The sequence below is a fragment of the Oncorhynchus mykiss genome, chromosome 24, assembly GCF_057628025.1.
Source record: "Oncorhynchus mykiss isolate SJ-2025 chromosome 24, ASM5762802v1, whole genome shotgun sequence".
Taxonomy (NCBI): Eukaryota; Metazoa; Chordata; class Actinopteri; order Salmoniformes; family Salmonidae; genus Oncorhynchus; species Oncorhynchus mykiss.
Window position 1 is genome coordinate 21,184,786 of NC_143045.1, and position 128,620 is coordinate 21,313,405.

The window sequence follows — 128,620 nt, forward strand, 5'->3', positions numbered from 1 at the left end:
TTTATTTGAGTCGTTTTCCATTAAGATATCTTTACTTTTACTCAAGTATGGCAATTGGGTACTTTTTCCACGACTGACCATGAGGCCAATTGTGATATTAAAACAGTTACAGAGTTTAATGGCTTCGACAGGAGATAACTGAAGATGGATCAACAACATTGTATTTACTCCACAATGCTAACATACATGACAGATTTAAAATAAGAAAGCCTGTATAGAATAGACATATTCCAAAACATGCATACTCTTTGCAATAAGGCAAAGTAATACTGCCAAAAATTTGGCAAATAAACTTTTTGTCCTGAATACACATTTGCATGAGGAAAATCTAACACAACACATGACTGAGTACCGCTCTTCATATTTTCAAACATGGTGGTGGCTGCATCACGTTATGGGTATGCTTGTCATTAGCAGGAACTATGGAGTTTTTAGGATAAAAAGAAATGGAATAGAGTTAAGCTCAAGAAAAATCCTAGAGTAAAACTTCTTTCACCTTTCAGCAGGACAATTACCGAAAACACAAGGCCAAATATACACTGGAGTTGCTTACCAAGACGGCATTGAATGTTCCTGAGTGGCATAGTTACAGTTTTGATTTAAATTGGCTTAAAAATCTATGGCAAGACTTGAAAATGGCTGTCTAGCAATGATCAACGACCAACTTGACAGCTTGAATATTTTTTTTAAGAATAATGGGCAAATATTGTACAATCTAGGTGTGCAAAGCACTTGGAGACTCACAGCTGTAATCGCTGCCAAAAGTGATTATAACATGTATTGATTCAGGGGGCTGAATACTTATTAAAGATAGTGTTTTATTTTCCATTAATATATTAAAAAAATTGACATTAGGGTATTTTGTGTAGTTCATTGACAGAAAACATAAATTAAATCCATTTCAATCCCACTTGTGGAGGAAGTCAAGGGTTGTGAATACTTTCTTAAGGCACTCTATATAGCAGAGAAAGACTTGCAGTCAGTTGTGCCAGAGAAAGAGCAAGTAAGTGTTTTCCTTGGCTCATGAACACTTAGTGGAGGAGATCCAATAGCAGTCAGCACTCCTGGTCAGGTAGACTGATGAGAAAGAATAATTAGTAATACAAACCACCTCATTCCCTCCGGGGTGGCTCAATACACGTACAACTCACCTACAATTTGCTACTGATGTTTGAGGGCATGATAAGAGGGTGTACGTTCATGTTGTCAATATTGAAGGGCCTGAAATGAGAAAAGATGGGCTGGCCGCCAAATGCAGCTGTATTGTTAGTTGCTTACCTTAGCACTGTTCTGTATTGGATGTAAATGGCCTGCCGTAGGGCCCTGCATGGCAGTGACACCAGGTCTATAAATAAACCCCAGGCTGAGGCTGTGTCCCAAATGTCACCCTGTTACCTATATACAGTAGCGCACTACATTTGATCAGTGACCCATGGGTCCTGGTCAAAAGTAGGACACTACAAAGGGCATAGGGTGCCATTTGGGATGTAGCCTGAGTCCTCCAGGCTGACTGAAGGTCCCTCACACAGCCAGGCAGGCAGGCAGGCAGGGGAAGACAAAGGGTCTACAACAATGACTAATGAGACTGGCTGATCAGTTACCACAGAGGTTGACAGCTAAGGACCCTCTCTGTGGGAGAGGAGAAAAACAGGGAGGTACTGTATGTGACGAGGTGAGCCCAGGAGAGGCAGGTAGAGAGAAACTAGGATCCCTAAAGGAGCTTTCTACACTGTACAGGGAACAACCAACAATGATCAGAGGCCCACATTTAGAGTTGTAGTGCGGTTGAGAGTAGTGTTTAATTTATCATTAGAGTTGTACATTTCTGGATCAAATCAAATGGTATTGGTCACATACACATGGTTAGCAGATGTTAATGCGAGTGTAGCGAAATGCTTGTGCTTCTAGTTCCGACAGTGCAGTAATATCTAACAAGTAATCTAACAAATTCACAACGACTACCTTATACACACAATGTAAGGGGATGGAATAAGAATATAAATATATGGATGTGCGATGGCCGTGCCTCTCTATGTTATTGATGGCTGTTGAACAGTCTGATGGCCTTGAGATAGAAGCTGTTTTTCAGTCTCTCGGTCCCAGCTTTGATGCACCTATACTGACCTTGCCTTCTGGATGATAGCGGGGTGAACAGGCAGTGGTTCGGGTGGTTGTTGTCCTTGATGATCTTTTTGCCCTTCATGTGACATCGGGTGCTGTAGGTGTCCTGGAGGGCAGGTAATTTGCCCCCAGTGATATGTTGTGCAAACCATACTACCCTCTGGAGAGCCTTGCGGTTGAAGGCAGCGCAGTTGCTGTACCAGGCAGTGATACAGCCCGACAGGATGCTCTCAATTGTGCATCTGTAAAAGTTTGTGAGTGTTTTAGATGACAAGCCAAATTTCTTCAGCCTCTTGAGGTTGAAGAGGCGCTGTTATACCTTCTTCACCACGCAGTCTGTGTGGGTGGACCCTTTTAGTTTGTCAGTGATGTGTACGCCGAGGAGCATAAAACTTTCTACCTTCTCCACTACTCTCCCGTCGATGTGGATAGGGGGTGCTCCCTCTGCTGTTTCCTGAAGTCCACAATCATCTCCTTTGTTTTGTTGACGTTGAGTGAGAGGTTATTTTCTTGGCACCACACTCCAAGGGCCCTCACCTCCTCCCTGTAGGGTGTCTCGTCGTTGTTGGTAATAAAGCCTACCACTGTAGTGTCATCTGCAAACTTGATGATTGAGTTGGAGGCGTGCATGAACACGCAGTCATGGGTGGACAGGGAGTACAGGAGATGACTGAGAATACACCCTTGTGGTGCCCCAGTGTTGAGGATCAGCGGGGTGGAGATGTTGTTTTCTACCTTCACCACCTGGGGGCGGCCCGTCAGAAAGTTCAGACCCAGTTGCACAGGGCGGAAAGAAGCAAAGAAGTTGTTTAATTTGTCTGGGAGCAAGACATCGATGTCCGCAACGGGGCTGGTTTTCTTTTTGTAATCTGTGATTGTCTGAAGACCCTGCCACATACGTCGCATGTTTGAGTCGTTCAATTGCGACTCTACTTTGTCTCTATACTGACGCTTGCTTGTTTGATTGCCTTGCGGAGGGAATAACTACACTTTTTGGATTCGGTCATGTTTCCAGTCGCCTTGCCATGATTAAATGCGGTGGTTCGTGTTTTCAGTTTCAGTTTTGCTAAACAATCAATCTACGGTTTCTGGTTAGGGAAGGTTTTAATGGTCACAGTGGGTCCAACATCTCCAATGCATTTCCTAAAAAACTCACTCACCTAGTCAGCGCATACGTCAATGTTGTTGTCTGAGGCTACCCGGAACATATCCCAGTCCATGTGATCAAAGCAATCTTGAAGCGTGGTATCCGATTGGTCAGACCAGCATTGGATAGACCTAAGCACTGGCGCTTCCTGTTTTAATTTCTGCCTATAGGAGAGGAGCAATAAGATAGAGGCATGGTCAGATTTTCCGAAGGGAGGGCGGGGGAGGGCCTTGTATGCATCACGGAAGTTAGAGTAGCAGTGGTCTAGTTCTTTGTTTGAGTGGGTACTACAATCAATGTGCTTGTAGAATTTAGGTAGCCTTGTTCTCAAATTAGCTTTGTTAAAATCTCCAGCTACAATAAATGCAGCCTCAGGATATATGGTTTTCAGTTTACATAGAGTCCAGTGAAGTTCTTTCAGGGCCGTCGAGGGATCTGCTTGGGGGGGATGTACACGGCTGTGACTATAATCAAAGAGAATTCTCTTGGGAGGTAATGAGGTCAGCATTTGATTGTAAGGAATGAGGTCAGCATTTGATTGTAAGGAATTCTAGGTCAGGTGAACGAAAGGACTTGAGTTCCTGTACGTTGTTATGATTACACCATGAGTCGTTAATCATGAGGCATACACCCCCGCCCTTCTTCTTACCAGAGAGATGTTTATTTCTGTTGGTGCGACACATGAAGAAATCCGGTGTATGTACCGACTCTGACAACATATCCTGAGTGAGCCATGTTTCCGTGAAACAGAGAATATTACAATCTCTGATGTTTCTCTGGAAGGCAACTTGTGCCCTAATTTCGTCCACCGTGTTGTCTAGAGACTGGACAATAGCGACTAATATACTAAGAAGCGGTGGATGGTGTGCTCGCCTTCTAAGTCGGACCAGGAGGCCGCTCTGTCTGCCTCTCCTGTGGCGACAACGTTGTTTTGGGTCGGCCTCTGGGATAAGATCCAAAGTCCAGGGTGGAGGTCCGAACAAAGGATCCGCTTCGGGAAAGTCGTATTCCTGGTCGTAATGTTCTTAAGTTGATGTAGCTCTTATATCAAATAGTTCTTCCTGGCTGTATGTAATAACACTTGAGATTTTCTGGGCTAACAATGTAAGAAATAATACATTAAAAAGCGAATTACTGCATAGTTTCGTAAGGACTTGAAGCGAGGCGGCCATCTTTTTTGGGGGGATATACTGAAGAGTTTGTGTAAAAGGGAAAATGTAGTTGTCTGTAGAGTCTTGTCTCTGGATTGGGTTTCCAGGTTATGGTATGGAGACAGACGATGATCTGAGAGACGTGAGATCAGGGTTCAGGGTGGACAGCTGAATCTCACATTCTTTACCGGAGTCAAACTCACTAGCATGTCCCACCATCTGTACCCCGCCACACTTTCCCCACCATCCACATACTCCACCCCATGCAGAGGGATCAATTGACTTTAAACATAGCTTGGGACCATTGGATATTACAATTAACAACATTATTTTATCATAAATCGAAAATACATCAATGTCCTTACCTAAATGCACATGGCTGAATTCCATGAAAACAACAACTGCTCTCAGGTAAAAATACATAAATATAAACATTTATATACATGATATACATTATATACAAAGGCACAAAAAGTAATGTGTTTATTTTGACTGCATCATGAGTGAAATCCCTAAGAATTGGGCATGAGTGCATGGATAACCTCCAACACCTGAAGAGACAGTGTCCACTATTGCCATTTGTTGTTGTTTAAATATTGACTGACACCCAATGATGCCACTAAGATTCTTGATGAGATGTTTCCATTTGCTCTGTTTAGCTTTGTAGACTTTGATAAGGTCCACGCTTCCATTGGAGCTGGGGGTTAATGCTGTTGTGGCCGGGACAGGTGTCTGGACCACTTCTGTTGCCCAATTTCCAGCCCAATTCAGGGGGACAAAGGGAGAGTAGGCGCCTGGCAGTCCATGAGCACTCTCCATCATGTTGGGCTCTCAGTAAGAGACATGGAGACAATGCATTGAGAGGGCAGGGGGCAGGGGCACACAGAGGCTGGGGTGGAGGCAGAGAAATGGAGCCTGCCCTGGGGAGCAGGGTGTCCTTCTCCCCAGAGAGTACAGGCACCAGAGGCTGTGTGAGAGGCAGATTGCAGATCAATGAGAGAGAGGAGGAGTGGGTGTGAACCGGCATCTGTTTAATAAATCACTATGGAATCTGGGGTCTGTGGAGGCTCGGTGGCAGACAGGGTTAAAGGGCTGAGCTGCTCTGGACTGTGGATCACAGTGGAAGGCTATCTTCATCATCATCAGCAGTACTGTAGCAGCAGCAGAATATCATTATCCTTTATCATCATCATTATGATTAGAATTCTCTTCAACAGGAGGAGAAGCAGAGATAACTTAGTAAATTATTAAAGTCACAACCATAATAATCCTCATCATTATCCCCTTGATTACAGTTCTGTTGGTCAATAACAACATATGCCCTCTGTGATGTAGTTTTCATCAATTTGTGTTAGCCTACTTAAAGGCAACACATTACATTAATCATTTCAGCCAATTGACAGGCTAGGATTATGTTTATTGAATTACCTATAATTGCTTTGCCATACGATGTTAGGCCCATATGAGTTGGGGAAACTGACACCTGCAATTACTGTAAAGATTGACATGGCCGAAACACAGACCTTTAGGTTGTGAATCATCTCACGGTCATCTAGCCATGCGTAGCGCAGCAGAGGGATTTGAAGTGGCAAGGTCAGAGCCTGCACAGATGTCGCTCCTGTCTCTTTAAGAATACATCCTCGCATTTGTAGCTGAGAGCTGTGTACGCAGTTGATTCAGCATGTGCCATTCGTAAAGTGGTGGTCTGTTATTCCAGGCACACATACAGAGATGCGAGCGGGAGCGCAACTTCTCCGACGAAGCTGTCTTGTTTATATTTTATAGATCAATATATTTACGTATCGATTTCTTGTTTTGCTGAGGACGTTTCGCTACAATATGATTTCATTATGATTTTGCGTGCATAATGTGCGGGGCGAAGTGATGCGGCGATGTATTTCTTCGGGCAAAATTGCCACGGGGTCCGGAGAGCTGTTTTCAAATAAGTTCTGTGTGGACATTTTAACCGTTAGAAAAAACATCAGCTGAGCTTGTAGTAAGCACTGTAATTGTTTACCTTTGATACATTTGGATACTGAATGTGACTGAGGGTTGAAAACCAGTTTGGACATAGGCCGACCTGTCACAAGGCAAAAATGACCAACTACAAGAATATGGAGACACATACCACGCATGTCTTGCTATTGGCGGTATCAATCATCTGTACCGCCTTGGGTAAGAGAGAAACTACAATATGAACTATTCCATCTTTTCAACTTTTACGTGTAGCCGATGCATCAAGTACATGTAACTGCCAAAATAAAGGAAACACTTGCGTAAACTAGGTTTACAAGATACATTGAAAGTAGGTGCTTCCACACAAGTTTGGTTCTTGAGTTAATTAAGCAATTAACATCCCAGCATGCTTAGGGTCGTGTATTAAAATGCCAGTTGCCCATTATTTTGTCTACCATGGCTAGAAGAGATCTGAAACAGGTTCTCAAAGGAGCATAGGGGGGTTTAGTGTGTGTGTGACCAGATCTCAACCCAATTGAACACTTATGGAAGATTCTGGAGTGGCCCTTGAGGCAGTGTTTTCCAACATCATCAACAAAACACCAAATTATGGAATTTATTGTGGCTGAATGTTTTTGCATCCTTCCAATAGAGTTCTAGACACTTGTAGAATCTATGCCAAGGCGCATTGTTCTGGCGGCTTGTGATGTCCCAGCACCCTATTAAGACACTATGTTGATGTTTCCTTTATTTTGGCAGTTACCTGTAGGCTAGGCTAAGGAACAATGTTTTGATTGGGATTCATATTCAATGAAAAGTAATGCAAGCTGTTGATTTGTCTTTATTTTTGTTTTACATTATATTTATCATTTTAAAAGGCTATATCACAAGGATATGCATCACAAGGTTATGCAAATCACTGTATTACACTGCTTTTATCCAAAACATAGCTCTGTAGTGTGGAGTGTATGGAATCACATTTGATTTTAAAACATTATTGTGAGTTATTTTTCATGAGTCAAAATACTTTTTAATTTTTAAATGGAACATTCAATATATTGTAAAGTCCTAAACATATTGAGAGGAAAACAGTAATTAGACAAAATGTTAAAGTTGTAAACTAAAACTAATCTAAAGTTATTGCAAGCCAAAAATAAATTATATCAATGATAAAAAAGGAAACAGAAAAATTATTTTTCTTTGCAATTGAATATGTTCATGGCACTAGCTAGGTTTCCATTCAATTGGAGACAGATGTTCATGTGAATATTTTAAAATATGCATAAAAACAATGGCACATTTTCCCAGCAGAGATGTTTCCATCAAATTGACTTGTTGCAGATAAAAGGCTGTGTGTGATGACGTAGTGCACATAAAAATACATTTTGCCGTTAAATTCCCATGTACAGAATAACAAATAAGTTAGATGGGTCTCCATCAGGTTTTGGCACATGCGCTTTAAAGCTAATTTATCCTTGCTCTTGTAATATAGTACGGAGGGTGTGATGCAATTGTGCATCCTCCGAAGGCTTGTGGCGACCAAATTGAGCTCCGTTCCGCATCGCCATTTCTATCCAAATTTTGTAACAACGTATAGCTAGCTACACATTGACATGATTGGGTGACGGTAGGTGGGGACGGGAGGTCCTGTATAACACAAACTCACTTCCTTGACAACAGCTCAGCAAAGTACAAGAAGTATGAATGCTCTGACTTCTGCGGAGGCTGCATCAAAGTAAATGCGGTATTTAATTTTTTTTAACCAGGCAAGTCAGTTAAGAACAAATTCTTATTTAGAATGACGTCCTACCCCGGCCAAACCCTAACGACACTGGGCCAATTGTGCGCCGCCCTATGGGACTCTCAATCACGGCCGGTTGTGATACAGCCTGGAATCAAACCAGGGTCTGTAGTGACGCCTCTAGCACTTAGATGCAGTGCCTTAGACTGCTGTGCCACCCGGTAGCCCACTCAGGCTTGTAGTAATTATTTTGGTCCGACATGTACTTTACTCACATAAAAAGGTTGGATGGAAACCTGGTTACCTACAAGCAATCTTCTCTGCTTTGTTTGCAACTTTTCCTCACCCATGCTTGCATTTCTCAAGCTCTTCAAATCACATTTCTAAGGTTACAATATTTCTTTCCCCAGCGCTTTAATTTTTTAATTTCTCTGTTGGGTTTAGAAGGGAGCGAACTAAATTGGTTACTGTTGGTCAATACATTTTGGAGTGAGAGTTCAGCAACCACTCCCACAGAACGCATCATCAACGCTGTCATCCTCTACCAAGCTACATCACTTGCAGTACTGCGGAACAGTAGTGCTCCGCAAGCGGGAGTGAAAGACACTGCCCAGGTGTCGTACTGTCGGCTTGCAGAGCATATGTCGTGTTTAAGACAACTGGGAATAAAAATAAATAATGTTTTCAACTCAGAATTCGAGGTTGTAAACTCTGACTTTCCAACCTGAAGATCACTGATGTCTTGATTTTACCTAGTTTTTTGTGTGTTCCCAGTTGCTCCAATACCCCCCCCCCCCATTGAGCACTAGACTCTATGTATCACTGTAGCATCCAGATGGTCACTACTAATATTACAAGCTATTTCTCATGTAGGCTGCCATCCTGCTCAAAATAAAATCAAGTGGGATGGAACAAATTGGCCATAGCTACTGCAGGTGACATGTGACCATACAGCTGAGCAGAGTGTAGGAGGGCGGGTCCAAGGTGTGAGAAGTGTGCAGAAGGGCATGAGACAAAAGAATGTGTAGTATTGGGGAAAGTAATGGAATGTGTTAATTGTAGGGGTGCCCATGGAGCTGGGGATCAGAAATGTCCCGTGCGAGAGAGGCAGGTTTAGGTTTCCAGTGTTTGAGTAGTGCAGAAGTTGTCATATACAGAGGCAGTGAAGATGGGTTAAGGGGGAGGAGTGGTGAGAGTAGTAGTGATATACCAGTACAGGGGGATAGGCCAAAAAGTGATATATGTTTAATTAAGATTGGATTTATAGCAATGGTTATCAACTGTACTGCAGGGATGGAACGGAAGTCGCAGAAAATTGAGGTTGAGATGGCAGCTGCAGAGAGGTATTTAGGTGTGCGAGACTTGACATCAGAAGAGTTACAGGGTGTGTTAAGTGGTGATGGCATGAGGTAGGAATAAATACATTTAAAAAGTGGAGTAGGGTGGTGTTCATTTTATTTTATATAATTTTGAAATTAGTGAGTGTAGTGTTAGATGGTAGGGTATTAATTTAGTAAATGTTTTTATTTTTCAAGCAAAGTATAAGGGAGTTGTACTCCAGTCTAGTAGGTGGCGGTAATGTAACAAATTGGATGCCAACCGCCGTTAAACCTCATAGAAGAAGACCATACAGCTGCCCAGTGGGAAGCACCTCGATGCATCACCGGTGCACTGGTCATTCATACTGTCTCGACGTGCTTCCTGTGAGCAGAAACGTTAGCTAAATAATTGGCATGTTACAGTGAAATACATGGTGATCAATTTTACAAGTGAATTATCCCTTTGCCTTGATGACAGCTTTGCACACTCTTGGCATTCTCTCAACCAGCTTCATGAGGTAGTCACCTGGAATGCATTTCAATTAGCAGGTGTGCCTTCTTAAAAGTTAATTTGTGGAATATATTTCCTCCTTAATGCATTTCAGTGTTGTTACAAGGTAGGGCGGTATACAGAAGATAGCCCTATTCTAGAGGATAGCCCTGGTCTAGAGTCCAAATTTGAGATTTTTGGTTCCAACCGCCTTGTCTTTGAGAGACACAATGTGGGTGAACAGATTATCTCCACATGTGTATTTCCCACTGTAAAGCATGGAGGAGGAGGTGTTATGGTGTGGGGGTGCTTTGCTGGTGACTTTGTCTGATTTATTTAGAATTCAAGGCACACTTAACTAGCATGGCTACCACAGCGTTCTGCAGCGATACGCCATCCCATCTGGTTTGGGCTTAGTGGGACTATCATTTGTTTTTCAACATGACAATGACTCAACACACCTCCAGGCTGTGCTGTGTAAGGGCTATTTGACCAAGAAGGAGAGTGATGGAGTGCTGCATCAGATGACCTTTCATCCATAATCCCCTGACCTCAACCAAATCAAGATAGTTTGGGATGAGTCGGACCGCAGACTTAAGGAAAAGCAGCCAACAAGTGCTCAGCATATGTGGGAACTCCTTCAAGACTGTTGGAAAAGCATTCAAGGTGAAGCTGGTTGATAGAATGCGTGTGCAAAGAGTGTGCAAAGCTGTCATCAAGGTAAAGGGTGACTATTTGAAGAATCTCAAATGTAAAATATATTTTGATTTGTTTAACACTTTTTTGGTTACTACATGTTTCCATATGTGTTATTTCATAGTTTTGATGTCTTCACTATTATTCTACAATGTATAAAATATTAAAATGTAAGAAAAATCCTTGAATGAGTAGGTGTTCTAAAACTTTTGACCGGTATTGTAGTTTGTTTTAGGCTTTCAATACTTTTGATTCATTTTTGTTTACAATATTTGTTTCCTCAATACTTTTTGAACACTATATTTATTTATTTTCATTTAAAAATCTTAATCTTTATCATTTAAAAAAGTTTTGTGACTCATGAAAAATCACTTACAATTCTTTCTTTAATCAAATGTGATGCAATAGGCGTGTGTGTGTGTGCATGCTTTCATGCATTTGTGCGTGCCTGTGTGTAATTGACATTCTATCCCCCAGACACCCCTCCCAACAAACTCTTTTTAAGTCGCTGTCAGATCACACTGGTGCCATATGGTATGAAGTGTATTGAGTGAGAGGCTTCACACATCTTGAGTTTTATTATGCATGTTTCCACCAGAAGTATTGTGTTGACACTGACAGGGACTCACATCAGCCTCATAGGACATCAATGCAGCTGCCTGAGTCACTGTGAGCATCTATGTCATAGGCTACTGTATGACCTCACGAATTCCTATGATCCTTTGAGAGACTGGCAGTCCTATGATGAAAGGATAAGTACTATAATATTGGAAAATAATGACCCTGAGACAGGATGATTGATGTCAAAAACATGAACTACTCGGGTACAATTGAAACCACAGTCATGTTTTTTTTAAACAAGCTTTTACTTTAAAGACACAAATGATAGACACTTGTGTACTACAGGGGTGCATGTAAGACAATGATGCATCATCATGTTAGCAGCAGTGGTCTTGGTTGACTTTGGTCTCCACTTTTAGAGTCAGTCTCTGAAAACAGTACTACCTTACTTTATTGTGAGAACAGGGCTGTTAATGCATGGTCTCCATTCTCTCTCTGGTGTCCATCAACACGCCAATACTTTCCTAAATTGTTTTTGAACTTGAGTGTTGCATGTGTCCTCCTAAGTCTCTGTTTGATTGCGTGAAAAAGAGGGATCCTCCACAAATTGCATTCGATTGAAGGCAGATTGAGCAAGACAGAGTTGCCAGAGCTAACAACTTAACATATTGATTGCAGTCTCAGCACTTAACTTGCCTCACCAGAGTGTTTCACACGCACAGACTGATCAATCTGATTCAGGTTGGAATTAAATTGTTTTACTCCATGTATCGACAAATCACTGCTATTTCAATGAAGTTAAGTTGAATAAATTCAGAGCACTTGTTGTGCTTGGAGTTATACTAATCCAATGCTAAACACCTTTCTGAAGGCGACAGTTAATGAAATAGCCAACAGAGATATCTGTCCAAATCCTCCTCCGCCTGGTTACTTAGCTAGTGAAACATCATGGCTGCAGGTTCACCCAAAGCCTCTCAGAGCTGCACTTAATGAAAATGGTCTCTGGTCTGGATGATGAAACCACAAGAACAGTGTCTGCTCACAGCCTACTACTGTAGTACACAGCCTGGCTTGAGTCATATCACTGAATAATGTTCTGCTTCTGGGACATGCTGATGACATCACTGAGATGAGTCATGGGCAGTAAGGGCCTGGCAGTTGCCCTATCTCAGATGGGAACTATATGAGACTGTAGCACACACACAGACCACTTGACTTTTTCCACATTTTGTTACATTACAACCTTGTTCTAAAATTGATTAAATACACCCCCCCCCCACCCCCCCATGACAAAGCAAAGATAAGTTTATATATTTTTTTGCACATTTATTTTAAAAAATAAAACAGAAATCCCTTATTTACATAAGTAATCAGACCCTTTGCTATTAGACTCAGGTGCATCCTGGCACCATCCCTACAGTGAAGCATGGTGGTGGCAGCATCATGCTGTGGGGATGTTTTTCAGCGGCAGGGACTGGGACACTAGTCAGGATCGAGCGATGGGTGAAGGGAGCAAAGTACAGAGAGATCCTTGATGAAAACTTGCTCCAGAGCGCTCAGGAACTCAGACTGAGGCGAAGCACACAGCCAAGACAACGCAGGAGTGGCTTCGGGACAAGTTTCTAAATGTCCTTGAGTGGCCCAGCCAGAGCCCAGACTTGAACCTGATCGAACATCTCTGGAGAGACCTGAAAATAGCTGTGCAGTGACATTCCCCATCCAACCTGACAGAACTTTATAAAGGATCTGCAGAGAGTAATGGGATAAACTCCCCAAATACAGGTGTGCCAAGCTTGTAGCGTCAAACACAAGAAGAAACGAGGCTGTAATCACGGCCTAAGGTGCTTCAGCAAAGTACTGAGTAAAGGGTCTAAATACTTATGTAAATATAATATTAAAGTTTTTTTTATTTGTAATACATTTGCAAAATTTCTAAAAACCTGATTTTTGCTTTGTCATTATGGGGTGTTGTGTGTAGATGGATACAAAAAAAAGACATATTTAGAATTAGGCTGTAAAGTAGCAAAATGTGGACAAAGTCAAGAGCGTCTGAATACTTTCCGAATGCACTGTAACATACGAGTCAATGGAACACTACAAGTTTAAGACTGAGAACATTACTTGAGTCTGCCCTTCAAAGACCATTTGACATCGTGCCAAGAGTAACCAAACTTTTTTCCTTATGACTCTCGAATGCTTCTCAAGGGCTTTTGGGTCCATTGCATTATGTAAATGATACAAGAAGTGAAATCTTAATGAATAAATCTCAGTGGATAGCAACCAGCCCCCAAGGTAAGCAGCCCCTACAAATTTGTGTGGTGGTGGCCAAATGTATCCTTGTTTGCCAGCTACATTATTACCCAACAGGTACACTCTGTCTCTCCTGATTTTTGTATACTGCGAAAAATATAGGAAACAGGGTCTGGGGTGTAGCATCTCTGTTTTGAGGAGTGTTGTGTTCCCAGCGCCGACCTAGAGGGGTACTCTTACCCTGGACAACAACAGGATTTGAAGTGAAGCAGGACGTAGTTCTCCCTCTGGTTTTGTTGTTTTCACACCATGTTAGCATGACGGGGGTACACTTTTGCCCTTGGGGAAGAAAGACACTGACGCATGCTTAATATTTGTAAATATTAATTAATGAAAGAAGCCCAATTACGTAATGTCATAGCTAGCAGCCATAGGCCAAATATAGCCTTGATCAACAGGGCTGTAAAGATGGGGCTTGATCTTCCCCTAAGCTATTCTCCTGCTAACTCTGCCTGCTTAGTAAGACAGAAGTGTATGAGAAGCCATGAGCCAATATGTGGGTGGGTGTCTGAAGTTGCAATTAGGGCCAATTCAATAGCTTGTCTATCAGATAGTGCTTGGCCTATTTTGCTGTCACTCTCTGACAGGGCTTGGTTGCTTGCTCTGCTGTGGATGTTTCATGTTCTCCATGAATAGCTTTTACTATCTTAATAAATCTACAGTGTATGATGATGGATGTTATTTAGACTTATCATCCTTGCGTAATGAGTTAAACATTATCTATAAAATGATTAGCTCTTTGGACTCCGTCTCACAGTATGCGAGTTGTAGATGTAAATGGTATTGTAGTTGTGTTACTACATCAAGGTTAGTGCTTTATTAACCTAACGAGGGGAGAGAATGTCAGCTTCATTCTGGAAATCTGCACAACATCTATCTCATGAGGTATGACCATAACAGGAGCTAGCTATTTGCTTTACGTTTCTTTCCTACCAGAGAAACAGGAAACTTTACAGTGCTCCAGACAGATTCTCTGTTACTCTGTACACAACCTTCACTGCTGCGTGGAGATATCCTTGATAGGCTGGTAGAGAGTGATCACCTTGTTTGAGGCCAACAGCCTCTCATTCAATAGGCCCCTCCCTCTGGAAGACACTTCAAGGTTGCCCACAATTCAGTCTTATGGACAATCCAGACTCCTGCTCTGGCATTTGATAGCGCTGGAAGCTTCTTCTGTGTGGCGTGTGTTGAGTGAAGGAATAGTCTGATTGTGAAGTGGGTGTATGTACATTATTTCTCCAGTGTGTAGTATTACAATAATGACACAAACCTTATATAACTACTTATTGGATCAACACAGATGGGAGCATTTTGTGACATAGCACAGATTTAAGATTTAGCTCTGTTCTGTGTTTATTCATTTATGTGGACATTTGGATTCAGGAACATGCCCTTCCCTTAGCTGTTCACCCTTAGTGTGTTTTATTTTGTTAGTTCATTTGGAAACAAGGATTGACCTAGAATTATAATTTGGGGCAAATCAAGTCACACCAAAGCATTTTTAAGAATTCCATATGCACATTGAACCCTCTGAGGACCCACCATGCTATTTATTTCATGTGGTTGAATGCTATCCAGGCCAAATGGGCCATAAGTATTAGCTGAATGTTTGTACCGCTTTATAAAAGCCTCCAATATCGTCAAATACGTGTTTTTCTCTGTCACAAACATGGTTGGTTGCTCATGTTTCTCTCTTTGAAAGGTGCACTCAACTGCCACCCACAATCTTCTTGTCATAAACCAAACATAGCCTGATTACACATCAAAGCAGCCTTACAACGTGACCCAAATTAACTACCCTCCAGTGCATGACTCCCTGTCTTCACTGAAAGATCCCATGGCACTTATCGTAAGAGTAGGGATGTTAACCCTGGTGTCCTGGCTAAATTCCCAATCTGGCCCTCATACCATCATGGCCACCTAATCATCCCCAGCTTCCAATTGGCTCATTCATCCCCCTCCTCTCCCCTGTAACAATTCCCCAGGTTGTTGCTGTGAATGATAATGTGTTCTCAGTCAACTTACCTGGTAAAATAAGGGTTCAATAAAAAAATGGAAATACTTTATTACATTGACTGAAATAGTACTCATACAACTATGTCATGTTTCAAAAGGATTTCTTTATCCAGATGAAGGGTACTGCTATGGGATCCCCGATGGCTCCTAACTATGCAAATATGTATGTGCGCTACATGGAGAAACAGTCAATTCTCAATCCTCTCAGAAATGATTTGGACACTGTACATTGATGATATTTTAGTTCTATGGAGGTGTGATGCAGAACAGATGTCATGTTGTCTTGTCTCTGTCCTTTCCCTTCACCCTGTCTCCCTCTGCTGGTCGTGTCAGGTTACCTTTTCTCCCCTTCTTTCCCCCAGCTGTTCCCTGTCTCCTCCTAACTACCCATTCACCCCGTTCCCCACCTGTTCCCTTTTTTCCCTCTGATTAGGTCCCTATATCTCTCTCTGTTTCTGCTCCTGTCCTTGTCGGATTCTTGTTTGTTTGTGTCATTCATGCCTGAACCAGACTGTCGTCATGTTTGCTGTAACCTTGTCCTGTCCTGTCGGAATCTGCCGGTCTATCTGAGCCTACCTATGTTTTGTTATTAAAGAAGCTCTGTTTAAGTTAGTTCGCTTTTGGGTCCTCATTCACTCACCATAACAGAAGAATCCGACCAAGAATGGACCCAGCGACTTCGGATCCTCTCCACTCAGCCGTCGGGATCCAGGGAGCGATGCTAGGCAGACACGAGCAGGAAGTGTCTGCTGCTCGACATGCCGTTGAGACCCTGGCCACCCAAGTCTCCAACCTCACAGAACAGGTTCACCATCTCCGCCTCGATCCACCGGCCACTTCCAGGGCTTTCGAATCTCCGGAGCCCAGAATCAATAACCCGCCGTGTTACTCTGGGGAGCCCACTGAATGCCGCTCGTTCCTCACCCAGTGTGATATTGTGTTTTCTCTCCAGCCCAACACTTACTCCAGGAGCACTGCTCGTGTCGCCTACGTCATATCTCTCCTTATTGGACGGGCTCGTGAGTGGGGCACGGCAATCTGGGAGGCAAGGGCTGAGTGTACTAACCAGTATCAGGACTTTAAGGAGGAGATGATACGGGTTTTTGATCGATCTGTTTTTGGGGAGGAGGCTTCCAGGGCCCTGTCTTCCCTATGTCAAGGTAATCGATCCATAACAGACTACTCTATTGAGTTTCGCACTCTTGCTGCCTCCAGTGGCTGGAACGAGCCGGCTTTGCTCGCTCGTTTTCTGGAGGGTCTCCGCGCAGAGGTAAAGGATGAGATTCTCTCCCGGGAGGTCCCTTCCAGCGTGGATTCCCTGATTGAACTCGCTATTCGCATTGAGCGACGGGTTGATCTGCGTCACCGAGCTCGTGGAAAGGAGCTCGCGTTCTCCGTTGCCCCCCTCTCCGCATCACTACCATCTTCCTCTGCCGGCTCGGGAGCTGAGCCTATGCAGCTGGGAGGTATCCGCATCTCGACTAAGGAGAGGGAACGGAGAATCACCAACCGCCTCTGTCTCTATTGCGGTTCTGCTGGTCATTTTGTCACTTCATGTCCAGTAAAAGCCAGAGCTCATCAGTAAGCGGAGGGCTACTGGTGAGCGCTACTACTCCTGTCTCTCCTTCAAGATCCTGCAGGGAGCCAGGTTTTTCACTAAGTTGGACCTTCGTAACGCTTACCATCTCGTGCGCATCAGGGAGGGGGACGAGTGGAAGACGGCGTTTAACACTCCGTTAGGGCACTTTGAATACCGGGTTCTTCCTTTCGGCCTCGCTAACGCTCCAGCTGTCTTTCAGGCATTAGTCAATGATGTCCTGAGAGACATGCTGAACATCTTTGTTTTCGTTTACCTTGACGATATCCTGATTTTTTCACCGTCACTCCAGATTCATGTTCAGCACGTTCGACGTGTCCTCCAGCGCCTTTTAGAGAATTGTCTTTTTGTGAAGGCTGAGAAGTGCACTTTTCATGCCTCCTCCGTCACATTTCTCGGTTCTGTTATTTCCGCTGAAGGCATTAAGATGGATCCCGCTAAAGTCCAAGCTGTCATTGATTGGCCCGTCCCTAAGTCACGCGTCGAGCTGCAGCGCTTTCTCGGCTTCGCGAACTTCTATCGTCGTTTCATCCGTAATTTCGGTCAGGTGGCCGCTCCTCTCACAGCCCTTACTTCTGTCAAGACGTGCTTTAAGTGGTCCGTTTCCGCCCAGGGAGCTTTTGATCTCCTCAAGAATCGTTTTACATCCGCTCCTATCCTTGTTACACCTGACGTCTCTAGACAGTTCGTTGTCGAGGTTGACGCGTCAGAGGTGGGCGTGGGAGCCATTCTTTCTCAGCGCTCCCTCTCTGACGACAAGGTCCACCCATGCGCGTATTTTTCTCATCGCCTGTCGCCGTCGGAACGTAACTATGATGTGGGTAACCGCGAACTGCTCGCCATCCGGTTAGCCCTAGGCGAATGGCGACAGTGGTTGGAGGGGGCGACCGTTCCTTTTGTCGTTTGGACTGACCATAGGAACCTTGAGTACATCCGTTCTGCCAAACGACTTAATGCGCGTCAGGCGCGTTGGGCGCTGTTTTTCGCTCGTTTCGAGTTCGTGATTTCTTATCGTCCGGGCTCTAAGAACACCAAGCCTGATGCTTTGTCTCGTCTCTTCAGTTCTTCAGTAGCCTCCACTGACCCCGAGGGGATTCTCCCTGAGGGGCGTGTTGTCGGGTTGACTGTCTGGGGAATTGAGAGGCAGGTAAAACAAGCGCTCACTCACACTCCGTCGCCGCGCGCTTGTCCTAGGAACCTTCTTTTCGTTCCCGTTCCTACTCGTCTGGCCGTTCTTCAGTGGGCTCACTCTGCCAAGTTAGCCGGCCACCCTGGCGTTCGGGGTACGCTTGCTTCCATTCGCCAGCGTTTTTGGTGGCCCACCCGGGAGCATGACACGCGTCGTTTCGTGGCTGCTTGTTCGGTCTGCGCGCAGACTAAGTCCGGTAACTCTCCTCCTGCCGGCCGTCTCAGGCCGCTTCCTATTCCCTCTCGACCGTGGTCTCACATCGCCTTAGATTTTGTCACCGGACTGCCTTCGTCAGCGGGGAAGACTGTTATTCTTACGGTTGTCGATAGGTTCTCTAAGGCGGCCCATTTCATTCCCCTTGCTAAGCTTCCTTCTGCTAAAGAGACGGCACAAATCATCATCGAGAATGTTTTCAGAATTCATGGCCTTCCGTCAGACGTCGTTTCGGACAGAGGTCCGCAATTCACGTCTCAATTTTGGAGGGAGTTTTGCCGTTTGATTGGGGCTTCCGTCAGTCTCTCTTCCGGCTTTCACCCCCAGTCTAACGGTCAAGCAGAACGGGCCAATCAGACTATTGGTCGCATCTTACGCAGTCTTTCTTTTCGCAACCCTGCGTCTTGGTCAGAACAGCTCCCCTGGGCAGAATACGCCCACAACTCGCTTCCTTCGTCTGCGACCGGGCTATCTCCTTTTCAGAGTAGCCTCGGGTACCAGCCTCCGCTGTTCTCATCTCAGTTCGCCGAGTCCAGCGTCCCCTCCGCTCAGGCTTTTGTCCAACGTTGCGAGCGCACCTGGAAGAGGGTCAGGTCTGCACTTTGCCGTTATAGGACGCAGACTGTGAGGGCTGCTAATAAGCGTAGAACTAAGAGTCCTAGATATTGTCGCGGTCAGAGAGTTTGGCTCTCCACTCAGAACCTTCCCCTTAAGACGGCTTCTCGCAAGTTGACCCCGCGGTTCATTGGTCCGTTCCGTATTTCTCGGGTCATTAATCCTGTCGCAGTTCGACTTCTTCTTCCGCGATACCTTCGTCGCGTCCACCCGGTCTTCCACGTCTCCTGCATTAAGCCCGTTCTTCGCGCCCCCGCTCGTCTTCCCCCCCCCCCCCCCATCCTTGTCGAGGGCGCACCCATCTACAGGGTCCGCAGGATTTTGGACATGCGTCCTCGGGGCCGTGGTCACCAGTACCTTGTCGATTGGGAGGGGTACGGTCCTGAGGAGAGGAGTTGGGTTCCCTCTCGGGACGTGCTGGACCGTGCGCTGAGCGAGGATTTCCTCCGTTGCCGCCAGGTTTCCTCCTCGAGTGCGCCAGGAGGCGCTCGGTGAGTGGGGGGGTACTGTCATGTTGTCTTGTCTCTGTCCTTTCCCTTCACCCTGTCTCCCTCTGCTGGTCGTGTCAGGTTACCTTTTCTCCCCTTCTTTCCCCCAGCTGTTCCCTGTCTCCTCCTAACTACCCATTCACCCCGTTCCCCACCTGTTCCCTTTTTTCCCTCTGATTAGGTCCCTATATCTCTCTCTGTTTCTGCTCCTGTCCTTGTCGGATTCTTGTTTGTTTGTGTCATTCATGCCTGAACCAGACTGTCGTCATGTTTGCTGTAACCTTGTCCTGTCCTGTCGGAATCTGCCGGTCTATCTGAGCCTACCTATGTTTTGTTATTAAAGAAGCTCTGTTTAAGTTAGTTCGCTTTTGGGTCCTCATTCACTCACCATAACAACAGATTTAGGCATTCCATGCTTTTCTGAACGCTGGTTCTGACAACCTGCGATTTACTTTACAATCTAACACATCAAATCAGTTTCCTTGATCTTTTGATTATTTGTGAGGTTAATGTTCTATACACAGATTTTTACAAGAAACCCACAGGCTGTATCAGTTTGTTGAAGGCTGATAGCTGTCGCCCTCATCCCTTGAAAAACAGTTTGCCCTACAGCCAGTTCTGTCGAATCAAAAGAATTAGCAAAAAATAATCACACTTCGACAGTAACATGGTTGCGATGCAACGACATTTCTATGAAAGGGGGTACAGAAATGGTCAGATCAATACTGCCATTGAGGAAATCCAAAACAAATCGAGACAAGATCTCTTTCAAGGACAGTTTCGCAAAAAGAACCATTCTTGCGTTCTCACTACACACTAAGTGCTCTGAACAAATTAAGGAAATCGTTCACAAACATTGACACATGATAAGATCTGATGACCATATCGGTAATGTGTTTTCGAAACCTCCCTTGGTTTTATTCTCGCGGGGCAGAAATCTCAGAGATCAATTGATAAACTCTGATTTACCACACCAAAATACGTCCGTCCGCACAACATCTCAAGTGTTCAATGAAATGGCACTTACAAATGTAGATCCTTCAAACACTCCCAAACAGGGAAACAGATCCCAATCAAAGGTGTTATTACATGCTCCACTAAGGCAGTTATTTATCTTATTTGTCCTTCTGGTAAAAATCATGTGAACTAAAAGTAAGAATCTCTGAGCATCGTAGCACCATTAGGTGCAAAAACTCGACGTACTCAGTTGCTGCCCACTTTTTGGAAGCAAACCACACGATTTTGTCCCTTCGTTATATCGGCATAGAACACATCACACTCCCTAGGAGAAGGGGGGCCTTTTACAATCTATTGTTAAAATGAGAGGCCGACCTGGATCTTTAATTTAAAGACCATCGATCCCTTCGGTCTCAACGTAGAGTTTGATCTGAAGCCATTCCTGTGAATTTTGCTATACATTGTAAATTATATTATGTTTTGTAGGCCTATGTGATGTAGCCTAATTGTATCTATGATCGTATGTTATACATTCATGCTTTTTATATGTACTGTTGATATTCTGATTATACACTGAAAATAAATATAAACGCAACATGCAACAATTTAAAAAATGTTACTGAGTTACAGTTCATATAAGGAAATGAGTCAATTGAAATAAATTCATTAGGCCCTAAATTATCGATTTCACATGACTGGGAATACAGATATGCATCTGTTGGTCACAGATACCTTAAAAAAAGGTTCAGAAAATCAGTCAGTATTTGGTGTGACCACCATTTGCCTCATGCAATGCAACAAATTTCCTTAGATTTGATCATGCTGTTAATTGTGGCCTGAGGAATGTTATCCCACTCCTGTGGGAAGCTGCTGGATATTGGCAGGAACTGGAACACGCTGTCAATTTAGAGCTTCCCAAACTTGCTCAATGGATGACATGTCTGGTGAGTAAGCAGGCCATGGAAGAACTGGGACATTTTCAGCTTCCAGGATTTGTGGACAGATTCTTGCAGCATGGGGCTTCGCATTATCATGCTGAAACATGAAGTGATGGCAGCAGATAAATTGCATGGCAATGGGCCTCGAGATCTCATCACGGTATCTCTGTGCATTCAAATTGCCATCGATAAAATACAATTGTGTTCATTGTCTGTAGCTTATGCCTGCTGATACCATAACCCCACTGCCACCATGGGGCACTCTGTTCACAACGTTGAGATCAGCAAACCGCTTGCCCACACGACGCCATATATGCGGTCTGCCATCTGCTCAGTACCGTTGAAACCGGTATTCATCCGTGAAGAGCACACTTCTACAGCATGCCGGTGGCCATGGAAGGTGAGCATTTGCCCACTGAAGTCGGTTACGACGCCGAACTGCAGTCAGGTCAAGACCCTGGTGATGACGACAGGCACGCAGATGAGCTTCTGACGGTTTCTGACAGTTTGTGCAGAAATTCTTTGGTTGTGCAAAGCCCACAGTTTCATCAGCAGTCCTGGTGGCTGGTCTCAAACTATCCCGCAGGTGAAGTAGCCAGATGTGGAGGTCCTGTGCTGGCGTGGTTACACGTGGTCTGCGGTTGTGAGGCCGGTTGGACGTACTGCCAAATTCTCTTAAATGACGTTGGAGGCGGCTTATGGTAGATAAATTCAGTTCTCTGTCAACAGCTCTGGTGGACATTCCTGCAGTCAGCATGCCAATTGCACGCTCCCTCAACTTGAGACATCTGTGGCATTGTGTTGTGTGACACAACTACACATTTTAATGGCCTTTTATTGTCCCCAGCACAAGGTGCACCTGATCATGCTGTTTAATTAGCTTCTTGATATGCCACACCTGTCAGGTGGATGGATTATATTTCCAAAGGTGATGTATGGAACATTTCTGGGATCTTTTATTTCAGCTCATGAAACATGGGACCGGCACTTTACATGTTGCATTTTATATTTTTGTTCAGTGTACGTCAAAGCATCTTCTGAGAGAACAGGTGTTGTGATGCCCTTGGTGCCACAGAGTTTGCATGGATCATACACTTGTCACAGGAGTTTGATTTTGTCACAGGATTGTGCTGCTTTTGGTTGTCACACAGCCAGATCAAGGTGTTTGCCTTTCAACTATGGCTGTGCTGTCTGCTATTCCCCAACAAAATTATAAAACACATAAGCTTTATGGCCTGGCCTGTTGCTCCTGCTATGATGTAAGTACCCATTAGCTCTCAGTAATCCCAGAGAATGGCATTATGGGAAAGCAGCAGAGACTCTCCTCTATTGTCTGATTTAACTTCTTGTGGGGGAACTCAGCCAAATATGCAGATCAAGTCCCAGCATCTGTGAACCATAGGGGAGATGAGACTGGTCATAACAACAACTCAGCTGGAATTGTATTAGAGTTGAAAAAGGGAAAGAGCGATGGAATGTGTCATGGTGAAGGCTGCAGAGAGATTCGAGAGTCGAGAGGGGAATAGTTTAAACTGTGCAATAATATTTTCAAATGTTTTTTGTCATTATGAAAGCAATGAGAGAGATTGAAGGTGCTACAGTTCATCTGATATTACAAACACTCATCCGCGTCCTGCATTAGTATTAGCTGCCCTCGTGTGTAACCTGTGGGTTTTAGCTGGTACAGCTACCGTGGTGGGATTGTTGTTTGGGTGTTTTCCTCAGGTTCATGGCATGTTGGTCAGTGTTTCTGAGTTCAGAGTAATTCCACAGTAACAGAATTACGCTGAGATTCCAATTTTTTTTCTTCTCACTTTAAAATGTATGCCAAACAACATAATCCTATCCACAAGGACTTCCACCAAAAATGTGACAAAAACACATTTACTTGAAGAACAGTGCAGATGCAAAGTTTGGTAACAGAATGACAGCACAAACAGCAAACCATATGGTTTGTTCAACTTCTCAATCAATTTTTGTTTGGTATACATTTTAAAAGTAACAAATCTGAGTTTCAGCGTAATTCCTTTACCTTGGAATTGCCTGTCATAAATAAAAACAAATCTGCTTACAGCTAAAAGCTTGGATTCGTCCACACGCCTCAGATGTAACTACTATAGTGTAGCAGCAAGCATGTATGTCAATAGGTTGCGGTATGCTCCTCCCCACCATACACTTCTGGTCATGAAGGTTTTCATTCCACAGGAGATTATAGACGGACCGCAGTAAAAAATAACACAACATTCAGATTCGGATTCAGAAAGTCTTAACTGTTGCATTGTGGGGCTGGCTATTCGGTTGAAGCAGTTTAAAAACAACAGGCAAACCAGTAAACAAAAAATAAGATGGACAAGAAAAACATAAGATGAAAATGAAACAAAGGAGAATCAAATGTTTTACTGCTTTAGAAGCCTCCGTTATTCTCAGGGACATGTTTTTCTCTTCGTAACAAACAGCAAGCTTGGTTGATTGCCTCTGATTTTGTCTTTAAAAGGTGCACTCAACTTCCGCCCCACAATCTTCTTCCGAACAAAAATATAAATGCAACATGCAACATTTTCAAGGATTTTACTGAGTTACAGTTCATTATAAGGAAATCCGTCAATTTTAAATAAATAAATGAACCCCTAATCTATGGATTTCATATGACTGGGAATACAGATTTGCATCTATTGGTCACAAATACCTTTTAAAAAAGGTAGGGGTGTGGATCAGAAAACCAGTCAGTATTTGGTGTGACCACCATTTGCCTCATGCAGCACGACACATCTCTTTTGCATAGAGTTGATCAGGCTGTTGATTGTGACCTGAGGAATGTTGTCCCACTCCTCTTCAATGGCTGTGCGAAGTTGCTGGATATTGTCGGGAACTGGAACACGCTGTCGTACACGTCGATCCAGAGCATCCCAAACATTCTCAATGAGTGTTTTCAGCTTCCAGTAATTGTGTACAGGACCTTGTGACATGGGGCCGTGCATTATGCTGAAACATGAGGTGACGGCGGCAGATGAATTGCAAGACAATGAGCCTCTGGATCTCTTCATGGTATTTCTGTGTATTCAAACTGCCATCGATAAAATGCAATTGTGTTCATTGTCCATAGCTTATGTCTGCCCATACCATAACCCCACCACCACCATACTGGCACTGTTCACACGTTGACATCAACAAACCGCTCGTCCACACAACGCTGTCTGCCATCTGCCCTGTACAGTTGCATCTGTTGGTCACAGATACCTTAAAGAAAGGCAGGGATTCCTCCATTACGGATTCCGAACTGCAGTCAGGTCAAGCATGCAGATGAGCCTCTCTGAGACGGTTTCTGACAGTGTGTGCAGAAATTCCGGGTGGCTGGTCTCAGACGATCCTGCAGGTGATGAGGCCGGATGTGAAGGTCCTGGGCTGGCGTGCTTACATGTGGTCTGCAGTTGTGAGGCCGGTTGGATGTACTGCCAAATTCTCTAAAATGACAGCGGCAGCTTATGGTAGATAAATGAACATTCAATTCTCTAGCAACAGCTCTGGTGGACATTCCTGCAATCAGCATGCCAATTGCATGCTCCCTCAACTTGAGACATCTGTGGCATTGTGTTGTGTGACAGAACTGCACATTTTAGAGTGTCTGTTTATTGTCCCCCAGCACAAGGTGCACCTATGTAATGACCGTGCCATTTAATCCGCTTCTTGATATGCCACCCCTGTCAGGTGTATGGATTATTTTAGCAAAGGAAAAAGTCTCACTACCAGAGATGTAAACAAATTTGTACAAAATTTGAGAGAAGTGAGCTTTTTGTGAGAATGGAAACTATCTGGGATGTTTTATTTCAGCTTATGAAACATGGTACCAACACTTTACATGTTGAGTTTATAATTTTGTTCAGTGTAAATCAAACCTCAAGCCTGATTCATTCATCAAAGAAGCTTCACAGGTGCCCTTGGTGCCACAGAGTTTGCACTGATTATACAGTACACTTGTCACAGCAGTTTGCTGCTTCTGTTTGTCACATAGCCTTTCAGCTATAACTGAGTTGTGTGCTTTTCCACAACAAAATTGTAAAACACAAAAGCTTTATGGCCTGGCCTGTTGCTTCTGCTATGATGTAAGTACCAGGGTTGGGGTCAATTCCAATTTATTTAAAAATTGGAATTCCTGAATTGACGTTGAATTCAAATGATTGAATTTGAATTAGACTGTTTGAATTGGAATTGTGAAAACCTTTTAATATTTGGAATTGTATTGGATTTGAATATTTATACATTTCCCAGTTATTTCCCAGAAATTAAAGAACTTAGTATCAAAAATGTACGATAGGATTTGTTTTAAATCATTTTTGCTTGGCTGTCTGAACAGTGAAATGTTCAGCCCGAGGGAATAGTATTTAAATTTGTGGAATTGTTAGGGATAATATTGAATTGAGAAATTCAATGAGCATTAAACGTGCTACAACTCCTCGGATATTAGGGCCCTATAAAATTTTAGTTGCAGATGGAATCCAGACATTAAAACGGAATTAAACAATATTAAAATGTTTTATTGAACTTATTAGGAAATGCAGTGAAATGAAGTGAATCATAAGACATGAACAAAATGCATCAGTGATTCATATTTTCCTGCAACTTTCTGAAACGGCACAGGAATGCCCCTGTCTGTTTGTGTGTTGTGCGTGCATATGTCTACACTTTGTATAGCCTTTAGCGATGATGCTAATGATAACCTTCTTCTGTTAGAGATGGAAAGGCTTTCCCAAAAATCTTCTCACTTAAATGTTAACTACAAAGTAGCCTATGCCTACCAGGCAGAATGATATCATGACTATTTGTGTCAATCCAGTGGCCATTTGTTTTGCAAACTCTGCATTCATATGAGCGCTACAGCAACACCTATTAACCAAACACAGGTTTCTTTCTGGTGCACACTTGCATTTAAGGGTAACATTTGTCAGACTTTAAAAAATGGTCTCCTTGTGTGGTTTAAACATTGTTGTGGACTTAGAACATGCAATATTGTTGTTCTTCTATAAAAAGAAAATAAAATATCATGTGAATTTGATAGGAGAAACAAAATGGAAACCTGGAATAACAAAATGGAATTTTGGAGAAAGAAAATACAGAATCAGGCAAAGAACTGATTTTATGTGGCGCTATTCAAGCATTCATCCGCATCCTGCATTAGTATTAGCTGCCCTCGTGTGTAACCGGTGGGTTTTAGCTGGTACAGCTACCGTGGTGGGATTGTTGTTTGGGTGTTTTCCTCAGATTCATGGCATGTTGGTCAGTGTTTCTGATGTGCATCAAATGAGGTCATAAAAAAACAAATCTGGTTACAGCTAAAAGCTTGGATTTATACACACTTTTCAGATGTAACGACTATAGTGTAGAAGCCAGCATGTACAGTGAGCTCCAAAAGTGAAATTATAAAATGATTGAGGTTTAAGTGTAGACTGTCGGCTTTAATTTGAGTGTAATGACATCCGTATCGGGTTAACTGTTTAGAAATTATAGCACTTTCTTTACATAGTCCCCCCCATTTTAAGGTACCAAAAGTATTGGGACAAATTCACTTATTTGTGTAATAAAATAGTCAAAAGTTTTTACTATTTGGTCCCATTTTCCTAGCATGCAATGAGGTTGGCCCGGGCATCATTGAAGTCCAGTAGAGCACTTCATTATTACACACGCTTCCAACTTACCTGACTTCGTTGTTAAAGTATATAAAAAAAACATTAGATATCAAACCCGTTCACAGGGTTGGTTAACTCTTGAGGTTCCTCGTGTCTCCACCGAATTACTGTAGGTAAATCCGCTTTTAGTTTTAATGCATCTCATTGCTGGAACCAACTGTAAAATACACTGCAATTGGACGCTCTGATGCCGCTTGGGCAATTTAAAATATTGATTGTGAAACTATTGTCTGAGGAATGTGCCTGTTTTTCTTGATTGTTGTGCTGTATTTTAGTTTTGTTAATCTGATTTTGATTTGATTGTTCTATTAATTGTATGTACAGGTCTCCCTTGCAAAAGAGACTCTCTGGTTTCAATGGTGACTCCCTGTTTTTAAATGAAGGTAGAAATTAAATAAAAAAATAAAAAATGCACTTATTTTTTATTTATTTTTTAATTATTTTTTATTATTCATATTACAAAAATCTACTTACATTGCTACATCAAACATGTCTAGCAAACCAAACACAGGTATTAACAATGCTCAAACATACAACAAATATCAATAAAATACAAAAAAGAAACAATTTAAGTGCAATTATATTCACTCTGAAAATATCTTATTATAATGATTCATGAAGATGTTATTCTTTTTGTTATTCACTAAGGTTAGTGTTTTAATAAGATAATTCAATTCAATCAGAAAAATTTGTCATTTTGGTATAGAATTTAAAAAAGAAACAATCATTTCAGTGGTTTTGTTATCATTGCAATAGTAACATATTATATATTTTATGTTAAAATTATAGGCAGTGTTCATAATGGTAAATAAGTACTTTGCAAGGTTTTCCCAAAATTCGGACACAAATTTACATTCAAAGAACAAGTGAGACAGATTCTCACCTTCTTTTTCACAGAAAATGCAGATATCATCAATAGCCACAAATTTGAACATCATAGAATTACATGGATATATCTTATGCAAAATGCTGAAGTGCACTTCCTTAACTTTGTTTGGTATACAGTATTTGTAAGGTCTTAACCATGCATTTTTCCAGACAATGTCAGGAATAAGCATGTTCCAGAAAAACTTTCCTCTCGGTGTAAGTTGGTTTTGTGAATGAAAAATGTGTCTTATATATTTATTACAACAGCACTTATTTCTTGATACTACCCATCCTGGGTCCGGGAGCGTAATCATCAACTGACACTAATTAGCATAACGCAACGGACATAAATATTATATATTGAAACACAGCTTAGCCTTGTTAATCACCCTGTCATCTCAGATTTTGAAAATAAGCTTTACAGCCAAAGCAAGACAAGCATTTGTGTAAATGTATCGATAGCCTAGCATAGCATTATGACTAGCTAGCAGCAGGCAACCTGGTCACGAAAATCAGAAAAGCAATCAAATTAAATCGTTTACCTTTGATGAGCTTCGGATGTTTTCACTCACGAGACTCCCAGTTAGATAGCAAATGTTCCTTTTTTCCAAAAATATTATTTTTGTAGGCGAAATAGCTCTGTTTGTTCTTCACATTTGGCTGAGAAATCGACTGAAAAATGCGGTCACTACAACGCCGAAAAATATTCCAAATTAGCTCCATAATATCGACAGAAACATGGCAAACGTTGTTTATAATCAATCCTCAAGGTGTTTTTCAAATATCTATTCGATAATATATCAACCGGGACAGTTGGCTTTTCACTAGGATCGGGAGGAAAAATGGCTACCTCTCTGTTTTACGCACAAAACACTCTGAGAGACTTCAGCTGACCACTGACGCAATTTTGACTTTCAGGCTCATTTTTCAAAATAAAAGCCTGAAACTATGTATTGTGACACTGGACACATTAGGGAAGCCATAGAAAAGGGAATCTGGTTGATAGCCCATTCACTGCTCAATAGGGACGCATCGAAACGCAGAGCTTTCAAAACATGAGTCACTTCCGGATTGGATTTTTCTCAGGCTTTCACCTGCAATATCAGTTCTTTTATACTCACAGACAATATTTTTACAGTTTTGGAAACTTTTGAGTGTTTTCTATCCTAAGCTGTCAATTATATGCATATTCTAGCATCTTGTCCTGACAAAATAGCCCGTTTACTCTGGGAACGTTATTTTTCCAAAAATGAAAATACTGCCCCCTGGTTAAAAGAATTAAGCTTGTGACTCTACAAATGTGTTGGATTCTTTTGCTGTTTGTTTTCGTTATGTTTCAGATTATTTTGTTCCTAATAGAAATGAATGGTATATATGTTCTTCACATTACCGTCTCTGGTAAACGCACACTATATCTAATCAAATAAATGTGTATTCGTCACATGCACCAATACAGAAGGTGTAAACGGTACCGTGAAATGGTTACTTGGATGGTAGAGTCTTTTTTTGTTTAGGCATCTAGCTAGCTAAACAATGAACCATAATTCCAACTCATAACATTACTACCCTACATGACTCTATAGTTAGCTAAAGCTTACCAACTACTTTCAATGTTAGTTAGTCAGATAACATTAGGCTAAAACTAGCAATGCAAATGGCTCTGAGATACCAATATTACTACACAGATCATACACGTAATGTTAGCTAGCGAGTCAGCCAGTTAATGTTAGCTAGCTAGCTAACAATACACTTTAACTGAAAATGACTTCATCACAAAATTAGAAACGTATCATATCTGAAAATGTAGCTAGCTAGACTGTCTTACTCGTGTACATGGTTGAATGCTTCTCCCTCTCTGTTACAGATGCCATTGTTGCCCTTGGTTTGAAAATGTAATCCGGAGGCAGGTGTTTTATACAACAGCCTTCTTTGTATTCTCTTTTTGACTCCCTCCGCATAGTTGCAACCAAATGCCTGAATTTTCTCAATTTCCTTAGCTATCATACTCTGCTTCCACTGGCATTCCAATGATTTCAAAACTCAGTCCTCCAGAAAGTGGAGAGCATTAGCAACACTTTTGCAGTTCGTGCTATCTTTTTTATTGGGAACAAAATAATCTAAAACACAACCAATACGAATGGCAAATGCATCCAACAAATGTGTAGAGTCATAAACTTGATGTAGGTATTGCATGCTGTGAATATGGGACCAAATGCGTAACTTTTCGACTAGTTTAATACACATATGAAGTGAATTCTTTTCCAATACTTTTGGTCCCTTAAAATGGGGGGACTATTTAAAAAAAATATGTAATTTGTTAATGGTTCACCTCATATGGATAAAAATACCCTCAAATTAAAGCTGACAGTCTGCACTTTAACCTCCTCGTCAGTGTATCATTTAAAATCCAAAGTGCTGGAGTACTGAGCCAAAATAACAACAAAAAATGTACTGTCCCAATACTTTTGGAGCACATTGTATGTGAATTGGTTGCTGTATGCTCCTCCCCACCATACACTTCTGGTAATTTAAGATTTTCACTTCAATGGAGATTTATAGACTGACGGCAGTAAAAATAACTCTAACACGATATTCAATGGCATGGTGAACATTCAAATTCAGAAAATCTTAACTGTTGCATTTCCTGGGCTATTCGGTTGAAGTAGTTTAAAAAGAACAGGCAAACAAGTAAGCAAAATACAACAGATGGACAGAAAAACATAAGAATAGAATTAAACAAAGGAGATCCATAGAGAATGACTTTTGATTGTAAAAAATACATCTGGTCATTCACTGCACATTGGCTTTTTTTCTTAATTTGAATTATACATATTCCAGACCCAAAACTGTAGTACACATTGTTTGAGCCATCTACTCTAAAAGCTTAGCTAAAGCCCTTGGCTTGGAGAAGTACTCTTCTCCCATACAGAAGAGGGTAACAGTAATGGATCCCAAGAGGGAGGGCTATAGGAGAGCTTTCTCTCTCTCCTCTCTCTTTCTCCCTCTCTTTCTCTCTGATATTCTACCCACTTCACTCTCTATTGGCTTTCTCTTTCCGTCTTGTTTTAGTTAGCATGTCACTGGCCTTCATGTCTTCTATGCTGAAATCCTGACTGACATTGAGATTGGCCATTACCATCTCCTGTGGCTTCTTCCTCCTTTGAAAATACCCCATCAGAATAAAACCTGTCTTCTTCAGCAGGCTACCAACCATTACTGACAAATGACATTTCAATGGACGAACAAAGTTGGTTAAAAGGCTAGAAGTCATTACAGTGTGAAGAGTATACAAGCAGGATACTTACTTACCTATGCTCAAGGGAATGTCTGATAAGGTGTTTTGTTAAACACTAGAATAACAGGCCCAGAAGGTAAAATAAAGATGTGATTTATCTCTACCGAGTGGGAAGAAACAACAACAACAACAACATGAGCTCTTCAGTACCAAAGTTCTGATCCTTGTTGTCAGCTTTACTATCATGGTGCATCAGATCTCAGTGGTGAGTGACAGACATTTCTCTATTATTGTCCAACCCATCTGTCTCTCCCTCAGACTTCATGCATCTATACGTCCATGTCAGTGGAGATGGATTTGGGTTAGCCTGCCACAGAGCTTTTCTACTGCCTTTTTTCTCAATGGGATTACGTTGTGTTGTGATGTTTTCTTTCAGAGATTGCAGGTTTGGGCTACAGTATGATAGACAGCTGCATGGATAGTAAACTTCTTTCACCTTACAGGGTCCCGTGCACGTTTTGAGGACAGCTCACCTCGGATCTTGGAAGACCCCTCTGACTTGATCGTGTCCAAGGGGGAACCCGCAACCCTCAACTGCAAGGCAGAGGGGCGGCCTAACCCCACTGTGGAGTGGTACAAGGACGGGGAGCGGGTGGAAACGGACCGGGATGACCCTCGATCTCACCGAATGCTCCTTCCCAGCGGCTCCCTCTTCTTCCTGCGTATCGTCCACGGACGACGCTCCAAACCAGATGAGGGCGTCTACACCTGTGTGGCACGTAACTACCTTGGAGAGGCTGTCAGTCGAAACGCTTCACTGGAAGTAGCCAGTAAGTCTTTGTCATTTTACTTGCTGTCAATGTCACCCCATGACCTGTCTCTCTCTATGTCTCTCTCTCAGCACAACAGGTGAAGAGGACAGGCTTTCATCTGCTATCTTGAACTTCTGAAAATATGACCATTTGGAGAGACTTGTCTATTATTGTGGCCCTTAGGCTCACGTGGTCATCACTAGTTGTCACAGTCATAAACCCTGCCTATTTCTACAATTTATCTATTTTTTTATCTGATTTTAACCCTAACCTTAACCACACTGTAACCTTTTGCTTAACCATAAAATAAGACCAAAAATAACATTATTATTATTATTTTTTTTTTTAAATATAACAAATTATGACTTTGTATCTGTGGTAACTAGTGACAACTGCATCACTTGCCACTTTCTCTCTTTCTCCTTGTAATTGTGGCAGTGTGGCGTGACCCTGGGCTGGATGCAGGTCCTTTCTGCCGTTAGGAAATGGATTAGCGGAGTGTGCTGATTAGGAAAAGGAGCGTAACAGATGAGGGAATGTCTCCTCGTTTAAAAACACAAAACAGCAATTTGCCTGCATCTTATCTTCCACCAGAGCACAGAGCCAGCCAGGCCTCCTCAGCCTCAGCCTCTAACTGCTCATGGCTCACTGACTTCCACAGCTCATGTTCAAAAATAGGGCAAGCTTTAGTTCAGCTTCCACACTGAGTGATATATCCACACTCATAAGCGGCAGAACATGAAATATTAGAGAAAAACGAAAAATATTAGAGCAGAACAGCTTCCAGAGGAAAACATTTAAGCACCACAGTTATATTGCTGTTTTTGATGATGAATTCTCCTCAGCCAGTGGAGATGTCGTCGGAGATGACAGTCCTACCAGTAAGGCTATGCATCACCTAGATGCAAGCACTCTAACGGTGACTAACTGCAGTAATGACTATTGTCCTAGGTCTGGTGCCTCTGGGTAGCTGGTGAATAAGTTGATTATGATTTATTAGTACTGAATTGCTACCATGGTAACGATAGTGAAATCACACTGAGATCAATGCAACTCCTGGCTTGGGAGTAGCTCAGAGGAAAGATACATTGAATTGCTGTGGCATGTAGGCATGCCTAGAACTGACCTCTGAACCATGACACCCCACCCTGCCCTGACTGTCATGGGGATTGGCTACAGTAGAGTATTACCTCAACAGGGTTGTCGAATTTAGATTTCTACACAGTTCATTCCTTCCACACAATCAGTCCCTTCACTGCACAAATGCATCGGAAGTGACATGTATTTCATGCTTAAATGTTTTTCGCCTTCGGGGTCCACAACTCAGGCTTCAGTATAACTAGACACTGTTGCTTAATTTGACTTCCTCAGAATAACTTTCATGTCGGGTATGGAAATACTAAACAGTCAATTATTGCTGGCTGTGTTCTTGTTGTTGGCATGAATAAGCAGTAAGCGACCAGCTGAATAGCAGGGCTGTTGAAGCGCCTAGATAATGAGATATTGTGTATGAATCCATTCACATATTCCTCCCAGAAATAGCAGTGTTCTGCTCTGTCGGTTAGCCTTTATGTAAGAAGAAGAGGAAAGCGGTATCTATTTCAAAGCCATGAATGTGAATGTCTGTCTGAGGGAGCAAACAGCCGCGTTCTTTGAGCTGGATTAAAATAAAGTAGGACAAATAAAAAATTTAACTTGCTTGAAAGGCTTTAGGGCCAGATGTCTCTCTTTCTCCTGATGGGAGGATTATGAAGGACTGACATTTTGGACTGCCGCTTGTTTCTTGGCCTCTTCTACACTACAACTCTGCCACTGGTCTCTTCTTTAAACCCTGAAGAAGAAATACAGGAGAGATGTTTTCTGTATGGACAGATATCGCAGTGGCCAAATTGTTCATTTAAACTCTCTTTATTGTTACTACAATACGTTACTAATTTTTTCTTGTCATAATCATTTACATAAAGGATTAAAGATTTTGAATAATCAAGTTGGCTTTAACAAGTGCCTAAGGGTGAATTTGTAGGCATGAGTTGACCACTAGTCCAACCATTGAAACACAACAGGCTCAGGAGACCTGGCACTGCCTGAGTCCCTCTTTATCCTCAGTAAACACAGACAATGGCTGGATTAAATCAATCCCTCCTCTCGACAGGCGCCCACTGGCTCTATTAGCCATGACACGGCAGTAGCAGAGAGATAGGATTAGACCACCTCTAATGGGTGTACTCCTACTGTACTGACACAAAAGAACAATGACTGACTGACCATCAGGTCACTTTACTCTAGGACCTGCTCTCAGCTAGAACACTTTCACTTTCCTGCCATGCTCCCATCCCATACACATCTCCATCTACATTGACATTTTAGTAAATTAGCAGACGCTCTTATCCAGAGCGACTTACAATTTGTGTGTTTATCTCAAGAGGGCTAGGTAAGACGACTACATATCACAATCGTAGCAAATACATTTTCCCTCAATAAATATGTTATTAGCAAAGTCAGTGCTAGTAGGAAAGGGGTGGAGGGTGCCAGGACAGAGAAGAGCTCTGACTGGGCTGAGCGGGAGCTCAAATCAAATCAAATCAAATGTATTTATATAGCCCTTCGTACATCAGCTGATATCTCAAAGTGAGGTACAGAAACCCAGCCTAAAACCCCAAACGGCAAGCAATGCAGGTGTAGAAGCACGGTGGGTAGGAAAAACTCCCTAGAAAGGCCAAAACCTAGGAAGAAACCTAGAGAGGAACCAGGCTACGTGGGGTGGCCAGTCCTCGTCTGGCTGTGCCGGGTGGAGATATAACAGAACATGGCCAAGATGTTCAAATGTTCATAAATGACCAGCATGGTCCAATAATAATAATAAGGCAGAACAGTTGAAACTGGAGCAGCAGCACGGCCAGGTGGACTGGGGACAGCAAGGAGTCATCATGTCAGGTAGTCCTGAGGCATGGTCCTAGGGCTCAGGTCCTCCGAGAGAGAGAGAAAGAAAGAGAGAAAGAGAGAATTAGAGAGAGCATACTTAAATTCACACAGGACACCGAATAGGACAGGAGAAGTACTCCAGATATAACAAACTGACCCTAGCCTCCCGACACATAAACTACTGCAGCATAAATACTGGAGGCTGAGACAGGAGGGGTCAGGAGACACTGTGAACCCATCCGAGGACACCCCCGGACAGGGCCAAACAGGAAGGATATAACCCCACCCACTTGCGCTGCTGTACACAGCTTGTCACTATGTCCTCTGGTTAGTGGTTTTTCGTCATAAATCTTGTTCTGCAGAGTGGTCACTAGCTGGCACAGCCACAAAGTCATAAAATCATATTTTAACCTTAACCACACCACATCTAATTCCTAACTCTAATAAATTAAGAACAAAAATTTTGACTTTGCAGCTGGCTCATCTAGCGGATATCTCTCAGTTCTGTCTCAAGGGCAAGATTCATCCCAATTGAAGTCAACCTGTCCCTCCAACAACTCGGCCCAACCTCTCAACCCTGTCCCCCACGTCACCTTTAGAGTGCCCCCTCCATCCTCACCTTCTCCCTACACTCCTCACCCAATCCTGTCAACCCTACTCCATCCTGCCTTGAGAATGTTCAGTGGGGCCTCCCGGGTGGCGCAGTGGTTAAGGGCGCTGTACTGCAGCGCCAGCTGTGCCATCAGAAACTCTGGGTTCGCGCCCAGGCTCTGTCGTAACCGGACGCGACTGGGAGGTCCATGGGGCGACGCACAATTGGCCTAGCGTCGTCCGGGTTAGGGAGGGCTTGGTCGGTAGGGATGTCCTTGTCTCATCGCGCACCAGCGACTCCTGTAGCGGGCCGGGCGCAGTGCGCGCTAGCCACTGTGTTTCCTCTGGCACATTGGTGCGGCTGGCTTCCGGGTTGGATGCGCGCTGTGTTAAGAAGCAGTGCGGCTAGATTGGGTTGTGTATCGGAGGACGCATGACTTTCAACCTTCGTCTCTCCCGAGCCCATACGGGAGTTGTACAAGATAGTAGCTACTACAACAATTGGACACCACGAAATTGGGGAGAAAAAAAAAGAGAATGTTCAGTGAATCTGATCACGGACTGATGTTTAGTCTAGTGAACTGACTGACAAGGGCCACACGATGCAAAGCAGCCTATTGCCATGACTACTCTCCCATCTCCCCACTTCAAAACATTAACAGATGGCCACTACGACTGCACTAAAGCTGCACTCTTGCTAAATGCTAAATATTGAGATTAATGTCACTTAAAAATACAGTGCTATATTCTGAGGATATTCTTAATCTCTTAATCTGTATATCCCTGAAGCATTACAATTATGAAAATAAATGGCACTGTCCCAGAATAGTAGCAGTAACAGTAAAGTATGAAAATGTATGCACTCAATGTAGTTTGCTCTGGATAAGTGTCTGCTAAATGTTTAAAATGTAAAATGTAAATGTAAATGTTTAAAATGTAAATGTAACAATTATTATGGTAGTAAGAGCATAATCATTTAACAACATTGTTTAAGCTGAGCTAAAGAAATAGCAGGAGTTAGATGAATATGGGCTTTATTTATCCCCAGGCCAGGACCTTAGGTGCCCTCTTCTCCACTCCTGTCACAGTAAGGTGAGGTTGGGATAGTTCAGATTCAGGATGTCCTGGTACTTACTCACCACCATTGGGAATCACAGTGTGAGTCACGTCTGGTACAAAGACTGTGCTTTGGACGTTACTTCAGGAAGTCCCCTGGCCATCTGTCTGTGTGAGAATATCAGAGGTTCCTGTGGTGCCATCATCATTTCATAAAAATATAACAGTGTGTGAATTCTGTGAAACGACTTTTAGCATGTCAGCCTTTAAAGCCTGGGTGCAGGAGGGATCGTATTAACTTCCAACAGCTTCAAAGAGATGCTCTTGGCTGCTCGCACTGCACAGAGTTGGGGGGAAATTATCTGAGGCTACTTTCTGCTCTCTGACACTTGTTTCAAGCCCTCAAATGGCCCACATTCTGGGACTTCTGTGGTTGAATGTGTGGATGAGAGTGGAGAAGTATTTGTGTGTGTGGATTAGCTCATTGGCTCTATAACCATGTCTTCTCTTCAGTTCCCTCGACATGGCTGGGTAGTGACGGTGTCTGTGCTCCTTGTCTCGTCTCCACACCGGCCCTTTACAGACGGATCTCTAAAAATAATTCACCACTTTCAATTAGCCCTCAGCTCTCTGAAGCTTTTCAAACAAGCAGCCAGCTGAGTGGGGACTACTGAACAGACTTTTGGGAGGGGAAGGGTGTGTGCTTTGTCAGGTAATAGCTCATCCATCAATTGTCTAAAGGGGGTTCTTTAATTGTGTTGGCGTCTCCTTTTGTTGGGTTTTGGGGGCGGGTGGGACGGGAGCTCAGGGGGTTCCGTTATACCCCTGAAGGGACAGATGTTCAGGCAGCGCGTGCCTGTAAATGTTCCCTTAAACTGCCCCCCTGCCTATGTACTTAACTCACCCCAGACTGTAGGGGTGCAACTGCTACTATTTGGATGAGCTGATAGGCCTTGTGTATCTTAGATTCAGATGAGGTGGATATATTACAATCTGAGACAGAAAAAACTCCAGTTGGATGTGATGAGGAATTCTGACAAGCTTTTTAATGTTCTGAACAAGCCTTTACTTTTGAAACAAATGACAGAAATCGACTTTTCTAAGTTTAAATGTCACGTCAATGACAAAGTCCAGTCTCAGCTGAGGAATTAAATGTGCTTCATTATAATACAGAAAAAATGCCTCCAAATGATCAAAAGTAGAGATGCTGCTGCATTTGAACAGGCAGCGACTTCAGGCAGCCAGAGAGTGTGAGACAGATTGTCTCATATTGGGGGGCTGGCGAGAGGGGGGAGGTTGAGCAGACAGATCGACAGATGACCACTTCAATCATGACAGCGGATCTGAAACGCAGCCGGCTCAGCGACGGCTCAGCCACCATTTGTCTGCTTCTCAGAGATTGGAATATTCATAGCAACACGTTTCCCAAGATAATTGCAGCCTTTACAACTCAAGATAGAGGAGAGAAAGTCTCTATGCTCTAGATGGCTGTGATAAACTAAATGAGATGGTAGTCAGTCAGTCACTGTAGTTGTGAATATAAATGCCATTTTAAAAGACACAGGTAGCTGCTGTGTTGATGAGGGATCTGTCAAACACATGTCAGGGGATAAGTGATGGGGGTAGTGTGGTTTAGCTGGAGAGACGTCCAGTTGACAGACAGGTGATGAGTTCACTAATGTGTTTAGTATAGATTAACTGATGTTTGAGATTGGACTAATTCGCAGCATATTTGCAGTCCTAATTTATTTGATTGGGTGTTGATGCATTACCGTGCTAACAGATGGATAGTTTGACAGGCAGGTAGATGGTCTTGGTCTGATTGTTTACTTTGTAAAATGCCAACCTAAGATATTTATAAAGGTATAAGAAGATATGTTATTCTGGAGTAGTGTGTGTTGGTCAAGGAGGAAAGGGTACATAGGGAGGGTCACCTGCAGACCCTCAGATTGTGTGTGTGCATTTTCAACACTGAAATAGTAGTGCTGCACAGGTTTCTTGAGGCCTCGGCCAGGCATCAGAGCACATACAGTTTCTTTCCTCTGTCAATCATTGCTGGGATTTAATGACAAAGGTTGCTGCCAAGTCAACCCTCTCATCCGGACTTCCTTTGCAGAGAAAAGGCTGCTAAACTCACTGTCTGACAGTGACATAAAGATCATGTCCCCTTTTTTAGTTCTGTCGTCGTTGTCACTGTCAGATTTGTAGTGCGGAGATGTGAGTTAGCATAGTTTCCAGTGTGAGGCAGAAGCATTGCATTAATGTGTGATGCCATTTTTCCCTCTGACAGGTTAAATTATTAATGTGTTTGTATTTGTTTACTCTGTGTTGGACTGAGAGATGTGCATTATTCATCCACTCTGACAGTAGAGACTGCAGACTAGGATGCGGCACAGGAAACATCAAAACACTGCACAACAAGGAAGTTGCCAGGGATTTGAACAGTCATGTACAAGCACAAAACACAATGTACTGCTTTCACCCAATCAGCTTGTTTTCCTCTCGTCTAACCTTCAAACAGAAACTCTACATATAAAATGTGCTCAAATTGATTACAAGGACAATATTTGAGATTACTCTTGTGATGACATTGACAGAATACCGCATCGGAGAAGGATGTGTACTGATGTACATATCTCATATCGTTTGCATTTGAAAGACAACATATTCTCAATAACATACACTACCATTCAAAAGTTTAGGGTCACTTAGAAATGTCCTTGTTTTTGAAAGAAAAGCACATTTTTTGTCCATTTAAAATAACATCAAATTGATCAGAAATACAGTGTAGACATTGTTAATATTGTAAATGACTATTGTAGCTGGAAACGGCTGATTTTCAATGGAATATCTACATAGGCGTGCAGAGGCACATTATCAGCAACCATCCCTCCTGTCTTTCAATGGCACGTTGTGTTAGCTAATCCAAGTTTATAATTTTAAAAGGCTAATTATTAGAAAACCCTTTTGAAATTATGTTAGCACAGCTGAAAGCTGTTGTTCTGATTAAAGAAGCAATACAACTGGCCTTCTTTAGACTTGTTGTGTATCTGGAGCATCAACATTTGTGGGTTTGATTACAGGCTCAAAATGGCCAGAAACTAAGAACTTTCTTCTGAAACTCATCAGTCTATTCTTGTTCTGAAAAATTAAGGCTATTCCATTTGAGAAATTGCCATGAAACTGAAGATCTCATACAACATTGTGTACTACTTCACAGAACAGCGCAAACTGGCTTCTTTAATCAGAACAACAGTTTTCAGCTGTGCTAACATAATTTCAAAAGTGTTTTCTAATGATCAATTAGCCTTTTAAAGTGATAAACTTGGATTAGCTAACACGACGTGCCATTGGAACACAGGAGTGATTGGTTGCTGATAATGGGCCCCTGCACGCCTATGTAGATATTCCATTAAAAATCAGTTTCCAGCTACAATAGTCATTTACAATATTAACAATTTCTACACTGTGTTTCTGATCAATTTGATGTTATTTTAATGGACGTATAAAGGTACTAAATTAATAGATAAAAACAATCTGCTATATAGTTTGACTGTGTATTTTTCCAAATGTGTTTACCTACCAGGTCAAATAAATGTAGAGTAATATGAATAGATAGACTAAACCATGTCTATGCTCTCCTCTTCCCAGTCCTGAGGGATGACTTCCGGCAGGCCCCCAGTGATGTGGTGGTGGCAGCCGGTGAGCCAGCGGTCCTGGAGTGTGTTCCCCCCCGCGGTCACCCTGAGCCCACCGTCTCCTGGAAGAGGAACAATGCCCGCGTCAGCAGCAAGGATGACCGCATCTCTGTGAGTCTCACCTATACAGTTTTTCACGGCACTGTATGACCCCTGAACTATGACCCATAGTTTCAGCATCAAGCTCATTAGAGTTAGAAGTAAAACCCTTTAGAGTTTGCATACACTAGAGTTCCAACCCACTAAAGTTCCAACCAAACCTCACTGAGCTCAGTGCAGTTAAGTCCCAAGTCAACCCAAACTGTCTCAAAGGCCATTAATGTAATTAATGATGCATGCTGATGATGGTGGAATCCTTAATGATACATGCTGATGAAGGTGGAATCATAAATTATACATCCATTTGAAGTGCTGATGTCAGATGGTGGAAGTACTGCCTCTCCTCTGAAAAGCCCAAAGGCTAATACATGGAGTGATATGATGACCTGTCATCACTGTCTTGTTTTTCAGATGCGTGGGGGCAAGCTGATGATCTCCTACACCAGGAAGAGTGATGCTGGCATGTATGTGTGTGTGGGCACCAACATGGTGGGAGAGAGGGACAGTGACCCTGCTGAATTGGTGGTGTATGGTGAGTCTCTCACACCTGTGTGTGTGTGCGTGTGCATGTGTGCGTGTGCTTGTTTGTATGTGTGTGTGCGCATTACGCTGTCTTCATGTGTGTAACTCTGGGTCTCTCTATGTAGAGCGTCCTGTGCTGATACGGAGGCCGGTGAACCAGGTGGTGATGGAGGAAGAAACTGTTGATTTCCTGTGTGAGGTACATGGAGACCCCGCCCCCACAATACGCTGGCGTCGAGAGGAGGGGGAGCTCCCCCGCGGGAGGTGAGGACACATTGACGGACAGGTCCACTCACTAATAGAAAATAAACTGATTGATTGATTGACATCTGAAGAGATAGACAAAACACTCAGTGACACATTGATTGATGGAGTGCTAGAGGTACAGACTGACAGAATGAGGAAAGCCCATTCACCAGATACCTGTGCAGAGCTCATGCCCTTTTCCTCTTCCAGTCTCCGAAGTGCCCTTTTTGGTGGTGGTATAATCTTCCGCAAAATTAATTTGTTGTATAAATATTGTGTCATTGTTGTTCGGAGCCCACTACCCACAATCCGTTGTGGCGTCCGTTGTGGCGCCACCCCCCTAGTTTAAATTTCAACATTTGATTAACACTTGATAACACTTGATAACACTTGATTTAGCCTCCATCAATAATATTCGCTCTGGTTGGCTGATACACATAGCAGAGAGAGGCAGAAAGATGTAGAGATGAGAGGCTGCATCAACGACCCTCTGACCCAACTCCACCTGTTCTTCAGTCGGGAGTTGCACATGTATGTCAGGGCAGCAGCAACACAGGAAGTCCAGACTCTAGCTAACCACCACATACTAAAATATCAACACAAGCAACTGACAGCCAGCCATATATCATGAGTTAGAATATTATTAATATTATATAATTAAGTTATTGTTATTATTTGATATGAGCTTTGAATATAAATTAATCAGTAAAAGAAATCGCTCTAGGTCACTAGCAGATTTCCATCAATCATCAATATCAATGATCAATTGATAGCCCATCCTCTTTTTCGATGCTGTCGTGACTTTACCTTCATTAATCTGATGACTGTTATTTATCGAATCAACTAACTATGTTTAATTGTTACCTGATTTAAATTAATCATGTAACAATGCACTCATTAGGAGTTTGGGGCATCATGTGAGTGGTTGTTTAAAGAGTTACCATCTCACGAATTAACTCTAAAGGTCTTAACCTATCACATCCATAAAACAGTCAACGTATTAAATCATAACCTCTTATCATATCATCATTCTGAACAGTCGTAACCTCATGCATCTGCAAAAACCCCAGCCTTACTTACTATACAAATTGGTTTAATTATTTATTTACTAGCTAACTAAATAATAACACAGAATAAACATACCCACTTAATGCATGAGGAAAAGGTCCCTAGCGGACTGACACGATATGGTGGCTTTTTACACAACAACAAGGAGAGAGAGAGAGAGAGAGAGAGAGAGAAAAAGAAAGAGACACTTATCGTTGATACATTTTTGAAATATTTCTCACAGTACTCATATACTTTGCACACAAACCTCTACCCGTTTGAAGTAAGAAATCATGAATGTATTCACTGGCCTTTCAGCGGCACGCTTGTATGGTTCTGATTGTCCGAAAGGGGTCTTCCCTTTCCCATCTTCTACTGTTGTTCACTCTGGAAGATGCTCCTTGGAAGGTGGCTAGCCAGCCGTGTCGACGGTTCCCATTGGTGATGAGAGTAGTAGAATATGGTGATTTGAGAAGAGTAGTAGGGTGGTCCCACTTAAATTCACTTTTCTAGATATTTGACGTTGAACAGCTAATTAGCCGTACCAGTGATTGTCTGGAAGGTGAGCTTCTCGCCACTTCGCCATGTTGATATTCAAGGTTCAAACCACTCTGCACGTGAGCTGCAGCTCTACACGCCTCTCTGGTCTGGGAGGTGAGTTTATTTTCTCCACCTCGTGCTGAGGTTCAAGGTTCCAACCAATTCAAATGTGTAGCTACCGCTCCACGCATTTCTGGTCTAATGTTAATTTCTCCACCAATTATTTTATGCACTCTGGCCCCGTCAGGCTGACACCCTCTTTGACCTCACTTTGGGCGTAGCTACCTACCATGCACAGTTTATAGGAGATAGATTATCCTATGGCTCCTAAAATCACATTCCTATCTTGACAAAAAAATCATTTTCCATATTTCATATACAACGTTAAGGATGGAGACTTCATACCTGTAATGTGTATACTTTTCAAGTTACAGTATTTCCTTTAAAACCTTTTTAACAGCATTACAAAATAACAACCCATATGACATGATTATTCTTTAGATCACCACTGACCATTCCCCACATTCTATTATTAGAAATATGTTCCAGTATTCACTTTTAGGACGTGTTAGAGAAATCAAATCAAAATCAAATCGAGTTTCGGCGGGAAGACAGTCTGTGTCGACAAAGCACATTCCTTGGTGGATTTTGGAGAGGGACAATGTAAATCATGTGTTTAGAAAGCACTGTAACTAGCTTGCACACAATTTGCGATGAGCAAGTGTGTTGCAGAAATAAATAGGGCTATGCTTATTTTTTTGCTACAGAGGCATTCGGTATAATTTCAAGATATGAATTATAAAAGTAATGTTTTTTTAAGCGGTGGGTCATTTTGAGCACATGTCCTCTGAAAGGTCTGTGCATGGCCCTGGGGATGCATATGGGTTTAAAGTATATGACATATTGATTGATGCAGTGCTGGAGGTACAGACAGACTGACAGAATTAGGGAAGCTCATTCACCAGGGATACATATGGGATTAAAGTATGTGACCAAGAAAGCACAGCTACAGTAATTACTCATTTATTCATGCCTTCCCTTCCCTCAGCCAATACAAATGCATGAATTGAAGGCCAGTGAGGATTCATTAGTTAACATGGGACGCTACGACTTGACTATGCAGTTGAAAGATCATCTGGGGGACAAAATATACATATTTATATTATTATGATTATGCTGTAACTATGGGGAGGGGCGGTGGGTGGGTAAGAAAATAAAAATACTTTAATTACTCTAAGGTGGTCTCATGGTGGCGGAGTTGACTCACTCTGCCCATTCTGATTGGCTATTTGACCCTAACACAGTTGACTTGTAAATCTCTCTCTGCAGATCTATTAAGTTATAGGGTTGACTCATCCTTTCTGTATTTAATTGTTTTTTTTTATCTACAGTTTCAGATTACTTCATACAGTTACATTTTGATGGGTCAGAGGGTCAGGTACATTCAAGGTCACTTTTACATAGTTCAAGGCAGTGCTTCTCACACCTGGTCCGTCTCCAAAATCTGTCTTGCCTACTACTTACTAAAACTACATACTGTGTACTAATCGTACTACATACCATTTAGAACATACAAAACAAATGCAGTAAGCAACAAATATCATCTTACTGGGCTCATCCTACTGAGAATGTGTCGTCTAATGCACAATTGCGATGAGTCCCTCCATTCATTCGAGTACAGTGCGTTCCTTATCTCATTATTAACTGATTATCACACGTGAGTCTGGAATGACGATTCTCTTCTTTAAAAGTGTGCATTGAATTCTACTAGAGGAAAACCCAAAATGAGTATAACGTCCTGGCATTCTAAAGCTTACTTGAGTCTCGAAATTTCACATACTATAAAACGTTCTATTTTCGCATATTTAAAATTCATACTATTTGGAACGGAAGTATGGGTATTCTGACATGGGCCTGGTCTTTCTGTCTCGATGGTTAGATTTGTGAAAATACTCTGTGTTTCTCTGTTCCAGGTTTGAGATCCACAGTGACAACAGCCTACGTCTGACTAAGGTGAGAGGGGAGGACGGGGGAACTTACACCTGTATGTCTGAGAACAGCGTGGGCAAGACAGAGGCTTCAGCCACGCTAGAGGTCCATGGTAAGAAACAAAGATTCTCTCTCTCACTCAATCACACACACTGATATGTGTTCTCACCCTTCTCATACTGTACAGTACGGTCACACACTGTTATGTCCACTTCATTTGACAGTGGTCATTTAGAGTTGTCAAAGCTCTGCCCATCCATCCGTGTGTGTTGGAATACGTGTTGGCATATCAATGTATTTGTGGTGGGCTTTCTTCTCTTCAACTCCACTGACAGAAGCTTATGCTAAACCGTATGGATTACTCCCTCTGACAGCTGTTTGGGAGATGGTGTACTTTAACACACTGCCAAAAAGCAGGACCACTATTAATAAGAAGTGTGTGTGTGTGTGTGTGTGTGTGTGTGTGTTGGCTGAGTGGGCAGCAGGGTTGACTTCATCCTCCATTGCTTTTGTCAGTCCTGATGAAATCTAAACCCTACCTCTTCAAACAATGCCTTCTGTTCCGTGTTTCATTGACTATGTAGTAGATGTCATGTTTTCATTTTACTGTAGTCAGCCATCTCATTCCGTTGTATTTCCCCCACACCATTCTGACTTTGTTTGTAGATTTTTTCAAATACATTTTAAAAGCTAGAGGGGTTATAATATTTAATGCATTCAGTATCATCAGCACCTAATGGTTTAAAAGAGCCTGTAAACATGACTTACTGCATGGTCAGGATTCTAGTCTACTGGCCTGTTGCAGCACTCAGGCAGTGCAGTAAGTAAGCTTGTACTCTGACACAGTGACCTAATGTGTACCAGATTAAGGATTGGTATCAAACAAACACATCTGCTGTACTCTTATTAAAGAAGTGTGTTGAGATATGAGGTCACAAAGTTCAGACATTCACTTCGTTTGTTACCACAGAAACCCATGATTGCTGAATGCGAAATTATTCCAATGGAAAAATACCATTATTCATTTATATTGTAAATTAAAAAATATATAAATATTAAAAGGTAACAGAACTGCCAATACAGGTTCACTCTGATCATGACTCTATTTGAAGTGAACATAAACCACATTACTGTTTAGTAACATGGTTTCTCTACACGGTTCCCTGTCATAGTTACATCCCCCCTGCTGGCTGGTTAGTGATGTTAGTGTAGTGAAGTCAGTCTCTCTCTGTGGCTGTGTGTGCGTGCTCCATCTCTGATGTGGGAAGATCTGCTGTGTTCTCCCTCAGAGTGAAAATCAAGGCACGACACAGATGACTCAGTTCCCTTGAGGATTTAGCCTGATCCCGTGTGTGTGTGTTGTGTGTATGAAGACAGGGAAGAAGCCTGCTGAGGAGAGCAAACAGCAGGAGAGCTCAGAATCTATGGAATTGGAGGCAATGCTGTCATTGTGCAGTCGAAGTCTATAGGAAGACAGGATGTGGTGGGATCAGAAGCAAGCTGTGGCCACAACACAACCTGACTGCCAGTTCATTTCCACTGATATCACTCCAAAGTAAACCCACAAATACCATCACAATAGTTTAAGATTGGAATTAGATTATGACTCGTCTCAGTATAAAAGATAGGCATCAATGTCTTCACTCGATAATGTGAAAATGAGAAGGCAGATTCATCAGAAAGGGAAACCATATCAACTGGCAGAGGGTTAAAGAGAGTTAAGAGAGTTAAAGACAGCAGTCAAATCATGGAGTAAAAAGTGTAGTTCTATATGCTAAATGTTGAATAAATACTGTTCTGGAATCACATAGTAGGTATTGATTATGCAGGGGAGGCAGGAGAAAACTGTGAATTTAAACGCTATAATTTAAAGCCTAAAATCTGAATCTTCTAACCGAGTGTCTCTGCTCTACTCTCCAGTGCCCCCACAGATCACCATTAAACCCCAGGACCAGATCTCCGCTCAGGGGTGCAGTGTCACCTTCCGCTGTGGCACCAGAGGAAACCCCTCACCTGCCATCTTCTGGAAGAAAGAAGGAAGCCAGGTAAAAATGATGGCACTTCCTGACAAACAGGAAGTGAGTGGTCAAGAAAGACTACTTCCTAAATAAATTTTTTTTTAAAATGACTAATAAAATTCCAACTATGTACTGTAGAAACTACAACATACGTTGTCATAGATAAATGGCACTTTAAACTGATCAACAAAGTAATGATGTTATGTCACATTTAAGTAGGGTTTTGATTTGTTTTAGCCTTATTTTAATCAGCAGCATACAAATAGTTTTCTCACCATGTTGGTTTGGTGGGGACTCATTTGATTTCTCTCAGCTTGAAACAAGCCGGGGAATTGTTCGATTTAACAATACTTTTCACACATTTTTTTTGATTGCCCGTGCTCTTAAAGAGACGTTGGCCGAGGTGAAATGAGGGAGGGAGCTCGTTTGTATTTGGCTGTGAGAGGCGACAACCAATAGGTGTTGGAAGGAATCACAGGAAATGCGTTGGCGAGGAAGTCACTGTTACCTGCAGACAGATGAAGAGAGGGGGAGGAAGGGTAGATGAGGGGAGTGACTCAGATGAGCTACATCATCTGGGAGAGGAGCTGCCTCCTTGGGAAATAGGCACAGAAACACTGTTTAAAACCTTCTATCATTATTACTTACTATAAATACCTAATGATAACATTCTGATAACAGCGGGGGAACAATCAAGATCACTTAGTCTAGATGGTTCTAGTAGAGAACATAGAGGAGTTAACACTCAGATCCGCCAGGCAGGGGGAAGTTGGTATGAGGTTCTCTGAATAAGTTTAAATGTGTTCCAGTCTATTTGATAGTTGATGTGCCTGGTCCCCTGTTTGTGAAGCGGTTTGCTGTACTTTTGGGATTATCTTGTGACCTTATAGCCCTGGTCCTCTCACTCAGTCTAAGCCTCTTAGAGGAATGAAATGGAAGGCTGTCCCTTCCCCCTATTCATGCCCATCTCCCCCTCTCATCACTCTGGCCGTGTGTAAAGCATCTGTCAGCTCACATCAAGCCAACAGACCAAACCAAAAGTCTGTAGTTCTCCTGCTATTCTGTATTGTGTTGGAAAAGTGATGGCCATATAATGACTGGATACACCATCTCTCTGATTCATCACTAGCTAAGATGCAAGTTTTTCTCTCTGTGTGTGTGTGTGTGTGTGTGTGTGTGTAGATGCTGTTGTTTCCTGGCCAGCCCCTCTCCCAGTCCGGTCGCTACTCTGTTTCCATGAGTGGTGAGCTGTCCATCACCGACGTGCACCTGGAGGATTCTGGGTATTATATCTGCCAGGCCATCAGTGTAGCAGGAAGTGTCCTGACCAAAGCCCTGCTGGAGGTGGAAGGGGGTGAGTTTGAGGGATGGAGGGGGTTACTTTGGGATGAGGAAGGGCATATGGTACTGGGAGAAGAGCCCAGCAAAAATATATTGATATTACAACACACATACCTGTATATGGATGGGAAGATAGCCTTCGACAGCTCTACATAAACACTGTCAAATAAAGTGGACATTAGTGTGTGTGACAGGACCCACTGACATAATATCCTCTCTGTTCTTCCCGCTCACCCATAGGTCCTTCAGACCGTGTTCCACCAATCATCCGTCAAGGCCCAGCCAATCAGACGTTGGGTCTGGGGTCCATTGCCCAGTTGCAGTGTCATGCGATTGGTGGACCCTCACTAAGGATCATGTGGGAAAAGGACGGGGAGAGGATTGTGGGGGATGACCCCCGCATGACCCTGATGGAGAACGGGACACTGCAGATCACTAATGTTGAGGTACGTGTATGATGTCATGGAATAAAAATATGGCTGTGATCTGGTTGTCTTTTGATCCTCATTAATAAATTAGTATCGCACGGCTGTACAGAAATGCCTGCCATCCATCATTGTTACATTTGTACTTTTTCCAAAACCAGAGGGCAACCAACAAATGTTTTTATGTTCTCCTTCATTATAAGTGCCACTCTGTACCACTCTGAAATCAAGGTGAAACTGAATTTCAAACCGACCTCTCTGGCGCGATTACCTGCCTATGCAGTGTGTAATTGTAATGTTAATGAAGGGGCTTGTTTGTAAATGTGTTCTGCTTTGATGAAAGAGCAGTCCATGGCCCTTTTGTGCTGTGGCCTCACCTGGAGGTGAGCGTGCGGAGCGGGGAGAGCAGCCTGGTTTGTGCTAATTGACTGTGGTCACGCATGATTAACGATTTCAAAGCCTTTAATTACATCTCTGGCACAACTCTCTCTCTCAGCAGTGGTGCTCAGCAAACTTGGAGCATTAACACAAGGTCCAATGCATCATTGAGGCAGGGGAAATCTGCCATGTCACTGCGCTCAATGGAACAGAAGAGATGCATTAGCTTGGCATGGAGAGAGAGAGGGAGGGGAATGGAGAGGACGAGATGTAGCGGGAGAAAGAGGGGCTAAAAATATTTAGCCTAGCGATGCCCCCTCCTAGTCTTCAATATTTCAGCAGTGGTTAAACTCACAAAGAGTTCATCTGTCCACATACTACCAATCCATAAACCAGAGGTCGATGCTGTGGTGAATGATCTAACATGAATTTGTTGGTTACAGTAGACTGGCACTCTGCCAGCCCAGTGTTAGTAACACCATTAGGACAGTGGAGAACATATTGCTTCTTTGTTCACTGTATATATATATATATATATATATGTGTGTATATATAATGTATATAATACAGTACTGTGGAAAGGGAGAGCAGGTAGACCAGGGGTGTCAAACTCATTCCATGGAGGGCCTAGTGTCAGCTGGTTTTTGGTTTTTCCTTTCAATTCAGACCTAGACAGTCAGGTAAGTGGAGTGACTTACTAATAAGTGAGCTTCATTCATTAATCAAGTACAAGTGAGGAGCGAAAACCGGTAGACAATCGGCCCTCCGTGGAATGAGTTAGACACCTGTGAGGTTGACCATGCACATGGGGAGATGAATCACATTTCGACTGCTGTTCTCTCAGGAGTGTTCAGCACGTATGACTCCTTCTACTACTGTGGCTGAGTGATGTCTGCTTTGTGGCAAAGTGGCATTTCATAAAATATTTTAACTTTACACTTCTAAAAGTGAGTCTCAGGATGGCGGCAGAGCAGTGAACAAGGAAGCAATTAATAAGTAAAAAGATGAGATCCGCTGAGATTTGCTCCACTCGGATTAACAAACACAGAAAGTATCTAAAGCACTGTGGTTCCAATGTTTTGGGTCCCCTCTCCTCATGAAAGGGAGCTAAAATGCAACTTTCTGTTGCTAGGATAAGGATTCGGGAATGTACACTTGTGTGGTGTCCAGCGCCACGGGCGAGTCGAGCTGGAGCGGGACACTCACCATAAGAGGTAAACACACACACTCACCTTGGCGCCTCACAAAACCATACAAACCCCATTGGTTTCAAATGATACAGTAAATGTACATTATACTTTATGGAAACCTACTTTCCTGCTTTAGCTACAGTATTCATCACTACTGTGTGTAGATAAATAGAATTGAAAAATAAACAGTCAAACTCAGACTATATCCCGGTACACCAAGTTACCATTATCACACACCACCACTGTCTCATGTTATCTAATGGCGTATCCCTGTTTGTGTCCCAGAGGACGGAGCCCCTGGGTCATCAGTTCCCCGAGTGTCAGAGTCCATCCAGCTGCCAGGGCCGCCCCAGAAGCCTGTGGTGACGGATGTGACCAGGAATACAGTCACCCTCACCTGGCAGTCCAACCCCCACGAGGGTGGGGCCGCTGTCACCTCCTACATCATCGAGGCCTTCAGGTACAGTATGACATGCAAAGACTGGGTACCAGAGACATATTTAGAAACCGCATTGTCCAACCTCTCTTAATACATGGCTCTGCAGGGTAATATATAAATAGGGGATTTCTATTTCAATGCTGGGTACTGGTGTATTTCTAGGTCTGTTGCTATATCAGTTGTGTCCTTGATTTGTATTCACATACAGGGATTCTCCATTTGGTTTAACATACATGTGCAACAGTGGCAGGAAATAATGACGTGAAAGGAAAACGAGCCATGGCAGAGGAAATCAAATCATAAAGCATTCTGGAGCAGAGAACATAGAATCAGTTGCATGAAGAAAAAAGCATCATTTTCCCTGTGGTCCTAGACGGCACTGACCTGGGGCTATGGAAGGAGAGACTAGCCAGAGAGCTCTTATCACAGAGGCAGAGAGGGCAGAGGCTCTGGGCAGGCAGAGCCAGACACACATACAGGCCAATAAGCTGCCTGGCACTGAGACTGACAGCACAGTTTGAGACAAGACATTCCCATGGGTAGCTGTTAGATGAAGTTTGAGGAAAGTAGCTAACAGAGCACAGTCTTTAAATAGAGCTAGCTGCTGGATGGGGACGTCTCCTATTATTCCTCCACTAACCCTCCTAGGGCTAGAGAACAGGGCTTAATGGAAGAAGAGGGATGGTTGGAGGATAGCAGAGGGCAGATTGTTACTCAGGTCTTATTTTTACCTTTATTTAACTATGAACAAATTCTTATATTCAATGACAGGAACAGTGGGTTAACTGCAGAACGACAGTTTTATTTACCTTGTCAGCTCGGGGGTTCGATCTTGCAAACTTTCGGTTACTAGTCCAACGCCTGCCGCTCCTTACCTGCCGCCCCTTATCTGACACCTACTGTAGTTAACTTCTTATGGCTGCAGGGGCAGTATTGAGTAGCTTGGATGAAAGGTGCCCAGAGTAAACGGCCTGCTCCTCAGTCCCAGTTGCTAATATAGGCATATTATTTTTGGATAGAAAACACTCTGAAGTTTCTAAAAACTGTTTGAATGGTGTCTATGAGTATAACAGAACTAATATGGCAGGCAAAAACCTGAGAAGAAATCCAAATAGGAAGTGGGAAATCTGAGGTTGGTCGATTTTCAACCCATCTCCTGTTGAATACACAGTGGGATATTGGTTGTTGCACTTCCTAAGGCTTCCACTAGATGTCAAGTGTCTTTAGAAACTTGAATGAGGCTTCTACTGTGATGTGGGGCCAGATGGGAGCTCTTTGAGTCGGTTGTCGGGCAGAGAGCCAGGGCCTGGTGACATGCATTTCACATGATAGCGACCTGCGTTCCATGGCTTTTCTACAGACAATGGAATTCTCAGGTTGGAACGTTATTGAAGATTTGATAAAAACATCCTAAAGATTGATTCTGTAATTAGTTAAATATTTCTACGACCTGTAATTTAACTTTTTGAAGTTCGTCCGACGTTCGGCTGGACCTGCATGAGCGTTTCGATTTGTGTACTAAAGCCCTAACAAAAGTATCTAATTGGACATAAATAATGGACATTATCGAAGAAATCAAACATTTGTGGAACTAGGATTCCTGGGAGTGCATTCTAAAGAAGGTCAAAGGTAAGGGAATATTTATCATGTGATTTCTGATGACTCCATATGGTGGATCATTTTTTTTACATTTTCTTAGCGCCGTTATTGCATGGTTTACTTTCTCCGTAAAGTTTTTTTAAAATCTGACACAGCGGTTGCATTAACCTTTCTACTCGACAACATTCCGTTGAAAAGGCAGCGCGCAAAATAAAAAAATATTGAAATAAAATATTTTTTGGGGAAATATGTAACTTTCACACATTAACAAGTCCAATACAGCAAATGAAAGAAACATCTTGTTAATCTACCCATCGTGTCCGATTTCAGAAATGCTTTACAGCTAAAGCACAACATATGATTGTTAGATCACCGCCAAGTTGAAAAAAAAAGCAATTTTTCCAGCCAAAGATAGGAGTCACAAAAAGAAGAATAGATTAAATGAATCACTAATCTTTGATCTTCATCAAATGACACTCATAGGACATCATATTACACAATACATGTATGTTTTGTTCGATAATGTGCATATTTATGTCCAAAAATCTCAGTTTACATTGGCGCGTTACGTGCAGTAATATTTTGATTCCAAAACATCCGGTGATTTTGCAGAAATACTCATAATAAACATTGATGAAAGATACTACTGTTATTCACAGAATTAAAGATAGACTTCTCCTTAATGCAACCGCTGTGTCAGGTTTCAAAGAAACTTAACGGAAAAAGCATAATCTGGGAAAGGCACTCAGAGCCCAAAAGAGCCAGAGGAATGTCCGCCATTTTGGAAAAAACAAAGTTAGAAGCAACACCATAAATATTCACTTACCTTTGATCTTCATCAAAAGGAACTCCCAGGAATCCCAGTTCGACAATAAATGACGGATTTGTTCCATAAAGTTCCATAATTTATGTCCATCTTCATGCATTTCATCCAGACAAAAACTCAAAAAGTTACTCCTTTAGAAACATGTATGGAATCAATCGTTCGGATGTCAACATAAAGCATCAATAATGTTCCAACCGGAGAATTCCTTTGTCTTCATAAAAAGCACTGGAACACGAGGTAACTCTGTCGGGAGCGCTCGTCATGAGACCAAGGCTCTCTGCCAGACCACTGACTCAGAGGTCTCATGAGCCCCTCCTTTATAGTAGAATCCTCATTCAAGTTTCAAAAGACGGTTGACATCTGTTACGAATCCCTTTTTGGCCCGGCAGTCTAGGGGGGATGGTAACGAGACCCGTAACATAACTCATGCAAATTATAATAGTGACAAAGTAAAAGTGAGAACGAAAAACCACAGACAACTTAATTACCGTCAAACACTCAGGGTTTATTTGAAAACACACGGTAAAGGGGGGGCAGGAAAAGGGGCTGAGCTGGACCCAAGGAAAGAAACAAATATCCAAAAACACCCCTAAGCTAGACTTGCCTACTACTATACAGCTAACTAACTAACCAAAAATACAGTGGGGGGGGGGGGGGGGTCCGCCCAGTTCTACCTAGTGTTCTTAGACAAAGTAGTCCTACGGGTAGTGTATGCCCATGGGCAACTTGTCTTGGTTCCCTCTTTTTCCACCATCAAACACCATAACACAAACAATACTCACAGGTGGGGACAAAGTGATCTGGAGGTGCTAAAACAAACGAGAACTACCGAGAGATTGTATGACAGCGAGATTGAGCTTCAGAGGAAACAACTGAATGGGTTTTTAAACCAAGGGAAAGGGGATGTGATTGGGTAATGGAAACAGGAGGAGGTGTGTCTTCTGATTAGCGACTGATTGGGGAATGATGATTTCCACCTGTGAGAAGGGGAGAAGGAGAGAAAAGAAATACACACACACACACAGGATACACACACAGAATACCTGTATCCGTAACACCCCCACCCTTAAAAGAGCAACCCATGGGGATTGCGACCACAACATTTACAACACATACCAAAAATCATCATATTTATACACGAGACAAAGCATCTGCCAACACATTTTCACAACCCTTTTTGTGGCGGATCTCCAAATTTATAATTTTGTACAATCAGCGCCCAAAGCATAAGGCGCTGGTTGTGGTTGTACATCCGGTGGAGAAACACTAACGGGTTATGGTCAGTATATACGATTACTGGTAGGGCACTGGAACCAATATACACCTCAAAGTATTGCAGACATAACAACAAAGCAAGAGCCTCTTGTTCAATAGTTGCATAGTTTGCCTGACATTTGTTAAACTTTTGTGAAAAATAACAAATAGGATGATCCACTCCACTCTTGTCCTACTGCAGTAGAACAGCACCAGCACCTCGAACTAGCATCTACCTCAAGTTAACGGTTGTTCAAAATTCGGAGCAGCAAGTACAGGGGTATTGCATAAGAGTGCTTTCGCAGTATCAAAAGCTATCTTACAATAAATTATCTTGCCAGATTGAGCAGTAGCCTTCCCAAACTCGCACTTTGCCAAGTTCAGGGTTAGAGAAGCAGCTGCCAAATGTTCACATACTACCCTTAGAGAGTCAACATGATCTGACCACTCAGACGAATAAATCACTAGATCATCAAGATATGCACTACAATTGGGAACACCAGCTAATACAGAGTTAACCTGTCGTTGGAAAGTGGCTGGTGCATTCCGCATCCCAAAAGCCATGACTGAGTACTGTAGGAAGTTGTCTGGGGTCACAAAGGCAGAAATCTCAGAAGCACGTGAGGTTAACGGAACCTGCCAGTAACCTTTTGAGGTCCAACTTAGTTACATAATTAGCAGCACCAATAGTGTCGATACAGTCGTCCAGTCTGGGTAAAAGGTACGAATCTGGCATTGTGACAGAATTTACCTTTCGATAATCTGTACATAACCTGGACGTACCATCAGGTTTAGGAACCAGAATGCAAGGAGTACTCCAAGGGCTGGAACTTGGCATAGCCAGGTCATTCTCCAACAAATATTTCACTTCATCCCTCATTTCTTCCTCTTAGAAGCATTGATACGATATGGGTGTTGCTTGATAGGGGCAGCATTTCCAACATTGATGTCATGTTCCAACACGTTTGTGCGAGTAGGAACGTCATTAAAGAGACATGGAAAACTGTGTAGTAGCCTCACAATATCGTCGGCCTGTCCGTCCGTTAAATGAACCAGACCTGATTGGATAGACAGCAGCATTTCTGAGTTGGGCAATCTAACGCACTGCTGCTGAGTATTGCGCAGCTCCAATCCATCAACATCATCAATATGACAGTCCACTATCATAGCAGTAGAAGCAGAGGAGACAGTAGTGCCTGCCGCTGTTTTTGAACTATCTACCTGGGTGATGGGTCGGGTGTGGTATATCTTCAACATGTTAATGTGGCAGACACGAGATTGGCGTTTTCTATCAGGAGTTTGAAGCACATAATCAGTTTCACTTCATTTATTTTCAATGAAATAAGGACCAGAGAAAGGAGCTGACAGTGAAGATCCTGGAACAGGTAGTAACACCAGTACTTGGTCACCTGACTGTAGTGGACGAGAAACAGCCTGTTTATTATAGTGTCTTTTCATGCTCCTCTGTGAGGAAGACAGAGCTTCCTTTGCGAGAGCACAGGCTTGGTGTCGTCGCTCACGAAAGCAACTAACGTAGTCCAACACATCATCTCCTGTACACAACTCTTGGGACAAGAGCTGTTCTTTAAAGGCTTTCATTGGTCTTCTCACTGTGTGACCAAACTCTAGTTCAGCCGGGCTGAACCCTAGGGACTCCTGTACAGTTTCACGAGCAGCAAACAAAACTAGAGGAAAACCCTCATATTTACGTAGCATAGACTTCAGTGTCTGATGCCATCTTTCAAGCGCACCCTGAGACTCTGGGTGATATGCACTTGCCACCCGGTGCGTAATTGACAAGGATTTTAACACCTGTTTGAAGAGCTTTGATAGGAAATTGGTACCTTGATCACTTTGTACCACCTTAGGTAACCTGAATGTCGTGAAGAATTTAATTAAGGCTTTACTCACTAGCGGAGCTGTAATCCTTCTCAGAGGATTGGCCTCGGGGTATCTTGTAGCCATACACATAACCGTTTAACAAAAACTGGTTACCCGATTTTGTCTTCGGTAACGGTCCAACACAATCAACCACCACATGTTCGAATGGTTCACCTATGACAGGTATTGGACAAAGAGGAACGGGAGGAATAACCTGATTTGGTTTTCCTGTTATCTGACGTGTGGCATGTCCGATAGAACTGAGCCACATTTTGTTTTAAACCTGGCCAAAATAAATGTCGAAGGATCCGATCATAAGTCTTGGTGATTCCTAAATGACCAGACCACTGGTGATCATGAGCAAGGGATAACACATTTTGTTGAAAGGCTGTAGGAATCACTATTTGGTAAACAGCATTCCAATCTCCACCCGCGTCAACATGGGATGTCCATTTACGCATGAGGAGATTACCATCAAGGAAGTAAGCCACGTTCTTCTTCTTTACCTCATCAAATGATACAACACTATAAAAACATTGAGCAAGCTTGTTGTCAACCTTTTGGTTAGCAATCAGCTGCTCACGAGTGACTGGTAACTGTATTGCATCAGCAATAAGTTCAACATACTTTGATTCTTCCCTGGGCTGTTTGTCAGAGGTGATCAGCTTCCCAGAGGTAGCACACAACATATCCTCTTGATCAACCTCTTTGAACAGCACAGTGTTCGACAAATCTATCACGTCCCCCACTTGTCATGCCTGAGCACGAGTGACAGCACAAGCGGGGAACACATGTGGATAACTCTGTGCCAGCTCATTGGAGAGAGAGTGGTCACTTTTATCCATTACTTCCAATACGGGTACTACCTTTCCTCCGGAAATATCGTTACTCATTACAAAGGTCACACCTTTTACTGGCAACATAGGACGTACCCCCACTTTGAATATTCCACTGATTAACTCAGAGTTTACTTTCGCAAAGTGCAATGGCACTGGGACAAAACCCATTTCAATACCTGAACTAACACACGAACCACAGTATGCATCGTCAGATAAGGGCAACACATCAGACAATATAAACGACTGCGCCGCTCCAGTATCTCTAAGGATTTTAACCGGACACTGAGACGCGTCGTCATTCATTATGGACACAAACCCCTCAAATGAACGGTTCATAACTGCGGTCGGGGACTGGGACTTTCAAACTACAGTTACCCTGAGGCACCTGTTTTGTTTCAGACCTCACAACCGTACGAATTAAACCAACACCTGTTGGCGGCTTGGCATGTGAGGCATCCCTTGTTTGCGTTTAAGCAGGAAGCAATCATTAATCATATATCCCACCTTATGTTAATAGAAACAGGGATGCTCATTTTTCTGCCGTGATTGATATACTGCTGGCCGACTAGGGCTAAAAGTAGGCAAGTCAGTGGCTCTACTCTCAGAATGAGCCGAAAACACACTCTTGTGCGTCAACACAAACTCGTCTGCCAACACAGACGCTTCTGACAGGGAGGATACTTTCTGTTCGTTTAGGTAAACTACAATGCTTTCGGGTAAGCAGTTTTTAACTCTTCCAACAAGATTAACTCCCGGAGAGAGTTGAAATCAGTTACCTTACTAGCAGCATGCCATTTATCAAACAGATTTCCCTTGTCTCTAGCAAATTCCACATAAGTCTTACTAGAAGACTTCTTATGAGACCTAAATCTCTGTCGGGATGCTTCAGGCACAAGCTCATAGGTACGAATAACAGTAGCTTTGACCACTCCATAATTCAAACTGTCTTCCAGAGGTAGTGCTGACAAAACCTATTGGGCTTTACCAGTTAATTTACACTGAAGTAATAGGCACCATACCTCTTCAGGCCATTTCAATGCTACGGCTATACGCTCAAATACACAAAAATAGGAGTCAACCTCCGACTCTCTGAACAAAGGTACTAAGGCAATCTGCCTACTAATGTTGAACGTGTTGGAAGCTCCAGCTGGTGAGGACGACTCACTAATAGTCACAGCCGGAACGGAGGCTAGCCTCGCTGTCTCTGCCTCCAGTTCCATCTGGCGCATTTTGAACTCCATCTGCCGCTGGTCTCTTTCTTTTTCTGCCTCAATTTTACACATTTCCAAATCTAACTGCCGCTGTTCTCGTTCTTTTTCAAGTTTACACATCTCCAAATGCCGCTGGTCTCTTTCTTTTTCTGCCTCAATTTTACACATCTCCAACTGGAGATTTTCTCGCCTAATTTGGGCTCTCTCTTCCACCTCCAGTTGGAACTGTATTGAACGGACATCCCTCCTGGCATCACCGGTTGACAGTGGGGAGAGTGGATCAAAACAGGGCAATGTGGCTGGAGCTTTAGCCTCGCCCTCGTTCTCAGACACCACCGGGCTTAGAGGAGCAGCAACATCCCCTACAGGGGTCGTAGGCTCAGGCAGCGGTAACACAAGCACCTGCTCTTCCAACAAAACATTTAACACTAGCTGTTTACCCTCCACCTTAACTACATCCTGCGGAATCGATATAGAATAATGGTCAGCCAAGGTCTGTAAATCAACTCTACGACATTTGTCAAAAACCTCCCACGAAGGGTTATCCAAAAAGGATCTCAAATCAAAAGTAGCCATCTTGAACTACTACACAAGAGCCAACAAATAGCAAACACTAATGCCACATCAGCTATGACGCTCAACACTGAACCAAACCACTAACACGAGCGGCATGGGTGTCAATTATGACATATCCCGAACGAGCCCCCACTTATGTTACGAATCCCTTTTTGGCCCGGCAGTCTAGGGGGGATGGTAACGAGACCCGTAACATAACTCATGCAAATTATAATTGTGACAAAGTAAAAGTGCGAACAAAAAACCACAGACAACTTAATTACCGTCAAACACTCAGGGTTTATTTGAAAACACACGGTAAAGGGGGGGCAGGAAAAGGGGCTGAGCTGGACCCAAGGAAAGAAACAAATATCCAAAAACACCCTTAAACTAGACTAGCCTACTGCTATACAGCTAACTAACTAACCAAAAATACAGTGGGGGGGGGGGGGTCCGCCCAGAACCTAGTGTTCTTAGACAAAGTAGTCCTATGGGTAGTGTATGCCCATGGGCAACTTGTCTTGGTTCCCCCTTTTTCCACCATCAAACACCATAACACAAACAATACTCACAGGTGGGGACAAAGTGATCTGGAGGTGCTAAAACAAACAAGAGCTCTACCGAGAGATTGTATGACAGCGAGATTGACAGAGAGATTGAGCTTCAGAGGAAACAACTGAATGGGTTTTTAAACCAAGGGAAAAGGGATGTGATTGGGTAATGGAAACAGGAGGAGGTGTGTCTTCTGATTAGCGACTGATTGATGACTGATTGGGGAATGATGATTGCCACCTGTGAGGAGGGGAGAAGGAGAGAAAAGAAATACACACACACACACACACACACAGGATACACACACGGAATACCTGTATCCGTAACAACATCTAGTGGAAGCTGTAAGGAAGTGCAACTTCATCCATATCTCAATGTGTATACGGTAGGCCAAGCTTTGAAAAACTACAAATCTCATGTCCCACTTCCTGGTTGGATTTTTCTCAGATTTTCGCCTGCCAAACTTCAGAGTGTTTTCTATCCAATACTACTAATAATATGCATATATTAGCATCTGGGACAGCGTATGAGGCAGTTCACTCTGGGCACGCTATTCATCCAAAAGTGAAAATGCTGCCTCCTATCCCAAAAAGGTTAAGGAGAGGTATATCTATATTTCCATGTCTAACAATTGTATTTTCATCAACATTTATAAAGAGTATTTCTGTAAAATGATGTGGCTCTCTGCAATATCACCGGATGTTTTTGGAACTAGTGAACGTAACGCGCCAATGTATACTGAGATTTTTTTATATAAATATGAACTTTATCAAACAAAACATACATGTATTGTGTAACATGAAGTCCTATGAGTGTCATCTGATGAAGATCATCAAAGGTTAGTGATTAATTTTATCTCTATTTCTGCTTTTTATGACTCCTCTCTTTGGCTGGAAAAATGGCTGTGTTTTTCTGTGAGTTGATGGTGACCTAACATAATCGTTTGTGGTGCTTCGCTGTAAAGCCTATTTGAAAAATTGGACACTGTGGTGGGTTTAACAACAAGATTACCTTTAAAACGGTATAAGATACATTTATGTTTGAGACATTTTAATTATGAGATTTCTGTTGTTTTGAATTTGGAGCCCTGCACTTTCACTGGCTGTTGTCATATGGATCCCGTTAATGGGATTGCAGCCCTAAGAAGTTTTAAGGAGCAGGTCAGAGTTCGAGCGCTGCTTCCTTAAGGCGCCTTAATGCTTTCCAGACAAAACAGTTCGAAAGAATTTGTGCATATATATCATGACAACATTTTGTGATGTGTTTTTGTTCGTTTTGTACTTCAGAAAGGTTTTTTCGCCTGTTCGGGCACACATTTTTTTTCTTCGGAGCCGAAGTTTTCATCCCTTCTTCAGTGATTGGTCAACAGTAGGGATTCTTATTTTTTTGTCATTCAACCAGAGACGACTCGCTTTCATGCACATTTTTTTATTGAGAAAGACTACAACAAACATCTTAGTAGTAAATTACGCAACTAAGAAATCCTCCGCAAAAACGTCAAAATTAATGACAGATTTCGGGAGTTATTTTAGATTAATTCAGAGTATTTTGAGGAAGTGTTTACTGACTACGGCATCTAAAAATGGTCAAACAGTACTATTGACGCTTTTTCTTGTTTTTCAAGTGAAGGTCTTCTAAGGGAGTTTGCGAGCACACTCAGTCGGTTCCCGGCTCAATGCTAACCCGTTTTGACTGGTTGGTTATCACTCACTGGGTAATTGACTGGACAAATCATACCATAGACTAGGTGATATGTACTATAGGTCCTCACTGGACTGAGACGATAATAGCATTCATTTACCCAACATTCATCAATGCTAGAGGACCCAAATTGTCAAACCACACTCATTGTTGCGTTATTTATCATATCAGGATAAGGACAAGGCCAGACAATCCTCCCAGAATTCAACCTGTAATTGATTAATGTTATTTTCCAGCCAATCCGTTGGCAGTGTGTGGCAGACGGTAGCTGACCACGTGAAACAGGAGAAGCACACCGTCATCGGCCTGTACCCAAACACTGTCTACCTGTTTATCGTCCGAGCAGTGAACTCCTACGGTCTTAGTGACCCCAGCCCAATCTCTGAACCCATCAGGACACAGGGTCAGTATGGACACAGAACAGCATATAATATGTGTATAATCACTCAATCACTTGGACTTTTTCATAGTAAAGTGTCCTTAGGCTGTTCTGAGTGCAGTGTGTTATGACATTAGGATGTTTTCAGTACAGTGTGGTATGACATCAAGCTTTTCTCAGTGCAGTGTGGTATGAAATCAGGCTGTTCTCAGTGCAGTGTGGTATGACGTCAGGCTGTTCTGAGTGCAGTTCTCTTGTGGTGTTGTAGATGGGAGTCCTACAGAGCAGGGAGTAGACCGCAGACAGGTGCAGAGAGAACTAGGGGAAGTGTCTCTCTACCTGCAGAAGCCTGTGGTCCTATCACCCAGCAGTGCCCAGGTCTCCTGGACTGTGAGTAAAACTGAGTGTCATAACCTGGAGAAACAATATGCAACTTTGTACTGTGCTCCATACTTTATAATATCTCGGGAAATATATAATTAACCACCTCTATGTCCCTCCCCCTGTGTTCTGTCATTGGTCAGGTGGCACGTCAATCTCAGTACGTGCAGGGATTCAGGCTGCTGTACCGCTCCACTGGCAGCGCCTGGTTAGTCCAGAATGTGAAAGTGGGGCCTGAGCTCACCACTGTCCTATCAGACCTGCACACGAACACAGAGTACGAGGTGAAGGTCCGCCCCTACTTTAACGAGCTGCAGGGACTAGACAGCCCCCTGGTGCAGCTACGCACCCCTGAGGAGGGTAAGACACGCAGTGGGATGCAGGATGTTCCTTCTCTGTGAAGTCCGTAGGCATACAGCAGTTCACTACATGTTATTGTTGCTGCAAGGGCAGTAAGAATCAATTTTCCTCAGACTTTCCCTTAGAATTTATAAAGATTTGTTTGCTTCTAAAATGACTCAATGCTGTGATGTATTACTGTAGGACACTACAGCACATGCGTATAGGAAAATGTATTTTATTGACCAAAGTCTCTTTGATTTCCTGGCTCTCATTAACCGACAGTTATCCATGTTCACATCCTTCCAGTGTTAAGTGCTCCCCCGCAGGCTGTGTCGGTGGTCCAGCTCAGCAACAGCTCTAGCATCAGTGTCTCCTGGGAACCTCCCCCCGCTGATGTTCAGAGTGGTACAGTCCTGGAGTACAAAGTAAGATTACAGAGTGGAGAATGTTGAAGCTGTACCTGGTTGGAGGAAAGTGCTACTCTAGACTACTGTCTGATGTTAATTTAGTGAAAAGTGGGCAGTTAGTCACTACAGCTGGTCGTGGGAAAGAGAAAATGTATTATTTGTTTGAATCATCAATGTGCTGATTTTAAGCAGTCGGTTTTATCCTTGTTGCCAAAAACATGCTGTGCTGAACAGAAATGCTGTGCTAGTGGTTTTAATTAAACATTGCTTAGTATCAGTTAACAGCAACACTTCTGTAGGATGCAAAAACACAATTTAACTAATTTTGTCCTCAGATTTAAATCACTTGTCCTCATCTTGTCGATTGGATCTGCTCTTGGTTTGCTTTGCAGTCAACAAAAATAAACATATTTTTCTCAGACTTTTCTGGGAAGGCGTTTTAAAGCCTATCGTATTACCATGTCGTGCCGGCTAGCAACAAAATATCTCCACTTCTGGTTCAGTTGTCCTCTTGGCAACATGATCGACTTGATGCTTCTAGTGTTATTAAATGTTGTCTGTCGTTTCTGTCCCTCTGGAGTTTCTGTCCCATTTCTGTCCCTCCAGAGTTTCTGTCCCATTTCTGTCCCTCCGGAGTTTCTGTCCCATTTCTGTTCCTCCAGAGTTTCTGTCTCTCCACCACTCAGTATCAAGCTTGTTTCTCTGTCTGCCAGGTCTGGTGCCTGGGGAGTGACACTGAGTTGAAGACAGAGAGCCATATCAACAGGACAGTTGATGGAGCGGGGTTGTCCATCCTACTGACTGGGCTGCTGCCAGACCTCCAGTACAGTGTGATGGTGGCTGCAGTCACCAACTTGGGAGTGGGTGAACATAGCCCACCTATAGACCTGGTCCTCAGTGAGTCAGCTTTACCACTAGAAGAGACCCTTCCTTAGATGTAACATTAATAGCCAACATTAATAGCCAATTAATACCCTGGTCCTCAGTCAGTATGGTAGATTACTAAAGACGAGGCTTGAGGTTTTTGAATTGTTTGTTACTGGTATACAGTATATCAACACTACTTGCTAGAAACCAATGGGGTAAGTTAGTTGTCTGTTTATTCAGGAAGCCATATTGGAAATGAATTTGCCGGACTGATAACCTGGACTCTCTATCATTCAGCCCTGTCACTGGACATGCCTTCAGACCCTCTGCAGAAAGACAGCAGCCTCAGTCTATCAGAGCAGATCACGGGAGTGGTCAGCCAACCAGCGTTCATCGCTGGGTTGGGTGTGGCCTCATGGCTGGTGCTCATGGGGTTCAGTGGTTGGCTATACTGTCGCCACCGCAGGAGGAAAGAGCTGGGACACTACACCACCTCATTTGCCTACACACCTGCAGGTATACTGTAACATCCTTAACCTCAACCCCAACATTGTATTCACATAGCATACAAACAATACCATTAGCATTACACCACTAATCTGTTCCAATCCTGTCACCATCACGTTTGCCAAGTCTGGGTATCTGAGTGTCTTAAAATGTGACTTGTTGTAATCTGTGGGTTCAGAATCCTAGTGTTGCTGTGATCTATGCCTTTTAGTGTATCTAGGTCAAACTCAGCAGCATGGCTGCAATGTGTTTGATGCCATTCCCCTCAGCAGCCTCCACTGCTTTGAGTAAGATGTGTTTTTAATTGCAACCATTGCTTTTGTTGTTTTTCCTGCAGTTGGATTTGCTCACAGTGAAGGATCTGGTCTCAGCAACGGAAGGTAGAGATCTTGGTTTTACTCAGATTTTCAATGTAAACAAGAATCAAATCAAATTTTATTGGTAACATACAAGTGTTTAGCAGATGTTATTGCGAGTGTAGCGAAATGCTTGTGTTTGTAACTCCGACAGTGTAGTAATATCTAACATATACCCAACACACACAAATCTAAGTAAAGGAATGAGTGGACTCTTTTTTTACAAACAGCATAGACTTACAGTAATATCTGACCTTTTAGTTATCTCCATCTGCCTACAGTAGACCAGGGATGCTGGACTCCAACATGGGGAACTACCCATGGCTAGCAGACTCCTGGCCAGCCCCTGGCCTTGCCCACAATGGAAAAGACTCAGTCAACTGTTGCTCTGGCAAACTGGACTCTACAGACAGATACTACAATGGTGAGAGCCCACAGTCACTTCTTGCAACTTAGGGTGGGATAAAATGCAGTAGTTTGAACAGAGGCAACATTAATAGTAATAAGCCGCCATTGCTGCTCAAATGATGGAACCTATTTGAGCTTTTGTGATTGACCAGGAAATTGCAGAGGGAAGATGAAGTGGTTCATTCAAGGAAATGGGTTCCACTTAACATTTTTTATTTACTTTCTATTTCTGTCCCGCAGTTGGCATCTCAAATTACCTGAGCCAGTCTGAGAAGTACAGCTCAGTGTCCACAGACAGTCCCATCTACAGCACCATCAATACAGCTGCTGCTGAGGACCTGCAGGGTTTAGCCTACTACAACAAATACTCCAACACCCCCTACACCCAGGGCTCCAACACCCCCTACACCCAGGGCTCCAACACCCCCTACTCCCAGGGCCCTGACCCCTATGCCATTACCCCCGTCCTCTCCAACTCGGGCCTCTTCGGTCTGGAGCAGGACCTGGACCAGTTGACCATCCAGTCTAGAGAGTACGCCAAGCTGCAGTACGCCAGGACAAGCAATGGTACAGGCAGCTATTACACTTCTCATGTACTGTAGTTAAGGGCTCATGGAATGTTCGTTAGTGAGGATATAGCTAACTCTGTTACATAGTTGATGTGGGTGTTTGTATGCTGTACATACATATGTTTAACAGAGCTAATTTCTAATGTTCTCTTCAGCTTGATTTAAATAAGTGTGTGGGTTGTCTGCTGTCTCTCTACTGTAGCCAAGCTGGGGAAGCAGAGGTCCACGTGTCCTCCATCCAAGCCTGCACCACTCAACTGGGAGGATGTGCTATCTCTACCACTGCCTGCTAATAAAGAACGGGGTTACACTAAGAGAGACAGGGATGAGGGGAGGAACAGGTAACACCTAGCGCCATATCCCCTGCAGACACCCTCCCATGGGATAGCTTGTTAAGTACAGATGAGGGAACTAACAGTGTATGGAGGGAAATGTCAGTAGAGGGAAGGAAAGCCAGGAGTGCTGAAGTTGTTACATATTGAACCTTTTCTCCATAACTCATTGTGATTTTTCCTGATGTTTCCTTTTTATCCTCTGACACCCTCATTTGAGGGCTATGTTTAGTTTGAATGTATGGCTTGCACTCTATTTGACCTGATAGTTCACCTGAACTATATAGCAAGAGTTTGTGACGTTAGGGCCAGAACCTGTCCTCCGATTCTAACCAAATTGTAAACTCTAATGATGTTTACTATGGTTAAGGTTGGAGTTAAAAACATTCTTGTCTGGAGGCTCAGGAGAGACTCTTATTGTGGCTGCATCAGGGGGAGTGGAGAGTGTCCTCTAACTGACTGTGACAGATGAGATTGTGGCCATAACTGGGGGGACCTAGCTGCTCTGACTGTACATCGTCTTTTGTAATGACATTAGCCACCGTCTGACAGTGTGGATTAGCACTTTCCTGTTTCAATAACATGTCCTCTATTAAATCTGCTCTGATGTCCTCTGACGTTGTCACGGCAACATAAATCATTTGAAGTAACTCTTGTGTTTTGTAACCCAATGCTGCTGGTTCCTCTTTTAAAATGTAACTCTGTCAACTACTGTTACTGTCTCTGGATATGGCTGTTAATGTGCCTCGAAGACTTTTCTTGATGTACAAGTATTGTGTAAGACCCCTTGATTTATACTGGGGTCTTACTGACAATGTTTTTCACTGAATGTGTCAGGTCCTCTTAGTTGTTAAACCAGGGGTATTTTCTCCTCTTCCTCCTGCTCCCAGTAGCTCAGATGAGGATGAGGAGGACTGGTGTCCCCCGCTGCCAGCCAGGACCTACCTGATGGAAGGCTCCAGGGATGAGTTACCCAGCCTGCCCTCCTCCAGAAGAGAGGAGCTGACCCAGGGCTCCACCTCCAGCCTGCGGTCCACAGCCATACTTCCCCCCTCCCCTCAGGAGGAGACACACCCCCTCAACCCCAACGACAGCCCCCCGCTGCAGCACATTGACCTGCTGGCCTGCTACGGGCCCAGTTCTCAGGTCTCCCATTCCAACCACAACCTGTTTGCCAATAAGGATGATGCCAGCGGGCCATATGATGTCAGCGGGCCATACCACACCAACCAATGGGGAGACACCCCCATGGGGGAGAGCTATATTTCAGAGAGGAGTAGCGGAGGAGGTTAGTTGTACACACCTGTCCCCTGTCTTTACAAACTTGTTCCCCTCTCATAGTTCTAATGCATAGGATAATTATTTATATGTGTAGCTAGCCTCTTGAAAATGACCAGCCTGGTCACAGAACTGTATGTGCCTTAGCCACGTCCTTTGTCATGTCATGCATGCCATGCATACAGTCTGTGTTTGGCATGATAATTAACTGGACAAGAGGAGTTGGCTAAAGCCCACACAGATCTGCTACCAGGCTAATCCATAAATGCATACTTATCCTGAATTATTCAATGTTGTCATGTTACATTAACACCAAGTATTTGCATATGAAGATGGCGCTTCCCTCTGAATGTCTACTTGATGATGACATCACTGTTCTTTTCTGTCAGGACAATCTCCTCCTTTCCTGGCTGAGTCCGCCCACGCTACTCAGGGGCACAGAACCAGGAGCAAGAAGAAAGTCCTCAGGGAGGGCCAGCACCGACGAGAGCTGCATGACCAAGCAGGTAAGACATATTGGACAGTGGGCTACATTTATGTTATCTTCATATCTTCTCTTTGGAGAGGCTTTTATACAAGACAACACACACAGCTTTTGGAATAACAAGTTATCCCAGTTTATTATTTGCAAGAACTTCGAAATGTCTCTTACTGGCTCTAACTTCTTGGTATTTAAATGCACATGAGTAACATTCCCGCCTTGGGATTCAAGCCACATCCTTACAGTACAGTGTATTTTCATTTTGGTAATTTAACAGATGGTCTTATTCAGTACGTATGGTTAAAGTCCTATAGTGTACATCCAACTGTGAATAGATAGACTGCAGTTCTTAAAAGAGGCAACCTGTTAGGTCAAATGAAGGCAGTTTTTTTTATCATGAGTTGTCAATCAGTCTGTGCAGACCTGCCCCCTCCGCCGGCCCCACCCCCTGCAGCAGACGACCCCCTGCAGCTCCTGGCTGATGTGCTGGGCTGCAGCCGGACACCGTCGGCGGACAACTCGCCAGCTCTGCAGAAGAGAGAAGACTACTCCTCACCCCATAAGAGGGGGCCTGCCATGTGGGGCTCACAGGGTATGCATCAAACCATCTAATTAATGCAAATGAATACAAATATGCAAATACACATACAGTACAGTATTATAAAAGCCACAACCACAGACACATATTGTGATTGAGGTTTAGTAATGCTCCGTCTACTTTCATACGCATACAAATCCTCTGTGGACTTAAAATAATGCATTGGTTTAAGCACACATATCTAGCAGCAATCCCCTCTACTCAGGTGGACAGAGATGGTGGAAGGTCTAGTCTGGTTCAGCACTTAGAATCTGACCCATATAATTCCAGCTGCACTTTTGAGTGATTCCATATTGTCATCTGCAGATGAGGGTGTAATCCCGTACTGCCCATCCAGCTTTTTGCCCCGAGGCCAGATGTCAGACTATGGTTCCCTTGGTGGAGGGGCGTCCTCGCGGGCTTCAACAGGACAGAGAGGGCCTGGAGCTGTCCGGAGGAGGGACGAGGTGAGTCCAGTATGAAGGACAGCAGGACTACCTGGTCTGGCTCAGTGGAGACATGATCTTAGTCCTATAGTTGTTATCAGTGTTGTTGTCCTCCTAAAGTCTAGTACTGTAGTGGGTTAATGTAAGGCAAGGATTTGGTGATAATCCAAGACAAGTTTGGGTCTTCATGAGTGTTGATTGGTGTGGCACAGAGAGACAAGAGACCCAGTGGCCCAAGACACACCTGGCTCTCCACTGCTTTAATTTCTCTACGAATCTGGTATGGTTTATCCAACATGTTTAATACAAACAATATTCATTCCAAATCAAGACTGCAGTGTTTCCATCTATTTTATGTTGCACGGGGTAGTTTATGGACATGTCAAACTAATGTTTTGACAATGGCATAGATTTCGGCAAATTTGGGGGGTCAGTAGATTTATGAGAGCTCAACATAAATGCACAACTCATATTTGTGTGACTAAACCTTGGCTAAATTACAGTGTCAGGATTTGTTTTTGGCACCAGTCCCATGGGATGATTGTGTTGTGTGTTTGTTTACTTTCAGAACCTCATGTAGCTGGAAGCAGATTATGTGATGTGAAGTTTTCCGCCATGTGTTTTTTAAAAGGTTATTTTGCTGCTTCTATTTTTGCTGAAATCCAGCCTGCTGCCATGGTGTCAAAGAAGAGCTGAAGACAAAAGTGAAAGCGTTTAGGCTTGCCACCTGCTTTTTCAATATTAGTTCATATTTTCGTTTTTTATTTATTCATAATTTGTATGTGATTTGATGTCCTGCCTCTGTATATAAACATCTTTGCAACTTTTTTTAAACATGACCTGGGATAAAGATAATATATTGTATTTTAAGAAAAGGGAAAGAAAGTCTTAAAATGACTATAGATATTATACATCGGATGTTTGAATGTACCTTAAGTTTATTGTTTACCATGGTGATGTTTGTGTAATGAACGGATATGAGGCAGAAACTCTGTTAACAAGACCTGATAGTTGGGCATCTGTGAGGTTCTGTGAGTGTGTTGACAGTTTCTCTTTCTCTCGCGCGCGCGCTGTCATTGTGGAGTCAACCTCCTGCTTCTTCTAAACCGGCATATCGATCTTTTCAACAGCAGATGAAATAGCCTTGTCATTTTAGGTTGTGATGCTGAAAATGTGTGAACCTATACCCTTGTTAAACACCAATTGTTATGTTCTGTCATCAGTGGAATGATTTGTTAAAAAATACCAATAAAACATTTGTTACTCTAAAGACATGTTTCTCTAGACTGTTTCCTGGAATCGATCTAGTGTAGGTAATCCTATCCTAAAAACCTGCTATATTGATTCACATTTACAAGAAAAAAGTACCCTTTTCCCTGGGTTCTTTGTATTGTGCCACTGTGCACTGACTTTTATGTAATAGTTAACTGCTAAACCCAGACAGATTTCAGATTGAGTTTTCTACCAGACAGTAGAAAGTAGTTAACAGTAAGGTGGTGAGGGGGACAACACAAAAGTACAGTAGAGAACTGGATCAGGCAGGGATATTCTACAGTTAAAAGGTAGCCAGAAGAGGGAGAGGTGTTTATTTTGTGTGGAATATTGGACAGGATATCTCAGTGTTAAATCAACTGACTGGCTGGGAGCGTGGTGGATGAGGTTGGGAGAAATGAGCTGTTTCTGAGAAATGAGGAGCATGTGAGCTGTTCCACCTGAGACACACACTTCCCGGGTCTCTAAAAGCTCCTCTGTGTACAATATGAACCTCCTTTATTCTGTGTCTCTAGTGACTGGTACACTGGTATCAATCGTAAATCCATGCAGTTATCTTTCAATACGGTCGGTCTCGAGCCATTCTGAAAACCTCCGCTTAAGATCCTGTTAGGTAAGTACATGTAGGGGTTTGTTTTAGAATAGAATGTTTTTCCTTCAGAAATAAACAAACATCCACTGAGATGTTTTTATATCCGTGGCAGGGTTGGGATCAATTTCATATCAATTAGTCAATTCAGGAGGTACACTAAAATTCAAATTCTCTTCAATGCTTTTCGATGAATTTTTTTAAAGTAATGATGAGTTTTTTTATTTTTTTATTGACTGGAATTGACTCCAACCCTGATCAGTTGTATATGATGAACTGATCTGTTGAGTAGAGATTCATATAGAAAAGGTCAACAACCATGAACCCATACACACAGTAAGAACATAAAATACCTAAATGTTCGATATCAATGGCAGATGATGGGATTATGAATGTAATGTAGATTATAAATCAAGCATGGTTGTCATCATGGAGAGAATTTGCAGAGATGATCCCATGTACTGTTGACTAAATACTCCAGAGTCAGTTACCATGTGGAGGATGACCAGTTGGCCAGATGAGTCATAGAGGCCTGCTGATCTGGCTCCATATGTGAATGTATGACTTGATAGAAGGCACCATCTAGTGGCTGTTACATAGTGTACATATCATTTTTAATTTAACTAAGCAAGTCAGCTAAGAACAAATTATTATTTACAATGATGGCCTACCCTAACCCAGACGAAGCTGGGCCAATTGTGCGCAGCCCTATGGGACTCCCAATCACAGCTGGTATTGAACCAGAGTCTGTAGTGACACCACTAGCGATGCAGTGTCTTAGACCACTGCCCCACTCAGAACCTCACATTAGGTCACACAGACGCTGTCATAATGGAGCATTTTTTTGTCTCTTAACTTGCTCAAGCATGACTCAAAATTTGAGCAAAATAACTAGTAAATGAATTCAAAATGTGTACAAAAAATATGTATATATTTATGCACTCAAGTTGCTTTGGATAAAAGTGTATTTAATCTAAATGGCATTTATATTAAAAGAACTCTCAACAAATCACTGGCTGTTGACAGACATCTTCAGCCTAACGAAACACATACAAAAAAAAAATATATATATATACAGTGGGGTCCGAAATTATTGACAGCCTTGATAAAGATGAGAAATAATGACTGTATACAGTGCATTTGGAAAGTATCGAGACCCCTTGCCTTTTTCCTCATTTTGTTACATTACAGCCTTGTTCTAAAATTGAGTGAATTTGTTTTTTTCCTCATCACTCTTAAACACAATACCCCATAATGACAAAGCGAAAAACAGGTTTTTCGAAATTATTGCAAAAAAAACTGAAATACCTTATTTACATAAGTATTCAGACCCTTTACTTGTAACGTTAGACTTGTTTATGTGCTGCTGTGCGGTTTGTTGCTAACCTTACCTTGCTACCTGCCAACTTTATGGTTTTTACTTTTTAATTTCCATTTTATATTTCCATTTTTTTCCCTCGCTCGACTTTTTTCATTCAACTTTTTCACCCCGGACGCTTTATCTGGACGTGATTTGTCAGGACCTCCACCAGCCGAAGCTAAGTAGTAACATTAACATTATGCCTTATAATTGCTGTCGCTGTACTCATAATATACAGAAAAACGATCTTATGGCGTGGATACCAGCTTTAGATGCAATCGTTAGGCAAGGGTAATTTAGGAAAGGATGAAACAGCGTCTGTGCCACCAATAAGTACAGATAGCACAATTTTCTCATGGCTTCTGGAAGGAAATGCTGTAAGAATGCTCAACCGGTCGCTCATTCAGCTGACAGAAACTTTCAACCGGTTCTCCCCATTAAGCAACGGGTCGGAGTCAGAGGTCGAGCCTTCTCTGGTCTCTACTCCTCCCGTTACGTGGTCTGAGATGCCGAAGCCTCCCGCCATTAGCTCTGACAAATGGAAAACCCTAGTCATTGGCGACTCCATTACCCACAGTACTATGGCATAGATCCCTCTACCGGGATCGATATGACAACAGCCCGTGAAAGTGCAGGGCGCCAAATTCAAACAACAGAAATCTCATCATTTAAATTCCTCAAACATACAAGTATTTTACACCATTTTAAAGATAAACCTGTTGTTAATCCCGTCACAGGGATGCAGCAGGGTGGGCTAGTGGTTAGAGCGTTGGACTAGTAACCAGGAGGTTGCAAGTTCAAACCCCTGTGCTGACAAGGTTCTACCCCTAAACAGGCAGTTAGCCCACTGTTCCTAGGCAGTCATTGAAAATAAGAATTTGTTCTTAACTGACTTGCCTGGTAAAAAAAAATAAAAAACAGCGTCTGATTCCAAAAAGGCTTTACGACAAAAGCACACCAAACGATTATGTTAGGTGAGTGCCTAGTCACAAAAACACAGCTATTTTTCCAGCTAAAGAGAGGAGTCAAAAAAGCAGAAATAGAGATCAAATTAATCACTAACCTTTGATGATCTTCATCAGATGACACTCATAGGACTTCATGTTACACAATACATGTATGTTTTGTTCGATAAAGTTCATATTTATATATTTATATAAATATAATATATAATAATATATAATATAATATATTTATATATTCATATTCATATTTATCCAAAAATCTCAGTTTACATTGGTGCGTTATGTTCAGTAGTTACAAAACATCCAGTGATTTTGCAGAGAACCACATCAATTTACAGAAATACTCATGATAAACATTGATAAAAGATGCAAGTGTTATACATGGAATTATAGATACACTTCTCCTTAATGCAACCGCTGTGTCAGATTTAAAAAAAACTTTACGGAAAAAGCACACCATGCAATAATCTGAGTACAGCGCTCAGACACAAAAGCCGTACAGATATCTGCCATGTTGTGGAGTCAACAGAATTCAGAAATAGCATTATAAATATTCACTTACCTTTGATGATCTTCATCAGAATGCACTCCCAGGAATCCCAGTTCCACAATAAATGTTTGTTTTGTTCGATAAAGTCTGTCATATTTGTCCAAATACCTCCTTGTTGTTAGCGCATTTTGTTCACAAATCCAAATTCATGAGGCGCGATCACTAGGTCCAGATGAAAAGTCAAAAAGTTCAGTTACAGTCCGTAGAAACATGTCAAACGATGTATAGAATCAATCTTTAGGATGTTTTAAACATACATCTTCAATAACGTTCCAACCGGAGAATTCCTTTGTCTTTAGAAATGAAAAGGAACGCAGCTACCTCTCACGGGAGCGCGCGTGGCAGACACCTGATTGAAAGAGCTTTCATTCCCTCCTCCTTCACAGTAGAAACCTGAAACAAGTTTCTAAAGACTGTTGATATCTAGTGAAAGCCTTAGGAAGTGCAATATGACCCCATAGACACTGTATATTCGATAGGAAATTAGTTGAAAAACTACAAACCTCAGATTTCCCACTTCCTGGTTGTATTTTTCCTCAGGTTTTGCCTGCCATGTGAGTTCTGTTATACTCACAGACATCATTCAAACTGTTTTAGAAACTTCAGAGTGTTTTCTATCCAAATCTACAATAATATTCATGTCTTAGCTTCTGGGCCTGAGTAGCAGGTAGTTTACTCTGGGCACCTTATTCATCCAAGCTACTCTATAAAGCCCCCCAGCCATAAGAAGTTAAAACGAATCATCCAGCGATCATACACTGTTTACCAGGGGGCAGGGCTACCGACGTTAAAACTAATCTGAAGGTGGATTGTATTTATAGCACTAGAGATGCTAGTTCTAGGTCCCAAGAAACAAAGAGATCTTCTGTTGAATCTGACAATTCATCTTTATGGTTGTTACAGTTGCCAAGCTTGTAGCGTCATACCCAAGAAGACTTCAGGCAGTAATCGCTGCCAAAGGTGCTTCAACAAAGTACTGAGTAAAGGGTCTGAATACTTATGTAAATGTGATATTTCAGCATTTATTTTTTATACATTTGCAAAAATGCCTAAAAACTTGTTTTTGCTTTGTCATATGGGCTATTGTGTGTAGATGATGAGGGGAAAAAACTATGAAATACGTTTTTAAATAAGGTTGTAACGTAACAAAATGTAGAAAAAGTCAAGGGGCTGAATACTTTCCGTACGCACTGTAAAATAAATCATTCAAATACTGAGCTACAGTATAGTGTAAGCCAGGGTTCCCCAACTGGTGACCCGCGGGTGGTTTTATTAGGCCCCTGAAGTGTTCGTAGGCAACAACAACAAAAAAAAAATATTTTTTTACATTAGAACAAAAAACACCAGGAAATCAATAAAATTCCAAGTTATTTTAATTGAATTTGCGGTCTACAAATGATTTGTAATTACGTTCCGGCCCCCTGACCATCTGCTCAAGACAAAATAGTCCCGTAGCTAATTCTAGTTGATGTGTAAGGGGAAAAAATTGGGAAATTATAGGGTGGGCAAATGGCGGCCTGCCCCCCTTCGTGGATCAATTCTCTCTACCCCATGGTAAAATGAGTAGAATTGCAGCAAAACTGCTCTACAACTGCAACGTTTTTCTCTACGCTGTCAAGAGGAGCGCCCAAAAATGTTTTGCTGGTAAGGTGTGGAGGCCCCCAAACACAATGTTGCTTAGGGCCTACTTAGGCTACTTTAATTATTTTCTGACTGAATCTGTGGGTATGTATGTGGGTACGCAGACCCGCGAGTCACTGCGGTCCCTCATGATGAGTTCAGATTTTTTTGTGGCCCCACCCCCCCCATCACAGTTGCCCATTCGTATTTGAAGTAATACAATTGCACAGAGAAAGGCATTTTGTTTAAAAAGGAATACTTTTTTTATCTCAAAAAGGTAGGGGTCAAAATTATTGACACCCCTGTTTTCAATGCCATTCAATATCTCACCTTGCGAGGATAACGGCACTCCTTTCTAGCAAATGTTTGATGAGTTGGAGAACACATTGGGATGGATTTTAGACCACCAGTGGTGTGTTTGGTGTCGAAATGAGAATGCATGAGCAGAAAATGATCCCATACCTACTGTAAAATATGGTGGTTTGAAGTTATTGGGCTATTTTGTTTCAACTCAATTGGTCATCATGAACTCTACCCAGTACATTTTAGCCAAAAACCTGATTGCCTCTGCCAGGAGGCTGAAACGTGGCCACAGCTGGATCTTACAGAAAGACAATAACCCCAAGCACACATCGAAATCCACAAAGAAATGGTTAATTGGCCACAAAATCAAGCAGATTTTAAAACAAAATGTAATATACTTAAATCATACTTCATGAATATATTTAAATATATTTAAGTATGCCCCTGATATACTACATCATATTTAAAATGATTAAAATTGGAACTATTTTTAGTGCATTTAATGACGATTTATTTGTGTCTTATTAGCATTTAAGTACAGTGCATTCGGGAAGTTTTAAAAGACCCCTTCACTTTTTCCATTACGTTACAGCCTAATTCTAAAATGGATTACATACATTTTTTGTTGCAAATTTATAAAAAAATTAAAAAAAGAAATACCTAATTTACATACAGCACCTGTCAAAGTTTGGACACCTACTCATTCAAGGGTTTTTCTTTCTTTTTAGTATTTTCTAAATTGGAGAATAATAGTGAAGACATCAACACTATGAAATAACACATATGGAATCATGTAGTAACCAAAAAAGTGTTAAACAAATCTAAATATATTATATATTTGAGTTTCTTCAAAGTAGCCACCCTTTGCCTTGATGCCAGCTTTGCACACTCTTGGCATTATCTCAACCAGCTTCAAGAGGAATGATTTTCCAACAGTCTTGAAGGAGTTCCCACAGATGCTGAGCACTTGTTGGCTGCTTTTCTTTCAATCTGTGGTCCATCTCATCCCAAACCATCTCAATTGGGTTGAGGTCGGGTGATTTTGGAGGGCAGGTCATCTGATGCAGCACTCCATCACTCTCCTTGGTCAAAAGCCCTTACACAGCCTGGAGGTGTGTTGGGTTATTGTCCTGTTGAAAAACACATTATTGTCCCACTAAGCGCAAACCAGATGGGTTGGCTTATCACTGCAGAATGCTGTGGTAGACATGCTGGTTAAGTGTGCCTTAAATTCTAAATAAATCATTGACAGTGTCACCAGCAAAGCACCCCTACACCATCACACCTCCTCCTCCATGCTTCACGGTGGGAACCACACATGACCATCACCTACTCTGCGTCTCACAAAGACACGTCGCTTGGAACCAAAAATCTTGAATTTGGACTCATCAGACCAAAGGACATATTTCCACTGGTCTAATGTCCATTGCTCGTGTGTCTTGGCCCAAGCAAGTCTCTTCTTATTATTGGTGTAATTTAGTAGTGGTTTCTTTGCAGCAATTTGACCATGAAGGCCTGATTCACGCAGTCTCCTCCTGTGTCTGTTACTTGAACTCTGTGAAGCATTTATTTGAGCTGCAATCTGAGGTGCAGTTAACTCCCCCCCCCCCCCCCCCCCCCCCGGTGTCGCCCATCTTCCCCATTATCCCCTGTGTATGTACACCTGTGTTCGCTGTTTGTCTGTTGCCAGTTTGTTTGTTCATGAAACCTACCAGCGTTTGTTCCCCTGCTCGTGCCTGTTTCTTGCTCCTGTGTTCTAGTCCTTCCCGGTTTTGACCGTTCTGCCTGCCCTGACCCTGAGCCTGCCTGCTGTTCTGTACTTTACCCGACCTTCCTTGATTATTGACCCCTGCCTGCTCTGACCCTGAGACTGCCTGCCGTTCTGGTCCCTTTGCATCCTCTTTGGATTATTGACCCCTGCCTGCCTTTGACTTGTCATTTGCCTGCCCCTGTTTTAGAAATAAACTGTTGTTTCTTTGACAGTGTCTGCATCTGGGTCATACCTGAAACGTGATAGTACGAACTGACCATGACTGACCCAGCATTCATGGACCAGCTCCGCAACGCCCTCTCCTCCTAAGATGCCACCAATGGAAGGCACGAAGAGTTGCTTCGTGGTCTTATGGAAAGATTTCAGACCTTGACCGAACGTCACAACCAAGCATTGAACACATTGCTAGAGCAATTCCATCGGTTGTCTACTATGCAGCCTACCACGACGGTAATCTCCCATTCAGATCGATGGGTGACTACGGGAACATAAGGAGAGGAGATTTGATTTCACTTGCCTGTCTTTGGATTCCACCTCGCCTCCGAGGTATCACGGAAGTCCCCGACGGCTCTGTTGACGAGAGAACCCGAGGCTACCCGACTTTCCCAGAGTCTCCGAAGGCTGCCGATTCACCTATTCCCGAGCCCATGCAACTAGGCAGAGCTAGGCTGTCTCCAGATAAATGGCTATACAAATAAAATAAAATAAAATGTATTTATATAGGCCTTTGTACATCAGCTGATATCTCAAAGTGCTGTACAGAAATCCAGCCTAAAACCCCAAACAGCAAGCAATGCAGGTGTAGAATATCGGTGGCTAGGAAAAACTCCCTAGAAAGGCCAAAACCTAGAAAGAAACCTAGAGAGGAACTAGGCTATGAGGGGTGGCCAGTCCTCTTCTGGCTGTGCCAAGTGGAGATTATAACAGAACATGATCTAGATGTTCAAATGTTCATAAATGACCAGCATGGACAAATAATAATAATCACAGTAGTTGTCGAGGTTGCAGCAAGTCAGCACCTCAGGAGTAAATGTCAGTTGGCTTTTCATAGCCGATCATTAAGAGTATCTCTACCAAGGGGGGTTTGGTCAAGTGTTTTTCTCATCATTTACATCCAGAAGTAGAGGGGTAGCAATTCTGGTGAAAAAGAACTTACCACTTAAGGTCTTGAATTGTGTGAAAGATACATTTGGTCGCTTTGTTATAATTAATGGTACTTTACAAGGGCAGAACATTTCCATAATGAATATTTACTTCCCCCCTGCTCACCCCCCTGATTTCCTCACTAAGGTTTTTCTAGACTTTTCAGAATTAAACTCGGACACTGCAGTGGTTGGAGGAGATTTTAACTGCTTGTTGAACCCCCTTATTGATAGGTTCCCCAGCAGTATAGCTTCACTCTCTCCTCAAGCTAAGTCACTTAAAGCTATTTGTGATGATCTGGGGTCGGCGGATGTCTGGAGAGCTTTTCATCCCTCCAACAGAGAGTTCACTTTTTTCTCTGCACCTCATGGATGTCAGACTAGAATAGATTATTTTTTTGTGCCCAGGACGTCTCTGCAGTCTGTTCTATCCGCTAGGATAGGAAGCATAGTCATATCTGATCATGCTGAGGTGATCCTGGACATAAAACTCAACGGGGCATTCAATCGGTCAAGACATTGGAGGTTGAACACAACCATTCTTAAAGACCATACATTCACATCATATTTCATTACAGAGTTTAAAGCATTTCTCTCTATTAACTCTCAATGAACAGATAACCCCTCGCTCCTTTGGGAGACCTGTAAAGCGTATGCCAGGGGTCTGATTATGTCATACACAGCTACTAAGAGACGGAAAAAGCGTGAAAAGCAAAAAATGTTAGAGGGTGAATTAGGAACTAAAGAGAAGGGCTACATTAAAACGCCCATTCCTGCCCTATTAAAGGAAATATCAGTCATTAGATCAACGTTAGACTCTCTCCTAACACAGGATGCTGAAAAGAAAATGAGATTTGTCAGGCAAAAGCTATAAGAACATGGCGATAAGCCAGGAAAGTACTTGGCATACCTAGCTAAAAAGAGAGCTGACTCGCAGTCAATTGCTACTATTACTGACTCTGATGGTAATCATTTATATGAAAATAAATTGATAAGTGACTCATTTAAGAAATGTTATACAAATCTTTATGCCTCAGAACTGCCAAATGATGCACCCAAATTAATGGAGAACTTATTTTGTAAGATTGAGCTCCCTACTATCTCCGAAGAGCAGCGGTCCCTCCTTAATGCCCCTATTACCAAGGAAGAGATAATGTTCGCAATTAAGAATCTGCAAAATGGTAAGGCCCCAGGACCATACGGGTTTTGTAGTGAGTTCTATAAAGAGTTCCATGGCCTGATCCTTGAGCCATTGCGTGATATGTTTAATCACTCATTTTCAAATGACGAACTCCCTCAAACGCTGAGAGAAGCCAACATTTCACTTATTCTCAAAAAGGGAAAATGTCCAGAGTCTTGTTCCTCGTACAGACCAATTTCCCTTCTGAATGTGGATAGAAAATTGCTTTCTAAAATTCTAGCCACAAGATTAGAGGACTCACTGCCACTAATTGTGAAAGGAGACCAAACTGGCTTCATTAAGGGCCGTAAGTCATGCAACAATGTCAGGCGGCTTCTTAATGTAATTCAAGCTTACCAACAAAGTGCCGTGGATGGTCTTGTGCTCTCCCTAGATGCTGAGAAAGCATTTGATCGTGTGGAGTGGTCTTACCTATTATTTGCTCTAAATAAATTTGTTCTGGGCGACAACTTTATAAAATGGGTGAAAGTTTTATATGATGATCCTCAGGCTGCTGTCCTTACTAATGGGCTAAGGTCAAATAGCTTCTCTATACACAGAGGTACCAGGCAGGGCTGTCCTTTATCCCCCCTCCTCTTTGCACTCGTTATGGAACCACTGGCCGAGGCCATCAGGGTAACGCCTGCTATACAGGGGCTGCTCATTGGTGATGTTCACCATAAAATAAGCTTGTATGCTGATGATGTCCTGATATTCATCTCTAGTCCCAAGACTTCAATTACAGCTCTTATTAATATTATTGAATTATTCAGCGAATTCTCAGGCTACAAGATTAACCTAACTAAGTCAGAGGCTATGCCACTTGGTAGCCTGCACTCTGTACCTAATACTTCTCCCCCCTTCCCTTTTAAATGGTCTCCCTCAGGTTTCATGTATCTGGGTATATTTGTAACTTCTAAATTACAGCAAATGTACAAAGCCAATTTTGTTCCCTTGTTTGATACAATAAGACAGGATCTGTAGCGATGGAACTCTCTCACGATTTCTTGGTTGGGTAGAATATCCCTCTTGAAAATGAACATTTTACCTAGACTACTTTACCCAATCCAAATGATCCCAGTATTACTCTCCAATAAGGTAATAAAGGATGTAAATGGATGGCTAAGTTCCTTTACATGGAGTAAACGCAAACCAAGACTTAAGATGGCAATATTGCAGCTGCCAAGTTCTATGGGCGGCTTGGGCCTGCCCAATATCAGGTTCTATCAATGGTGTGCCCACCTTTGTTATATTTCTGACTGGATCACAAATGATGACTCCTCTATTTGGTTAGACATTGTGACTTCTCTTTCAAAATACCCCTTACAGGATCTTTTATTTTTCAGAAGTTTCAAGTCTGTAGAAGATCACTGCAATAATCCCGTTACACTTAACACACTCAAAGTATGGAGGTCAGTTCAACGCTTCCTGGGAAGGTCCAAACTAACCTCTGCTCTTACCCCAATTCTTAACAATCCAGATTTCAGTCCAGGATTGCTGGATGCCGGCTTTAACTTTTGGCTTAATAAGGGCATACGCAGGCTAAATGACTTATTTGTTGATAAGATTTTGTTGTCATTTGAGCAGATGGTCGAGAAATATCCCAAAGCAGGACTTTTTCCGCTTCCTACAAGTAAGACATTATATCCTGAAGAGCACCACCTTAATTGGTAACCCTGATGTGTCTGTCATTGAAATAATGCTTTTTTTTCCCACAAAGGAAAATGTCTGTAAGTCTGTTTCATGATACTTTAAGGTCCCTTTCTGCTGTCAACACACAGAGGGTGAAACAAGTGTGGGAGAAAGAATTATCTGTTACTATTGACGAAGAAATGTGGGAGGACATTTGGAGATATGCAAAAACAATATCTATATGTAATCGTACTAGAGCAATCCAATTAAGAATAATACACAGATTGCATATATCCCCAAATCGCAGACATGCTTTTAGCCCCACTTCCTCTTCCCCTCAGTGTCTTAAATGCAAAACTGATACAGGCACCCTAACACATTGTTTATGGTCATGTACCAAAATACAAAGATACTGGTCTGGTGTTCTGCAAGAAATTGAAAAGATCCTAGGGGTTGATCTAGAATTGGACCCAGTTTCTTTACTGTTGGGTCTCCCTAGTAGGCAGGTTACTTCTGTGGGTAAGAGGAGGCTTTACAACATCCTTACCTTCGCAGCGAGGAAAAACATCCTTTTACAGTGGATTAGTGATAAGGTTCCTTCTATTAAAGATTGGCATAAGATACTATTTGAATGGGTGCCTCTGGAATATCTGACATGTACATTGCATTCTAAAACAGACCAGTTCTACAAAGTATGGGAACCTTATCTAAATTACCTAGAACCTGAGGTATCAGCTATTATGCTGCAAGGATTCTCGTAGAATGACGGGGATGTATGTATTTCAGAACTACACTGTACGTTCCATGTGTGGAACCTAATCTCTTGGTTTAAACTGAGCTTTTTTGTTTAATTTCTGTTTGTAAGTTTGTTTAAAATGTATGTATTGAGAGACGCAATGATGGTGATGGGGTGAGAGAAGCACCGAGCGGGAAGAGGAAAATGGTGTACGTATGTATGGGTGTGTGTGTGTGCGTACGCGTATATGTGTGTATACGCATGAGTGTATGTATATGTATGGGTGTATGTATGTATGTATGAATATGTGTGTATGTATATATATATATATATATATATATATATATATATATATATATATATATATGCGTAGATATGTGTGAGTGCTGTTTTTCTTCTTTTTTTCTATGTGCTTTGTCTCTGTTGTTGTATCTCTTAATATGGGTGAAAATTGTGAAATTCCAATAAAAATACTGTTAAATTTTTTTTTTTTTTTAAAAGAGTATCTCTACCACCCCTGCTGTCTCTAGAGAGTTTAAAACAGCAGGTCTGGGACAGGTAGCACGTCCGGTGAACAGGTCAGGATTCCATAGCCGCAGGCAGAACAGTTGAAACTGGAGCAGCAGCACGGCCAAGGAGTCATCATGCCAGGTAGTACAGGCTTCACATTAAGAGCTGCCTGTATTATAGGACTACTGGTCATTTTGTCTCCACCTGTCCACTAAAAGCCCAGGCTCTCCGGTAGGAGTGAGTACTCTGGTTGGCCATACGGAGAACTCTTCCTCTCGCATTCCTTTTCATGCCATGTTGCTGTGGGGGAACCAGTCTAAATCTCTCCGGGTCCTCATTGACTCTGGGGCTGATGAGAGCTTTATGGACACTACCCTGGCTTCCGAGCTGGATATCCCCACAGCACTGGACGGGCGCTCTATAGGTCGGGTCACCCACAATACCACCCCATCAATCTAGCTATGTCAGGAAACCACAGAGTTAAGTATATTTTCTTGAGATATGAAAAGTATACTTTCAGGAAGCATGTTCCTCAGCTGTGCATGTTTCCTTAGTGGAATAAACAATTGATATCATTGTCAACTTTCTCTGCACTCTCCTGAACAGAAATTAAGAAAGTACTTAAAAATTCCTCATTGGCACTGAAACTACATTACCTCGCAAAAGTATTCATACCCCTTTGGATTCTTCACATTTTATTGTTACAAATGGGACTATGCATTTAATGTGATATAGATCAGATTATAAATCAAGCATGGTTGTCATCATGGAGAGAATTTGCAGAGATGATCACATGTTCTGTTGACAAAATACTCCGTAGTCAGTTACCATGTGGAGGATGACAAGAAACACCCACATGCTTATTACCAGTTGGCCAGATACTGGTTAGATGAGTAATAGAGGCCTACGGAACTGGCTCCATACTCCTTTGGACTTATTCACATTTTATTGTTACAAAGTGGGATTTAATTGTATTTTTTTTGTCAACAATCTACACAAAATACTCTGTCAAAGTGGAAGATTTTTTTTTTTTATTGTAAAGATTGATAAAAATGTAATAGCTAAAATGTAGTCATTGCATAAGTATTCAGCCCCCTGAGTCAATACATGTTAGAAACACCTTTGGCAGTGATTACAGCGGTGAGTTTTCTTGGGTAATTCTCTAATTGTTTTACAAACCTGGATTGTGCAATATTATCCCATTATTCTTTTCATAATTGTTCAAGCTTTGTCAAGATGTTGGAGATTGTGAATTCCCCTCCCAGTGTCTGATGTAAAGCAGAATGAAGCAGGTTTTTCCCTACAATTTTGCCTGTGCTTAGCTCCGTCCTGTTTCTTTTTATCCTGAAAAACTCATCAGTATCTGCTGATATCAAGCATAGCCATACCATGTTGCACTTACCACCATGCTTGAAAATAAGTAGGCAGTTACTCAGTGATGTGTTGTGTTGGATTTACCCCCAAACATAAGGCTTTGCATTTAGGCAAAAAAGTGTATTCCTTTGTCGTGTTTTTTAGCAGTCTTACTTTAGTGCCTTGTTGCATACAAGATGCATGTTTTGAATTTGTATTCTGTATATTCGTATTCTTCTGTTCACTCTGTCATTTAAGTGATTGTGGACTCACTACAATGTTGTTGATTCATCCTCAGTTTTCCCCCATCACAGACATTGAACTCTAACTGTTTAAAAATCACCAAAACGGTTGAATACATACAGAGAATTTGAGTTCATTGTTGACAAAAATAATTAAATTAAATACATTTTAATCCCACGTTGTAACACAATATAGAGTGAAGAATACACTTGCTGTATACTTAAGTTTCTGTATACATATAGTGTACTTGATCACTCATAAGCAGAGTTTGAATGAATATACTGAATTCCAATTAGTGTTTGAAGTTGAAGTACAGTTTTAATGAGTCTGTACATTTAATGATAGTGAGCATATAGTATACTTAAAGACTGAAAAACAACTAATTTAAAGTACACTTTTAATAAGCATATTAAAGGTTGATGATAGTGTATTTATAGTATACTAAAAGACTGAAATAGCAATGAATATAAAGGACAATTTGAATAAGTGTGTTAAAGTGTAATTATAGTATAGAATATATGTACTATTATAGTATATATATATATATATATATATATATATATATATATGTAGTATATAGTATAGAATATTACATATTAAAATACATATACATATACATACATACATACATATACATATACATATACATATATACATATACATATTAAAATATATTCATATTTTAAGTATATTATTAGAAATGTTTATATTTAAGTACACTTTAGTATACTTGTAATTGATTAAATATATTTATTTTTGCTTTGGATTTCATTATCCGGACATGAAACCCACTGAAAATCTATGGTTTGAATTGAAGAGGGCAGTCTATAAGCGCAGACAAAGGATTCTTTCTGTATGGAGAAATGGTCTTAAGATCCCTCCCAATGTGTTCTCCAATGCAAAAAGACTTCACGCTGTTTTTCTCGCAGGGTGTTAATCATTTTGACCCCTACCTTTTTGAGAGAAAAAAGAGTATTACTTGTTAAACAAACATTTTTCTCTGAGCAATTGTATGAGTTTAATAAATCCTGTTGCGACTCTAGGGGCAGTATTTTCATTTTTGGAAAAAAAAACGTTCCCGTTTTAAACGGGATATTTTGTCAGGACAAGATCCTAGAATATGCATATAATTGACAGCGTTGGATAGAAAACACTCTAACGTTTCCAAAACTGTAAAGATATTGTCTGTGAGTATAACAGAACTGATGTTGCAGGTGAAAGCCTGAGAAAAATCCAATCCGGAAGTGCCCCATATTTTGAAAGCACTGCGTTCCAATGACTCCCTATTGAGCTGTGAATGTGCTATCAACCAGTTTACGCTTTCTACGTATTCCCCAAAGTGTCTACAGCATTGTGACGTAGTTTTACGCAATTATGTTGAAGAATAGCCGTAGGCGGCTACATTGTGTAAGTGGTCACCTGATGGCTCCCAGGGTGACTCTGTAAAATACAGAGGTAGCCATTACTCAAATCGGTCCTACTAAAAAACGAATTGTCCCGACGGATATATTATCGAATAGATATTTGAAAAACACTTTGAGGATTGATTATAAACAACCTTTGCCATGTTTCTGTCAATATTATGGAGCTAATTTTAAATATTTTTCGCCGTTTTCGTGACTGCAATTTCCGGGCGATTTCTCAGCCAAACGTGAAGAACAAACTGAGCTATTTCGCCTACAAAAATAATATTTTGGGAAAAAATTAACTTTTGCTATCTACCTGGGAGTCTCGTGAGTGAAAACATCTGAAGTTCATCAAAGGTAAACGATTTAATTTGATTGCTTTTCTGATTTTCGTGACAAGGTTGCCTGCTGCTAGCAAGTCATAATGCTATGCTAGGCTATGATAAATTTACACAAATGCTTGTCTAGCTTTGGCTGTAAAGCATATTTTGAAAATCTGAGATGACAGGGTGATTAACAAAAGGCTAAGCTGTGTTCCAATATATTTCACTTGTGATTTTCATGAATAGGAAGATTTTCTAGGAAGATTTATGTCCGTTGCATATGCTAATTAGTGTCAGGCGATGATTACGCTCCCGGACCCGGGATGGGGAGTCACAAGAGAGAGAAAAAAAGTATTACTTGTTAAACAAAATATTTTTCTCTGAGCAATTGTATGAGTTTAAAATAATATCATTTTCCCATTTATTTGAGCTTAGCTCAGTATTTTAAATATTTATTTCAAACAGTCATTTTTGCTCATCTTTATCATGGCTGTCAATAATTTCAGACCCCACCGTGTATATACAAATTTAAAACACTCACTGATAAAATGTCTTCTGATTACGTTCCCGCCTCCCAAACGACTTAACTCTCCACCCAAAAATGTAAAATACATAATTATTGATTGCTTTACCTGAAAATGTGTTAATTATGGAATAGCACTGAATAACTAGAATCACTGTTTTGTGACTATGAAATACATTTATCATCATTTGTTCAAGACACCTGCTACCCTAGCAAGGGAAAGTGTTACATAGTGACTCATATTCAGCACAGTGTGTATTTAAAGCTGCTTTTTGTATCAAGGTCAGAGAATTACTGGCCAGTTGAAATTCAATTAATTAAATGCAGTTTTGGGAGTTCAATTGTAGTTTCGATAAAGATTTTAATATTTTAACATCTGATGTTGTTATCTAAATTTAGCTTACCCAACATGAGAGCCCCAACTATACTTACAAAAAAATTCTGTGTGAAATAACTATGTGAAATGTACATTTACTGCATAGTGTGGGAGCCTATTGCCAACCCATATCCACTGTGGATGGCAGTGCAGCATTTTGAATTGAAACCTCTGTGTCATCAGTATTACTGTGACTTACCCAGCGCTTTAATAGTTTCGTATTTTCAGCAGATTCTCTAAAACACAAAACTCATCCCCTGTGATTGGTTGTGGCTCAGCATGCTCTATTGTGCCTCGGAGCCGTTTGTTCGCCTGGTTTCCAACGCACAAACTAAACTTTCCTGCCAGGCTGGGCAATACCGGGCTCCGGAGTGTATTGACAACCCCCCTGTCTTATTGGAATTTCTGACTTTTTTTCAAAAAGGATAATAAAGGTAGGTTATTACTTACCTAAAATCTGACGTCATGTGTGTGCTTTGACATAATGTAGGTGACTTAAAGTTAATATTTCTTCATAGAAAGGACAGAAGAGAGGACAGAAGAGAGAGGACAGAAGAGAGACAGATCAGTCATGTCAGGGTAAATACAGTGTATCAAAGCTAAAACTATGTGCCACATTTGAAAATACCTTGCTCTAACAAACTGTCTAAAAGCAGCAGGCCTATGGTAAAACAAGTGGAATATGAATGTGTACCTTGAAAGATTATTCTTTGGAAAATCTAATTGATTCAGACCCTTTCAACTATTCAAAACATGCAATGTTGTGTTACTCTATGCTGTATTCACCAGCCATGAGATGGTAGTGTGTAGAGATGCTTCAGTGTCCCAACCAGTTGTACTGTAGGATAACTGTCACCTCTGTCAGTGTGCTTGGCAGGATGTACAGCTTCATGGGCGGTGGGTTGTTCTGCGCTGGAGTCGGGAACATACTCCTTATTATCTCCACAGCAACTGATTACTGGATGCAGTATCGTCAATCTAACAACTACATGCATCAGGGCCTGTGGCGCTACTGTATGCCAGGGAAATGCATGACACATACAGATAGCATTGGTAAGAGCAACAAGTCTCCTTTGTCATCAAATGTACTGTAAGTTAAATAAAGGTCTTGATGAGGTCACATTCAGTGATTTGTTCCATACTGTGAATATCTAGTGTAAAATAATTTCCACAATAAAGGAATCAGCTCCATTTATTTGAGCAGGTTAAGTTGTGAATAAATCACCACATTTTAATAGTTGGTGCAATATATTGTGTAATAAGTCATTGTTAAGTGATGTCACATTTTAGTAAAATGTGAAATGTAATTCAGTAGTAGAAAGGAATAGTAGTAATGCTTGTTGGGTAAGTACCTGTACTGTACTGAGTATCAGCCTGGTCCTCTCTGTGCCCTCTCTGTCACCAGCTTACTGGGATGCCACTCGTGCCTTCATGATCCTCTCCCTGCTGGCCTGCTTCCTTGGCATCGTGATCGGCGTCATGGCTTTCATACGCTCCTCCTCCTTCAGTGGGTTTGACAAGACATTTGCTGCCGGCATCCTCTTCTTCATCTCCTGTAAGTGTTTCCTTCCCCCTCCTACTGTCATTTCTCCCTGTCACTCTCCATATCAAGCCTAGAAATAGAATGAATGCATTCCATGCTATCAAGTCCCTGTTGAGGGATGTGATAAAGGGAATAAAGCAGCGTTTGATTGACTACTCTCCACAGGTTTCTTTGTACTGCTAGCGATGGCTGTGTACACTGGGGTGACGGTGAACTACTACGGAAAACGATATGGGAACTGGCGTTTCTCCTGGTCCTACATCATGGGTTGGGTGGCCGTGGTCCTCACCTTCTTCTCAGGTAGGATGATGTGGTTCTGCCTATAGAGCTAAATGCAATAATTTGCTATCAGTGTGTCCCAAATGGCCAACTATTGCCTTTAGTGTTCTACGTTTGACCAAGGCCCATAGGGCTCTGGTCAAATGTAGTGCACTATATAACCAGTAGGGTGCCATTTGAGATGACTCAGTCCAACATGATTCATTTGAATATTTTTTTCTTCTTCAGATAAGTAAATAATCCAGTGAACAGTATGTCCATGAACTGAATGGTAATGTCTTCCCATTTTCTTTTACAGGTATCTTCTACATGTGTGCCTACAGGATGCATGAATGCCCGAGAAACTCCAACTCCCGCTGATTTAAAAAAAAAAAAAAAAAAACACAGCTGACACCGGGGTTTACACACCAACAGTAGCTACGTAATTTCTTGTTTACCTGATCACTATTGAATAAGCAATAAAAAGGGTAAATCCAATTGTGTTTCCTCTTTCCATTGAGTGGTATTCATCGGTCTGATAAGAATATAAACCACAGTTAAGATTATGTTCAGGTATAAGTTAGAACATTTCTTTAAAGCTGCATTGTAACTTTTTGGGTGACCCGACAAATTCATAAGAATGTGAGTAATAGATCAGTCATTCTGATTAATCCAAATCTAAGTGGTAAATATGTTTTTATTTGCACCATTTCTATGATTTCCTTTCTTAAGTTTCAGTTTTGTACAGCAGCTTCAGACAGCTGAATATACAATATTTTTCATTATGGAAATATATTTCAGTGGTTTAAATGGTACAATGATTCTCTCTACACACTATATGTGTTTTTTTTTTGTCACAACTGAAATTAGGCAAACTACTATAATTTTAGCAACCAGGAAATGGCAAGTGATTTCTGCATAGCACAGCTTTAACATCTAAACGATAAACCCTGATGGTCATCAAGACTGTCATAGGTGTCAAAATTAAAGGAGGATCTGGAAGAGTGTGAATTCAAGAGATTCTTTTTTTAATAGTTATCTTTAGCCAACAGTGCAGTACAAAGGCAAAAACATTTTGCAGTCAGAATTCTACTTGTGAAAAACATGCTCTGTATAGTAACCATTAACTGGTTAAACTGAACATGTTTAACAATAGGTAGAACAGTGCCCATGACAAAGATTCAATTCATTGGTTGCTTTCAGCATAAAAAGATGAATGACCAAAACAAACATAAGTAGTCTATGCAGATTGTGAAAATAAAGGTTCAGAGGGGTGTCAAAGTCAAATGGACGGAGGGCCAAATAAAAAAATCAGCTACAAGACGAGGGCCGGACTGTTCGAATGTTCATTGAAAAATTTTTAAATGACGCATATAGTCTAGTGAACCTAATTGAACCTACTGAAAACCTAACAAATATATTACAATATGATCAGATAAATAAAGCAATATTTTCTTATGGCTCTGTCAGTAATCTTTAATTTTCAACAGACACAAAAGACAAATTTCCTTTATATAAATATCCCCATAACATGAACATTAAATGAAAGAAACCGGTATTCAAGGCACCATCAGTAGACTATATGTTACGGTGCGTGAATGAGGACCCAAAAGCGAATCAACTTAAACAGAGCTTCTTTAATTACCAAACATAGGTAGGCTCAGATGGACCGGCAGATTCCGACAGGACAGGACAAGGTTACAGCAAACATGACGACAGTCTGGTTCAGGCATGAATGACACAAACAAACAAGAATCCGACAAGGACAGGAGCAGAAACAGAGAGAGATATTGGGACCTAATCAGAGGGAAAAAAGGGAACAGGTGGGGAACGGGGTGAATGGGTAGTTAGAGGAGACAAGGGACAGCTGGGGGAAAGCGGGGGAGAAAAGGTAACCTAACACGACCAGCAGAGGGAGACAGGGTGAAGGGAAAGGACAGAGACAAGACAACATGACAGTACATGACAGTACCCCCCCACTCACCGAGCGCCTCCTGGCGCACTCGAGGAGGAAACCTGGCGGCAACGGAGGAAATCATCAATCAGCGCACGGTCCAGCACGTCCCGAGAGGGAACCCAACTCCTCTCCTCAGGACCGTACCCCTCCCAGTCAACTAGGTACTGATGACCACGGCCCCGAGGACGCATGTCCAAGATTTTACGGACCCTGTAGATAGGTGCGCCCTCGACAAGGATGGGGGGGGGGGGGGGAAGACGAGCGGGGGCGCGAAGAACGGGCTTAACACAGGAGACATGGAAGACCGGGTGGACGCGACGAAGATATCGCGGAAGAAGAAGTCGCACTGCGACAGGATTAATGACCTGAGAGATACGGAATGGACCAATGAACCGCGGGGTCAACTTGCGAGAAGCCGTCTTAAGGGGAAGGTTCTGAGTGGAGAGCCAAACTCTCTGACCGCGACAATATCTAGGGCTCTTAGTTCTACGCTTATTAGCAGCTCTCACAGTCTGCGCCCTATAACGGCAAAGTGCAGACCTGACCCTCTTCCAGGTGCGCTCGCAACGTTGGACAAAAGCCTGAGCGGAGGGGACGCTGGACTCGGCGAACTGAGATGAGAACAACGGAGGCTGGTACCCGAGGCTACTCTGAAAAGGAGATAGCCCGGTCGCAGACGAAGGAAGCGAGTTGTGGGCGTATTCTGCCCAGGGGAGCTGTTCTGACCAAGACGCAGGGTTGCGAAAAGAAAGACTGCGTAAGATGCGACCAATAGTCTGATTGGCCCGTTCTGCTTGACCGTTAGACTGGGGGTGAAAGCCGGAAGAGAGACTGACGGAAGCCCCAATCAAACGGCAAAACTCCCTCCAAAATTGAGACGTGAATTGCGGACCTCTGTCCGAAACGACGTCTGACGGAAGGCCATGAATTCTGAAAACATTCTCGATGATGATTTGTGCCGTCTCTTTAGCAGAAGGAAGCTTAGCAAGGGGAATGAAATGAGCCGCCTTAGAGAACCTATCGACAACCGTAAGAATAACAGTCTTCCCCGCTGACGAAGGCAGTCCGGTGACAAAATCTAAGGCGATGTGAGACCACGGTCGAGAGGGAATAGGAAGCGGCCTGAGACGGCCGGCAGGAGGAGAGTTACCGGACTTAGTCTGCGCGCAGACCGAACAAGCAGCCACGAAACGACGCGTGTCATGCTCCCGGGTGGGCCACCAGAAACGCTGGCGAATGGAAGCAAGCGTACCCCGAACGCCAGGGTGGCCGGCTAACTTGGCAGAGTGAGCCCACTGAAGAACGGCCAGACGAGTAGGAACGGGAACGAAAAGAAGGTTCCTAGGACAAGCGCGCGGCGACGGAGTTTGAGTGAGTGCTTGCTTTACCTGCCTCTCAATTCCCCAGACAGTCAACCCGACAACACGCCCCTCAGGGAGAATCCCCTCGGGGTCAGTGGAGGCTACTGAAGAACTGAAGAGACGAGACAAAGCATCAGGCTTGGTGTTCTTAGAGCCCGGACGATAAGAAATCACGAACTCGAAACGAGCGAAAAACAGCGCCCAACGCGCCTGACGCGCATTAAGTCGTTTGGCAGAACGGATGTACTCAAGGTTCCTATGGTCAGTCCAAACGACAAAAGGAACGGTCGCCCCCTCCAACCACTGTCGCCATTCGCCTAGGGCTAACCGGATGGCGAGCAGTTCGCGGTTACCCACATCATAGTTACGTTCCGACGGCGACAGGCGATGAGAAAAATACGCGCATGGGTGGACCTTGTCGTCAGAGAGGGAGCGCTGAGAAAGGATGGCTCCCACTCCCACCTCTGACGCGTCAACCTCGACAACGAACTGTCTAGAGACGTCAGGTGTAACAAGGATAGGAGCGGATGTAAAACGATTCTTGAGGAGATCAAAAGCTCCCTGGGCGGAAACGGACCACTTAAAGCACGTCTTGACAGAAGTAAGGGCTGTGAGAGGAGCTGCCACCTGACCGAAATTACGGATGAAACGACGATAGAAGTTCGCGAAGCCGAGAAAGCGCTGCAGCTCGACGCGTGACTTAGGGACGGGCCAATCAATGACAGCTTGGACCTTAGCGGGATCCATCTTAATGCCTTCAGCGGAAATAACAGAACCGAGAAATGTGACGGAGGAGGCATGAAAAGTGCACTTCTCAGCCTTCACAAAAAGACAATTCTCTAAAAGGCGCTGGAGGACACGTCGAACGTGCTGAACATGAATCTGGAGTGACGGTGAAAAAATCAGGATATCGTCAAGGTAAACGAAAACAAAGATGTTCAGCATGTCTCTCAGGACATCATTGACTAATGCCTGAAAGACAGCTGGAGCGTTAGCGAGGCCGAAAGGAAGAACCCGGTATTCAAAGTGCCCTAACGGAGTGTTAAACGCCGTCTTCCACTCGTCCCCCTCCCTGATGCGCACGAGATGGTAAGCGTTACGAAGGTCCAACTTAGTGAAAAACCTGGCTCCCTGCAGGATCTCGAAGGCTGAAGACATAAGAGGAAGCGGATAACGATTCTTCACTGTTATGTCATTCAGCCCTCGATAATCTATGCAGGGGCGCAGAGACCCGTCCTTCTTCTTGACAAAAAAAAACCCCGCTCCGGCGGGAGAGGAGGAGGGGACTATGGTACCGGCGTCAAGAGCTACAGACAAATAATCTTCGAGAGCCTTACGTTCGGGAGCCGACAGAGAGTATAGTCTACCCCGGGGGGGGGTGGTTCCCGGAAGGAGATCAATACTACAATCATACGACCGGTGTGGAGGAAGAGAGGTGGCCCTGGACCGACTGAACACCGTGCGCAGATCGTGATATTCCTCCGGCACCCCTGTCAAATCACCAGGCTCCTCCTGTGAAGAAGAGACAGAGGAAACAGGAGGGATAGCAGACATTAAACATTTCACATGACAAGAGACGTTCCAGGAGAGGATAGAATTACTAGACCAATTAATGGAAGGATTATGACAAACTAGCCAGGGATGGCCCAAAACAACAGGTGTAAAAGGTGAACGAAAAATTAAAAAAGAAATGGTTTCACTATGATTACCAGAAACAGTGAGGGTTAAAGGTAGCGTCTCACGCTGAATCCTGGGGAGAGGACTACCATCCAGGGCGAACAAGGCCGTGGGCTCCTTTAACTGTCTGAGAGGAATGTCATGTTCCCGAGCCCAGGTCTCGTCCATAAAACAGCCCTCCGCCCCAGAGTCTATTAAGGCACTGCAGGAAGCTGACGAACCGGTCCAGCGTAGATGGACCGACAAGGTAGTGCAGGATCTTGAAGGAGAGACAGGAGTAGTAGCGCTCACCAGTAGCCCTCCGCTTACTGACGAGCTCTGGCCTTTTACTGGACATGAAGTGACAAAATGACCAGCGGAACCGCAATAGAGACAGAGGCGGTTGGTGATTCTCCGTTCCCTCTCCTCAGTCGAGATGCGGATACCTCCCAGCTGCATGGGCTCAGCACCCGAGCCGGCAGAGGAAGATGGTAGTGATGCGGAGAGGGAGGCGACGGAGAGCGCGAGCTCCTTTCCACGAGCTCGGTGACGAAGATCAACCCGTCGCTCAATGCGAATAGCGAGTTCAATCAAGGAATCCACGCTGGAAGGAACCTCCCGGGAGAGAATCTCATCCTTTACCTCTGCGCGGAAACCCTCCAGAAGACGAGCGAGCAAGGCCGGCTCGTTCCAGCCACTGGAGACAGCAAGAGTGCGAAACTCAATAGAGTAGTCTGTTATGGATCGATTGCCTTGACATAGGGAAGACAGGGCCCTGGAAGCCTCCTCCCCAAAAACAGATCGATCAAAAACCCGTATCATCTCCTCCTTAAAGTCTTGATACTGGTTAGTACACTCAGCCCTTGCCTCCCAGATTGCCGTGCCCCACTCACGAGCCCGTCCAATAAGGAGAGATATGACGTAGGCGACACGAGCAGTGCTCCTGGAGTAAGTGTTGGGCTGGAGAGAAAACACAATATCACACTGGGTGAGGAACGAGCGGCATTCAGTGGGCTCCCCAGAGTAACACGGCGGGTTATTGATTCTGGGCTCCGGAGATTCGAAAGCCCTGGAAGTGGCCGGTGGATCGAGGCGGAGATGGTGAACCTGTTCTGTGAGGTTGGAGACTTGGGTGGCCAGGGTCTCAACGGCATGTCGAGCAGCAGACAATTCCTGCTTGTGTCTGCCTAGCATCGCCCCCTGGATCTCGACGGCTGAGTGGAGAGGATCCGAAGTCGCTGGGTCCATTCTTGGTCGGATTCTTCTGTTACGGTGCGTGAATGAGGACCCAAAAGCGAATCAACTTAAACAGAGCTTCTTTAATTACCAAACATAGGTAGGCTCAGATGGACCGGCAGATTCCGACAGGACAGGACAAGGTTACAGCAAACATGACGACAGTCTGGTTCAGGCATGAATGACACAAACAAACAAGAATCCGACAAGGACAGGAGCAGAAACAGAGAGAGATATTGGGACCTAATCAGAGGGAAAAAAGGGAACAGGTGGGGAACGGGGTGAATGGGTAGTTAGAGGAGACAAGGGACAGCTGGGGGAAAGCGGGGGAGAAAAGGTAACCTAACACGACCAGCAGAGGGAGACAGGGTGAAGGGAAAGGACAGAGACAAGACAACATGACAGTACATGACACTATATTTTCTATTTTAGCAAAAGTGGGCTAAATTTACTTCAAAGAAAAAACAATAATAGCAATTTTCTATCATCCACTCAACTGAAATATTTTTAAAATATAATTGGATTGAAATACAAAAAAATAAAGTGCAAAAATCTATTAATCAAAAACAACACTTTGTTTAAGGAGAAGTAACATGCAGTGAAAACAAATATTAAATTTTAACTTTTAAACTTGAACTGAGTAAAAACTCTAAATATGTGATTGCACAGTAATGTTCACTTGTTTGAGGTTGAGGGTGATACTTGGTGGTGTCCCATCTTTTCCACAAGTTCATCAATGTTCGGGGTAAGGCTCTGAGCTGAAGAAATCCTCAGAATTGAGTGGAGGTGTTCAGCAGTAAGTCGACTTCTGTGTGATGTTTTGTTCAGGTTCATCAAAGAAAACAGTTGTTCACACAGGTATGTGCTGCCAAACATAGACAACGTTTGAGCAGCCTGGATGCGCAGCTGGGGCATTGTGCCGGGGAGGAAACGGGCGAACTCCGCAGCACCCACTGCCGCATATTTTGCCCTCAGTGCATCATTGCATTGGAGGTCAATCAACTCCATTTGGAGGTTTGGTGGTGAGCTTTCCACGTCAACAGCAAATGGGTTACCGAGCAGTTCCAACCTGCTTTTTTGTGCTTCAAAGTCAGCAAATCGGCGTCGAAAGTCAGCGGCAAGCATACCTATTTTATCAGCCAACTGTGTGCTCGGGAACGCACTGGTAGAGAGCTTCTCTTTCATGGTCTGGCAGCTGGGAAAGTGGCTCAAATTTTCTTTCCGCATCTGCGTCTCCCACAGAGTCAGTTTGGTTTTAAATGCCTTCACTGTACTGTACATATCAGAGATGACACGATCCCGACCCTGCAGCTGCAAGTTTATTGCATTCAGATGACTCGTAATGTCACACAGAAAAGCCATTTCACACAGAAACATTTCGTCTCGGAGTTGTGTTGTGTCTTTCCCTTTGCTGTCCAAGAACAGACAAATCTCCTCACGAAGCTCGAAACATCTTTGAAGCACCTTTCCCTGGCTTAGCCATCGCACCTCTGTGTGATAAGGCAAATCACCATGCTCCGTTTCTAACTCCGTCAGAAATGCCTTGAACTGGCGGTGATTCAAACCTTTGGCTCTGATAAAGTTAACTGTGCGCGTGATGATGCTCATTACATGCTCCATTTTCAAGGCTTTACCGCACAACGCTTCCTGGTGTATGATACAATGATAAGCTGTCAGCTCACCTGTCGCGTTTTCCTCTTGCATCTTTTCCCGTATCTTCGCCACCAGTCCGCTCCTGTGTCCACACATCGCAGGTGCTCCGTCGGTTGTCAAACCCACGAGTTTTTCCCAAGGCAGCTCCATCTCATTTACACATCTTGACACCTCTTCATACAAATCATGCCCCGTAGTTGTGCCATGCATAGGACGTAAAGCCAAAAACTCCTCTGTCACGCTTAGGTTGGAGTCCACTCCGCGGATGAAAATTGACAACTGGGCAATGTCAGAAATGTCGGTGCTCTCATCCACAGCCAAGGAATATGCAATAAAATCTTTTCCCTTTTTCACAAGCTGCTCTTTTAGATTGATGGACAACTGGTCTACTCTCTCGGCAATGGTGTTTCTGCTCAGACTCACATTTAAAAAGAGTTGCCTTTTTTCTGGGCAAACTTCGTCACAAACTTTAATCATGCAGTTTTTGATGAAATCCCCCTCCGTAAATGGCCGGGCTGATTTAGCGATCTCTTCTGCCAAAATAAAACTGGCCTTGACAGCAGCCTGGCCTTGTGATTTGGCTTTTTTGAACAGAGCCTGTCGAGATTTGAGGCCTCGTTTTAATTCCTCTGCCTTTTGTAGCCTTTGTTCCATGTCCATATTCTTGTTTTTGTCCGCGTGTTTCGTTTCATAATGTCGTCTCAGATTATACTCTTTCAGTACCGCCACACTTTCTCCACACAGAAGACACACAGGTTTTCCAGCTACCTTCGTGAACATATACTCCGACTCCCACCTTGTTTGAAACCCCCGGTTCTCAGTATCCACCTTCCGTTTTGCCATTTTTGATGGGTATCTGAAAGTTAATTTTACTGTGATGCTGACGACTGCTGTGCCAATAAATATTGAAATGAAGCAGCCTACTGCTCGGTGCGTCACCTTTGCATTGTGGGAAATGTAGTATTGGTGCGTGTAAAAGATCTGCGGGCTGCCGGCTTGCTGCGGGCCGGTTCTAATAATAAATCAAGATCATCCCAGGGGCCGTAAAAAACCTTCTTGCGGGCCGGATGTGGCCCGCGGGCCTTGACTCTGACATATGTGGTTCAGACCATTCCAAGCTATAGAATGTGGACCACTATTTAGCCATATCCAATCAGGAGTAAAAGTATGCTCTGTATGGTTTAGTCGACTTCCTCAATGGTTGGTTCAGAGGATCCGCCTCCTCCGGGTGTGGCACCACCAGCCCCTGGCATCCCTCCTGGCATCCCCCCGGGCATGCCCCCTGCACCCTGGTACAGCTTGGTGATGATTGGGTTACACACTTTCTCCAGCTCCTTCTGGTGGTGCTCAAACTCCTCCTTCTCTGCAGACTACAAGGAGAGAGATTACAATGAGGGACGCTATAATTGATTTTAAATATGAATGTTAACCCACTCCATTCTGGTTGAAAGGCCCAGGGCCAGTACTGTACCTGGTTCTTATCCAGCCAGCTGATGACCTCGTTGCACTTGTCCATGATCTTCTGTTTGTCCTCGTTGCTGAGCTTTCCCTTGAGCTTCTCGTCCTCCACGGTGGACTTCATGTTAAAGGTGTACGACTCCAGGCCATTTTTGGACGCCACCTTGTCCCTCTGGACATCGTTCGCAGCTTTGTACTGCTCAGCCTCCTGGACCATGCGCTCTATGTCCTCCTTACTCAGGTGACCTATGGAGAGAGGGACAGACAATGAGATGGAGGATTTGTTAAAGCATTGTTGGAGAGGACATCCCTATTTAAAATGCTGTGCATACTTTACAATGGCATAGTATTTAAAGCTACATTCGGAGATTCAGATGTTCAAGATTCAAAGGGTAAATATCAATAAATTGAAATGAACATGAACAGATTCCCAGATCCCAGACTATAGACTAAAAACGCAATCTGAGATTGGATCATCCATGTTTGGACATACAGTGCCTTGCGAAAGTATTCGGACCCCTTGAACTTTGCGACCTTTTGCCACATTTCAGGCTTCAAACATAAAGATATAAAACTGTATTTTTTTGTGAAGAATCAACAACAAGTGGGACACAATCATGAAGTGGAACAACATTTATTGGATATTTCAAACTTTTTTAACAAATCAAAAACTGAAAAATTGGGCGTACAAATTTATTCAGCCCCTTTACTTTCAGTGCAGCAAACTCTCTCCAGAAGTTCAGTGAGGATCTCTGAATGATCCAATGTTGACCTAAATGACTGATGATGATAAATACAATCCACCTGTGTGTAATCAAGTCTCCGTATAAATGCACCTGCACTGTGATAGTCTCAGAGGTCCGTTAAAAGCGCAGAGAGCATCATGAAGAACAAGGAACACACCAGGCAGGTCCGAGATACTGTTGTGAAGAAGTTTAAAGCCAGATTTGGATACAAAAAGATTTCCCAAGCTTTAAACATCCCAAGGAGCACTGTGCAAGCGATAATATTGAAATGGAAGCAGTATCAGACCACTGCAAATCTACCAAGACCTGGCCGTCCCTCTAAACTTTCAGCTCATACAAGGAGAAGACTGATCACAGATGCAGCCAAGAGGCCCATGATCACTCTGGATGAACTGCAGAGATCTACAGCTGAGGTGGGAGACTCTGTCCATAGGACAACAATCAGTCGTATATTGCACAAATCTGGCCTTTATGGAAGAGTGGCAAGAAGAAAGCCATTTCTTAAAGATATCCATAAAAAGTGTTGTTTAAAGTTTGCCACAAGCCACCTGGGAGACACACCAAACATGTGGAAGAAGGTGCTCTGTTCAGATGAAACCAAAATTGAACTTTTTGGCAACAATGCAAAACGTTATGTTTGGCGTAAAAGCAACACAGCTGAACACCCTATCCCCACTGTCAAACATGGTGGTGGCAGCGTCATGGTTTGGGCCTGCTTTTCTTCAGCAGGGACAGGAAAGATGGTTAAAATTGATGGGAAGATGGATGGAGCCAAATACAGGACCATTCTGGAAGAAAACCTGATGGAGTCTGCAAAAGACCTGAGACTGGGACGGAGATTTGTCTTCCAACAAGACAATGATCCAAAACATAAAACAAAATCTACAATGGAATGGTTCAAAAATAAACATATCCAGGTGTTAGAATGGCCAAGTCAAAGTCCAGACCTGAATCCAATCGAGAATCTTTTTTTTAAATTTTTTTTATTTTACCTTTATTTAACCAGGCAAGTCAGTTAAGAACAAATTCTTATTCAGGGGCAGAACGACTGTTCAGGGGCAGAACGACAGATTTGTACCTTGTCAGCTCGGGGGTTTGAACTCGCAACCTTCCGGTTACTAGTCCAACGCTCTAACCACTAGGCTACCCTGCGGAAAGAACTGAAAACTGCTGTTCACAAATGCTCTCCATCCAACCTCACTGAGCTCGAGCTGTTTTGCAAGGAGGAATGGGAAAAATTTCAGTCTCTCGATGTGCAAAACTGATAGAGACATACCCCAAGCGACTTACAGCTGTAATCGCAGCAAAAGGTGGCGCTACAAAGTATTAACTTAAGGGGGCTGAATAATTTTGCACGCCCAATTTTTCAGTTTTTGATTTATTAAAAAAGTTTGAAATATCCAATAAATGTCGTTCCACTTCATGATTGTGTCCCACTTGTTGTTGATTCTTCACAAAAAAATACAAAAATCTTTATGTTTGAAGCCTGAAATGTGGCAAAAGGTCGCAAAGTTCAAGGGGGCCGAATACTTTCGCAAGGCACTGTATATATATATATATATATATATATATATATATATATATATGTGTCTACACTATGAGATTGGAATAATACTGTGAAATTGATTAGGTGGGATGGAGTTTTCGACTGCTTAGCGACATCACCAAGGGTTAAATTAGTTGATAGACCAATAAGAAAGAGAGTTTCAAACTTGTCTGCCAATAACAGTTTGTTTTCAGTTTTCCCCTCCCCACTCAGATCACTCCCAGAGTCCTAGCTTAGTTCTTGCTTGAGAAATGTCTCTTTGCTAAGAATCTATTTTTGTTTATTTTTGTCCTTTTAAATTGAAAACAATCACAGTAAGGTACTAAATTGTTACCCAAAAATGATTTGATATTGAGATGAAAACATATTTTTTTTGCTTGCATTCAACTAATTGCCCCTCCCCTACATTTTGGAGAGCAATTGTATGAATTTAAAATCAGAACATTTTCCCATTTATTTGAGCATAGCTCAGTATTTGAATTATTTATTTCATACAGTCATTTTTGCTCAACTTTATCAAGGTTGTCAAGAATTTCAGACCTCACCGTGTAAAATGTTTTGATAAAATGTTGTCTGACTATGTTCCCACCTCCCAAAAGACTTGACTCTCCACCAAAAATGTTTGAATACATAATTATTGATCGCTTTTACTCAAAATGTGTTAATTATGGAATAGCACTGAATAACTTGAATCACTGTTTTGTGATTATAAAATAAATGTACCATAATTTGTTCAAGACACCTGCTACCCTAGCAGAGGAGTGTTACATAGTGACTCATATTCATCACAGTGTGTGTTTGAAGCTGCTTTTTGGATCAAGGTCAGAGAATTACTGGCCAGTTTAAATTCAATTAATTGTAAGCAGTTTTGGGAGTTCAATTGTAGTTTCGATAAAGATTTTAATACTTTAACACCTGATGTTGTGAGGGATAAGATTATCTAAATTGAACTTTCCCAACATGAGAGCCCCAACTATACTTACAAAAGAATTCTGTGTGAAATAACTATGTGAAATGTACATTTACTGCATAGTGTTGGAGCCTATTGCCAACCCATGTCCACTGTGGATGGCAGTGCAGCATTTTAAATTATACCCCTGTGTTATCAGTATTACTGTGACTTACCCAGCACTTCAATAGTTCTGTATTTTCAGCAGATTCTCTAAAACACAAAACTCATCCCCTGTGATTGGTTGTGGCTCAGCATGCTCTATTGTGCCTCGGGCCGTTTGTTTGCCTGGTTTCTGACACACAAACTAAACTTTCCTGCCAGGCTGGGCAATACCGGGCTCCGGAGTGTATTGACAACCCCCCTGTATTATTGGAATTTCTGACTTTTTTTCAAAAAGGATAATAAAGGTAGGTTATTCAAATCTGACGTCATGTGTGTGCTTTGACATAATGTAGGTGACTTAAAGTTAATATTTCTTCATAGAAAGGACAGAAGAGAGGACAGAAGAGAGAGGACAGAAGAGAGACAGATCAGTCATGTCAGGGTAAATACAGTGTATCAAAGCTAAAACTATGTGCCACATTTGAAAACACCTTGCTCTAACAAACTGTCTAAAAGCAGCAGGCCTATGGTAAAACAAGTGGAATATGAATGTGTACCTTGAAAGATTATTCTTTGGAAAATATAATTGGTTCAGACCCTTTCAACTATTCAAAGCATGCAATGTTGTGTTACTCTATGCTGTATTCACCAGCCATGAGATGGTGGTGTGTAGAGATGCTTCAGTGTCCCAGCCAGTTGTGCTGTAGGCTAACTGTCTCCTCCTCCTGTGCTTGGCAGGATGTACAGCTTCATGGGCAGAGGGTTGTACTGCGCTGGAGTTGGCTCAGCTCATTTTATTTGAGCAGGTTCAGTTGGGAATAAATCACCACATTTCAATATTTGGTGCAATATATTGAATATTGTGTAATAAGTAAATGTTAAGTGATGTCACATTTGAGTAAAGTGTGAAATGTAATTCAGTAGTAGACAGGGATAGTAGTAATGCTTATTGGGTAAGTACCTGTACTGTACTGAGTATCAGCCTTGTCCTCTCTGTGCCCTCTCTGTCACCAGCGTACTGGGATGCCACCCGTGCCTTCATGATCCTCTCCCTGCTGGCCTGCTTCATTGGCATCGTGATCGGCGTCATGGCTTTCATACGCTCCTCCTCCTTCAGTGGGTTTGACAAGACGTTTGCTGGCCGGTGTCCTCTTCATCTAACCACTAGGCAGGTAGCCAAGTGGTTAGAGTGTTGGATTTAGTGACCAAAAGGTTGTGAGATCGAATCCCTGAACTGACAAGATAAAAATCTGTCGTTCTGCCTGAGCAAGGCAGTTATCCCACTCTTCCTAGGCCAAATTAGAGTTTGTTCTTAACTGACATGAGATTTGAATATGTAGGGTGGGAGCAGTCTCTATGTTAGTGATGGTTGTTTAACAGTCTGATGGCCTTGAGATAGCTGTTTTTCAGTCTCTCGGTCCAAGCTTTGATGCACCTGTACTGACCTCGCCTTCTGGACGATAATGGGGTGAACAGGCAGTGGCTCGGGTGGTTGTTGTCCTTGATCTTTTTGGCGAGAAACGCCAACTCCTGCTACTTTTACATTTAAAAAAACAAAAAAACAGTTGAGACGAGGGTTTAGGCACCCATGTAATTTCCTGTTTACCTGACCTCTATTGAATAAGAGTTAATTAAATTGTCTGTGTCTTTCTATTGAGTGGTATTCATCGGTCTGATAAGAATATAAACCACAGTTAAGATTATGTTCAGTTATAAGTTAGAACATTTCTTTAAAGCTGCATTGTAACTTTTTGGGTGACCAGACCAAATTCACATAGAAATGTAAGTAATAGATCAGCACATCTAAGCGGAAAATTTTATATTTGCACCCTTTCTATGCTTCCCATTCTTAAGTTTAATTTTTGCATATTTTACATTTCAGTTTTGTACACCAGCTTTAAACAGCTAAGTATACAATATTTTTGGTTATGTACATATATTTCAGCTGTTTAGATGGTACAATGATTCTCTCTACACACTATATGTGCTTTTTTTTTGTCACAACTGAAATTAGGCAAACTACTATAACTTTAGCAACCAGGAAATGGCAAGTGATTTCTGCATAGCACAGCTTTAACATCTAAATGATAAACCATGATGGTCATCAAGACTGTCATAGGTGTCAAAATTAAAGGAGGATCTGGAAGAGTGTGATTTTTTTTAATCGTTTTTTTAAGCCAACAGTGCAGTACAAAGGCAAAAACATTTTGCAGTCACAGAATTCCACTTGTGAAAAACATGCTCTGTATACAGTAGTAACCATTCACTGGTTGAACTGAAAACGTTTAACAATAGGTAGAACAGTGCCCATGAAAAATATTAAATTGATTGGTTGCTTTCAGCATAAAAAGATGAATGACCAAAACAAACAAAAGTAGTCTATGCAGATTGTGAAAATAAAGTTTCAGACCATTCCAAGCTATAGAATGTGGACCACTATTTAGCCATATCCAATCAGGAGTAAAAGTATGCTCTGTATGGTTTAGTCGACTTCCTCAATGGTTGGTCCAGAGGATCCGCCTCCTCCGGGTGTGGCACCACCAGCCCCAGGCATCCCTCCTGGCATCCCCCCGGGCATGCCCCCTGCACCCTGGTACAGCTTGGTGATGATTGGGTTACACACCTTCTCCAGCTCCTTCTGGTGGTGCTCAAACTCCTCCTTCTCTGCAGACTACAAGGAGAGAGAAAGAGAAAGGTAGATTAGTGCTCTAATATCCTTGTTGAACCACCAGACATTTGTTTAATCAAATTACAATGAGGGACTCCGAGCGCTATAATTGATTTTAAATATGAATGTTAACCCACTCCATTCTGGTTGAAAGGCCCAGGGCCAGTACTGTACCTGGTTCTTATCCAGCCAGCTGATGACCTCGTTGCACTTGTCCATGATCTTCTGTTTGTCCTCGTCGCTGAGCTTGCCCTTGAGCTTCTCGTCCTCCACGGTGGACTTCATGTTAAAGGCGTACGACTCCAGGCCGTTTTTGGACGCCACCTTGTCCCTCTGGACATCGTCCGCAGCTTTGTACTGCTCAGCCTCCTGGACCATGCGCTCTATGTCCTCCTTACTCAGGCGACCTATGGAGAGAGGGACAGACAATGAGATGGAGGATTTGTTAAAGCATTGTTGGAGAGGACATCCCTATTTAAAATGGTGTGCATACCTTACAATGGCATAGTATTTAAAGCTACATTCTGGGATTCAGATGTTCAAGATTCAAAGGGTAAATATCAATAAATTGAATTGTCATGAACAGATACCCAGATCCCAGACTATAGATTTACATGTCAATCTGTGATTGGTTCATCCATGTTTGGACTTTTGAATATACTGTATACATCTACACACACAGTACCAGTCAAACATTTTGACACACCTAGTCATTCAAGAGTTTTTCTTTATTTGGACTATTTTCTACATTGTAGAATAATAGTGAAGACATCAAAACTATTAAATAACACATATGGAATCATGCAGTAACCAAAAATGTTAAACAAAATCAAAATATGTTTTATATTTGAAATTCTTCAAAGTAGCTTCAAAATGCCTCATGAGCCTAGTCCAACAGTAGTACCCTGTTGGAACCAAAAAAATATTCAGATATTACACATTTCTAATTTTGTTAGAAAGTAATTTTCATTTAACCTGTTAGAGCTCTAGGGGCGCTATTTCATTTTTGGATAAAAAACGTTCCCGTTTTAAGCGCGATATTTTGTCACGAAAAGATGCTCGACTATGTATATTCTTGACAGTTTTGGAAAGAAAACACTCTGAAGTTTCAGAATCTGCAAAGATTTTGTCTGTAAGTGCCCCAGAACTCATTCTACAGGCAAAACCAAGATGATGCATCACCCAGGAATTAGCAGAATTTCTGAAGCTCTGTTTTCCATTCTCTCCTTATATGGCTGTGATTGCGCAACGAATGAGCCTACACTTTCTGTCGTTCGCCCAAGGTCTTAGCAGCATTGTGACGTATTTGTAGGCATATCATTGGAAGATTGACCATAAGAGACTACATTTTCCAAGTGTCCGCCTGGTGTCCTGCGTCGAATTCGGTGCGCAATTGCCAGCTGCTTCTACTTTACCATTTGATTCAGGGGAGAAAGCATGTGTCCAAGAACGATGTATCAATGAAGAGATATGTGAAAAACACCTTGATGATTGATTCTAAACAACGTTTGCCATGTTTTCAGTCGATATTATGGAGTTAATTTGGAAAAAAGTTCGCGTTTTGAGGACTGAATTTTGGGATTTTTTTTGGTAGCCAAATGTGATGTATAAAACGGAGCTATTTCTAATACACAAGGAATCTTTTTGGAAAAACTGAGCATCTGCTATCTAACTGAGAGTATCCTCATTGAAAACATCAGAAGTTCTTCAAAGGTAAATGATTTTATTTGAAGGCTTTTATGTTTTTGTTAATGTTGCGTGCTGGATGCTAACGCTAATGCTAACGCTAAATGCTAACGCGAAATGCTAACGCTAGCTAGCTACTTTTACACAAATGATTGTTTTCCTATGGTTGAGAAGCATATTTTGAAAATCTGAGATGACAGTGTTGTTTACAAAAGGCTAAGCTTGAGAGATGGCATATTTATTTCATTTCATTTGCGATTTTCATAAATAGTTAACGTTGTGTTATGCTAATGAGCTTGCTGATAGATTTACACAATCCTGGATACAGGGTTTTTTTCATAGCTAAACGTGACGCAGAAAACGGAGCGATTTGTCCTAAACAAATAATCTTTCAGGAAAAACTGAACATTTGCTATCTGAGAGTCTCCTCATTGAAAACATCTGAAGTTCTTCAAAGGTAAATGATTTTATTTGAATGCTTTTCTGTTTTTTTGTGTAAATGTTGCCAGCTGAATGCTAATGCTAAATGCTACGTTAGCCATCAATACTGTTACACAAATGCTTGTTTTGCAATGGTTGAGAAGCATATTTTGAAAATCTGAGATGACAGTGTTGTTAACAAAAGGCTAAGCTTGAGAGCTAGCATATTTATTTCATTTCATTTGCGATTTTCATGAATAGTTAACGTTGCGTTATGGTAATGAGCTTGAGTCTGTATTCACAATCCCGGATCCGGGATGGGGAGATCAGAAAGGTTAAGTTGAAGTGTACTGTTAGCGAGCTAGCTAATGTTAGCTGGCTCGCTAGCGAACTTTACGGGCATGATCTTTGTAGTAATATTATTCGTACCGCAGAGCAATTTCCTTGCTAGTTATAGCCTAATGTTCGCTAGCTAACACTGATCCTGGTTTTTGTTGCCTGCAGATTCATGCAGGGCAGTAACGTCATGAGCTGGGATTATGTATCATTGTTTAGCTAGCTACATGTCTTGAAAGTTAATGTCACTGACACAACTGTTGATAGACGTTGTTGGTAAATTCAGAGCGCAGAATAACTGACAAATTTACAAACGCTCAACAGCCATTGAATATGGCCAATGTCAGTAAACGTTGGGAAAAAAGCGCAATTAAATTATTGCCAGCAGCACAGTTGCAGTCACTTGCGATCTGGATAAAATATAAAAACAGCCTAACCAGCTCTGCTAGGACGAGTAAAATGGTCAGAGTGAGCTGTTCTCTCATTTGTGTCTGGAAGTCGCAAGCTAGCCAACGTTAGCCAGTTTGCTTGGGTGCTTGACTGCTGTTAGGACAGAATGCTTGGCTCAACCCTACTCCTCGGCCTCACATGCAAATTCTTAAAGAGATGGGTGGGGCTAAAGCTTAAGAGGGTGTGAACTAGAGGTCGACCGATTATGATTTTTCAACGCCGATACCGATTATTGGAGGACCAAAAAAGGCAGATACCGATTAATCGGGCGATTTTTAAAAACGTATTTGCATTAATGACAATTACAACAATACTGAATGAATACTTATTTTAACTTAATATAATACATCAATAAAATCAATTTAGCCTCAAATAAATAATGAAACATGTTCAATTTGGTTTAAATAATGTAAAAACAAAGTGTTGGAGAAGAAAATAAAAGTGCAATTTGTGCCATGTAAGAAAGCTAACGTTTAAGTTCCTTGCTCAGAACATAAGAACATATGAAAGCTGGTGGTTCCTTTCAACATGAGTCTTCAATATTCCCAGGTAAGAAGTTTTAGGTTGTAATTATTATAGGAATTATAGGACTATTTCTCTCTATACGATTTGTATTTCATATACCTTTGACTGTAACAGTATAGCTTCCACTCCTCGCTCCTACCTGGGCTCGAACCAGGAACACATTGACAACAGCCACACTCGAAGCAGCGTTACCCATGCAGAGCAAGGGGAACAACTACTCCAAGTTGCAGAGCGAGTGACATTTGAAACGCTATTTGCGCGCACCCTGCTAACTTGCTAACCATTTCACATGGGTTACACCAGCCTAATCTTGGGAGTTGATAGGCTTGAAGTCATAAACAGCGCAATGCTTGAAGCATTGCGAAGAGATGCTGGCAAAACGCACGAAAGCGCTGTTTGAATGAATGCTTATGAGCCTGCTGGTGCCTCCCATTGCTCAGTCAGACTGCTCTATCAAATCATAGACTTAATTATAACATAACATACAGAAATACGAGCCTTAGGTCATTAATATGGTCGAATCCGGAAACTATCATCTCGAAAACAAAACATTTATTCTTTCAGTGAAATACGGAACCGTTCCATATTTTATCTAACGGGTGGCATCCATAAGTCTAAATATTCCTGTTACATTGCACAACCTTCAATGTTATGTCATAATTACGTAAAAGTCTGGCAAAGTAGTTCGCAACGAGCCAGGCAGTTGCATATACCCTAGCTCTGCATGCAATGAACACAAGAGAAGTGACAATTTCACCTGGTTAATATTGCCTGCTAACCTGGATTTCTTTTAGCTAAATATGCAGGTTTAAAAGTATATACTTGTGTATTGATTTCAAGAAAGGCATTAATGTTTACGGTTAGATAGTCGTGCAACGATTGTGGTTTTTTCACAAATGCGCTTTTGTTAAAAATCATCCCCCGTTTGGCGAAGTCGGCTGTCTTTGTTAGGAAGAAATAGTCTTCACACAGTTCGCAACGAGCCAGGCGGCCCAAACTGCTGCATATACCCTGACTCTGTTGCAAGAGAAGTGACAAAGAAATTCATGTTAGCAGGCAATATTATCTAAATAAAAATTAAAAATTAAAATATATACTTGTGTATTGATATTAAGAAAGGCATTAATGTTTATGGTTAGGTACACGTTGGAGCAACAGTCCTTTTTCGCGAATGTGCACCGCATCGATTATATGCAACGCAGGACACGCTAGATAAACTAGTAATATCATCAACCATGTGTAGTTAACTAGTGATTATGATTGATTGATTGTTTTTTATAAGATAAGTTTAATGCTAGCTAGCAACTTACCTTCTTACTGCATTTGCATAACAGGCAGGCACCTTGTGGAGTGCAATGAGAGGCAGGTGGTTAGAGCGTTGGACTAGTTAACCGTAAGGTTACAAGATTGAATCCCTGAGCTGACAAGGTAAAAATCTGTCATTCTGCCCCTGAACAAGGCAGTTAACCCACCGTTCCTAGGCCGGTGGGTTAATATTTTTTTTAAATCGGTGTCCAAAAATACCGATTTCCGATTGTTATGAAAACTTGAAATCGGCCCTAATTAATCGGCCATTCCGATTAATCGATCGACCTCTAGTGTTTTCGATGCTGAATAGGTGTAGACAAAGAGGGGCTCTACAGTAGATGCGCCAAAACATTCCAAGGCCATTTTCTCAAAAGTGAGGTTCTAAGTTTATCAAACTTTCAAAGCAGAATTACTTTCCCATTGTTCCTCAGCTGTAGCGTATGATATACCATTTTCTAGCTCAGTCTCCACTTTGATCCAAAGTCAAATATGATTAAAAATGTTGCTACATAAGACCGGATCAAGACAGTCAGTCACATATAAGCTAGTTTAATTATCTCCTTTGTTTGTAAACAAAATAATTGTAAACAAACACTGTTCAGTCTCAAAATATGGTTAAAACTAGAATTTTGATATCATGGATGATCAGTCCTTGCATCCATAGCTAGATCTATACATTTGAGAGTGGGTTCACATTTCTCCAGTCCCATCCCTCAACTTTTCCCCAAAAACAGTGGCGGGTGGGTGCGTTTTTATTGTTTGAAAATCAGATTTGTCCTTTAACTGTAACTACTACTAAGTCTACCTTTGTCATTGGTGATGGTGATCTTATTCTCCTTGCCAGTGCTCTTGTCAGAGGCGGACACGTTCATGATGCCGTTGGCATCAATGTCAAAGGTGACCTCTATCTGAGGCACACCCCGGGGGGCTGGTGGGATCCCACACAGCTCAAACTTCCCCAGTAGGTTGTTGTCTTTGGTCATCGCTCTTTCCCCCTCATACACCTGACAGGACACAGACACACACTCAGGTCAACACTCATGTGGATACATTCTGATTCAAATCTCAAGTTTTAATGTAAACACTAACAAATAAATTAGTGTGTGGGTCAATATTGACTCCGATCCAAATTCAACTTAAATATCAACTAGAGTATATGCTAACATTTTGACACTGATGTACACAATCCATTGAGATACCTAGGAATGAGTCATAAGTACGTTCCGCTCACCTGAATGAGCACCCCAGGCTGGTTGTCTGAGTATGTGGTGAAGGTTTGCGTCTGCTTGGTGGGGATGGTGGTGTTCCTCTTGATGAGCACAGTCATGACCCCTCCGGCCGTCTCAATGCCCAGGGACAGAGGTGTGACGTCCAGCAGCAGCAGGTCCTGCACGTTCTCAGACTTGTCTCCGGACAAGATAGCCGCCTGGACAGCTGTCAACAGACACGGGGTCATCAGTCATTCTTAAACAAACCATCAAAGAATTTACAATGTCTTTTCCATATTAGTCTCCACCCGGCACAGCCAGAAGAGGACTGGCCACCCCTCAGACTGGTTCCTCTCTAGGTTTCTTCCTAGGTTTTGGCCTTTCTAGGCAGTTTTTCCTAGCCACCGTGCTTCTAAACCTGCATTGCTTGCCGTTTGGGGTTTTAGGCTGGGTTTCTGTACAGCACTTTGATATATCAGCTGATGTAAGAAGGGCTATATAAATACATTTGATTTGATTAGGGCTTCTCTGGATGAAGGTTAGAAATGGTAGAACAGGAAAAGACAGTTGACAAGAAGGTTTACTGGGCAAAGCTTTAGATAAAAGAGGGAGCTAAAAAAAATAAAGAGCCTCACCTGCACCATAGGCGACAGCCTCGTCAGGGTTGATGCTCTTGTTGAGCTCCTTCCCGTTGAAGAAGTCCTGCAGCAACTTCTGAATCTTGGGGATGCGCGTGGAGCCTCCCACCAGGACAATGTCGTGGACCTGGGCTTTGTCCATCTTGGCGTCCCTAAGAGACTTCTCAACGGGGTCCAGGGTGCCTCTGAACAGGTCAGCGTTCAGCTCCTCAAAGCGAGCCCTGGTGATGGAGGTGTAGAAGTCGACACCCTCATACAGAGAGTCGATCTCGATGCTGGCCTGGGTGCTGGAGGAGAGGGTGCGCTTGGCACGCTCACAGGCAGTGCGCAGACGACGCACGGCCCTCTTGTTGTCGCTGATGTCCTTCTTGTATTTGCGCTTGAATTCTGAGATGAAGTGGTTGACCATGCGGTTGTCGAAGTCCTCTCCTCCAAGATGGGTGTCTCCGGCAGTGGACTTCACCTCAAAGATCCCGTCTTCGATGGTCAGGATGGACACATCAAACGTACCACCGCCCAGGTCAAAGATTAGGACATTTCTCTCCATTCCCACCTAAAAACATTTTATTTTGTGAGTTAAATTATTTTTAGGGTGAAATTTGTCTCTCAAAACACATGGTCAATGGGCCTCAGGTATGCATTACAGTTCTGAGTTCTAAGTACTGTTGTTAGTGTTGATAAATATATATAAATGAACCTTCTTGTCCAGGCCATAGGCGATAGCAGCAGCGGTTGGCTCATTGATGATGCGGAGTACGTTGAGACCTGAGATGGTCCCTGCGTCTTTGGTGGCCTGGCGTTGAGAGTCGTTGAAGTAAGCTGGCACAGTGACCACTGCATTGGTTATAGTCTGCAGGAGGAAATATTTACAACTAAGTGAACAGACAAGACAGTCTTCATTTTTTAAAGTCACCTCTACAGTGAGAAAAATGCATTTATATTTTGTTAAACAATTCAGTAACACCCAAAAGACCATAACATGCATTGCTATGAAGACAGAGTGATAGGACTGTTGTGATGCTCACCTTGCCCAGGTAGGCCTCTGCAATCTCCTTCATCTTGACCAGCACCATGGAGGAGATCTCCTCTGGGTAGAAGGCCTTGGTCTCTCCTTTGTACTCCACTTGGACCTTGGGCCGTGTCGAGTCGTTGATCACTGTAAACGGCCAGTGTTTCATGTCTGCCTGGACGACATTGTCGTCAAACTTCCGCCCAATCAGCCGCTTCGCATCTGGGAAAAGATAAGGGGGTAAACAGGAGTTAACGCCACACAAGTACATCTTATATACCGTACATGGTATCCGATCAATTTCTCCAAGTGAATTTATTACCAAACACTGTGTTTGTGGGGTTCATGGCCACTTGGTTCTTGGCAGCGTCCCCAATCAGCCTTTCTGTGTCTGTGAAGGCGACGTAGCTGGGTGTGGTCCTATTGCCCTGGTCGTTGGCAATGATCTCCACTTTGCCATGCTGGAACACACCCACACATGAGTAGGTGGTGCCCAGGTCAATGCCAACTGCTGGTCCCTTTGACATGGTGTCTGAAAATGAAGAGCGATATCATTAAAACAAACTGTGTGGTGGCAAAGTAGAGATTTTTTAAGATATCTAGGTATGAACTCATTGACCAAGGTAAGTGATCCTGAGGGTAGACTCTGGGACAACTCTGTACAACTGGTCAAGTTGGGTCTATTTTGGTATAGGCCTGTGACACATGATGCTATTTTCAGAAAAGTTCATACTTTTTGTTGTAGCCTATTGTGTCATTGAAAGACCCCGGGACCACCTGTTCAAAAAGGAGTATTGCATTATTGGATACTCCCACTGCTCTCAAGGGAGTTCTGCCGGTTTTTACTAGCGGATGTGACTTTTCATAGCAGGTTTATGAGAACTTAATAAGCAGGTTGGGATAATTAATGTGGCTTGTTAGGAGAATGAATGTGTAATGTTAGGATAATTAGATTAAGGTTAGGAAAAGGGTTAGAAATTGCTAAAATTGTCCCAACCCCACAAATCTAGATACAAACAGGTCTGCCCTGAGAACAGTCTTAGTTTCCACTAATGCGATTCTGCATTCAAAAGACTCATCCTTGTCTTGACCTTCAGTGCAACAGCTGTCTTTCAACCAGACATTCTTCAAAGCATTTCGTCTTGATACAGACAGTTATTTTAGTAGCAGGTTAGAAGAGCCATTTCGCTAACCTTAGTCTCATAAACTGCTACGACAAAGTAACTTTGGTATCGAAGCAGCGTGAAGTGTGTTTCCCTGGTTACAGGTTGGGAGAAGGCGTGCTTTATTACAGCATTTTACATTTTAGTAATTAACAGACACTCTTAACCAGAGCGATTTATAGTTAGTGCATTCATTTTAAGGTGTCCCAACCACATAACACAGGCATAGAAAGTACATTTCTCCTTAAGTAGCTATCTGCAGTCAGTTAGAAAGGGTGTGTGTGTGTGTGTGTGTGTGTGTGTGTGTGTGTGGTGGGGGGGGGGGGGGTTAAGTGCAAGTCACGTTACTGTTTACGTTTTTTTTTTAATGTTCGCCTGTTTTAACTGAATAGCTAAAGTAACTCCATACTTATTAACACTTTAACCAAATTAACATGATAGTGAGGAATCGCTTCCAGGATTTGTTCTATCACCTACTCAAATACAAAACAAACATTTCGCCGGGAGTTGTGTCACTGAGGGCTATGCCCTGCCGCGGGTGGGTTGGGAAATTGCTGGAACATTCAGTTCAGCTTCATCACCATCCAACTCACGTAGGCTAGACTTGATAGGCTTGCCATTAAAATAAGTTTCACACGCAATTATTTAAACTCGAACATATGTTACCAGCACATTAGGCTACATCGACAGAGTAAACCAATTGTTCAACTGAATTGGTTAATGTTGGAAGGCAAGCCTTCTTCACAGTTAGCCTAACAAGAGAGCGTCCCTTTAAACTGCAAGCAAACTGAAACTGCCATATCCGATGACGCAATCGTTGAAACTATTTTTGCGTTCAAAAATAATGTAGCCATTTTCAATTAGAATTTGGGCTTACAGGAGACGTTGAATATGGCGATTCTACAGGAGACTTGAATATGAAACCCAACCGTAGGTAACGTTTACTGTGAATCCAGATTATGCCTAATATAGCCATTTCTGCTTGCCGTTTCAGTATTGCGTCAAGCTTGTTAGCCTAATTTACTGTTTTTCCATCTCCAACAATTGTAATGCTGATATTCAACCTCAATTTATAAATGCTTACCTTATTAAAGATAAGAAATCAGACAGAAAATGTAGCTTCACCCTGAACAGTACCGAAGGTTTCCGCATCTACAATATTCTCGCAGAAACTGGGCGGGCTGGTGATTTCTGAGATATATAAAGATTTCCGCAGAACAGTCTAGAACTGAACGATGTAACCAATCAAGTCAAGCTTCTTGTGTGCCCCAGGGAGGGGCAGTTAATTGAATGCAAGTGTCACAAAAAAGTGATGGTGATGTCCGAGGCAGGCCAAAACTCCATCCCACCTTAACAATTTCACAGTATTATTACAACCTATTATTATTTTTTATTTTTTTTTACCTTTATTTAACTAGGCAAGTCAGTTAAAAACGAATTATTATTTACAATGAAGGCCTACCAAAGCATCAGCATCCTGGGGTCCAACGAAATTAAAGCAGTTATAAACAATTGAAAACATTACATTACATTTCACAACAGATTTCACAACACATTAAGGGTGCGTTCATAAATTCACTCTGGCTGTCTACTCCGATTTCAGAGCACTCTTGTCTGAGAGTAATTCAGTTGTTGCGAGAAGCACAGTTACAGTCACCAACGCTCTGGAAAAAATGGAAACAGCCTAACCAGCTTTTCTAGGGCAAGTAAAATGGTCAGTGAGGTGTTCTCTCATTTGTGTCTGGAAGTACTGTAGCTAGCAAGCTAGCCAACGTTAGCCAGTTAGCTTGGGTTCATGACTGCCGTTGGGAGGTCAGAACTCTCGGATCAACCCTACTCCTCCGCGGGAGCATCCAGTATGCAGTCTGAACGCTCCGATAGAAACGCTCCAGTACACTCTGGCACTCCAGAGTGAATTTACGAACACATGCCCTCCGGCCACTCCTCTATTTTTACATATCTACAACACAAAATCCATGTGTGTATGTGTGTATAGTGCGTATGTTATCATGTGTGTGTATGCGTGTGGCTGTGCCTGTGTGTCTCTTCACAGTCACCACTGTTCCATAAGATATATTTGTATCTCTTTTTTAAATCCGAATTTACTGCTTGCATGATTTACTTGATGTGGCATAGTTGAATGTAGTCATGGCTCAAGGTAGTTCTGTGAGCCTCCCATAGTCTGTTCTGTACTTGGGGACTGTGAAAAGACCTCTGTGTGCATGTCTTGTGGTATGGATGGGTGTCTGAGCTGTGTGCTAGTAGTTTAAACAGACCGCTCAGGTGCATTCAACATGTCAATCTCTCCACTTACTTTGAGCCAGGAGAGATCGACATGCATATTATTGTTAGCTCTTCATGTACATTTAAAGGCCAGCCGGGCTGCCCTGTTCTGGGCCAATTGTAATTGTCCCAGTTGTAAAAGTCCCTTTTTGTGCCCACATGACTGGACAGTAGTCCAGGTGTGACAAAACTTGGACCTGTAGGGCCTGCCTTGTTGATAGAGATGTTAAGAAAGCAGAGCAGCGCTTTATTATGGACAGACCTCTCCCCATTTTAGCAACTGTTGAATATGTTTAGACCATAATAGTTTAACATCCAGGGTTACTTCAAGCAGTTTAGTCTCCTCAACTTGCTCAATTTCCACATTATTCATTACAAGATTTAGTTGAGGTTTAGTGAATGATTTACTGCAGACAATGCTTTTAGTTTTGAAATATTTAGGACTAACCTATTTATTGGAAGTTACACTACCGGTCAAACGTTTTAGAACACCTACTCAGTCAGGAGTTTCTTTATTTTTTACAATTTTCTACATTGTAGAATAATAGTGAAGACATCAAAACTATGAAATAACACATATGGAATCATGTAGTAACCCCCCAAAAAAGTGTTTAACAAATCAAAATATATATTTGAGATTCTTCAAATAGCCACCCTTTACCTTGATGACAGCTTTGCACACTCTTGGCATTCTCTCAACCAGCGTCATGAGATAGTCACCTGGAATGCATTTCAAGTAACAGGTGTGCCTTCTAAAAAGTAAATTTGTGAAATGTCTTTCCTCCTTAATGCATTTGAGCCAATCAGTTGTGTTGTGACAGGGTAGGGGGTATACAGAAGATTGCCCTATTTGGTAAAAGACCAAGTTCGTAGTATGGCAAGAGCAGCTCTGTAACGGATCTCGTCCTCCTCTCCTGAGGCGTAGCGAGAAGGATCGGAGGACCAATGCGCAGCGTGGTAAGTGTCCATAATGTTTAATCAAAACACAACAGAACACTGGAACAAAACAACAAACGAAACAGTCCCATGTGGCAACAAGCACTGACACGGAAGACAAACACCCACCACTCAAAAGTGAAACCAGGCTACCTAAATATGATTCTCAATCAGGGACAATGATTGAACACAGAAATCCCAAATGATAGAAAAACTAACATAGACAACCCACCCAACTCACGCCCTGACCATACTAAAACAAAGACATAACAAAGGAACTAAGGTCAGAACGTGACAGTACAGTACCCCCCCCCAAAGGTGCGGACTCCGGCCGCAAAACCTAAACCTATAGGGGAGGGTCTGGGTGGGTGTCTGTCCTCAGTGGCGGCTCTGGCGCGGGACGTGGTCCCCACTCCACCATAGTCTCTGTCCTCCTCCTCCTCAACCGCCTCCGTGGCCTCTTTCGAGCCGCGACCCTCGCTGCCGACCTCGGACTGGGGACCCTAGCAATGGGTCCCAAATGGACGGGAGATCCCGGCAGCGCCGGACGGACGGGATATTCTGGCAGTGCCGGCTACAGGAGGCCTGGTGCATGGAGGGGGCACCGGATGGACCGGGCTGTGGGGGAGCTCTGGTGCGCAACCTTGGCACCACTCCTCCAGGCTGAATGCCCACTTTAGCCCGGACCCTCCAGAGTGCACGCACAGGTTGACCCGGGCTGTGGGTAAGCACTGGAGCATACCACTCGCGCCTCTCCCTTCGGCTCAATACCCACATTCGCCCGGCACGCGCGGAGCGCAGGCATAGAACACGCACTGCACCCTCCCAGCGCCTCGGAGACACAGCACGCAGCGCCAGCGCAGGATACCCTGGACCGAAAAGGTGTACTAGAGACCAAACACGCTTGGCTGGCACAACACGCCCTGGCTGGATGCCTACTCTTGCATGGCACTTGCAGGGGGCTGGCCTATTGCCTACCGGGCTATGAGCGCGTACTGGCGACACCGTGCATTTGACCGCATAATACGGTGCCTGACCAGTACTGCGCTTCTTCCGATAAGCACGAGGAGTGGGGCAGAGTCAGGTTGGAGACCTGGGGGCTGCCTCTCGTGCCTGTCGCGCTGCCGTGCTGCCTCCTCATATCGCCGCCGCTCAGCTTTCGCTGCCTCCAGCTCTGCCTTGGGGCGGCGATATTCCCCAGCCTGTGCCCAGGGTCCCTTGCCGTCAAGTATCTCCTCCCATGTCCAGGAGTCCGGAGATTGCTGCTGCCCGATACCACGCTGCTTGGTCCTTGGGTGTTTCTGTAACGGATCTCGTCCTCCTCTCCTGAGGCGTAGCGAGAAGGATCGGAGGACCAATGCGCAGCGTGGTAAGTGTCCATAATGTTTAATCAAAACACAACAGAACACTGGAACAAAACAACAAACGAAACAGTCCCATGTGGCAACAAGCACTGACACGGAAGACAAACACCCACCACTCAAAAGTGAAACCAGGCTACCTAAATATGATTCTCAATCAGGGACAATGATTGAACACAGAAATCCCAAATGATAGAAAAACTAACATAGACAACCCACCCAACTCACGCCCTGACCATACTAAAACAAAGACATAACAAAGGAACTAAGGTCAGAACGTGACAGTACAGTACCCCCCCCCAAAGGTGCGGACTCCGGCCGCAAAACCTAAACCTATAGGGGAGGGTCTGGGTGGGTGTCTGTCCTCAGTGGCGGCTCTGGCGCGGGACGTGGTCCCCACTCCACCATAGTCTCTGTCCTCCTCCTCCTCAACCGCCTCCGTGGCCTCTTTCGAGCCGCGACCCTCGCTGCCGACCTCGGACTGGGGACCCTAGCAATGGGTCCCAAATGGACGGGAGATCCCGGCAGCGCCGGACGGACGGGATATTCTGGCAGTGCCGGCTACAGGAGGCCTGGTGCATGGAGGGGGCACCGGATGGACCGGGCTGTGGGGGAGCTCTGGTGCGCAACCTTGGCACCACTCCTCCAGGCTGAATGCCCACTTTAGCCCGGACCCTCCAGAGTGCACGCACAGGTTGACCCGGGCTGTGGGTAAGCACTGGAGCATACCACTCGCGCCTCTCCCTTCGGCTCAATACCCACATTCGCCCGGCACGCGCGGAGCGCAGGCATAGAACACGCACTGCACCCTCCCAGCGCCTCGGAGACACAGCACGCAGCGCCAGCGCAGGATACCCTGGACCGAAAAGGTGTACTAGAGACCAAACACGCTTGGCTGGCACAACACGCCCTGGCTGGATGCCTACTCTTGCATGGCACTTGCAGGGGGCTGGCCTATTGCCTACCGGGCTATGAGCGCGTACTGGCGACACCGTGCATTTGACCGCATAATACGGTGCCTGACCAGTACTGCGCTTCTTCCGATAAGCACGAGGAGTGGGGCAGAGTCAGGTTGGAGACCTGGGGGCTGCCTCTCGTGCCTGTCGCGCTGCCGTGCTGCCTCCTCATATCGCCGCCGCTCAGCTTTCGCTGCCTCCAGCTCTGCCTTGGGGCGGCGATATTCCCCAGCCTGTGCCCAGGGTCCCTTGCCGTCAAGTATCTCCTCCCATGTCCAGGAGTCCGGAGATTGCTGCTGCCCGATACCACGCTGCTTGGTCCTTGGGTGTTTCTGTAACGGATCTCGTCCTCCTCTCCTGAGGCGTAGCGAGAAGGATCGGAGGACCAATGCGCAGCGTGGTAAGTGTCCATAATGTTTAATCAAAACACAACAGAACACTGGAACAAAACAATAAACATGAATAAACGAAACAGTCCCATGTGGCAACAAGCACTGACACGGAAGACAAACACCTACCACTCCAAAGTGAAACCAGGCTACCTAAGTATGATTCTCAATCAGGGACAACGATTGACAGCTGCCTCTGATTGAGAACCATACTAGGCCAAACAAAGAAATCCCAAATTATAGAAAAACGAACATAGACAACCCACCCAACTCACGCCCTGACCATACTAAATCAAAGACATAACAAAGGAACTAAGGTCAGAACGTGATAAGCTCAAATAAGTAAAGAGAAACCACAGCCAATCATTACTTTAAGACATGAAGGTCAGTCAATATGAAACATTTCAAGAACTTTGAATATTTCTTCAAGTGCAGTCGCAAAAACCATCAAGAGCTATGATGAAAATGTCTCTCATGAGGACCGCCACAGGAATGGAAGACCCAGAGTTGCCTCTGCTGCAGAGTATAAGCCTCATAAATTGCAGCCCAAGTAAATACTTCACAGAAATTCAAGTAAAAGACACATCTCTGTGAGTCAGGCTGTGTGAATCAGGCCATCATGGTCGAATTTCCGCAAAGATTCCATTACCGCCGTTGTGACGTCAGAACTCTCGGATCAACCCTACTCCTCCGCCAGAGCATCCAGTATGTGCAAATAATAAGAAGACACAAATAATAAGAAGAGACTTCCTTGGGCCAAGAAACACGAGCAATGGACAGTGGAAATCTGTCCTTTGGTCTGGAGTCTAAATTTGAGATATTTGGTTCCAACAGCCCTGTCATTGTGAGACATGGTGTGGGTGAACGGATGATCTCCGCATGTGTTTTTCCCATCGTAAAGCATGGAGGAGGAGGTGTTATGGTGTGGTGGTGCTTTGCTGGTGACAATTTCAGAGATTTATTTAGAATTCAAGGCATACTTAACCAGCATGGCTACCACAGCATTTTGCAGCAGTAAGCCATCCCATCTGATTTGGGCTTAGTAGGACTATCATTTGTTTTTCAACAGGACAATGACCCAACACACCTCCAGGATGTGTAAGTGCTATTTTACCAAGAAGGAGAGTGATGGAGTGCTGCATCAGATGACATGCCCTCCACAATCTCCCGACCTCAACCAAATTCAGATGGTTTGGGATGAGTCGGATCGCAGAGTGAAGGAAAAGCAGCCAACAAGTGCTCAGCATATGTGGGAACTCCTTCAAGACTTTTGGAAAAACATTCCATACGAAGCTGGTTGATAGAATGCCAAGAGTGAGAGAATGCCCTTGAATGAGTAGGTGTTCTAAAACCTTTGACCGGTAGTACATGCTTGACCCGCTCAGATTTCCTCCACAAACACAAAAAAATTGCCCAAAACAATAAAACCATCTCACCTGCTTTAACACTATGATTTGACACTGGTTTTCATTCAACCTTTTAATGTTTTCATCCAACCTTTCAAAACAGCATTTCTCTGTAAACTTTCCAAAAGTTGACAAAACAAAATACGCTAGACCAGGTGGATCTTTTTATGTGGTAAAATTAATTACACAAAAAATGTTGGTGGAAACGTTTTTATGCGCAAATATTGATATAGGCCAATCACCATTATACCAAAGTAGTCACGTGGAGTCACATGACGACGTGATGACATGTTGTGTGGTTCTCCCACTACAACTCATCAGGAAAGCATACAGTTTATGAGGTTAAAGATGAAATAAATTATGATGAACTTCACAGGGTCGAGAAAGTGCAAGGTGATGTGCTTTATTCTCCTTTCCAATAAATATCAATGGTCTTAAACTGGTTACATGATAATCTATGCTTGGCAAATACAAATAAATTTGCTAATTTGTTCATAATAATCTCATCATGTAAACTATACATCCGCAGATAGTACTGTTGGCTAGAGCGCACCTAACAATACCCGAGCCGGCACACTCGCTATATAACCCAACATTTGTTGTGAGAAAACCATCAGTAGAGTAGAAAATGCGATGGAAACCCATTTAACTTGTCGTTTTTTATTCGGTACATTGGAATTTAACCGCAAAAAGTTATTTTTATGAGCATTACATCATCACGCACAACATTTTAGTAAATTTGATGGAAACACATCTTTGGTGCGAAAATGAGCATATTGTTTTTATGCAGATTTTTGAGTATTCGCATGAAAATCTGTCACTAATTGGATGGAAACCTACCTACTGAGATAAATATTGAAAAAAGAGTTCAGTTCACATAACAGGGCTGACCTTAAAATGAGGGACAGGTTGTTGTTGTTTTTTTTGCCAAAATATTAATCACTAATAACATGAAATAGATAATAATCTTCAGAAATGACAATGATGGTGAAAAATTTGAGAAATGTTGGGCTTAAGTGGGTGAAAATCTTACTAGTAGTCACAGAGGATGCATGTCAAAATGCATGTAAAAATGCTGAATTGTTTCACTTTACAAAGTCTGTTCAGAGTTATTGAATTTTACATGCAATGTGTTCTATATTAAATGGCACTTAATTTAATATAACAGTCTTTAAAAATGCAATATTTGTACACAATTTCTACTTAAAATATCAAAGGGACACAAAATACACTAATTTCGTGGAATGACCTCTCATGGTCTTTCACTTTAGTTGTTTAATTTATACTGTCAGCAAAAGCATAGGCCTACCATGTAATTGTAATATGCATTGCATTTTGCATATCAACAACATAATGTGAGTCTGGTTTTATATAATTACAGTTTTTCTCAATTGCTAAAACACAATTTCTGTAACCTTGCTCCATTTCCTGAAAACATTAAACACAAAATCTCATCTTCAAGCACTATTTACATAACCTCTGACTCCTCTCGCAAAATGAAACATTCGGCTCAAAACAGTTTTACCTGTGTTCAAAATCAAACACCGCTCTCAAATCATAAACCAAGTGATCAAATGTATATACACTCTCAAGCAGTCAGTAAACAATACACAGAAAAATAGAAAACACAATGTTTAAAACTTACAATTCTCAGGGAGAAGTACATTTTTTATCTAAAAAAATATTCATATTTTTCCGCCATTGTCTTTTAATGAACGAAAACATGTTCTATCATAGTAGCTCAAAATTGATCAGAAATTACTACTCTGCTTTGCTCTTTGTAATTTAGTTTTTTGTTCTTCCTCCTCCTATTTTTACAGTACTGTACCCTGCATCTCACAAACGTGTCCTTTGTCTCTGTGATACTGTAATTCTTGTTCTTTGTTGATATGAACCTGCAACCAGTCAAAATCTATTGAGCAGTCAGTACTGTTAATAAATGGAAAGCACAATGTTCAGGGCCATACAATTTGTCCATTGTACAGTATACAGCCTACAATGCACTGTACTACAGTATACAATACTAAAAGGGACAAAAAAATCTAATGAGTAAACATGTGATCAATGTGCTTCTTCTTGTCTTTGGGCTGGGTCAGGCCAGAGCACTTCGTCGACATCACACGCTATATTGTCCCTCCTGAGGCAACAGGGGAAGAAGCCTCTTGTGTGCCGTGTCCAGCCCTGACATGATTCCTCACCTATATCACCACAGGCTAAATCCATGGCTTGCAGCAGATTTACTCTGGTGTAGGGTTGTCTATCATACACTTTCCATCTCCAAGAGGAGAAAAACTCCTCAATCGGATTCAGGAAAGGCGAGTATGGAGGGAGGTACAAGTTCATAAACTGCCCATTGATGTTAAACCATTCCCTTACCTGAGCAGCTCGGTGGAAACTTACGTTGTCCCACACTATCACATAGGTGGGAATGGGATTCTCATTTAGCTCTTGACCCTGCTGCTCTTGAACCTGCTGCTCAAATAAAATATATATTAGATTGGCAATAAATCTTAGAAGGTGCTGGGTGTTATATGGCCCGAGTGTAACATGGTGATGTAGAACACCATAGTTGCTGATAGCAGCACAGATTGTGACATTGCCACCTCATTGACCAGGGACTGCAACAATGGCCCGCTGTCCAATCATGTATCGGCCTCTCCTTCTCCTCTTTGTTAGATTGAAGCCTGCTTCATCAACAAATATGAACTCATGGGGTCTGTCCAAGGATTCCAAGTCAAATATTGTCTGTGTAGAAATACAATATACTGTATGTAGGATTTTGTAAGTCGTACAGAGACAGTGCTATACTGTAGAGTACAATTAGGCTTCTGATTCACATACATTGTATGTACTGAAGAGTAATGTCATTCACATAGTATGTGTTAGTACTGTAGACAATCTGGATTACAGTAAATGTTTCTGAATGTACACTTACTTGCACATACTGAGCTCGCAGTTCTTTCCCCCTTGGTGAGTTGCACTCAAAAGGTACTCTGTATACTTGTTTCATTCGCATCCTGTTACAATGGAGGACACGGTCAGTTGTGGAAATGCTCACACTGTCAATTCCCTGGAAGTGTGTGTTGTCTTGTATCACTCGTTCCTGGATTTCTCTGAGTCGTATTGCATTATCTTGAAGGACCATGCCAACTATAACGGCCTCTTGCTCCCGAGTGAATATAGCTGTCCTTCCACCTGCATGTGGCAGCCTTGCAATTCTACAAAAAGTAGTTGTGCAGTTACAAAACATATTCATGCAGTACAATACATACAGTGATTAACTTTACAAATGTCTATTGAAACAGCTGCATATAGTGTAGTACAGTAAATTTGCAATTACAAAAATACAGTAGTGTACTGTACCTGTTCTCTTCTCTGAATGTCCTTACTATGGTGGACACAGAAAATCGGCTCAAATTGAGTTGCACTCTAAGTCCTGCTTCCCTCATTGTCAGTCCATGGACAATAATATAATTCAGTATTTATGCTGCAGTAGTTTATGTGTCAGGGGGCTAGGGTCAGTTTGTTATATCTGGAGTACTTCTCCTGTCTTATCCGGTGTCCTGTGTGCATTTAAGTATGCTCTCTCTAATTCTCTCTTTCTCTCTTTCTTTCTCTCTCTTGGAGGCCCTGAGCCCTAGGACCATGCCTCAGGACTACCTGGCATGATGACTCCTTGCTGTCCCCAGTCCACCTGGCCGTGCTGCTGCTCCAGTTTCAACTGTTCTGCCTGTGATTATTATTATTTGACCATGCTGGTCATTTATGAACATTTGAACATCTTGGCCATGTTCTGTTATAATCTCCACCCGGCACAGCCAAAAGAGGACTGGCCACCCCTCATAGCCAGGTTCCTCTCTAGGTTTCTTCCTAGGTTTTGGCCTTTCTAGGGAGTTTTTCCTAGCCACCGTGCTTTTCTTCTACACTGCATTGCTTGCTGTTTGGGGTTTTAGGCTGGGTTTCTGCACAGCACTTTGAGATATCAGCTGATGTACGAAGGGCTCTATAAATAAATTTGATTTGAACATGGTCTATAACTGTTGCTCGAATTTCATCAGATATTTCCACTCTTTGTATTCCTCTTCCTCTTCGTCCTCCTCTTCCTCTTTCTTGCCTTCCTCTTCCTCCTCGTCACCCACCTCGCATACGCACTCGTCCTCTCACATTGTTTCTTCTATCCATTCTCAGACTTTCTCCTTCCCACCTTCAACAACCTGTTTGCTCTCTGAACTGGCTTATATTGGTTGTGTCGCATCATTTGAAACAGGTTAAATCAATTTTGAGTGGTTGTGTTCAATCAATGACATGTCTTCTCTATTTGTATTTGATTGTTGCCACTTGTGTTTACCAGTATGGATGACATGTGGATTAGAGTGCAGAATGTGTTTTGAGAATGAGAATGTGTTTAGAGTTTTGCTGAAAAGTCTAACTGAGATCTGCAAATTGTGTTTTACCATGTGAAATGGTTTAAGGTATTGACAACAGACTGCATATTTAGCTAAATGAAAAACTTTGTTCAGCCAATGGGTTTTAGTGTTTTAGCAATTGAGAAAAACTGTAATGACACTAAACTGAAGAAATTATAGTTATCGTTATTTTACTGTTCGAAAGGTCAGGTGTCATAACATGAAAAAGGAACCGAAGCAAGTCAAAACATGTAAACAGTCCCCTGTTGCTATGTGGGGTTTGTTTGTCCATTGCTCGTGTTGTTTGTGCTTGGATGGAATGGAACAGGGAAACTAGAGTACACGAGATGAGAGCAGAGAACACTTTTGTCTCCTCTCCTGCCATCTGACTCACATCCCACGGAGAGAGAGAGAGAGAGAGAGAGAGAGAGAGAGAGAGAGAGAGAGAGAGAGAGAGAGAGAGAGAGAGAGAGAGAGAGAGAGAGAGAGAGAGAGAGAGAGAGAGAGAGAGAGAGAGAGAGAGAGAGAGAGAGAGAGAGAGAGAGAGAGAGAGAGAGAGAGAGAGAGAGAGAGAGAGAGAGAGAGAGAGAGAGAGAGAGAGAGAGAGAGAGAGAGAGAGAGAGAGAGAGAGAGAGAGAGAGAGAGAGAGAGAGAGAGAGAGAGAGAGAGAGAGAGAGAAAAAAAAAATAAGTTTGGGATTTAGCTAAAGAGACTAGTATAGACTGCCGAGTTTCAGAAGAAAGTTCTTTGTTTCTGGCCTTTTTGAGCATGTAATCGAACCCACAAATGCTGATTCTCCAGATACTCAACTAGTCTAAAGAAGGCCAGTTTTATTGCTTCTTTAATCAGAACAACAGTTTTCAGCTGTGATAACAGAATTGCAAAAGGATTTTCTAATGATCAATTAGCCTTTTGAAATGATAAACTTGGATTAGCTAACATAACGTGCCATTGGAACACAGGAGTGATGGTTGCTGATAATGGGCCTCCTTTCGCCAGCTACAATAGTCATTTACAACATTAACACTGTCTACACTATATTTATTTTTTATTTTTTTTATTTTTTTTATTTTACCCCTTTTTCTCCCCAATTTCGTAGTATCCAATTGTGTAGTAGCTACTATCTTGTCTCATCGCTACAACTCCCGTACGGGCTCGGGAGAGACGAAGGTTGAAAGTCATGCGTCCTCCGATACACAACCAACCAAGCCGCTGCTTCTTGATCTGTCTCTCCGTGGCCCTGTTCATTGGTCTGTTCCTGAGGAGGGTAAGGTTATCCATCTTCCAATTAAATATGGTCTACGACTAGGGACACCGTCTCTCCTGACATGGCTGAAGACTGGGACCAGTCTCCTAGCTAACAGTCAGTGGAGTATTTTACATTCCCAGAACACGTAGACAGCTGTTGTGAATGCATGATACAGTGGCAGGTTATGGGTCAAATTTAGTAAAGGATGCTAGTAAAGGATGAGTAGTTCTCAATCCATGAGTCAAGGATGATTAGTTCTCAGTTCATAAGTAAAGTATGGTTAGTTATAAATGCATAAGTAAAGGATGGTTAGTTCTCAATCCATGAGTAAAGGATTGTTAGTTCTCAATCCATGAGTCAAAGGATGGTTATTTCTTAGTTCATAAGTAAAGCATGGTTAGTTCTTGGTAACATGAGTAAATAATGGTTAGTTATCAGTTCATGAGTAAAGGGTGGTTAGTTCTTAGTAACATGGGGAAAGGATGGTTAGTTTCCAGTTCATGAGTAAATAATGGTTAGTTCTTGGTAACATGAGTAAAGGATGGTTAATTCTCAGTTCATGGGTAAAGGATAGTTAGTTCTTGTTAACATAAGTAAAAAATGGTTAGTTACCAGTTCATGAGTAAAGGATGGTTAGATTTCAGTTTATGAGTAAAGAATGGTTAGTTCTCAGTTCATGAGTAAAGGATGGTTAGTTATTGGTAACATGAGTAAAGAATGGTTAGTTCTCAGTTCATGAGTAAAGGATGGTTAGTTCTCAGTTCATGAGTAAAGGATGGTTAGTTCTCAGTTCATGAGTAAAGGATGGTTAGTTCTCAGTTCATGAGGAAAGGATGGTTAGTTCTCAGTTCATGAGTAAAGGATGGTTAGATCTCAGTTCATGAGTAAAGGATGGTTCGTTCTCAGTTCATGGGTAAAGGATAGTTAGTTCTTGTTAACATAAGTAAAAAATGGTTAGTTACCAGTTCATGAGTAAAGGATGGTTAGATTTCAGTTTATGAGTAAAGAATGGTTAGTTCTCAGTTCATGAGTAAAGGATGGTTAGTTATTGGTAACATGAGTAAAGAATGGTTAGTTCTCTGTTCATGAGTAAAGGATGGTTAGTTCTCAGTTCATGAGTAAAGGATGGTTAGTTCTCAGTTCATGAGTAAAGGATGGTTAGTTCTCAGTTCATGAGGAAAGGATGGTTAGTTCTCAGTTCATGAGTAAAGGATGGTTAGATCTCAGTTCATGAGTAAAGGATGGTTCGTTCTCAGTTCATGAGTAAAGGATGGTTAGTTCTCAGTTCATGAGTAAAGGATGGTTAGTTCTCAGTTCTTGAGTAAAGGATGGTTACAATGTTATACATGTTAGGTGAGAAATAATGAAGCAACATTTCTTGCATAATGTTACAGAAATATAGCATTTTATAATTGAAGTAGCAGCAGGGCAGAATCATTTGTATGGTAGCTGACTGCCAGTCAGAGTAAATGTTTGATAGCTAAAGGCCAGAGCAAATGTTGTATGCACTTGCTTGACAGATTCATATTTTAGACTATTTGTCTTATTTAAGAAATTTCACCTGGCACCTATCTTTTGGTTTCTGTATATTCAGTAGCCTAAATACAATATTAGTTCAGTCAAAGTAAAAGTCTAAAGAAAACCTAAACCAGCAGCATAACAAAGTACAGTTTTGGTAACAGATTTAAGTACTAGTAGTCTAACTTCTCACATCCATCAGTAGACTAAAACACTCTTTTGGCGTGATATGTGTGTACAGAACTGTTTGGGTTCTCTTTGGGTGTGTGTACTGAATGCATAGTTGACTGGCAGGGCTTTTTTTGGCTGCACTCCTCCTGGCTATGGTCTGCCAAGAAATGGATTAAGACGATAAAGAGATAAATTACTCTTCAAACCCACAAGAGAAAAAGGAGCTGATGGACTTTTTGGGCACAAAAAAAAGGTCATAAAAACATTATAAAAAATGAGAGTTAATATATTATCCCATAGGTGACAAACATGTAAAGCATTTAAAAATGTAGCAGGGGGTGGCACCCACTGATGTATGAAGATTGTACTGTGTTGTACTGTACAGTATTGCACTGTGGGAAACTTCTAGATAAGGACATGCATATAGCTCTGCGTCTCTGCCACTAACAGTTTCATACTTATATTTACCCCTATGACTCATGGTCTAAATCACAAATGGCACCCTATGCCATTGATAGTGCACTAATTTTGACCAAGGCCCTGGTCAATAGTAATGCACTATATAGGGAATAGGATGCCATTTGGGACGCTGATTGATGGGACATTGACTCTCCACTGCCCTGGATCAGATGCACCTGTTCCCTTTACACTCTCAGGGAGGGCTGGGAGCCAGACATGAGGTTGAGGTCTTTTGAGACGGTGAAGACGGACCGCCAGCTGCACTGCAGTGACACGCTGGCCCAGCTCTGTACCTCCCTTTGCTTCTCCAGCACCATGGAGTTCATGAGCAACCAGCCCTGTCTCAATGACCACTTCTGTCATCACCTCGGAACCCGCACAAAGCCCACTAGTGTGAGGATGTAGAGATTACAATTAACATACATAATATATATATATATATATATATATATATATATATATATATATATATATATATATATTATGTATGTTATAGAAGATAGCCCTATTTGGTAAAAGACCAAGTCCATATTATGGCAAGAACAGCTCAAATAAGCAAAGAGAATTGATAGTCTATCATTACTTTAAGACATAAAGGTCAGTCAAGAACTTGCAGTTGCAAAATCATCAAGCGCAATGATGAAACTGGCTCTCATGAGGACCGCCACAGGAAAGGAAGACCCAGAGTTACCTCTGCTGCAGAGGATAAGTTCATTAGAGGTAACTGCATCTCAGATTGCAGCCCAAATAAATGCTTCACAGAGTTCAAGTAACAGATTCACTTTTTGAGGCACACCTTTTAATTGGAATGCATTCCAGGTGACTACCTCATGAAGGTGGTTGAGAGAATGCCAAGAGTGTGCAAAGCTGTCATCAAGGTAAAGGGTGGCTATTTGAAGAATCTCAAATATAAATATATATTTTGATTTGTTTAACACTTTTTTGTTTACTACATGTTTCCAAATGTGTTATTTCATAGTTTTGATGTCTTCACTATTCTACTTTGTAGAAAATTGTAAAAATAAAGAAAAACTATGGAATGAGTAGGTGTTCTAAAACCTTTGACCGGTAGTATATATATATATATATATTATGTATTAGGCTACAGTCTCACTCTGTGGTTGGTTGTGTGTTACAGGAAGATAACCATAATTCTATGAGAGGTCCTCAGATACAGTAGGACATAAATTAAATTACCCTCAATGAAAAATATACAGGTAATGAAACAAGACATTTGGCCAAATGTGTGTGTGTATATATATATTGTCTACCAAAAAGATCCCATTCCAGAATGTTACCAACAGTTTGAAAATAATGAAAATCAGTCACAGGTTCCCAAACCAGCAATTTCCTGACCATGCATGGTAAAATAATAGTCCTGCTGTTTGTGTGTGGGTCCACCTG

At 42.5% G+C, this 128,620-nt stretch overlaps 4 protein-coding genes across 11 annotated transcripts; 2 read left to right on the forward strand and 2 right to left on the reverse strand.

Moving 5' to 3' along the window:
* Nucleotides 1-5,979: 5,979 nt before the first annotated feature.
* Nucleotides 5,980-69,619, forward strand: LOC110503971 (roundabout homolog 2). 7 transcript variants are annotated; one of them, XM_021582664.3, is made up of 26 exons: nucleotides 5,980-6,594; nucleotides 31,792-32,118; nucleotides 40,321-40,478; nucleotides 40,878-40,998; nucleotides 41,114-41,252; nucleotides 44,795-44,922; nucleotides 46,731-46,855; nucleotides 48,011-48,182; nucleotides 48,410-48,615; nucleotides 50,105-50,186; nucleotides 50,448-50,622; nucleotides 61,256-61,422; nucleotides 61,667-61,788; nucleotides 61,923-62,139; nucleotides 62,428-62,546; nucleotides 63,242-63,425; nucleotides 63,693-63,911; nucleotides 64,240-64,282; nucleotides 64,540-64,682; nucleotides 64,907-65,233; nucleotides 65,438-65,576; nucleotides 66,458-66,855; nucleotides 67,235-67,351; nucleotides 67,739-67,918; nucleotides 68,231-68,370; nucleotides 68,918-69,619. In XM_021582664.3, the coding sequence occupies exons 1-26, from the start codon at nucleotides 6,516-6,518 to the stop codon at nucleotides 68,927-68,929; spliced, it is 4,239 nt and encodes a 1,412-aa protein (XP_021438339.3). In that variant the 5' UTR covers nucleotides 5,980-6,515; the 3' UTR covers nucleotides 68,930-69,619. The 7 variants fall into 7 exon arrangements, with proteins under 7 accessions (XP_021438339.3, XP_036817357.2, XP_090075263.1 ...); XM_036961462.2 differs by having other exon boundaries at nucleotides 6,025-6,594; nucleotides 66,461-66,855; XM_090219137.1 differs by having other exon boundaries at nucleotides 6,072-6,594; nucleotides 68,981-69,619.
* A 16,820-nt stretch (nucleotides 69,620-86,439) lies between these two features.
* On the forward strand, nucleotides 86,440-88,502 carry LOC110503973 (lens fiber membrane intrinsic protein-like). Of its 2 annotated transcripts, XM_021582666.3 has the most exons (6): nucleotides 86,440-86,637; nucleotides 86,722-86,782; nucleotides 87,069-87,256; nucleotides 87,609-87,758; nucleotides 87,912-88,046; nucleotides 88,324-88,502. In XM_021582666.3, exons 2-6 carry the CDS (start codon nucleotides 86,775-86,777, stop codon nucleotides 88,383-88,385), a joined length of 543 nt encoding a protein of 180 aa, XP_021438341.1. In that variant the 5' UTR covers nucleotides 86,440-86,637; nucleotides 86,722-86,774; the 3' UTR covers nucleotides 88,386-88,502. The 2 variants fall into 2 exon arrangements, with proteins under 2 accessions (XP_021438341.1, XP_021438342.1); XM_021582667.3 differs by lacking the exon at nucleotides 86,722-86,782 and having other exon boundaries at nucleotides 86,442-86,637.
* An 8,472-nt stretch (nucleotides 88,503-96,974) lies between these two features.
* Nucleotides 96,975-97,570, reverse strand: LOC149972398 (heat shock cognate 70 kDa protein-like). The gene is made up of 2 exons (XM_090218639.1): nucleotides 97,339-97,570; nucleotides 96,975-97,237 (listed from the first exon to the last, which is right to left on the reverse strand). Exons 1-2 carry the CDS (start codon nucleotides 97,540-97,542, stop codon nucleotides 97,049-97,051), a joined length of 393 nt encoding a protein of 130 aa, XP_090074765.1. The 5' UTR covers nucleotides 97,543-97,570; the 3' UTR covers nucleotides 96,975-97,048.
* A 5,245-nt stretch (nucleotides 97,571-102,815) lies between these two features.
* LOC110503972 (heat shock cognate 70 kDa protein) lies at nucleotides 102,816-113,456 on the reverse strand. Its single transcript, XM_021582665.3, has 9 exons — nucleotides 113,167-113,456; nucleotides 111,242-111,451; nucleotides 110,936-111,141; nucleotides 110,608-110,760; nucleotides 109,908-110,463; nucleotides 109,296-109,498; nucleotides 108,870-109,068; nucleotides 103,514-103,746; nucleotides 102,816-103,342 (listed from the first exon to the last, which is right to left on the reverse strand). The coding sequence occupies exons 2-9, from the start codon at nucleotides 111,444-111,446 to the stop codon at nucleotides 103,154-103,156; spliced, it is 1,944 nt and encodes a 647-aa protein (XP_021438340.1). The 5' UTR covers nucleotides 111,447-111,451; nucleotides 113,167-113,456; the 3' UTR covers nucleotides 102,816-103,153.
* Nucleotides 113,457-128,620: the final 15,164 nt, after the last annotated feature.

Coding starts and splice junctions, on each gene's coding strand:
- LOC110503971 (XM_090219137.1), top strand. CDS start 6,516: ATGACCAACTACAAGAATATGGAGACACATACCACGCATGTCTTGCTA. Junction 6,595..31,791: donor AATCATCTGTACCGCCTTGG/GTAAGAGAGAAA, acceptor TTCACCTTACAG/GGTCCCGTGCACGTTTTGAG. Junction 65,234..65,437: donor GTACGCCAGGACAAGCAATG/GTACAGGCAGCT, acceptor TCTCTACTGTAG/CCAAGCTGGGGAAGCAGAGG.
- LOC110503972 (XM_021582665.3), bottom strand. CDS start 111,446: ATGTCAAAGGGACCAGCAGTTGGCATTGACCTGGGCACCACCTACTCA. Junction 110,761..110,935: donor CAGAGGCCTACCTGGGCAAG/GTGAGCATCACA, acceptor TTCCTCCTGCAG/ACTATAACCAATGCAGTGGT. Junction 103,747..108,869: donor CACCATCACCAATGACAAAG/GTAGACTTAGTA, acceptor CTCTCTCCATAG/GTCGCCTGAGTAAGGAGGAC.
- LOC149972398 (XM_090218639.1), bottom strand. CDS start 97,542: ATGGTCCAGGAGGCTGAGCAGTACAAAGCTGCGAACGATGTCCAGAGG. Junction 97,238..97,338: donor GCTGGCTGGATAAGAACCAG/GTACAGTACTGG, acceptor CTCTCCTTGTAG/TCTGCAGAGAAGGAGGAGTT.
- LOC110503973 (XM_021582666.3), top strand. Junction 87,257..87,608: donor GACACATACAGATAGCATTG/GTAAGAGCAACA, acceptor CTCTGTCACCAG/CTTACTGGGATGCCACTCGT. Junction 87,759..87,911: donor CATCCTCTTCTTCATCTCCT/GTAAGTGTTTCC, acceptor TACTCTCCACAG/GTTTCTTTGTACTGCTAGCG.